Genomic DNA, 125242 nt, shown 5'->3' with positions numbered 1-125242 from the left:
GTAATTTAATTTTAGTAACAATTCCTTTCCAAAATTTCCACACATTAAAATCGTCTATTAAAATTTGAACCAATCGTAGACAAAAATAATGGGAAAGCAATGTAATATTTGGTGTTATATTGATGATACTTTGCAAATTCTGGAAATAGAAAAAATATAAATGGAAAATACATATTTTTATTATTACGGATATTTTTCATATTTTTAAATCCAAAAGAAAGAACTTTTTTACCATTACATAATTCAGCTCATTAGTTTATATACCACATATACTGCTCTCTACTTGGGTTCAAACTGAAAAAGGCAGGTAAAACAAAAATGCAATTTAATGCCAACGCTACTTCGCAACTTCAAGGTGAATCTTCCAACAAACCCATACCGCTCTTGGTTTTAAGAAAACTAGGAGTGAAAAAAGTTTATAATTTTAAAAGATCAATACGGTACCCACTTTTTTATTGCAAACATATTATTATATATTTGATAAAATGATGGAGTTGATGGGATTGATTGGTCAATTTCACGAAATAAAATTGGTCACTAAAAGAAATGAATAAAAAATATATTATTTTAGTCCGTTTAATGTAAACAGGCTTCAATGGAAAACGGTATTCACATTTCACAATTTTTTACCGTCAATAAACGTAGATTGTTTTCCATTTTTACAATACCACAAAACACAAACACAGGTAATTTCAAATGCGTTCTGTCATATATTTTTTTCAAACCTTTACCACGTGTCCGTTTGTTGTTGCACACTTTATTTATTTCAACCCTTTGCTATGATTTGTTGTTGCGTTCAAAATATTTATGCACACATTTTGAATGCAGCAGACAGAATGTCGCCAATCATGTTTTTCAATTTACGCGAAAAACAAAAACCCAACCGTTCGTTACGAGTTACTTCCACAGACTGATCTCTCCATCATACATTGTTGAATAAATACCCATTCTCTTGTTCTCTTTACGCTCTTTCCATTGCTCAAAATTATTCAGTTTCAATCACAAAGGTGATTGGATCAATCACATGTGTAATTGGAAACGGAAAAAATTTCAATCACGTTTGTAATTGAAAATTATTTCCCAATTGATTAACAAATTGATTGAATCAATTAATATTTTAATTGGAAACGTTACAAATATCAATCATTTTTTAATTGGTTTTTATTCGGATTTGATTAAATAATTAATTGAATCAATTAACATATTAATTGAATCCGTTTCCAAATTCAATTAAGTGTTTAATTGAAAAAATTTTGGTGATAATTTTTTGTGTGTTCTATGACGACAAAAAAAAAAACAGGGAAATCTGTTTATTTTACGTTTATTGTTTCTTTGGGCCTATTTTTCTAAATTTACGAAATTGTTTCTTCGGGTCTATTTTAATGAGAAATGTCATTAATATTACGAAGTTTCTTCTACCAGTGTAGAAATATTCATGCCTGTTCTGAGCCTCACCGCACTGTACACCACACATTCTTCACACCTCTCAAAAAGTTAGTTATTCTGACTCGCACATTTTTTTGGAATTACTGATCAAAAAATGTAAACAGCTGATTTTATCTGCAATACATTTTATTTGCAGACAGAAACCATAAAGTAAACCTGTTTTGCAGGAAAATTACAGTATAATGTGGAAAAAAAGGAAAAAGAAACCACTAAAAATATACGTGTCTGTTCTGGTACACAAATGTACAATTTTCGTGTGGTGTCACACTTAAAAGGTGTTCTGGCCAACACTATACACCGTCATAGACCTGAAAAATGTACACGAACATTTCTTTTGTGTAGGCTTAGTGTACAGCCATCGTATGCCAAGTTAGAAGTTTTTATAACAAATAAATACCAGATTCTGAAACTTGAATATGTATTTTATAAATATTTGCACATTTTATTGGGAAAGTCACTTATATATGGCAGAAACCACGATTTTAAAAATCCATCTAAAATTTGAACCAAAATTTCCTCTGATTGGTGTATAAATTTTGGGGTTGTTTTAATCAGCTGATTTTCAGTGTGTTCCAAAGTATAATGTTGCCACAAGTTTTAAAAGTTAACACAAAAAGTTTTAAGCAAAATCATCTTTGATTTTTGTGAATACTATCCGCTTTCCTAAACAAATCAAAGGTCTTTTTGAAAATATAAGGTAATTAAATTATAACAATGTGGCAAAGTGTTCTTGGTGCACAAATCACTGAGCAAATTAAAAAAAAAACTAACGCCGCCAATATCTTCCTTCACATGGAGGACGCCACGATAGAGAATTTGTTTGCAATATTAAGGTGGGTATTAAGTTCGAGTTTAGCTGCTAAAGTCGCTAAAGTGAAAACTAAATCAGTAAGAAAAATGCATGAAATTATACATTTTTGTTGCAAATTTTATTATAACTTGATGGGGAAAAGCCCAAAGCAAATTTTGACAAAGTTTGTATTCCTTAAAATGGATTATTAAAGAAAAGTAATCGTGAAAAAAATTACGTTTTTAGCGGCTAAACTCGAACTTAATACCCACCTTTATTGTAAATATTTAAGCAATAAAAATGAGAAAAACCTTAACAGAATAGTTAATTATGCCCACTATAATTAAATTTCCTTTAATGTATGGATGTTAAAAACTGTTTGACCAAAACCAAAATAAAAACTTCTCCGCCGTCAAAAAAAAAAAAAAAGAGAACGACCCGGCGATCGTTAAAAAAAATATTCATATAATCTCATATTCATATAATCTCATGTCAGTACCGTAGTACCCCCGCGAATGATTTAGTACATTTTGTGTAGACATTTTTGAGTCGAATCAGATTTTTGGTACAATAGCTTTGACAAAATATTTTAATATTTTGAGAAAGTCTTTATCAACCTTATTTGCTAATAGTCTTTTACAAATATGGCAAAACAGACATGTTCATGTGGGAAGAAAATCTCGATTTTGTAAAAGATATAGTCAAAAACAGGATTTTATTGAACTTAAAGAATGTTTTAGTCGAAAAAAGAATGCGATTCTATATTATCAATTTTTTTTATTTCGGTAGAAAATGTTGTCTAAATTTTATTTCTATATAGAATTTTTGCAAAATTTTATTTTTATAGATAATTTTGTCAAAATTTTATTTCAATTGAAAATTTTGTAAAAATGTTATTTCTTAGGAAATTTTTGCAAAATTTTATTTCTATAGAAAAAATTTTGCAACATTTTTTTTCTATAGAATTTTTTTGCAAAATTTTATTTCCCTTCGTTTTGTTTTGTTATTGTTGGTTTTGTTCTTTAAGCTTTGTTGTTGTTTTTTTATTGCAGCTTAAAACCATACATTGACTAAACTGCAAGTGTAGCTTAACCAACAGAGGAAAAGAATGGTTGTCAAATTTATTTGGGCAAAGCCCTATAGACTGCAAGATGGTTGGATGGACGCACGTTTCGGAATTACCTCATTCCTCATCAGCATCCCCTACTTGCAGCAAAACTATCAACCAATTATAAGAATAAATTCAGGCAGTTCATTAAACCCAACAATGAACCACACTTGAACCTTCCGAAAAAAAGGTTTTTGTATGATAGCCGGCTATAGAATTTTTTTTGCAAAATTTTATTTATATAGAAAATTTTGTCAAAATTTTATTTTCTTTAAAATTCTGTCTCTTGACAATAATCTTCCAGTGAAATTTTTGTTGAAATTTAGTAAAAAGTACCTTTCCGCTCAAAAAATACCTTTTTTGTACTTTCTTAAAAATTGTATTTTCCATCCCTAAGTTACTGGCAAAGTGACCAAAATTTTTAAAAGAATATGCACGTTTTGAAATATCTCTCTATTGCACTCTCCAAGTGCTTCCATCCATAGACCTTATAATACATAGATGGTCCACTATTCTCTTTAAAAAAATGTGTCAGTTCCAAAAATGAATTTTCTGACATTTCGTCTTGATTTTTTCGTAAAGAGTCAGTCCCAAACATTAATTTTCGTGAATTTGCTTTTGTGTTGTTCGTAAAGAGCAATGCTGCTCAAAATTAAATTTCGTATTTTTGCGGTTTTGGTCACAATTTTTTGTTCAAATATGAACTTTTAATATATTAATTTATTTATAAATACTCTGGTGCATCATAAACGGCCTAATTTTTTGTAAAATTGGCAAACTACAAAAAGGAAAACCAAAGAGATTGTACGCGTGCTCTTATTTTTCTCGTTTATTCTTAATTTTCGGAACTGTCAAACCTAGTTTGACACCCATGGCTCATCTATGTATTATAAGGTTTATGCTTCCATCGCTGAATTAGGCAGGTTCTTTTCGCAGGTTTTGCGCCATTTCATTTACACATGTGTGTTTGGCTGTTTCCTTGTTGTTGATATGGCCAAACAAAGCGAGTCATGTTCACAAAAAGAACAACAAACACACATAAAAAGCAGAAATACATTTTCCAAAAATGAAATTTGTGGTGCGAGAACAAAAACAATTTGTTTTTTTCGACCGTCGTTTGACGGACTTTTCAACTAGTATTCTAGGATTTGTGCAAGTTTTATAGGTAAGCGTCTTCAAAATAAAACCTTCAGCTTTCCTTCAACATCTTCGATAAGATTTTTCTATGCAGCTAAAAATATATATTTATTTATATAAAAATATTCATTCATTTCGGGGGGGGGGGGTTTGATCCCCCTCATCCCCCCCCTGAATACGGCCTTGGTCGAATAGGTTTGGTGGATGATGATGTGTATCATGTTACCATTGATTGGAGATAGGATTGCAGTTGCCAGATTTTACACTGAAAAAATAGTCGTTAGACCAAACATTTCTTGTCCTTAAAATACGAATGTGAATTTTGTTTAGCACAGAAAACGCATTTCTCTGAAGAAAAAAAAAACTTTTGTTTTACTAAGTCAACTTGACTTTAATAATTCTGAAAAAATCTTGAAAACTAATGAAGTCTTTAAATTTGTGGACATTTTGTATCTTAACTACAAAGCTAAAAAGCATTCAAAAATAGAAGGTGTCTTTCAGCACTTTATTTTAAAGACGGTTTTGACTTGAAATAACATATTTTCTACTCGAAATCGAACCCGAATTTTGAAATTTAATTTGCCGTTAGAAGTTTTTAATGGACTCTGATAGCAAATGAAGAAAAAAACAGGAAATACGAATACATTAAAATTTCTTTCCTAGTATCAATTCTCCTCATCTTTGGCTCGGAATCAATACCAAATCGTTAGTGTAAAGACAAAATCTTTGGAACCGGGCATGATTTTTTACAGTGTATTTGGAACTAGTTTTTTCTGCTGAGAGAAGTTTTGATCTAAGTCCGAAAGCGGTAACATCTGGTCGAAGTTCTAACAAATTTGTGTGTTATTCTACGCCAGCTCCTGCTTCTGATGTGTTGTCTCTGCATAGTTCAACTCCGACCGACTTGTTGTGGTGTAAGAAGTCTCTAAGTCGGAATCTCAATGCCGTTCTCAAGTGCTGAAATAGAGAATAAGTAAATATTAAATTATGTTTGGCAAACGTTTCTACCCAATTTGTTAGATTTATCTACTTAAGCAAAATGAATATTGCATTTACAATAACAAGATAATCGTTTCTTACACTCAAAAGAAAAGGTCGGTGATAGCAGCAAAAAGTTAATGTTTTAGCAGCTATTTTTCAGTAAACTTACTGCTGTCTATAATCCAAAAACTTAGGTATTCCAGCAACCTGATAAATAATTGTTAAATAAAGGGTTTAAAATATATCAATATTTCTTCACGTTACAACCCTTTGTCTAACTCTTTCTATTCGGAAGTTACACTAAACTATCAAAACCCCCAATTGGAGCAGGAAAACTATCAACCAATTACACTAGTTTAAAAAAATTTCATGTACACTTGATGAGAGAAAATTTTTCTTATGTATTTTGATCTACTGAATTCGAAAAATTGTTTTAAAATTTTTATTTTTATGGAACAGTTTTTGAGATATCCCGTTATTTTTAGTTGTTCGCTCTTTTTTCACTAAACAAATTTTATCTCGAGTTAGAAATGTCCGATTATATCGTTGTTCGTACTTAAATAAAATGTATTAAGATGACGAATAATCGTTTATAATTGGATCTGTGATAAGTTAAGTGGTTCAAAAAATATCGACGCGAAAAGCCAAATTTTCAAAAAAATCGTATATTAGAATGGACCTTTTCCGTATAAGTATAAAACATTAAAAAGAAAATTTTTTTCTCTCCATGGTCGTATAGATGATACTCTAACGTAAGTAATAAGACCAAATAGAAGAAAAATGACCGAAAAATTACAAAGTTATACAACTTTTTTTTGGAGCAGATCAAAATGCATAAGAAAAGTCCACTATCATCAAGTGTACATTTTCAGTGTAAACTAGTGTTATCAAACAGTCCTAACCCATGTTCCGATATTCGAAACCGTTAATAGCAAAACAAAATCGTTGGCTATCTTTTCGTCATTCACCAAGACAGATATCAATTAACTCCCGACCTCCCAATTTTTTATAGTAGAATTTGGTCTGGATTTGCCGGTACAAAAAATGTCGCTTTCCTTATCCAAATGCATTTAGGCTTGATTTGTTTTTATTATGAGCGTGATATCCCTTAATTCTTTCTTCTGTTTTGTTATGAGTCGTTTCTTCAATTTCAATTTTTATACTCGCCGTCATTGGATGCTTGAGCCTCCTGCGACTTTAATGTTCATCCAACTTGAGATGAGATAAGAAATGTCTGTATCCATCGACTAACACACTTGCAACAATTGTTCCATATCGGTTCACAATTATATAGCTCCCATATAAACCGATTCGAAGAATTGAGTCTTGAGCCTTATGGAGGATCCAATCCGGTTAAAATTCGATACGTTATGTTCATATATATACACTGTAAAAACCATGACAAATTTTGATTTATATCAGTTCATAATTACATCGTATCATATAAATCAATTCTCAGATTTGAATTCGTGAGCGCCCTGGAAACAGCTTTAATCCGATGCCCCTGTCTGGTAATGGTAAATTAAAGGGTGATTATTTAGCTATTATCTTTTTGGCAACACTGGTTTAAACAACTGATGCACGTTTCGTGTTTTCTTCCACTGTCAGTATCTTCAGTCTCGTTTGCGGTTTAATTATACCATGAATCGTCTTTCAAACGAATTTAAAGAATTTTATTATCAAAATGCGTGTTCTGTTAAGAAAGTTCAATTGACCCACTAAAGCGGTTGTTCTAGCTATTGTGACCAAATTTCAAATCAAATTTAACATGTTGGACCTTAAACTACCAACACGCTTACGTAGATTGCGAACTGAAGAATATATCGCAGCTGTATTGGCCAGTATTAATGATGACCATCAATCATCGCAGAGTGGTTTCAAATCGTTTTTTGGAACTAATTCTGCAACGGATAAAGATATCAATATAATTTCTTTGTGTTTTCTACGAAAATGGAAACCCTTTGGGGCAAGGAACAATGTTTTAATTTTTTTCTTGGGAATCAAACATATGAATTGAAACTTTTATAACTTTTGAATTTATTATGAACCATTATGATTTTTATTGAGTTTATTCTGGGAGATATTCCTAAAATTCGTATCAAAAATCCCCAAAATGGGGACATAGACGGGGGGACATACTCTGGCGTCTCTGACGGGATCTGCTTAGTAATCGGTGCTCTCCCAAGTGAGAATTAAAAAAATTATTTTTTGACCAAATTGGCCGATAAAAGCTTAAAACGTGTTGTATAAGAAACAAGTAAAAAAATTGGCTGTAGTCTAGAAAAATTGGTCAAAATTCGGTATTTCTTGAAATTTTACTGTAAAGCCCTTACAGTGTTTTTGGATTCAATCAAGAAATGAATTGATCCAATTAATTTTTAATTAAAATGCCCTCAATCACCAACCAAAGTCAATATTAATTTTTGTGATTTATTTTTGTTTTAATTAAAATTTTGTTGATTCAATTAAATTTTCAATTGTATATGAAAATTCAATCAAAATTTTAATTGGAAATATTTTGAATAAAATGCTTAGAATTTTCTAGGGAATGCAGTTAAGAAAAAAAAACAAGGATCCGCTCAAAAACAGGTCATTTCATCTTAATCATCGAGATCGGTACACAATTTCGGATTTGACAGCTAAAATAAATTTCATATACCCGAGGTGACCAAATGTTAACGCCTAAATGTCAGCCCGTGGACCCACTAGGGACCCACAAACTTGCACCGTTCGCAGCAATTGGGCCTTTGTTACTCAACATTGTGCAAAAATTTGCGGAACGATTTAGATGTAAAGCTTTTCAAACTACAGGTGGTTCAAGAATTGAAGGCGAACGCAGAATTTTTGGAGAATGGGCTCGAAAAATAGTGTTAAAATTTCTTGAGTGTTCACTCATATAGCCCCATTTATAGATGGATCCCAAAATTTGACTTCAGCGCGTCATAAAGGCTCAATTATTTGCGACAGAGCTCATTTTTGGTTCAATGGGTACGTAAATAAGCAGAATTGTCGATTTTGGAGTGAAGATCAGACAGAAGCATTGCAAAAGTTAGGTAGCTTTGCATCCAGAAAATGTCACAATTTGGTGCGGTTTATGTGCTACCAGTCCATAAACCGCCAATGAACGGTACTTCTTTAAAAATGATGCGAATCGTAACGTAATTGTAAATGGTGAGCCCTAACGTGATAATAACGTGATGTTATTTATTTATGTTATTTATTTATTTGGCCAAAATGCTACAGTTGCATGACATGTGATTTCAACAAGATGTTGCCATATGCCACACAGCACATGTAACAATAGAGTAGAGGTGGCATTTCACACACATTCACGACGCAAAATGTTTATTCACGCACGATACGTGTGGTAGCCACTCACGCACATTCACGAAATGAAAACCAGTACTCACGCACGACTCACGAAACATTTACCAACCGGGAATGAGTAAAGGTAAAATTCAAAAATAAAATATAGTTTGGCCTAAATTAATTTCAGTTAACATATGAGTAAGAATTAGGGCTGTCATTCGGGATTTATGCCGAAATCCCAGGATTTTCGGGACGGGATTTATCCCGAATCCCGGGATTTTCGGGATCCTGAAAAATAATCCAAATTAGTTAAATTTCTTATCTTATTGCAGATGAAAAACACATCGCACAGTCGACACTGATCTAAGAGTCGTTCATACTAAATGAGGCACCAATTTATTAATACACTCATAGAAAAAAGTCTGTTGTTAATAGCAAACGCTGTCTGCAGTTTTTAAGCAAACAAAATGCTGCTGTTTAACAGTTTTTTTGCAAAAACAGCAAATAATCTGATATTTTGAACAGCAGACATACTGCAGAAAAGTCAGTAGTTTGCTGAAATTTTCTGTTGATCCAAATAAAATTGACAATAGTAAAATGGTACACACTAAATAACATCAAACATTAAAAACAATTAGTATTTTTTGATTATGCAGTAAAATTTGTGAACAAGCCACCCTTTTTGGTAATTTTCATTTTAGTTTAAAAATTTTTTTAATTAAATGGACCCCGGAATTTGTATTCGCTTAACTTCAATGAATATGTGGCTTACATAAATATTTGTCCCGAACCACAAATCTAACATGCCAATGTCTTCGGTAGTCGATATATGGCTGTTCTACAAAAGCCTAATTTTATTTCCCGTGCAAAAACAGCCGCAGAAAAACGCAAATTGATGAAGATCTTGTAAAAGGACTCTATATTTTTGTAAAGTATTTTCCAATAAGAGCTAGTATTTTCGTATTCGAAGAAGAATTTAATGTCTTGAGATAAGTCTTCGGATGTTTATTTCATAATAAAGCGAAAAGGATGAAGTTGATAATGAAAAGCAATTTCAACCAAATATATTCATGTGAATTCTATCGCTGAGACTGTGATTCGACGCTCGGTTGATAGCATTCTTTCGCATGGTCCGAAAGGAAGGTTTTAAAGCCGCAATATCTTGGTGGCTTATTATGATTGCCCAGCTTGGAAACGTTTCCTGCAAAAGAGCAACGGCTTAGTGACACGTAACTGTTAAAAGTAAGCGTTATCCAGATTAATACCAACCAGCTCCAAGCATAAAACAAGTTCATTTGCGAAAAAAATCAAGTAACTCCGCAAGGCCACTAACCAAACTAAACAGTCGTACGTTGAGAATAGAGGGCCTTCAGATAAAACAATTTTGCATTTTAACATATACGAATAAGAGAGCGTTAGACTAAATTTGTCAGAATTAAATCTTCAATTTTTTCGTGAACGTGCTTTTGCAGAAATTTCATTCGCGAACTGATTTTATTTCTCACGCACGCTCCGTACGGCATATTTGTTTTAGTCCCATTAACGCGGATTCGCAAGAGTTGATATGCATTTTGCTCACGACTCACGTGATTCATGAGTGAATTGTGTATGTTTTGCCGTTACAGCTGCTCTTTATTTGTAAAAATATTTTGTAAAAAAGGATCATTCCAAAATTAATAGAATTGAGACAGAATTCTTTGGACCTTAGCAGGTTGTTTTTCATAGTAACTGTCTCAATGTTTTACCTATTCATTTTTGAAACCATTTTTGTCGATTATTTCCGTGGAATCTTACCAGCCATAGTTACTACCCTCAGTTTTGTCGGCACTTAGCATCGCCAACACACCAGTATTTATTTTTTATCTAATGCTACGTGTGTGACTTTATATTTATTATTTAATTTAGCCAATATTGACATAAAGCTCTTATCATGTGAGCGAAGCATACGCTTTTCGATTTGAAATTTTAAATTGGGGCACTAAATTCACTCTTTGCCAACAAGATAGCCATAAATTATTTTTTTTTGTTATCTACTCTTTTTGCTTCCAATTTATTTGAAATAATTTACACAACTCAAAGAAAGTTTGGTTAGAAAATCTCAGACATGGGTTTTCAAGAATCAAAATTAGTTATTTTTGGATACCTACACTGAAAGAAGAATTTTCTTTTCTTAGCAACGAGATTTTAGACAAACGAATTTTCCTTTTGACACTAAAAACAATTCCTTAAAATCGAAGAAAGACGGTTATCATTAATCGTCGTAACGTTTGTCATAAATTAAAGAAAATACTTTGTACCAAAGAAAAATTTCGTTTGTCAAAGGTTTCGTTCCGGAGGAAAGTAATTTTTCTTCGTGTGTAGCATTCCAATATTCTCAGAAACTATGGTATACGATTAAAAAACATTTTTTAGCTGTAATGAGTTAATGTAATACAAAATAAAATATCCGGGCAAATACAGACTTACACCCAAAAAAAAAATATAAAAGAATATGTAGGTTTATTTAAGAAAATTTTAACTAAAATAGGCCTTCAACATCTCACTGAAAGCTGCATGCCCTAGAGGGAAGCCAAGGAGGAAAAATCGACCACCATGGTGGTCTACGGAGTTAAGTAATATGAGGAAATCCTGCAGGAAGCTATTTAACAATGCAAAGTCCACCAGAGTTTCTGAGGATTGGAACGCTTACAAGAAGAATCTGAGAGGATACAAGCGAGAACTGAGAAAGGCTCAGCATAACTCTTAGAATGATTACTGCACTCTTAGAAAAATATGTTTTTCATATGTTCCGATATAAACAAAATGTGTTTCGGGCACAATTTTAAAACACAATATATTTAAGTGCAAACATGTTAATATGTTAGAATATATTATGTTTGGGGCATAAATGTTTCATAAAAATCATATGTGTGAATGCAAACATATATAAATTTACAAATTTCGACTAAACATACATATGTTGTGATATTTTATCCAAAGCGACAGAGAGAGTAAGAGAAAGAAATGGAAACCGGGAGAGTTGACGAAAGATATTTATCAACATAACACAGCGAAAGAATTAAAAGAGAACAATTTCTGTGAAGCCGCTGGTATGTTGTTTCGGAAAACTGTTTTATGATAAGGCCAAAAATTTGATATGCTTAAGTCTAAATATTATTTAATTTGAATAAAGAGAATGGACATTCGGAACCAAGAGAATATGTATGTGTGGACATGTGTTTTGTTTATCATTTTGGCATTATGGGCACAATTTTTTTCTTGGTTCGTTAAAAGAAATCAGGGGTCTTCATAAAAATAACGAAAGGGCACTATACTCTTTTTAGAGTTGGGACAGTAAAATGAAATAAGGAGGAAATAGTGAAAAATTACACAGTAAAATGTATAAAAACAAAGTTTAGTTCCTCTTTATTAATAAGTAGTCCAAGAGGAGTTGACGGACACCTTCAAATATAAAAGCGGGCATTAAGTTCGAGTTTTGCAGCTAAAACAATTTAAAAAGTTTATTTTCTTTAAAATGAATTATTAAAGAAAAATAAAAGGCATTTTAGAGCGATGGTGTTAAATGCTAGTAAAAAACTGGTCACGCCTGAATAAATTTATGTTTATATTATAAAATTATTTATGTATGTTTATACCCGACTCCACGTTCTTCTTTTGTTAGAGTTTTTGAATTCCTTCCAAATTTTAAAGTTTTGTACCAAAAACAGTTTTTTGTTACAAAATTGTTATTTTTGCAATAAAAAAATAATATTTTATCCAAAAATCAGTCAATTTCGTTTATATCAAACACTGTTAATGACTATAAATCTTTAATAACCCACATTTCGAAGTTTCATTATAAAAATTTAATATAGTATAAATATAAATGTGTAAATTAAAAAAAAGTGTTCGGTCGGAGCAGGGATTGAACCCACGACCCTTTGCATGCAAGGCAGACATGCTAACCACTGCTCCACGTGGCAAACAAAGGTATGTTTCTGTTAAATAATGTTATGTTTGCATGGGCTCGTGGGCGCTGCAAACTATGCTATATAAATGTAACTTATAACGATAATTATCTGCTGGTGACCATGACAGCTACGTAGCCCAGTGGATAGTGTGTTGGCTTACAAACTGTATGGTATTCGGTTCGATTCTCCGTGCAGGCGAAAGATAACATTTAAAAAAAAAAAATAAAAAAGTGAATAATTTCTTCAACATTATTTGTATTACAAAAAAAGGTGCGAAGAATTAAAATATTTCGTGGAAGTGAAAATAACGAGTATGTTAGGGAATGAGCACAATCGTCTTTGGGAAAAATTCTTCCAAGCATATAATATTTTTGGGCTCAAAATGCTTCCAAACATATAATATGTTCACATAAAACAAACATATTATGTGCTTCCTGCAAAATATGTTTGGAACATATGTTAAAGAAGCGATTTTTTTTGAGGGTGCATGGATTGCGTAAAAACTTCTACGAAAGACTGTCATCCACAATCGAATTACTTGGGTTGTGGTATCGTAAAACTTCTTAACATCGTTTTCTAAATTGTGAATTAGTCCATACGTGGTATATATTAGACAAAAAAGTTATGCATAGGTAAGTCTACAAATAATTACGAATCGATATGGACTTATGCACGGTACGTACACGCAGAGAAGAAACATGATTGCCACAATCATATTCGAAGAGCAAAATAATATGATAGCAGCTATTTTTGCGGCGACCATGTAACATTTTAACCTGCAACCATGTTGGCTCAGTGAACATGGTTCTAAGAAAAATACAATTGTCCTCATCTAAAATGTTATTATATTGATAAAAAGAATTTTGTTTCCATTAAAAGACAATGGTCACGATCTAAAATGTTATGTTATTCGTCAAAAATGTTTTTCTTCTAGTTAAAAGAACATGGTCACAACCTAAAATGTTTTGATTTTTATGAAAAAAATTTTTCTTGGTCGAAAAAAGGACGCCACTTGAGAAAAGAAAACACAAAAATAACATTATTTATTTGTTTTTATTTATTTATAAATTAATTCATTGTTTATTTGTATTTATAATGTCGTGCAAGCTAACTTCGCATATTTTTACATACTCCATTTTGGTTCAATTTCAACAATAAGTAATCATTCCATATTTACTTCGTGCCCATCAAATGTACCAACGCAGTCATCATGTAACAGCAAATAGAAATAAATGATACCATATATCAAAATGCATAACAAAAATCAGGTACATTTTTATACCCTCCACCATAGGATGGGGGTATATTAACTTTGTCATTCCGTTTGTAACACATCGAAATATTGCTCTAAGACCCCATAAAGTATATATATTCTGGGTCGTGGTGAAATTCTGAATCGATCTAAGCATGTCCGTCCGTCCGTCCGTCTGTCCGTCCGTCCGTCTGTCCGTATTCTTTGCAGCTTCTGCAGTAGAAATGCCTGGGACTGTTGGTAATATTAAAATCTCCAAATATTATAAGAATTTTTATTTTTTTATTTTCCGCGAATAAATAATACGTCTGTCTGTGTTTAGTTTTGCCACCTTTTCTCCGAAAAGAGAACAAGCGAATGGGTATTTATTCAACAATGTATGATGTTGAAGTAACTCGTAACGACCGGTGGGGTTTTTGTTTTTCGCGTAAATTGAAAAACATGATTGGCGACATTCTGTCTGCTGCATTCAAAATGTGTGCATAAATATTTTGAACGCAACAACAAATCATAGCAAAGGGTTGAAATAAATAAATAAAGTGTGCAACAACAAATGGCCACGTGTTAAAGGTGTGAAAAAATATATGACAGAACGCATTTGAAATTACCTGTGTTTGCGTTTTGTGGTATTGTAAAAATGGGAAACGGTCTACGGTTATTGAAGGTAAGGAATTGTGAAATGTGAATACTGTTTTTCCATTGAAGCCTGTGTACATGAAACGGACTAAAATAATATATTTTTTATTCATTTCTTTTAGTAACCAATTTTATTTCGTGAAATTGACCAATCAATCCCATCAACTCCATAATTTTATTAAATATATATGAATATAAGAATATGTTTGCAATCAAAAGATGGGTACCGTATTGATCTTTGAAAATTACAAAATTTTTTCATTCCTAGTTTTCTTAAAACCAAGATTCACCTTGAAGTTGCGAAGTAGCGTTGGCATTAAATTCCATTTTTGTTTTACCTGTTTTTTTTCAGTTTGAACCCAAGTAGAGAACAGTATATCTGATATTAAACTAATGAGCTGAATTATGTAATGGTAAAAAGTTATTTCTTTTGGATTTAAAAATATGAAAAATATCGGAAAATTATAAAAATATGTATTTTCCATTTATATTTTTTCTATTTCCAGAATTGGCAAATTATCATCAATATAATACCAAATATTACATTGTTTTGTTATTATTTTTGACTTTGATTGGTTCAAATTTTAATAGGCGATGTCAATGTGTGGACAGTTTGGAAATGAATTGTTACTAAAATTAAATTACCGAGCTCTTTAATACACCTTTTTATGCTAAAAGACTACAACTGCAAAAAAACGATTATAAATATGCAACCTGGAACTTGACATTCTATGCAGGTAATGTTTAACAAAATTAACTTTTAATTGAACAAAATTAAATTCGAATTATTCTGTTTACTTTCAGCAAAACTAATTACAGACTGCTGATTTATTGGAAATCCAGGCGCACCAAAATATTAGAACATGCTGACATCGTTAATATGATAAGGAAGATAATAATTAATATAGTTTATTTTTTTAACCCTTTAGTTGTTATTGATCTTAATTGTATGTCTAAGTTATATTAGAATAAAACACACAAATAACAAAAACAAAATTCTTTAGTCTATAGCATAATTCAGAAAAATAAAATATTGAAGATTTTTTATAAGAAACGCATATTTTCTGTTATTTCAAATAAAACTAAATAAGATATTGGGGGCGCAATATATACATTTTTTTATTGACATTTATTGCCCATATCAATTAATAATTTAATTGAATCAATCAAATAGTTGATTGATTTTTGTCGCGAAATTAATTAAAATTTTAATTGATTCAATTAAAACTGTGTTTGAATTTTATGTTAAAAATCAATCACGTTTTTTATTGACTCAATCACACAATTGATTCCGTGACAAAAGTTAATTAAATTTTTTATTGAAAATCGTGTTGGTTTTCAATCAAAATGGATGATTGATACTATCATTTTCGTGATTGAAGACATTTCAATTAAAAAATGATTGAATCCGCGATTTTCGTGATTGAAATAAAAAAAAATTGTGAGTAGGTAAGTCTACAAATAATTACGAACCGAAATGAACTTTTGCGCCGTAATTAGAGAGCTAGAATTGAAATATGGTGGTCGCTTTATATGGGGGATATATACAATTATGAATTATGGTCCAATTTTTGCATGGTTGTGACCATATACTACTAACATCGCGTAACAAATTTCAACCGGATCGGATGAATTTTGCTCCTCCAAGAGGCTCCGGAGTTCAAATCTGGGGATCGCTTTATATGGGGGCTATGTATCAATTCCTGCATGCTTGTTAGAGACCATGTACTAACACCACGTACCAAAAGTTAGCGTGATTTCAGCAGACGGATGGACGGACATTCTCAAAATTTGACCACGACTCAGAATATATATATATATATATATATTTTATGGGGTCTTAGAGCAATATTTCGATGAGTTACAAACGGAATGACAAAGTTAATATACCCCCCATTTTACACTCATAAAAAAGTGAACTCTCTATTTCACTAAAGCCAATTTAACTTTATTTTAGTTTATGGAATTATTATATATGGAGAAAGTTTCCTTTACTCTAATAATTTTTTGCGTACGTTAGTTAAATGAACTAAAAAATTGGAAAAAGTTATACACAAATGAAGTAAAAAGTTTTACTAAATTCGTACTTCTCACAAAATAGTTCATTATTTCTTTAAATTTGCAAATTTTACTACAAATGCGTCCATCATGAACTTCGTATGTCACTAAAGACATTCTTGCAATTTTGAACTCTAATTTTTTCTTTAACAAGTGAAAAAAATTAATTATGTCTAATAAATTTTCTTGAATTTGTCGAAAAATATTTACTAATTTTTGTGATATCGGCGTGATGTCAGCGTTTGTAATTCTGTTTAGTTAAAATTTTCTAAAAATATTAAAAATTTTCTAACATTAACTAAATGTTTTCTTCCTGGTGGGTTCACTGTTTTATCAGTGTATGTTGTAGGGTATAGAAAGACTATAAGTTCTAAAAGAATGTTATAAGCGGAGATGGTCCGAGTAGCAATATTTTGGGTTTTCTGTTGTCAAAAATTTATAAACGTCGAAAACATTCTCATAGCTGTATAAAATGTAAATGTCAAAAATACTTAAATTATCCTTAGATTTGATTTCACACCCAGAAAAAAAGTGCCTTCGATACTGAAGGAAAAAATGTTCATCAATTTAGTTTAGGCATTTTATTTCCATTAAAGTTAAATTTTTGTGCGAAATAATAAAATTTACTTGTTTCAGTATAAAAATCCTAAACTGAAAGCAGTTAGGAATAGTTCATCATCTAGAATAGGCATGAAATTTTACTAATACTGTTTTCTTCGAGGGATATAAGAATTTACTACTGAACAAGAAAATTTTATTCACTTATAACAAAGCATTCGTAAAAATACACAAAAACCGAACTAAAACCAAGTTTCCTCAAATTTAGTAAAATTTCTTATAAAATGATAATTCTGACTTCCTTTATTACACTGAAAAAACAGTGAACCCTTTTCCATTGCAAAATGAACTAAATTGTAGTAATATTGACCATGATTTAGCCCTTAAGATTTTTTTCAACTTGTCTAGTTTATAATTCTCTTAAATTTCAGTTCATCTATAACATTGTAGTTTAGTTCATTTTTAAAACACCATAAGATTTATATACCCGTATCAAGTTAAAAAGTCAGTATTATTTTGGTTTACTTGCTTATTTTGTGGGAAACACGATAATAAAAATTGGTTGCAGTCTCTTTAAAATGTCGACGACTAAACTATAAATAAATCAATCATTCCATAGTACAGAGAAATTAAATAATTAAAGGAACAACAAACCGTTTTACTATTGTGAAAATTTTTATACATTAAAATTAAACTTTCTTTAAGCAAAAGTACTTTATTATAAAAACTTATGATGAAAGTTCTTAACACAATGTTTTTTGTGAATAAAAATTATGGCCACATGGAACAGAGAGTAGTCCATTTGAACCCGCTGTTTGGACATTTTGACTTATCCTTTTTTTATTCATCGTAGGTAATTTTTTCACATATCTTGCCGGAAAAAATGGAAACTATAATGAAAATTCTTAAAAATTAACACTATGTAATGAAATATAATTTTTCTTCATTTTAGCTTGTAACTTACCATATTTGGGGGCATTTTATCAAATGGTGTAAGGTATTCAACTTTTCTTTGGAAAACGTATCTCATAAAATTTATACCTGAAACAATTAGAGTTGAAAGAAAGCCAAAGTTTTAATATAAAACTTACCAATTCTCTATTAAATTGTACGCTGAGGGGAAATATAAAAAGTTGTCCAAATTTATTTGGGTTACTCTGAAATTAAATATTTATTTTTTACATTAAATAAAATTATTAAATAGGTTTTCAAAAAATCTAATGAAAAAAATAATAATATGCATAAAAAACCAAATATTCTTGATAACCCTAGACAGTCATCATTCGTCAAAATGACGACACGTAATTTCATTTTCGATTTAAAATGCATTTTAGTTTATTGGGAAATGGTACATTTAAGTTATACTAATTCGACCGTTTTATGAATTTTTGTTTTATACTACTTAAAACCAAATTGAATAAGAAAATAAATTCAAGTTTGGTTCACTTTTTCGCTCACGATGAAAATTATAGCGTCTTGAAATCAGCCGTAGTCAAAATGACGAAGGATGACGTTAATGTACAAAAACTAAGGATGACTGTCGAGGGTTAGAAGAAAGTTAAAGAATCCTTACCAATTCACTATTAAATTACAGGCAAAGTTTGTCCAAATTTTTAAGGGGTTATTCTGAAATTAAATAGTTGTTTTTACATTAAAAATATTACATTGGTTTCCAAAAAATTTGATTAAAGAAATACTAAAATAAGGTATTAAAAACATGAATTTTGATGATAAAAAGGTCACAAAAACGTAAATATTCTAGTTGAAATAAAGCCAATTTTTAAAAAAAAACTTACCAATTCTCTATTTTTTAAATTTGTTCGAATCCATCTGGAGTTGCTCTGAAACTAAATATTGTTTTTACAACAAAGAAAAATATTAAACTCGTTTCCAAAAAAAATTATTAACAAATAATAATATACATCAAAAATATTCTGTTTAAAAGAAAGTCATATTAAAAAAATACTTACCAATTTATGAATAAACTATACGCTGAGATATAACAAAAATTTTCCAAATTCATCTGGAATTGAATATTAACTTTTTTACATAGAATAATAAAAATTTCAATACACTTTCAATTTCAACATATTTTCCTAAATATTCTTAATAACTTTTTTCTAAACTACCGATAAAATATTAATAAGTTTCATTTAAAAGGTTTAATAAACAAACACCAATATATGTCTCAAAAATCCAAAATATTCCATGCCTTTATATTCCCTTGTTGCATACCTACTTAAAAGATGCAACAGCCCACGCCAACGCCAACTATACAACTGAAGCATGCCAAACAAAACCAAACAAAGCCAAAACATTCCTACAACAACAAAAAGACATGTGCCTTTATTGAAAACAACACCTCATCCAGCCAAATAAACCATCCGCGAATAACAAACATACACACAAACCACCAAATGAACAAAAATAAAAACAACCTCACGCTTATGTATACACAACAAAACTCAAGTAACATCATCTTTACATTTATCACATTCCACTATGCCGATTAAGATCCCTGTACTATGCATTAGTTCATCGCATCTGCTGACAATTTACTCTAAGAATAATATTCGTAAAGGCACCCCAGTTTATGAACGATGAAACGTTTAACTTAAAATTTGCAAAATTTTCATGAAATGATATCTACCATTTTTGACGAAAATGTCTATAAATTTAATTACATGTGAACTAAAAATATTTCATTGGGTAATTTTTTACCAACAATTATTAACTATAGGAATTGTCGGTAAGAAATTGCTATCCACTTTCAAGTTAATTTTTCGTAAAAAAATATTTTCTTATAAAAAAAAATCTTATAGTAAATTGCACTTATTATTTAGAAAATACTTTACATTTCACAAGTAGTTTTATAGCATGACAAACGAATTTTTAACTACCAGTTAAGCATTTTTTAAGGAAATATCCATCGTATTTTGTAGGCCATGAACTAAACGATTGCTACTTAGAATTTGTAAAATTTCCTTTCGAGTAGTTAATTTTCGTTGAAGATACGAAAAATGAACTAAAATTCTGGAAAACTCTTGTAATCAAGGCCGTATGCAGGGGGGATGAGGGGGATCAAACCCCCCCCCCGAAATGAATGAATATTTTTATATAAATAAATAAATATATATATTTTTAGCTGCATAGAAAAATCTTATCGAAGATGTTGAAGAAAAGCTGGAGGTTTTATTTTGAAAAACGCTTACCTATAAAACATAGAATACACAAATCATAGAATACTAGTTGAAAAGCCCGTCAAACGACGGTCGAAAAAAAACAAATTGTTTTTGTTCTCGCACCACAAATTTCATTTTTGGAAAATGTATTTCTGCTTTTTATACCCTGCGCCACACTGTGGAACAGGGTATTATAAGTTAGTGCATATGTTTGTAACACCAAGAAGGAGACGAGATCGACACATGGTGTCTTTGGCAATAATGCTCAGGGTGGGTCCCTGAGTCGATATAACCCTGTCCGTCTGTCCGTCCGTCCGTCTGTCTGTGAACACATTTTTGTGATCAAAGTCTAGGTCGCAATTTAAGTCCAATCGCCTTCAAATTTGGCACATGTTCCTATTGATTTTGGAAGAAATCGGTTCAGATTTAGATATAGCTCCCATATATGAAATTTTGCACTAGGAGTACAATTTGTAGTATAGTCAAGTGTGCAAAATTTGATTGAAATCGGTTCAGATTTAGATATAGCTCCCATATATATCTTTCGCCCTATATGGACTAAAGCCAGAGTTTTGGCCCAATTTGGTTGAAAGTTTGCACTAGGAGTACAATTAGTAGTGCAGTTAAGTGTGCAAAATTTGATTGAAATCGGTTCAGATTTAGATATAGCTCCCATATATATCTTTCGCCCGATATGGACTAATATGGTTCTAATAGCCAGAGTTTTGGCCCAATTTGGTTGAAATTTTGCACAGGGAGTAGATATAGCATTCTATTTATGCGTGCTAAATTTGATTGAAATCGGTTCATATTTATATATACCTCCCATATATTTTTTTCTGATTTCGACAAAAATGGTCAAAATACCAACATTTTCCTTGTAAAATCGCCACTGCTTAGTCGAAAAGTTGTAAAAATGACTCTAATTTTCCTAAACTTCTAATACATATATATCGAGCGATAAATCATAAATAAACTTTTGCGAAGTTTCCTTAAAATTGCTTCTGATTTAAATGTTTCCCATATTTATACCCTTCACCACTACTGTGGTACAGGGTATAATAAGTTTGTGCATTTGTATGTAACGCCAAGAAATAATTGTCATAGACCCATCTTTTAGTATACCGATCGGCTTAGAATTAAATTCTGAGTCGATTTAGCGATGTCCGTCTGTCTGTCTGTCTGTCCGTCCGTCTGTCTGTATATGTAATTTTGTGCACAAAGTACAGGTCGCAGTTTAAGTCCGATCGTCCTCAAATTTGACATAACGTCTTTCTTCGGGTAGAAGACAATCGCTATTGATTTTGGAAAAAAATCGGTTCAGATTTAGATATAGCTGTCATATATAGTTATCACCGATTTGATCATTATTCACGTATTTATGAACCGACGTTCTTCATATTTTGTACATCTGAATGTTTTGTCAGTCCCGTAAAAACTGCCAAATATCAGCTAAATCGGTTCAGATTTATATATAGCTCCCATATATATCTTTCGTCCGATTTGGACTTATATGGCCCCAAAAGCGAGAGTTTTGCCCTGATTTGCTTCAAATTTTGCACAACGAGTACGTTTAATGGTATCGTTAATTGTGCCAAATTTAGTTGAAATCGGTTCAGATTTAGATATAGCTCCCATATATATCTTTCGACCGATTTGGACTTATATGGCCCCAAAAGCCAGAGTTTTGTCCTGATTTGCTTCAAATTTTGCACAACAAGTACATTTAATAGTATCGTTAAGTGTGTTTAATTTGGTTAAAATCAGTTCCGATTTAGATATAGCTCCCATATATATTTTTCGTCCGATTTGGATTTATATGGCCTCAAAAGCCAGAGTTTTGCCCTGAGTTGCTTGAAATTTTGCACAAGGAGTACGTTTTATAGTATCGTTAATTGTGCAAAATTTAGTTGAAGTCGGTTCAGATTTAGATATAGCTCCCATATATATCATTCGCCCGATTTGGTCTAATATGCCCACAGAGGCAAAAGTGCTACTCTGATTTACGTGAAATTTTGCAGAGGGAGTAGAATTGAACTTGAAACTTTGCACAGGCAGTAGAATGAAGGTTCTGCATATGCGTGTTTATTTTGGTTGAAATCGGTTCAGATTTTGATATAGCTCCCATATATATCTTTCGCCCGATTTTCCGTCATATGACCACAGAGGTCAAAGTTGTTATCCGATTTACGTGAATGCATGTGAAATTTGATTGCAATCGGTTCAGATTTCGATATAGATTCCATATAAATATATGTTTTTGCTATTTTGGCAAAACTGGCCGAAATACCTACATTTTCCTTATCAAATCGCCACTGCTAAGTCGAAAACTTATCAAAATGACTCAAATTTTCCTACTACTCTATTACACATCTATCGACCGATAAATCATAAATACACTTTTGCGAAGTTGCCTCAAAATTGGTTCATATTTAAATGTTTCCTATATTTTTTTACTAACATTGTGTTCCACCTCAGCGCATTAGCCGACTTAAATGAAAAATCTATAAGTATTGCAGAACTCTGTACAGATCTGCTCAGATATACAGAATATATGTGTATGGATTCATATAGCATCCAACACATTGGACAGATTTGATATGGTATCGAAAATGTGGACTTACAAAGTGGTGAAGGGTATAATATAGTCGGTCCCGCCCGACTTTAGACTTTCCTTACTTGTTTTTTACTAACATTGTGTTCCACCCTAGTGCATTAGCCGACTTAAATTTTGAGTCTATAGATTTTGTAGAAGTCTATCAAATTCTGTCCAGATCGAGTTACAATTAAATGTATGTATTTGGGACAAACCTTTATATATAGCCCCCAACACATTTGACGGATGTGATATGGTATCGAAATTTAGATCTACAAAGTGGTGCAGGGTATAATATAGTCGGCCCGCCCGACTTTAGACTTTCCTTACTTGTTATTTTTGTGAACATGACTCGCTTTGTTTGGCCATAGCAACAACAACGAAACAGCCAAACACACATGTGTAAATGAAATGGCGCAATACCTGCGAAAAGAACCTGCCTAATTCAGCGATGGAAGCAATAAAGAGATATTTCCAAACGTGCATATTCTTTTAAAAATTTTGATCGCTTTGCCAGTTACTCAGGGATGGAAAATACAATTTTTAAGAAAGTACAATCACCGTGGTGCAATGGTTAGCATGCCCGCCTTGCATACACAAGGTCGTGGGTTCGATTCCTGCTACGACCGAACACCAAAAAGTTTTTCAGCGGTGGATTATCCCACCTCAGTAATGCTGGTGACATTTCTGAGGGTTTCAAAGCTTCTCTAAGTGGTTTCACTGGAATGTGGAACGCCGTTCGGACTCGGCTATAAAAAGGAGGTCCCTTGTCATTGAGCTTAACATGGAATCGGGCAGCACTCAGTGATAAGAGAGAAGTTCACCACTGTGGTATCACAATGGAATGAATAGTCTAAGTGAGCCTGATACATCGGGCTGCCACATAACCTAACCTAACCTAAGAAAGTACAAAATCTCAACAAAAATTTCACTGGAAGATTATTGTCAAACTTTCCAGGAAAAAAAATATCTATCTTTTAGTACAAAAACTTTCCTTTTACATGACATTCGTTTTTCAAAGAATAACATTCAAACTATAAAATTCATTTCTTTCAAACTATAAAATTACTTCTAAACTGTAACGGTTAGCGTATAATTCAAATTCATGTTCATTCATATTCATAACAAAGTAATAAGTATAAATCCATAGATTTATACAGATTGAATTTTAAAGAAAATAAAATTTTTACAAAATTTTCTATATAAATAAAATTTTGCAAACAATTTCTATAGAAATAAAATTTTTCAAAAAAATTCTATAGAAAAAAATTTTGCAAAATTTTTTCTATAGAAATAAAATTTTGCAAAAATTTCCTATAGAAATAAAATTTTTACAAAATTTTCAATTGAAATAAAATTTTGACAATATTTTCTATAAAAATAAAATTTTGCAAAAATTCTCTATAGAAATAAAATTTTGACAACATATTCTACCGAAATAAAAAATCGAAAAAAAAATTCTTTTTTCGACTAAAACATTCTTGAAGTTCAATAAAATCCTGTTCTTGACTATGTCTTTTACAAAATCGAGATTTTCTTCCCACATGAACATGTCTGTTTTGCCATATTTGTAAAAGGCTATTAGCAAATAAGGTTGATAAAGACTTTCTCAAAATATTAAAATATTTTGTCAAAGCTATTGTACAATAAATCTGATATCGACTCAAAAATGTCTACACAAAAGGTACTAAAACATTCGCGGGGGTACTACGGTACTGACCGGGGTGAAAAAGTATTGAAAAAGTACTATAGTACTGCATTTTCCATCCCTGCAGTTACTACGTGCTCATCCGAACGTTCATTTTCAACAATGAAGAGATTAAAGACGTATCTTAGAAATTCGACTAGCGAGAGTAGACTCAAAGGATTGGCATTAATGTCTGTTCATCGCCGAATAAATGTGCCGACTGAAGAAGTCATTGATTTATTTGCTGCCCAACAAGCCCGTCGGCTCAATTTAATATTATAAAAATATTGTATACATACCTACACCCTCAAAAAAAATCGCTTCTCTAACATATGTTCCAAACATATTTTGCAGGAAACACATATATTATTGGATACTGCAGAAACATTAATATGTTTGTTTTATCTGAGCGTATTATATGTTTGGAAGCATTTTGAGTCCAAAAATAGTATATGTTTGGAAGAATTCCCAAAAGAAGATTGTGCTCATTCCCTCACATAATTTTCACTACCACGAAATTTTTGAGTTCTTCGCATCTTTTTCTGTAATACAAATATGCTGTTTTTTCTTTCAAATGTCTATTCTCTTGGTTCCGAATGTATATTCTCTTTATTCTGAATACTCATTCTAATATTCAAATTAAATAGTAATTAGACTTAAGCATATAAAATTTATGGCCTTATCATGAAACAGTTTTCCGAACCAACATACAAGCGGTTTCACAGAAATTGCTCTCATTTCATTCTATCGCTGTGTTATGTTGATATCTTTTTATTCAACCATCCCGGTTTCCATCTCTATTTATTTCTCTATACTAACTCTCTCTCTCTGGCGCTCTTTGAATAAAGTATCACAACATATATATGTTTACTCGAAATTTGTAAATTTATATATGTTTACATTCACACATATTATTTTTATGAAACATTCATGCCCCAAACATAATATATTCTAACATATTAACATATGTGTCCCAAACATTTTGTGTTAGTTTAGGAACATTACATGTTTGCACTTAAATATATTGTGTTTAAAAATTGTGCCCGAAACACATTTTGTTTATATCGGAACATATTAAAAACATATTTTTCTAACAGTGTATGCATAAATAAAATTTTCTACACATGAGATTATATGAATATTTTTTTTTTAAGTTGAACCCCCCCCGAATTAAAATCCTGGCTACGTCCTTGCTTGTAATAAATTATTGTAAAAATCTTCTTAAATTTACGAGACACTTTTTTTCTGTTTATAGAAAGCTTATCATACATACGAATAACACTTAGCATGGACAAATATTTTATTCATTCGTACCAAGAAGCATTCAATCCTTTCAAAACTTAACCCTGGACAGTCATCCTTCGTCAAAATGACGACGCGTAATTTCATTTTCGATTTAAAATGCATTTTAGTCGTTTGGGAAATCATAAATTTAAGTTATACTAATTCAACCATTTTACGAATTTTTGTTTTATACTAATTAAAAACAAATTGAACAAGAAAATAAACACAATTTTGGTTCTCATTTTTGCTTACGATGTAAATTATAGCGTCTTGAAATAAGCCGTAGTCAAAATGACGAAGGATGACGTTAGTGTATAAAAAATAAGGATGACTTTCCAGGGTTAATAGAATATAGAAAATTTTCCTATATTTCTTTTATCTACACTGAAAAAACAGTGAACCCTTTTTCATTGCAAAATGAACTAAACTGTAGTAATATTGACCATGATTTAGCCCTTAAGATTTTTTCAACTTGTCTAGTTTATAATTCTCTTAAATTGTAGTTCATCCATAACATTGTAGTTTAGTTCATTTTTACAACACCATAAGATTTATATACCCCTACCAAGTTAAAAAGTCAGTATTATTTTGGTTTACTTGCTTATTATGTGGGAAACCCGATAATAAACATTGGTTAACAGTCTCCTTAAAATGTCGACGACTAAACTATTTTTAAATCAATCATTCCACAGTATGGAGAAATTAAATAACTAAAGGAACAACAAACCGTTTTACTATTATGAAAATTTTCATACATTAAAATTAAACTTTCTTTAAGCAAAAGTACTTTTTTATAAAAACTTATGATGAAAGTTCTTAATACAATGTTTTTTATTCATCGTAGGTAATTTGTTCACATATCTTGCTGGAAAAAAATGAAAATTTTTAAAAATTAACACCATGTAATGAAATATAATTTTTAATTCTTCATTTTATCTTGTAACTTACCATATTTGGGGGCATTTTATCAAATGGTGTAAGGAATTCAACTTTTCTTTGGAAAACGTATCTCATAAAATGTGTACCTGAAACAATTAGAGAAATAATGAAGTGTTCTATATAAACTCTTAAAACTGTGTTGTTATCGATGTGAAGGATATAATAAAATAAATATTATAGTTGAAAGAAAGCCAAAGTTTTAATATAAACTTACCAATTCTCTATTAAATTGTACGCTGAGGGGAAATATAAAAAGTTGTCCAAATTTATTTGGGTTACTCTGAAATTAAATATTTATTTTTTACATTAAATAAAATTATTAAATAGGTTTTCAAAAAATCTAATGAAAAAATAGTTATGCATAAAAAACCAAATATTCTTGATAACCCTAGACAGTCATCATTCGTCAAAAGACGACACGTAATTTCATTTTCGATTTAAAATGCATTTAGTCTATTGGGAAATGGTAAATTTAAGTTATACTAATTCGACCGTTTTATGAATTGTTGTTTTATACTACTTAAAACCAAATTGAATAAGAAAATAAATTCAAGTTTGGTTCACTTTTTCGCTCACGATGAAAACTATAGCGTCTTGAAATCAGCCGTAGTCAAAATGACGAAGGATGACGTTAATGTACAAAAAATAAGGATGACTGCCAAGGTTACAGGAAAGTTAAAGAATCCTTACCAATTCACTATTAAATTACAGGCAAAGGAGTACTAAAATTTGTCCAAATTTTTAAGGTGTTGTTCTGAAATTAAATATTTGTTTTTACATTAAAAATATTACATTGGTTTCCAAAAAATTTGATTAAAGAAATATTAAAATAAGGTATTAAAAACCTGTAATTTTGATGATAAAAAGGTCACAAAAACGTAAATATTCTAGTTGAAATAAAGCCAATTTTTAAAAGAAAACTTACCAATTCTCTATTTTTTAAATTTGTTCGAATCCATCTGGAGTTGCTCTGAAATTAAATATTGCTTTTACAACAAAGAAAAAGATTAAACTGGTTTCCAAAAAAAAATTAATTAACAAATAATAATATACATAAAAAATATTCTTTTTAAAAGAAAGTCATATTAAAAAAATACTTACCAATTTATGACTAAACTATACACTGAGATATAACAAAAATTTTCCAAATTCGTCTGGAATTGAATATTAATTTTTTACATAGAATAATAAAAATTTCAATACACTTTCAATTTCAACATATTTTCCTAAATATTCTTAATAACTTTTTTCTAAACTACCGATAAAATATTAATAACTTTCATTTAAAAGGTTTAATAAACAAACACCAATATATGTCTCAAAATTCCAAAATTTTCCATGCCTTTATATTCCCCTGTTACATATTAAAAGATGCAACAGCCCACGCCAACGCCAACTATACAACTGAAGCATGCCAAACAAAACCAAGCAAAGCCAAAACCAAAGATAATAAAAGAGGAAGATGGGAGATTGGCTTGCGTCATACCAAATGTTGCATATACCAGATTAGTTTAATACATGTTTGTAACATTTTAGTTGTTTTTAGTTTTTATTTTTTTAATGAAAAATTTAATTTTCTTAATGAAAAAATGTATACACAACAAAACTCAAGTAACATCATCTTTACATTAATCACATTCCACTATGCCGATAAAGATCTCTGTACTATGCATTAGTTCATCGCATCTGCTGACAATTTACTCTAAGAATAATATTCGTAAAGATACACCAGTTTATGAACGATGAAACGTTTAAATTAATATTTGCAAAATTGTAATGAAATGTTATCTACCATTTTTTTTGACGAAAATGTCTATAAATTTAATTACATGTGAACTAAAAGTATTTTATTGGGTAATTTTTTACCAACAATTATTAACTATAGGGATTGTCAGTAAGAAATTGCTATCCACTTTCAAGTTCATTTTTCGTAAAAAAATATTTTCTCATACAAAAAAAAATCTTATAGTAAACTGCACTAGTTATTTAGAAAATACTTTACATTTCACAAGTAGTTTTATAGCATAACAAACGAAAATACGTTTTAAAGTTGATAACATTACATGTAAATTGGAAATAGTGGAATAATAAACTAATATTTCAAGGCCAGTCGATGCTGTTGATGCTTAATAAATATATTTAATATAAATTTTGGGATTGTTCGTTTGGCTAAGGTCATGGACTAATGAAAAATGCTGATGTTGTTGTTTTTCATTACTTTTTTATTGAAATGTTGCTTTTCTCGGATATTTCGATACACCATCGGTGATCATCTTCAGCGAGAAATTATCTATAAATTGTAATAATTTAAATATTTAACAGTATTAACTTTTACAATGGTTAGCAACAAAAATATAACATTAATTGTATTGACATTTTACAAAGTTATGGACTTTCTCCTTACAAAGCTCATGTCTAACTGATTGATTAGGGAGCCACCGTGGTGCAATGGTTAGCATGCCCGCCTTGCATACACAAGGTCGTGGGTTCGATTCCTGCTTCGACCGAACACCAAAAAGTTTTTCAGCGGTGGATTGTCCCACCTCAGTAATGCTGGTGACATTTCTGAGGGTTTCAAAGCTTCTCTAAGTGGTTTCACTGCAATGCACTAAAAAAAGTGAAGTCTCTATTTCACTAAAGCCAATTTAACTTTATTTTAGTTCATAGAAATATTATGTTTGGAGAAAGTTTTCTTTACTCTAATACTTTTTTGTGTACATTAGTTAATTTAACTAAACCCGAGGAAAAAAATATACTCAAATGAAGCATAAAGATTAACTAAATTCGTGTCTTCCACAAAATAGTTCAGAATTTCTTTAAATTTGTAAATTTTACCAAAAATGCGTCCATCGTGAACTTCGTATGTCACTAAAGACATTCTTGCAATTTTGAACTCCAAGTTTTTTCTTCAAACTACAAAATTTTCTTTAACAAGTGAAAAAACTTAGTTATGTCTAATAAATTTTCTTGTATTTGTCGAAAAATATTTACTTATTTTTATGACATCGACGTGATGCCAACGTTTGTAAAACTGTTTAGTTAAAATTTTCTACAAATATTCAAAATTTTCTAAAATTAACCGAAAGTTTTCTTCCTGGTGGGTTCACTGTTTTTTCAGTGTGTGGAACGCCGTTCGGACTCGGCAATAAAAAGGAGGTCCCTTGTCACTGAGCTTAACATGGAATCGGGCAGCACTCAGTGATAAGAGAGAAGTTCACCAATGTAGTATATAAAATAAAATGCGATGGAGACGAAAACAACCCATGTCCAATGGCTTATGTTGGCACCACTATGACCAAATTAAAAACAAGACTTTCTGCCCACAAATCTGACCAAAAGATGAAAGACAAGCCCTTAGAACAAATAACGACACTTGCAGCACATTGCACAACCACAGGACACATACCAAATTTCAAAAATGTTGAAATACTGACGATGGAAGAGAATACAAAGCGGATATATATATTGGAGATGCTGCATATAATAAATACTCCCACTGACGAACGCATGAACTTCAAAACCGACACAGACCACTGTGCACAGATTTACAGAAATCTAATACAAAATCACAAACACAATTAAGATAATCAGTTCTATTAATATAAGGCTTGATTGCTGTTGTTGTAACAGTTTGTTGTGATTTCATCCATTTTTATGCTTTTTGGTACTTAAGGAACTCTGCGTTTAAGTTGTTGATCTGGTGGTGAGTCGGGTAGGTTTAGCTTGGCAAGCGAAAAGATGTCGCGTGTCACGTGGCACTTGGCTTGAGCGTCCGATCCCACGGCGGCGGGTTCTTTGTAGCGGATTGGCCCGATGGTTCCTATTCATCGGCCAGCGGCCAGTGTATGAGTTTTGCCTTAATTTCTTTCGCTTTCATTTCCTTTGAGATTTTGTTGTAGACGTTGATTGCAAGTGGGCTTCATCAGGAACTCTAAAAAGGCTTGAAATGGCTTGTCAATGGCTTCCCTGGATCTTTACCTCCATTACAAACAATTTCATCTAATAGATAACAATAATCTATATAAGAAGATAATAAATTGATTTACTACCATACCCAATAAACATCAAACGGTCCATTAAAATTTTTGTTGGGAGTTTCCATTTATTCCTTCAATGTTACCCCAATTCTACATAAAAAATTTCAATTATTAAGTTGCATTTTAGTTATGCATTTAAGTGTTACTTACCGCAATCTATCGGAAAAAAATTTGTTTAATCAAAAGCTAAACTGAAATGTATATAAAAAATCCAAATGACATTTATATTTGTTTGTTTACTTACATGATTTTTTCTATGACTTATTTTGCTTACAGAGGCATCAGTTTTGAGTGGGTAAAAAGGTAACTCATTTCTGATCGAGAAGAAGTGAGTTTGAACAATATTCAATTGACTCAAGGCTGCATAATTATTGAGTTAACTAGAAGTCACCTCAAATTAGTTAGTAATAAGTTAGTTTGATTTTGAGTGAGTTCAGAAAATTCCTACAGGGAAGAAGTTCTAATTTTGAAGTAAAAGGTTTACCACACATGTGTAAGATTTGTCCAAATGAATGAAAAAGTTCAATAAAATCATTCCATATATGAATTTAATTCAGTTAAGTTTTTTCATTCTGCAGAATAGTGGTACATCAATATAGGAAAATGTTAACTAATATATGGAATGCATTCTACAAAAACAACATCGTTCAAACAATTAAAAATGTCTTTGGCGCTATACAAAGTTCAATTTTCTTCACAATGCGTTCATTTTAACTTAAAGAAGGTATCACTTTTTTTTAGGTGTACGCCGTAAATGTATGTCAAATACCTTACAGTTTACGGCAGACCATCTCTGATTATAATACGGCGTTCTCACCAAGCATGTTTTAGGGTTTGAAATGTTTTCCCTTTATAAACATTTCAAAACGAGCCGTTTTCCTCATACAAAAAATCATGTTCAAAACACAAGTTTACCTCCAAAACACGTCAATTTTATAATGTAGGTTAGGTTAGGTTAAAGTGGCAGCCCGATTAAGATTCAGGCTCACTTAGACTATTCAGTCCATTGTGATACCACATTGACTAAAAGTACCTATTACATATGGGCACTTCTAGTTTTAACCGCTGAACCTTCTTGATTATTTTTCTTTGTTGAACCAACCAGATTGTTCCAAAAACATTAGCAGACTGCTTAAGTTAACGTTTTCCAGATCCGCCAGTAATCTGAAGCTATATGCTCCTAAAAGTTGCTTGCGCTTTACACAAAATGCAGGACACTCACACAAGAGGTGTTTAATTGATTCTTTTTCCTCCGCATCATGACAGCTCATACAATAGTCATTATACTTCGCGCCAATAGTTTTTGCAAAATCTCCTATCAGGCAGCGACCCGTTATAGCAGATATCAGGAGTGAGATCTGACGTCTCGAGAACATTAGCATATCTAGTGTGCGGTTTAAGTTGAAATGGGGCCATATTTGCTTGGTGTCGTTACAACCCTTGCAATTCTCCCATCGAACATTTGCCATCATAACAGCCTTCTCACGCAGCATGAGCTTGCAGGTAGCTAGGGGCATACCAACAAATTCTAGTTCCCCTGGAATATGTAAGGTAGTCCCTAGCCTTGCCAACTCATCGGCTTCGCAGTTCCCCGGTATGTTCCTATGGCCAGGCACCCATATTAGGTGAATATTGTACTGCTCAGCCATCTCATTGAGAGATTTGCGGCAATCGATGGCCGTTTTCGAGTTGAGGAACACAGAGTCCAAGGATTTTATTGCAGGTTGACTGTCTGAGTATATATTAATGCCCACATTTTTTGGAACATTACTTCTCAGCCAATTCGCCACCTCTCTTATTGCTAATATTTCAGCCTGAAAAACACTACAGTGATTAGGTAATCTTTTCGCTATTTGAAGTTCCAAATCATTAGAATATACTCCGAAACCCACTTGTCCATCCAATTTGGAGCCATCAGTGTAGAAATCTATATATTCTTTATTCCCCGGGGTCTGTGTGCACCACGCCTCACTGTTGGGGATTAGAGTCTCAAACTTTTTGTCGAAAAGTGGACTCGCCAAAGTGTAATCCACTACGTTAGGCACATCTGACATTGTTTTGAGGACAGAACTGTGACCGTAACCTTTTTCCGACCACAGCGATAGTTCGCGCAACCGCACAGCCGTTGTTGCAGCTGACTGTTTGGCCAAAATGTCTAAAGGCAATAGATGCAGCATGACATTAAGGGAATTTGTTCCTGTCTTGCTGAATGCGCCTGAAATACACAAACACGCCATACGCTGAACTTTATCTAAACCAGTCGGTTTCTGAAGTGCCGGCCACCAGACTACAACACCATATAGCATTATAGGTCTAACCACTGCCGTGTATAGCCAATGCACAATTTTTGGTTTTAGTCCCCACTTTTTTCCTATTGCCTTTTTGCACGAGTACAAAGCTACAGTTGCCTTCCTCGCCCTTTCTTCAATATTAAGCTTAAAGTTCAGCTTCCTGTCCAAAATAACGCCAAGGTATTTTGCACAATCACCAAAGGGAATTTCAATACCCCCTAAGGAAATAGGCCTAACCGTGGGAGTTTTGCGATCTTTGCAGTACATGACTAATTCTGTCTTTGCGGGATTTACCCCAAGACCATTATCTTTCGCCCATTTTTCAGTCATCCGGAGGGCCCTCTGAATAATATCTCTGATTGTGGATGGGAATTTTCCCCTGACTGCCAGAGCTACATCATCTGCGTATGCCACCACTTTTATCCTTTCTTTTTCTAGAGTAACCAGAAGGCTATTTATAGCAACATTCCAAAGAAGAGGTGATAGAACTCCTCCTTGGGGAGTGCCTCTGTTCACATACTTTTGTATGTTTGCTTGTCCTAGTGTGGCTGAAATACGTCTCTTCATTAGCAGTTCGTCTAACAGCCTGAGTATACATGGATCAACATTCAGAGTTGTCAGTCCATTTAATATCGAGCTCGGATGGACATTATTGAACGCCCCTTCGATGTCTAGAAACGCCACGATTGTGTATTCTTTGACAGATAGTGAGCTTTCAATAAAGCTGACTAGTTCATGTAGTGCGGTCTCAGTAGACCTGCCCTTCGAGTATGCATGCTGTCGTTTCGAGAACAAACTTGAATCGATGCTAGTTCTAAGATAAATATCTATCATCCTCTCCAGAGTCTTAAGTAGGAATGAGGATAAGCTGATTGGTCGGAAATCCTTCGCCCTCGAGTGAGAGGCTTTTCCCGCTTTAGGTATGAAAACGACTTTTGTTTCCCTCCACTTTCCTGGGATATATGATAAGTTGATACATCCTTTATATATCACCGACAACCAGGGGATAATTTTGTCAGTTACAGCTTGTAACTCCGCCGGAGTAATTCCATCAGGTCCAGGGGATTTGAATGGTCCAAAGCTTTTTAGCGCCCATCTTATTCTAGTTTCCGATACAATGTCCTCGACAGGAAACGACCGCTGAGCAACTGTGGCACCGCCAGTACATGGTTCAACCGTCTGATTTCCAGGAAAATGTGTGTCCAATAGTACCTCCAGCGTCTCCTCACTGGACGTTGTCCAATTGCCCTCCGATGTTTTAATGAAACCTGGAGCGGAGTTGGTGGATGCTAGAACCTTCCGTAGTCTGGAAGCCTCGGACGTATTCTCAATACTGCTGCAGTAATCATTCCAAGAGTTATGCTGAGCCTTTCTCAGTTCTCGCTTGTATCCTCTCAGAATCTTCTTGTAAGCGTCCCAGTCCTCAGAAGCTCTGGTGGACTTTGCCTTGTTAAAGAGCTTCCTGCAGGATTTCCTCATATTACTTAATTCCGTAGACCACCATGGAGGTCGATGTTTCCCCCTTGGCTTTCCTCTAGGGCATGCAGCTTTCAGTGAGATGTTGAAGGCCTTAGTAATCCGCTTCACTGCGTATTCGATATCTTGCACAGTGCTCATATTTGTCTCTGGCATTTCCGGTATCATCATATTGAACGATTCCCTATACCTATTCCAGTCAGCTTTCCTAACATTTGGCGGAAATATGATCTTGGTGATATGAACATCAAATTTGAAACTGATGTAGCGATGATCTGAGAAGCTGTGTTCACTTAAAACCTGCCACTCAGATATCATTTCATTCAGTTCTTGCGAGGCCAAGGTGATGTCCAAAACCTCTTGCCTGTTTTTAGTGACAAAGGTTGGGGCATCTCCCTTATTGCAAACTACCAGATTAGTACGCAAAATAAACTCTATTAGCGACTCTCCCCTTGCATTAGTATCACTACTTCCCCATATACTATGATGTGCATTCGCATCGCATCCCATAATGAGTTTCGTCTTTGTTTTCCGTGACTCCTCCACTAAGGTCTTAACGGCATATGGAGGCATCTCCCTGTCATGTCCCATGTAGACCGAAGATACCCAATATTTGCATTTGGCTATTTCTAAACTTGCAACGACAGTGTCTGTATTGCACATTGAGGGAAGCAGAAACAAATTGAGCTCGTTTTTAGCAATTATACAGGCTCGATTTACATCATTACCAGTATACTGCAATAGTTTGAACCCCGGAGTACTTATTTCACATATTTTGTTTTTGTAAACATATGGTTCTTGAATAAGAACTATATCTATGTCCCCTTTCGTCAGGAGAACTTTTAAGGCAGCACATGCAGCCTTACAATGATGAAGATTTATCTGGAGGATCCGTAGGACCATCGAGATTTTCAACAACCGTCACATCAGCCGCTTCAATCGAGTCATCAAGAATGTCCTCTTCAGAGATATCGGTGACTCTCGCAATAACCATAGGTTCAACTTTGGTGAGTTCTGAGGCAGTAGAAGCCTCCTCACGCATACGGTATCTATCCATGTCTTCAAATGTCTTGGTATCCCCCTCGACTTCGCAAGAGGATCCGCTTACTTCTGATTCAGACAGAGGCTTGTCCATTTCTGAATCCTTTAGCTGATCGTTTTTATACACCTTCATTTGGATATAATGAAAGCCATAACATACACGGCCCTGGGACTTTGCTAGATGTGGCAAAGACTGAGTGTTCAATATAAACACTGCATGCCGTCTTGGCCCATCCACTTCATCCAAACGGCCAACCTTCCAATCAGCTGTTGGAAGATCTGGATTGCATTGTTTCAGTCTATTTAAAATAGATTCAGGGTCAGGAGGGTTTGCAGGTATCCACGCATGTGCTCTTGGTCTAGCCGGTATGTCTTTCTTCTCGACTAACTCTAGAGCATTTTATAATGTAAAGCCCCCCAATTTGAAATATGTTCTGACTGAACATACTCTTTTCAAAATATATGACAAATTATTAAAATAAATTTCATAGGAAAAACGAATAAACATAGGCTTTGAAGAACGTAGGAACGTGAAAATAACTAAAAATGTTTCCACTTTGCGATCGCGGTATTTATTTGAACAAACGGTGCGTATATTTGTTTAAAACATCTCAACTCGGTGTGAACGGCGAAATGTTTTGGAAAAACGAATAAGGAAAACGAGTCAGCCAGAAAAAAGTGCCTTCAAAACTAAAGGAAAAAATGTTTATCAATTTAGTTTAGCCATTTTATTTGCATTAAGTTAAATTTTTGTGTGAAATAAAAAAAAAATTACTTGTTTCAGTAAAAAATCGTAAACTGAAAGCAGTTAGGAATAGTTCATTAACTGGAATAAGACATGGAATTTTACTAATACTTTTTTACTAAAATTTTTTTTTGATTTCAATCACGAAAATCGCGGATTCAATCATTTTTTTAATTGAAATGTCTTCAATCACGAAAATGATAGTATCAATCACCCATTTTGATTGAAAACCAACACGATTTTCAATTAAAAATTTAATTGACTTTTGTCACGGAATCAATTAATTGTGTGATTGAATCAATTAAAAACGTGATTGATTTTTAACATAAAATTCAATCACATTTTTAATTGAATCAATAAAAATTTTAATTAATTTCGCGACAAAAAACAATCAACTATTTGATTCATTCAATTAAATAATTAATTGAAATTGGCTATAAATTTCAATCGAAAAATGTATATATTGCGACCCCAAAATCGTATTTAATTTTATTTGAAATAAAAGAATATATGTGTTTCTTATAAAACATATTTAATATTTTATTATTTTTTGAATTATGCAATAGACAAATAAATTTGGTTCTTGTCATTTGTGGTTTGTTCTAACATAACTTACAAATACAATTACATAAATTATATAAATCATTATCTTCCTTATAATAATAACCATGTTAGCATGGTCCTTCTAATATGTAGATGCGCCTAGATTTCCAATAAATCAGCAGCCTGTAAGCTAAATTAGTTTTTCTGAAAGTAAACAGAATAATTCGAATTTAATTTTGTTAAATTAAAAGTTAATTTTGTTAAACATTACCTGCATAGAATATCAAGTTCAATTCTTAGTTCCAGGTTGCAGATTTATAATCTTCTTTTGCAGTTGTAGTCTTTTAGCATAAAAAGGTGTATTAAGGAGCTCGGTAATTTAATTTTAGTAACAATTCCTTTCCAAAATTTCCGCACATTGAAATCGTCTATTAAAATTTGAACCAATCGTAGACAAAAATAATGGGAGAAAGCAATGTAATATTTGGTATTATATTGATGATACTTTGCAAATTCTAAAAATAGAAAAAATATATAAATGGGAAATACATATTTTTATTATTTTCGGATATTTTTCATATTTTTAAATCCAAAAGAAAGAACTTTTTTACCATTACATAATTCAGCTCATTAGTTTATATATCAGATATACTGCTATCTACTTGGGTTCAAACTGAAAAAGGCAGGTAAAACAAAAATACAATTTAATGCCAACGCCACTTCGCAACTTCAAGGTGAATCTTCCAACAAACCCATACCGCTCTTGGTTTTAAGAAAACTAGGAGTGAAAAAAAAATATAATTTTAAAAGATCAACACGGTACCCACTTTTTTGTTGCAAACATATTCTTACATATTTGATAAAATGATGGAGTTGATGGGATTGATTGGTCAATTTCACGAAATAAAATTGGTTACTAAAAGAAATGAATAAAAAATATATTATTTTAGTCCGTTTAATGTAAACAGGCTTCAATGGAAAACGGTATTCACATTTCACAATTTCTTACCTTCAATAAACGTAGATTGTTTTCCATTTTTACAATACCACAAAACACAAACACAGGTAATTTCAAATGCGTTCTCTCATATATTTTTTCAAACCTTTACCACGTGGCCATTTGTTGTTGCACACTTTATTTATTTCAACCCTTTACTATGATTTGTTGTTGCGTTCAAAATATTTATGTACACATTTTCAATGCAGCAGACAGAATGTCGCCAATCATGTTTTTCAATTTACGCGAAAAAAACCCAACCGTTCGTTACAAGTTACTTCTACAGACTGATCTCTCCATCATACAATGTTGAATACCCATTCTCTTGTTCTCTTTTCGCTCTTTCCATTGCTCAAAATTATTCAATTTCAATCACAAGTGATTGGATCAATCACATGTGTAATTGGAAACGGAAAAAATTTCAATCACGTTTGTAATTGAAAATTATTTCCGAATTGATTGAATCAATTAATATTTTAATTGGAAACGTAACAAATATCAATCATTTTTTAATTGGGTTTTATTCGGATTTGATTAAATAATTAATTGAATCAATTAACATATTAATTGAATCCGTTTCCAAATTCAATTAAGTTTTTAATTGAAAAAATGTTGGTGATAATTTTTTGTGTGTGGGTATAAGAATTTACTACTGAACAAGAAATTTTTTTTTTCACTGATAACAAAGCATTCGTAAAAATAAACAAAAACCGAACTAAAACCAAGTTTCCTCAAATTTAGTAAAAGTTATTCTGGACGACAGTGCTCGTGTCGATCAAATCCCATATATTGTGCACATTATATGTTAAGTCCGAAGGCATAACCGATACTGCTGCATGTTTAAGGGATCGATAACACATTTACCGATTATTTAGTCATCGCCGACAAGTCGTATCGATCCGACACACTGTAAGATTCTTTACAAACACCGACATTCCGTCCGGAATAACTGATAGTCTGTAAAGCGCATAAAACGATAACACTGACTTCCTTTATTATAGAAAGCTTATCATACATACGAATAACACTTGGCATAGAAAAATATTTTAGTTCATTCGTACTAAGAAGTATTCAATCCTTTCAAAACTTAAGAAAACACACTTGTTAGAATATAGGAAATTTTCCTATATTTCTTTTATCTATCTGTAATCGATACCTGTCATCGATATGTTTGGGTTGTTTTTTTAGTTGGAATCGCGTTGTTATGGTATACGGAGAGATTGTTAGAGAATAATATAGTAAAAAATATTATAAATAACAAATAAAATATTTGTTTAGTTTATTGTAAATTAGTGAGAAAATGTTTCGTTTTCTCAAAATTAATGAACATAAATAACAAACAATAATTCTATCATTGTTCGTGATGGTGTATAAAGAAAGAAAACAGCAACAGAAAAACAACCCTTCATTCGTCTTCAATTTGGAATCTTCAATTATGAGGTAACATTCATACAGTGACGCTAACCTTTTGTGAAAAAATTGGTTTATGATTTTTTATATTTGTAGTTATTGAAATTGTAAAAGGAGGACAAAATCGTTACGCAGCATCTTATTAAAAGTGAAAGGAACAACAAGAAGAAAAGCATTACGTTTTACAGTTGATAACTTTACATGGAATAATAAACTAATATTTCAAGGCCAGTCGATGCTGTTAATTCTTAATAAATATATTTAATATGTTAATAAAACATGTCTTTTATTGAAGAAAAAATGTCTATATAAAAAAAAAAAACTGTATTTAAAAACGAAGGTAAGCAGATCTAATTTTGAAGTAAAAGGTTTACCACAAATATGTAAGATTTGTCTCAAGGCATTATAAAGATGTAAAGTCATGCAATCAGGTGACTAATATCGACATTCATATTGTCAAAGGCTTTGTTTACGTTTAGTAGGTTTGTTTACATACATATTGCTTTTTATATACATTGTGTTATTTGTATGGGGTTAGTTTTATAAAAGAATTTTCTTAAAAAAAACTCTTTTATTTATATATACTATGTTCACAAAAACCTAATTCAAAGTGCGCAAAATTACAATTCGGGAACAGCTCAAAGAATCACAATATGGCATAAGGCAAATAAATGTTAGAGAAAGTATCGCTAAACTGAATCGAGGCATTAAGGAATCTAAGAGATGCAATAGCAATAAATCATGTGGGACTTCTGGCAAGTCTTAGTGATCTCATATCAGCCGTTTATTTGGATCAGTAACGAGAGCCAAAACGAGAATCGTTTAAAACATTGAGCGCTCTACTAGGTTATCTACCCCATGAATCGGTGGCTCCATTTTTCCACATTGTATCTTCCTACTTACGATGCGCAATGTCCCACATTCAACCCAACATACAAGAGGATTCATTGCTACTCTTAGATGTTTTGCTAATACACATACCCATACCCGACTCATAGCGCAAACATTTTACAAAATTTTCTAGAAATGATATATCGAGTTAGGGACGAAGGTGATAAAGCTGGTCGAATGTTAACAAAAATATGGGTCAAAAGCAGACAAGTATAAACGTCGTTCCAAGATATTGCAGCGTTTACAACAAATGCTTGAAACATTGGCCGTATTCAAGCTTAAGCAAAAACATGACTTGAAATCTGTATCATTATGGAATAAAACGTTTATTTGCTGCAGAACAGAGAAGTGATTTATCGCATTTGTTTAATCGGTCTAATAAAAATGAGATGAATATGAACAATTGCGCAACTAGATATCGATCACTTGATGCCTTTACTATTGGAATCATGGCTGGAAGTAAGACTCCAAAAAGGGACTGGTTCAATAAGAGGTATAAAAACCTTACTAGCGCTTGATGAGGAAATTATATACCCACAATCAAATTACTTAATTTTATTTTTAGAACTTCAGAGGCTCATTAAAAACGAACGGCAACCAATCTAGCAAAATTCAGAAGTTACTTTTCTCCTCTCATCGAGTAGTTTCGACTGGGATGATTTTTTGTTTGGAGCCAAAAAGTTGAAAATTGCACCACAGTGTAATTCTCTGCGATATAGTACAAAAGAATGAAATTATACGGCCCGGGAGAGTTTACAGAGTTTTACTGCAAAAACCAGAATGTCCTGTACAAGGTTGTAGAGCATTTACAAACTATTCAGGTAAAGGGCGCCCACAACGTCTTGGAGGGCAAAAAACATATAATGAATTTATTTTATTGGCTAAAACCCCATAAAATATAGACAATTTGGAAATGCAGAAAATTCGGAACGTTGCTGAATCGAAACCTATTTTGTTTAAAATGAAACATATGAATAACATATTTTTTCATACTTGTTGTTAAGGTTTCAACATAATCATCCCAAACTAAATACAAAATTTTTAGAATATCAAAAAATAAAAAGCCAAACATCGATTTAAGTTTAAGTATGTGTATATGTATTTTGTTTGTATAATTATATGTATCAAAGTTTTAAGTTTAAAGCTTTCGATAATTGCATAAAAATAAAATTTTCAAAATTCTATTTCAAGTTGAAATTTAGGCCTGAGCCCAACGATCTTGTAAGCAGGATATTTGATTGGCAGAAGAAGTCCAAAAAACGTTCCCTCTGCGGTGCGAATGTAGTGTACAGGTACTGTGTTTATTTCCTCATCATAGAAAGATTGCTTAGCAGAGAGATGTTCGTTAATTTCATTTTCATAGGACTCCATCGATAGGTAGTCCACTTCCAGACTGGCATTGCTTTCATTCTCCAAAGATTCCATTGAGTTGATCTTTTGGCTGGATTGCTTCCTTAGTTTCAAGAGCTGCTTCATCATCTTTCCAATACTGTATGAGACTTTCTTGTTACTGATTGCGATATCCATTTTGTTGAATTGGTTGTGAGAGATTTCTACGCACATTTTAAATGTGATTTTCTTTTTTGAGTTCTTTACAGAACGAAAAATCGATTGAGAATGATATTTTATTCCGGAGTGCTGCTGCTTTTATACTCTCAAGGCAGATACTCTCAAAATTCGGAAATAGTTTATAAGCAGGTAGTTGTAAAAATACCAAATTCATAGACAAAAGACAGTGCATTACAATAGGGAGTCTGTCCTTCCAAATTGTGTTCATTAGGTTAATGTACTTTATTGGTATTGAAAATAAACTGAGAGTTATGTTTTTCTTTCAACCAATTTGTGTATGGTTGTTAGAGATACTAACATCATGTAACAAATTTCAGAAGGATCGGATGAAATTTGCTTCTCTTAGAGACTCCGCAAGGCAAATCGGGGGATTGATTTATATGGGGGCTACATATAATTATGGGCCGATATGGACCAATTTTTGTCTGGTTGTTAGATAACATATATTAACATCATGTACCATCTATTGCTGCATTGAAATTAGTAGTTACTTTAAATGCTCTTTCACACAAAGACAAAAAGATACATACCTCGATATCTTTTTTGCCTCGCCGTACAGCCATCTCCAATTTCAGGCAAATGCGGTTGTAAACCCTCTGGAAATTTTAAATATTTAAAATATGGACCTGCCCACCAATATACATTACTTACCATAAACCGGTTGATCATGAATTTCAATGTCTGGCACAGACAAAGGTAACTCTTATGCAGTATGGCACTTATGACATACAGCCACGTCAGATTGATGCCTTTTAGATGTCCAAGGTATTTCAGTTCTATCCCCCATTTCAGACAATTCAAGACATCGCATTAGTTTTTGTTTCCTTTGCTGTGGTGTCGCTGACCGTTTTCTTGTTGGGGGAGAACATGTCCGACTTCTATGTCGTCTAGCATGTGGTGACCGCGAATGACTATGCTTTGACCACACCACTTGCAATAGAAGATTGGGCTTGTGTATTCGATCGGGAATTATCTATACTATTGGCCAATGTATTGCAATGATCACCATCTGTAGCATTTTCAGTAGATGGTGGAGTTACAATTTGCTCTGAATTAAAAGAATGTTCCGCCACATTTGGTGTCGCGGTGTCCATCAGTTCCTTTTTGACCAGACCACTTTCCAATGAAGGTTGTTCTTGTATATCGTATTTGAATTGGTAGAATGTTAAGTCTTGACGTAGTTACAGTTTGTTCTGTTCCATCTGTGGTTCGTGCATCGATAAGTGCCATTGTTTTATCCAAATCGCCTTGAGGTTCCTGTTTAACTAAGTTGCCAACTTGGGTGGTGGTAACTTGAAAATCACCATTTGTTGGCTCTTGATTTCTTTCTGATGTTCTCCATCACTACTACTTAGCATTTTTGGTCTGTGATGCGTGCCCAGTACTTTCTTTGTTACATAGAGAATCATTGTTAGTATCCAACAATGTTGATGGTTTCTCTTCAACTACTTGCTCCTTTATATATGCATTCAACAATACGACAACACTACACATACACAAAATGTCAACTTAAGTGATCTGCCATTTTAGTTTGACATTATTAATATCATGAGGGGTACACACGCTTGTTCGTGACTTTACCTTTAATTAATATACCTTGGATTTGTCCAAATGAATGAAAAAAGTTCGATAAAATCATTCAATATATGACTTCAATTCAGTTAAATTTTTTCATTCTGTAGTATATGGTACATAAATATTGGAAAATGTTAACTAATATATGGAATGCATTCTACCTAATTTTTACGAAAATCACATCGTTCAAACAAATAAAAATGTCTTTGACGCTATACGAAGTTCAACTTTCTTCACAATGAGTTCATTTTAACTTAAAGAAGTGGTCACTTTTTTCTGGGTGTAGGAACATAGCATAAGACATGGACTGTGTACCTTTTATTGTTGTTTTATGCCTTTGCCAATAAAATATGTAAACATTGAACTAAAACACTCAAAACTTCTTTAATTTCAAATTATCGGCTTCGAGCGATTATTGCTTTTATGCCGAACATCGGCTTCGGCCAAAACCGCTATGGCCGAGCTCTACTCTCGCTGGCCTTACATTTCGTTTAGGACGACAGTTTTGTTTGTTTGTTTTAATGTAAGACCCAAGTATTTAATACATTATTGAAATGTAAGTGGATTATTAACACACGACCCCGTAATAATTATTCTTGATCAAGAATATCTTGAAAATTAGTTTGTTATTAATCATTTGTTCTTTACAAAATTGAACTATTGGCGATTACATCGTACTTCACAATGAAGTTAAATAATGATCGATCTGAAAATAATGAATGGAACATTTTAAAGTGTTCTTTGTTAACTATGAAATAAATTTCCAAAATGAACAAACTTGGATACTCTGAAAAGCAGACACTTCTCAAAAGTGGATAATTTTCGTGAGACGTTATATTAAAACATTACAATTAACTTCTCATAAGTATACACCTCCCAAATGTGGACAAAATTTAGGCGACCGTGGGTGTCCACTTCTGATAGGTTTCACTGTATATTAAATTTTTTCTCTGAAACTTCAAAATATGTCTTATTAAAGACTTAATGTCAGAAAAGAACAGTGCTTGATATAAACGAAATGGACTATAATTTTTGGAACAAACACCCAGAAAAAAGTGCCTTCGAAACTAAAGGAAAAAATGTTTATCAATTTAGTTTATTAAGTTAAAATTTTGTGTGAAATAATAAAATTTACTTTTAAAAAAAAGTAAAAAAAACTGAAAGCAGTTGGGAATAGTTCATTAACTAGAATAAGCCATGGAATTTTACTAATACTGTTTTCTTCGCTGGGTATAAGAATTTACTACTGAACAAGAAAATTTTATTCACTGATAACAAAGCATTCATAAAAATAAACAAAAACCGAACTACCACCAAGTTTCCTCAGATTTAGTAAAATTTCTTTTAAAATTATAATTCTGACTTCCTTTATTATAGAAAGCTTATCATACATACGAATAACACTTAGCATAGAAAAATATTTTAGTTCATTCGAACTAAGAAGTATTCAATCCTTTCAAAACTTAAGGAAACACATTTGTTAGAATATAGGAAATTTTCCTATATTTCTTGTATCTACCAGTAATCGATACCTGTCATCGATGTAATCGATATGTTTGCGCGTGGGTTGTTTTTTAGTTGGAATCGCGTTGTTATGGTATACGGAGAGATTGTTAAAAATAATATAGTAAAATAATATAATATAATAAAACATATAAAATATTTGTTATTTTAAATTAGTGAGACAATTTTTCGTTTTTTCAAAATTATTGAACATAAATAACAAACAATAAGTCTATCACTGTTCGTGAATAACAACCCCTTCATACGTCTTCATTTTGGAATCTTCAATTATCAGGTAACGTTCATACAGTGACGCTAACCTTTTGTGAAAAAATTGGTTTATGGTTTTTTATATTTGTAGATATTGAAATTGTAGAAGGAGGACAAAATCGTTATGCAGCATCTTATTAAAAGTGATTCTTAATAAATACATTTAATATACTAATAAAACATGTCTTTTACGAGTATTGAAGAAAAAACTACTTATATAAATAAATAAAACTGTATTTAAAAACGAAGGTAAGCAGTTCTAATTTTGAAATAAAAGGTTTACACAAATATGTAAGATATGTCCAAATGAATGAAAAAAGTTCAATAAAATCATTCCATATATGAATTCAATTCAGTTAAATTTTTTCACTCTGTAGTATAGTGGTACGTAAATATAGGAAAATGTTAACTAATATATGGAATGCATTCTACCTAATTTCTACGAAAATCACATCGTTCAAACGAATAAAAACGTCTTTGGCGCTATACGAAGTTCAACTTTCTTCACAATGAGTCCATTTTAACTTAAAGAACTGGTCACTTTTTTCTGGGTGAACATTATTTTTTATTGCAAAAATAAAAATGTTATACAATTTTTTTTGAAATATTCGAAGAAATTCATTTTCGATACATGTTTTCGAAACGATTTTTTCTTTGCGTGTAGCCAGAAATTAAAAAAATATTTTGAGCTAGTTTTATTAAATACAGTAAGTAATGGAGTAATTATAAGAAAAAAACTCATATAAGAAAGTTTAAAATGGTTTCGTATAAGAAAAACGATTATAAGAATGCCGGACGACAATATCATTATAAATATATTTTCATCAGAAAATTTGGTTGTGCAACTACTTACACTGAAAAAACAGTGAACTTACCAGGAAGAAAAATTTTGGTTAATTTTTCAAAAATAAGATTATTTTAAGAAAATTTTAAATAGTGGTATTACAAACGCTGACATCACGCAGATATCACAAAAATAAGTAAATATTTTTAGACGAATTCAAGAAAATTTTTTTCACTAGTTAAAGAAAATTTTGTAGTTTGAAGGAAATATGTGGAGTTGAAAATTGTAAGAATGTCTTTAGTGCCATACATTCGAGATGGGTGCATTTGAAGTCAAATTAAGTAAATATTTATGCTTCATTTGTATATAATTTTTCCCGGTTTTTTTGTTCATTTAACTAGCGTACGCAAAAAATTATTAGTGTAAAGGAAACTTTCTCCAAAAATAATAATTCCATGAACTAAAATAAAGTTAAAGCGACTTTATTGAAATAGAGAGTTCACTTTTTTGAGTGTAGATATACCGGCCAATGTAAGTAAAGCTTACACCCTCAAAAAATCGCTTTTCTACCATATGTTCCAAGCATATTTCGCAGGAAGCACATATATTATTGGATACTGTCGAAACATTATTATGTTTGTTTTATGTGAATATATTATATGTTTGGAAGCATTTTGAGGCCAAAAATATTATATGCGTGGAAGAATATTCCCCAAAGAAGATTGTGCTCATTCCCTCACATAATTTTCACTTCCACGAAATTTTTTAGTTCTTGGCATCTTTTTCTGTAATACAAATAACGTTAAAGAAATTATTAAATTTTATAAATTTTTTAAATTTTACCTTTCGCCTGGGCGGAGAATCGAACCGACGACCATACAGTTTGTAAGCCAACGCACTATCCACCGGGCTACGTAGCTGTTATGGTCATCAATAGATAATTATCGTTATAAGTTATATTTATATAGCATAGTCTGCGGCGCCCACGAGCCGATGCAAAAAAAAAAACATTATTTAACAGCATGCCCCAAACATAATATATTCTAACATATTAACATATGTGTCCCAAACATTTAGTGCTAGTTTAGGAACATTGCATGTGCACTTAAATATATTGTGTTTAAAAATTCTGCACGAAACATAATTTATATCGGAACATATGAAAAACATATTTTTCTAACAGTGTAGAACAAGCTGTAAAAGTCCTGTGGATTTTAAACGATTCAATGTTATTTTCACTATACAATTTTTGAAGAAACGACTTATTTAATTCGTTATAGAATAATAATAGTTCTTGCAAAGCTATTTGCGTATTAATATTATGAACAAAGTAATAACTAACAAGTATATACGGCCGTAAGTTCGGCCAGGCCGAAGCTTATGTACCTTCCACCATGGATTGCGTAGAAACTTCTACTGAAGACTGTCATCCACAATCGATGGCAAGATATCTTAAAACTTTCTAACACCGTAATATATACCACATAGTCCATACGTGGTATATTAAACTAAAAAAGGCCGATTAAATACGTATATAATTAAGTTTAAATTTTCTATAGAAATAAAATTTTGACAAAATTTTGACAAAATAAAATTTTGACAAAATGTTCTATAGAAATAAATTTTGACAAAATTTTCTATAGAAATAAAATTTTGACAAAATTTTCTATAGAAATAACATTTTGACAATGTTTTCTATAAAAATAAAATTTTGTTAGATTATTTTTGGCTCGAGTGGCAACCATGATTATGAACCGATAAGGACCAATTTTTGTGTGATTGGGGATCGCCTATATATAACTATAGACCGAAAATCTGGGGATCGATTTATATGGGGGTTATATATAATTATGGACCGATATGGACCAATTCTTGCATGGTTGTTAGATACCATATACTAACACCACGTACCCAATTTCAACCGGATCGGATGAATTTTGCTCCTCTAAGAGGCTCCGGAGGTCAAATCTGGGGATCGGCTTATATGGGGGCTATATATGTAATTATGGGCCGATATGGACCAATTTTGGCATGGTTGTTAGAGACAATATACTAACACCACGGACCAAATTTCAATCGGATGGCTTTTGCTCCTCTAAGAGGCTCCGGAGGTCAAATCTGGGGATCGGTTTATATGGGGGCTATATATAATTATGGGCCGATGTGGACCAATTTTGGCATGGTCATTAGAGAACATATACCAACACCATGTAGCAAATTTCAGCCGGATCGGATGAAATTTGCTTCTCTTAGAGGCTCCGCAAGCCAAATCGGGGGATCGGTTTATATGGGGGCTATATATAATTATGGACCGATGTGGACCAATTTTTGCATGGTTGTTAGAGACCATATACTAACACCGTGTACCAAATTTCAGCCGGATCGGATGAAATTTGGTTCTCTTAGAGGCTCCGCAAGCCAAATCGGGGGATCGGTTTATATGGGGGCTATATGTAATTATGGACCAATGTGGACCAATTTTTGCATGGTTGTTAGAGACCATATAGCAACACCATGTACCAAATTTCAGCCGGATCGGATGAAATTTGCTTTTCTTAGAGGTTCCGCAAGAAAAATCGGGGGATCGGTTTATATGGGGGCTATATATAATTATGGACCGATGTGGACCAATTCTTGCATGGTTGTTAGAGAACATATACTAACACCATGTACCAAATTTCAGCCGGTTCGGATGAAATTTGCTTCTTTTAGAGCAATCGCAAGCCAAATATGGGGGCTATACGTAAAAGTGAACCGATATGGACCAATTTTTGCATGGTTGTTAGAGACTATATACTAACACCATGTACCAAATTTCGGCCGGATCGGATGAAATTTGCTTCTCTTAGAGCAATCGCAAGCCAAATTTGGGGGTCCGTTTATATGGGGGCTATACGTAAAAGTGGACCGATATGGCCCATTTTCAATACCATCCGACCTACATCAATAACAACTACTTGTGCCAAGTTTCGAGTCGATAGCTTGTTTCGTTCGGAAGTTAGCGTGATTTCAACAGACGGACGAACGGACGGACGGACATGCTCAGGGGCCAAATCACCGCATTCTTCATCGAGTTCTGTTTCGTATCGAGAAACATTTCGATCGCTGTAAAATTTTGGATCACCGCATTCGATCGTAATTTATTTTGTCTACTACTTTTTTTTTACATTGCTGTAAACATATGGTAATAAGAAATTGGAAGCAAAAGTTGATTTCAAAATAACTTTTTGTGATCAAAATATGTATATGTGTAAAAATTATTATGAATCCATGTGTTTTTGTTTTCCTCGTCTTCGGATTCAGAGGATGAGTACAAAGTGGCATTAGTAAGGAAAAATATTCGAGACAAAATCAGTCGTTTAGCATTGCCTGAATTGCATTGCCTGTAAGTGATTCTATTTTGAAGTGAGTGTTTTTAACTAATTGTGTTTTTAACATCCATAGATTTAAAAGACGCTTTCGTCTGTCAAAAGAAGCTTTTAAATATGTTCTTGAAAAATGAGTTTTTTGAAGCGGCTACTGATCATTCCTTTCTTTGTTCCGTTTCCCTAAATGCAAGTAATATTATATTTTCTTAAATGTATTTTGCCAAAATATATAAATAATACATCCATTTTCACCAACTACTTGTTTCTTTTTGTTTACCTTTTTTCTGCTCAAAAATCACTACATATTTCGTTATGCTACCTATCGTGTTCAACTTCGAGTAGAAACAATTCGATAACGACTGCGGTGATTCGCGTAAACTACATTACGACGACGAAGTACTCGATTTCGACTGCGGTGATTTGGCCCCAGATCGACTCAGAATTTCACCACGACCCAGAATATATATACTTTATGGGGTCTTAGAGCAATATTTCGATGTGTTACAAACGGAATGACAAAGTTAATATACCCCCATCCTATGGTGGAGGGTATAATAAAACTGAGTAATTTTTTATTTATATTTTAATTTTTATTTTATTTTTATTTTAAGGCAGAATGAAGTTATTAAAATTTCAATTTGATAAAACTTAGAACGTTCTTCTATCAGTAGTGAACGGGCTTTAAAACTCCAACATTTAAAAAAAGAAATTTATTAGGCACATTTTTACTTTCCAAGTACACCCTCAAAAAAATCGCTTCTGTAACATATACCACAAACACATGCTGCTTCAAGCATATATATTTTAAGGATTGGTCCAAACAAAATATTGTTTGTATTGTTCAAATATATTAGATGCAAACATATATTAATTTGGAAATATCCTATAAACATATATGTGTTTAGAAAGAGAAACATAGAGAGTATGCAAGTAAAATAATGGAAGTAACCTATTGGCGCCTTAAAAATATATCCACACAAAGAAAATTTCATTAAAAATTTTAACAATACAAACAATATTTTGTTTGGACAAGTCCTAAAAATATATTTGCTTGAAGCAGAATGCGTTTGGGATGTGTATATATAAAGAAGCGATTTTGAGGGTGTAGCAACTCTATACACCCAGAAAAAAGTGACCAGTTGTTTAAGTTAAAATGAACTCATTGTGAAGAAAGTTGAACTTCGTATAGCGCCAAAGACATTTTTATTTGCTTGAACGATGTGATTTTCGTAGAAATTAGATAGAATGCATTCTATATATTAGTTAACATTTTCCTATATTTATGTACCACTATACTACAGAATGAAAACATTTAACTGAATTGAATTCGTATATGGAATGATTTTATTGAAGTTTTTTCATTCATTTGGACAAATCTTTCATATTTGTGGTAAACCTTTTACTTCAAAATTAGAACTGCTTACCTTCGTTTTAAAATACAGTTTTATTTATTTATATAGGCATTTTTTCTTCAATAAAAGACATGTTTTATTAATATATTAAATATATTTATTAAGGATTAACAGCATCGACTGGCCTTGAAATATTAGTTTATTATTCCACTATTTCCAATTTCCATGTAAAGTTACCAACTGTAAAACGTAATGCTTTTCTTCTTCTTGTTCCTTTCACATTTAATAAGATGCTGCGTAACGATTTTGTCCTCCTTTTACAATTTCAATACCTACAAATATAAAAAATCATAAACCAATTTTTTCACAAAAGGTTAGCGTCACTGTATGAATGTTACCTGATAATTGAAGATTCAAAAATGAAGGCGAATGAAGGGGTTGTTATTCTGTTGCTGTTTTTCTTTCTTTATACACTGTTTGTTATTTATGTTCAATACGTTTGAAAAAACGAAAAATTTTCTCACTAATTAAAAAACAAATATTTTATTTGTTATTTATTATATTATTTTACTATATTATTTTTTAACAATCTCTCCGTATACCATAAAAACGTGATTCCAACTAAAAAAACAACCCACGCGCAAACATATCGATTACATCGATGTCAGGTATCGATTACAGGTAAATAAAAGAAATATAGGAAAATTTCTTATATTCAATCAAGTGTGTTTCCTTAAGTTTTGAAAGGATTGAATACTTCTTAGTACGAATGAACTAAAATATTTTTCTATGCCAAGTGTTATTCGTATGTATGATAAGCTTTCTATAATAAAGGAAGTCAGTATTATCGTTTTATAAGAAATTTTACTAAATTTGAGAAAACTTGGTTTTAGTTCGGTTTTTTTATTTTTACGAATGTTTTGTTATCAGTGAATAAAATTTTCTTGTTCAGTAGTAAATTCTTATACCCAGCGAAGAAAACAGTATTAGTAAAATTCCATGCCTTATTCTAGTTAATGAACTATTCCTAACTGCTTTCAGTTTTTTTACTGAAACAAGTAAATTTTATTATTTCACACAACAATTTAACTTAATGGGAATAAAATGGCTATGTTAAACTAAATTGATAAACATTTTTTCCTTTAGTTTCGAAGGCACTTTTTTCTGGGTGTACTTACATTGAGAAATGGTTTCTTGATCTTAGAAAACCCATGCTTACTAGACTTTTGACACCGCTACTGCTTGAATTAAGAAATCTTTTATAAATAAAAGTTGGCCAGACAACCGTATAACACAAATGGTTGTAGTGATAAGGCCTCTATGTATGAGGCCTTCGTATTACCCGCCCTTTGATAAATGTTAACTCTTGTGTGCTTGTATGCGTATTCGTTCGCTGGCTTGGCCACAGCATGAACGAATATACGAATGATAAGACTTGCTAAGTGTCAAATGTGTTCAACTGAAATCAGACGAGTGCTTTCTACCGACGAGGCAGGTTCTGAAAACGCGCCGATACAAAGTAACCAAAAAATTGGCAATAATTCTATTATCGTCGGTTACCATAAGAACAAATAAACGGACTAAACTGTTAAACGCAAAGGCAACGTAAGTAATAATCTTCAATCAAATACCAATGAAAATTTCAAATGTAAAACAAATTCGATTAATAAAATAAAACGGAAAAAACAACGAACTTGTATTTAACGGTATGGATGATGATCGAACATATGTCTCAGGCGGGCTTTTTTTATTTGTTTTTGTTACAAGGTGGTGGAAGAAAGGCTCAGGAGGCACGGGTCAAGAGAAGAGAAACTTTAAACAAATAGCAATATGAATCAAGTATTTCTTCGTTAAAAATAAAAAACTTAAATGAGAATGTGATTTATTAATTAAAATAATTTTTTATGCAAAATTCAGCAAGAGTTAAAAACCGATTTTTTTTATATACACACAAACAACAAGTTATTCAAGGTGATTGCCGAATATTATATTGAACTGTCGCTGCTGAATAAAAATACTACCAGACAGTGGAATATTGTCGTTTTCGTGCAAAAAAAAAAAACAAGAAAAATTTAACAAAAAAATATACATTTTCAGACACAATAACAAATTTGATTTAGATGTACAAGAAAAAATAAGAACATCAAACAATACCCCACATTAAATACAAATCATGAACGGCAACTGCGAAAACCAGACAAAGTGCCAACAAATCTGTTTCAAAAACAAATAAAAGATTTCAGTTTTTTGTCGAGAACAAAAGTGTTTTCACATTTTGCCTAATTATGTATGTTCTGGGATTGTGGCGATTTCTGCTTAGTGGTTGCTGGTAATATGTATGCACGTGATTTACTTCCAAAAATGTTTGTGTGCGTGTTAAGGTGTGCATGTGTGTGTGATGTTAGCTGGCGGCTTTGTTTATTTAATTCTTGTTTAAAAGTCATATGATCACTGGGTGGAAAAAATCTGCGAATACGAATGTGTATTCCACATTCAACATACTGCTCTATGACAAATGAAATGGATTCATATAAGCAAACTCAAATTGTGAAAAATAAAAATCGAAATTCCTAGTAATAAATGGCGAGGCATAACATCCAAGTCTTTTTCCAATATTTATTATAAAATGAACCAGTCAACAAATTGAAATGATTCCCTTAATGTCACACAACAAACAGCTTGACTGCTTCCCTCCCCTTGCTCCCATAAAATTCTATGTATATGGCTCCACACCCAAAAATTGGGTTTGAACGCGCTCACATACGCGTAATTTGGCGTCATCACCACCGGCAGATGGGCAACAGACAAGCTCACAAATGAACGGTCAGAAATAAGCCATTGTATCTACTATATTCCTATATGTTTATGGAATGCAATGGTGGTATTGGCTGTTATACTCTTAGTTGGCAATTTATTTGCTGTTAATATTTTCTCACACCAAGTCTGCTGGCTATTGCTTAACACTCATAGAGCGTATTTGACTTTGGCTTAAACGGTTTTGGTATTTGTATATGTATGTGATGAGTACAAGTGTCTGCCAATTTCTCATATTCTCTTCGACGACCGTATAATCATGTGACTCGTTTAAGTTAACTGAGATTCAAAGCAGAGGCTTTTGACTTTATGTTTTCTCTGTCTTACTGCACAACAAATTGAGCTTAGAATCAAACGTTTTTATACCCTGCTCCACACTGTGGAACAGGGTATTATAATTTGAAATAAATTAAGACAATATTTTACCCAACCTATTAAGAGCATCATTTCTCAAAGTCAACATTAACATGACTAGAAAGTCATGTGACGTTTTTTTTATATACAGTGAAAACTCCCAAAAGTGGACAACTCACGTTCACCTAAATTTTGTCCACTTATGAGACATAACTTACAATGTGATAATATAACAAACGTCTAGCGAAAATTGTCCACTTTTGAGAGGCGTTCGGTTTTCATAGTGTCTAAGTTTGAGAGGTTTCACTGTATTTATCCAATACTCTAAGAATATAGAGATATAGTTATTAGTTGAAGTGCTATACTACGTTTGCACTAGTCTCGACGAATTGCAAATTTCGAAAAAGATTGAGAGCATAGTGTTTAAAATATAGCGCAGACGGTTTAAAATATACACACAAAGATTAACTATACAGCGAACTCGCGGTAACGTGAACTAATTAAAACCAAGCGAGTTCACGTTAGCGAACTTCAGCGAATTTCAGAACAAAACATGGCCATATTCGGGAGGTTTACACGTTCTTGCGTGATAGTCTTTTATTTTTGTTATTAGTAATATTAAAAACTTAATTTAATTTCATGAAAAAATTAAAAAAAAGAGATCGGAGAAATACCAGTGGGTATGGAATTATAAAGCAATTTAAATTAATAATTAAAATTCATGAAAAAAGCCAAACTAAAAAATTTCGTATGTGTATTTGAAATTGTACTTGGCACTGTGAATCTGCTTTTAACGTCAAATTTCATGTTTTTCAGCGTTACGGAGTATTTAGCGAGTTCACGTTATGCGGTGTTGACGTTACCACGAGTGCACTGTATATCGTTTTAAGTTCTGTTTAATATGAAAGTTTGTTTTTATTAATAAAGCAATTGTTCTCTCTTCAGAAAGAATTTTAAAAATTAAAGAACTAATTTTATAACATTAATGAATTGATGAGAACACCGAAAATATTCTTTTTGTTATTTGTAGGAAAACTTCATTAAAACTACAGAATTTCCATTGATTTTCGTACATTTTACATTTCCTTATTAAACGAAAGAGTAAAAAACATCTGAAATGTCTCCGAATGTTACTTTCACAAAATAATGGGAAAGTTACAGCTAAGCACACATATTTTGTGGTCAACTTTTCCGCATGAATTATAAAAAATCATTGTTTAGTGCTTTCAGTTATTACAAAAACTTCAGGTTAGACAACACCAGCAAATGCAATCATGTCAATAAGTAATTCACGGAAAATCTCAAAAAGACTTTGACATCTGCGATTTAATTTGTTATACCTCAAAATACACCGCACTCTTTTAGGATAAGGCGCACAGTGTCAAACCAATGATCTGGTACTTAACTACCCTTTGCAAATATTTGATCATATTGAGTGTCAAAATTTTTTCGTGGAGCTTTTTGGTAAAACAAACTGTTTTGGAAAATATTCCTACCAGGATGTTATATATTCATCCACCTTGCATACAAATAGACAGTGGTGGGTTATCTCCTCTCAGTAATTTCTGAATGTTTCAAAGCTTCTCTAAGAGGTTTCACCGCAATGTGAAATGCCGTTCGGACTCGGCTATAAAAAGGAGGTTCCTTGCCATTGAGCTAAACATGGAATCGGGCAGTACTCAGTGATAAGAGGGAAGTTTACCACCATAGTATCACAATGGACTGAAAAGTCTAAGTGACTATTCAGAAATAACGGGCCGCCACTATACCTAACCTAATACATATTCAATATAAACTAGAAAAGTTTATTGGTTTCGCTGTGGCGACGAATTCTGTTTTTGTGTATAGTGTGCCCATACCATTAGACTCCTTAAAGGCTATTGTGATAAAACTTGGTGAAATTATGTCTCTTTTTTTACAGTTTACACATATAAAGAAATTCATAATCAAAAAAAGCTATACGAAAATATCAATTTTGCACTAGCACTGGTACATTAACACCGCTACTGTTGAAATTATCTCTTTGAAAATATGGCAGAGAAATAACTACTTAGTAGTAAAACATAAGTGGTTAATTAACAACCGATAAATAGTTTTGCAATAGACTCCTTAAACCTAAAATAAAAAATTTTGTGAACGATATAAAGATACGATTTGTATTCGGCTCAAAAAATATAAAATTCTATCTGTATTATGGCGTAAGAATTGAATATTTTTTGAATGCTGTATTTATTTCTTTTACTGAGTGATGTGAAGGAAGCGTTCTTCCATAAAAATCAAAGCCAAAATCTTTCAGCGTCACCAGTTTTAGGTCTAATTATAAAATACTTATTTTCCCTACGTACAGTATAATGATATTTCTTTGGAAATATTAACATAGATCTAGGTTATGTAAACAAATTGTGACAGAAATATTACATGTTCGTTGTCATAAAAATGTATAAGTGATCAATATTTACTTTCGTTCAAATTATTTTCTTACACTAAAAAAATGACCAAATTGCAATTGAGTAATCCAAAGATTGGTCATTTAAATATTTCATTCCGAGTTCCTATAGAGATTTTTGAATTTAAAATCCAAATTTCGTTAAAAAGTTTTACTCTGAATAATTTAAATTCTTAATTTAATAAATCTTATGTTATAATAGAGGGAGGGAAAAGATAGCGCTTATATTTTTTGTTATTTCAACTAAAATATCGAACTCACCTTCTAGCACGTTATCGACGTCATGCCGCAATTTAAATTTTATTTATTTATAGCAAAACCTCCCTTATCGACAAGTAAAACCCAGAAAGGTTAGTTGTTTATGATTCAGAGTTAAACGGTGAATAGAATCCAGTTCATGGAATATTTAACGCTTATCGGTTAGATGAGTACTTGTGCATGCATCAAAATATTATCAACTATTTTTTTTCTATATTTCCCTCTTTCTACAAACCGGATACTCGTAATGAACATCTTTTATATATTCCTACATCATATATTCTCATTGTGTGTTGTATAAATTTGCCTCTTTTCTATAATAAATTTCGATGGGGTATCTAGCCAAGAATAGCTGCAATTTGTTGGTCAAAATGTAAGTACTTCAATTTTTATTAAGATTGCCAGAGCGTATTGTGTGTTTTATGACCACAGAATTATGTTTGTTAATACGCATTTAATCGTAGAAAAAAACATTTTCAAATTAGATTTCAAGAGATTAATACAAATCCAATATTCAGATAAGCAATTTTGAAATTTTAGAGAAAGAAAATTCATTTTCCTCAAGTTCATGGTTCTTGGTTGAAGATAATTGTAGTAATGAATGCTACAAATTCGTGTTTAAAAAAATCTTGCGAATAAAGTGAATTTTGTTTGCATACACAGAAAGAAAAGGGGTTTGTCTTCAATCACAAAATTAATGGATCTAATTAATTTTTAATTGAAATTGCTCAATTTACGGAAATGATAGTATTGATTACCAACGTCAATAAAAAAATTAACTAATACTATTAATTTATGTGATTGTGTTTTGTTTGATTAGAAAAATTAATTAAATGAATTCCATTTTTATTGCTTATTTCTTCAAATTCAATAAAAGTTTTATGAGATTTTTTTTTAGTTTTATGTGTTATTGAGAAAAATAGCCCAACAGTATATGGTGTCCTACAGTGAGTACAAGTCTGCAACTCAAGATACAATCTGCAACTCAAGATACAATCAAAATAATTTTGAATATACGTGTACTCTAATATCCCTCAAAGCATCTAAATGCGATCAATAAACATTGTATTTGATACTTTTGTGCTTAGTCTACTAACAAATTTCTTTGGGAGTATATAAATAACCATTGAGGACGAAGTTAGTTTCAACTCGTATCATGGTGGATGACCTATAGAAATACTACAATGGCTTCATTAGAAGAGTATAATTGAGTGAGTTCAAAAGCAAAAACTGGAAGTGTCTATATGGACGAGGGCGGTTCGGAAACTTCTTAGCCTATCAATGAAAGAGAATAGTTAGTTTTTCAAAAATATTTTTATTTTTCAATAGAATCTCCTGAAACTTCAATACACTTAGTCCAACGCTTTTCTAGCAATTCTATCCCTTGATTAAAATAGTTTTCCTCAAGGTCTTCAAAATAGTGGTTTACAATTGTAATTACATCTTCATTTGAGGTAAAACGCTTGCCAGCATGGAATTTGTTTAGATTTGGGAACAAGTAAAAGTCACTGGGAGCTAAATCAGGAGAATAAGATGGGTGGTCAAGCAACTCGTACTTTAATTCGTTGATTTTAGCCATTGTTAAAACACTCTTGTGCGCTGGTGCGTTGTCTTGACTACAAGTTACTTTTTTCTTTTGTAAGCCAGGACTTTTTTTCTCGAATTTGTACATTTAATTGATCCAAAAAGTTGCAATAGTACTCTGAATTTATTGTTTTATCCTTTTGCAGATAGTCAACCAATAAAATGCCTTTGAAGTCCCAAAAAACCGTTGCCATAACCTTACCAGCCGATTGAATTATTTTTGCCTTTTTTGGGGCACTTCCTCCAGATTCAGTCCATTGTTTGGATTGTTCTTTTGTCTCTGGAGTATAGTGGTGGACCCATATCTCATCAACAGTTATGAAACGACGCTTAAAATCCATTTTATTTAGCTTAAAACGATCCAAAAAATCTTGAGAAATGTTCATTCTTATGCGTTTTTGATAGACTGTTAACAAATGCGGCACCATCTTGCAGAAAGCTTTTTCACCTGTAGCTCTTCATGCAAAATTAAATGGACTCGATCATTTGAGATGCCCATGATATTAGCAATTTCACGCACTTTTATTCGTCGATCATTGAATACCACATCATGCAATTTGGGTGCAATTTCTGTTGTTGTTGCTGTTTTTGGACGTCCACTACGTGGTTCATCTTCAATGCTTGTACGACCACGTTTAAATTCAGCAACCCAATTTTTTACTGTTGCATATGAAGGAGCACTTTCATCTAACACATTTACCATATCATTATGAATTTCTTGTCCCGATAAACTTTTTTATGTAAATATTTAATGACAGCAAGCATTTCTAATTTTTCCATTGTAAAAAAATTGCGGATGCGTCTTTCTGTTTCTATATGAAGGAGTTGCCAGATCGAAACAAAATTTAACATGTGTTCATAACAGAGATGGAAGTTTCCGAAACACTTAACTTTTTTCTGTTTAGACGGCGCTTTTTGTGCTAGAAGGCTAAGAAGTTTCCGAACTGCCCTCGTAATTTAGTTCATTTCGTATCACAATTTCCAAATAGAAATGTGATATTGGAGAAATGTCTATTCCATATAAATTAAGGAACTATAACTAGATATTGAGAATAAGTATATTGATTTTTGTTTAATGGCAGTCCAGGAAGGCGAACGCAATAAATCGGATAAATTTTAATGGTTCTGTGCTTTTCCTTTTACTAAAGGATTTTTATATTTCGATAAAAATATTCAAATTTAGCAATATTTTTTAGATTCTCGGTTGCCAAAGACTAAAAATTAATATTGAAAACAACTTTCTGTAAATGAAAATAATATCTTAATTCCGTTTAAATGAAAATAATATCTTAATTCCGTTCAATGCGAAAAGTCGATATTGAAATTTATAATTTACTCCTAGCTAAATTTATTAAAAACTTTGACAACTGTTCTACACTTATGCGATTTTATATACTGTGAGATTTTGTTTTTCAGTATTTTAGTGTATTGGAAATTTGTCAAACTGCTTATAGTACATATCATTTTGATAGATTTAAATTGAGATATCGTCTATGACTGCACGCACACACGAAAATATTTATCTTTATAGTCATAAAACATATTTGTCATTACCAAGGAAAAAAATATATAGTAGTAACTACCACTGAATCATTCATTATTGCTACTGTGGTTGCTGGTCATTTAAACGATTGCAAATAGAATTTTTATTGAAGTTCTATGTATTGTGTTTACTAGTGTACATTAATGCAGGTCGTCCACTGGATAAAAATGATGTCAAACAATTGTTAGTTCTTTTATAATTGCGTCAAGATTATTACAAACAATTACGCAATAATTTAAATTAGCAACAATGCAGTCTCCTCAGTGCTCTGGATTACATTTTATATAAGTTATTTTTTTAATTATTCTTGTTATATAACACAAGGGAACAATGGTTCTGTTTTTTTTTTTTTTTTTTATTATGGGTTTTATTACAACTGAGTTCAACTCATTAAGCAATTTTTCTATAATACATTTTGTTATATAAAGAATATACATAACATTAATGGCGTTTTCTTTTCTTGTAAAAAATGCGCACTTTTTTTGCATTTTACCCGTAAAATGTACTTTTTAGGTTCTTTTCTAAAAAAACAGGCAAAAGTGCGAAAAGGCTTCGAATTCTGTTGTGAAAATAGCGCCACGCGTAGAGGCAAATTACGGGCATTTTCAGCACTGCCAACAAACGAGAATGCTGCGATTGCCCTGCCTCCTTCTTTGAATTCTTTTCTGCCCACTGAAATGATAGCATTTTTTTAGGTTGCTGGTAACATTTTAAAAATGCGCATTCTGTACAGACAAAATGAAGGCAAAGCACTTTTTTCAGAAAAGAAAACACCATAAGGTTCTGTTGATTAAAAAATTAATATCGTTTTTAAGGTTATTTGGGACGCTGAATCCAAATCTGCACTTGGTTTTTTTTCTATGAGCTCGACTTTTCGAGATATACCGTTATGTTCAAAATTAAAGCACTTCCGCTACATACATTGGAATAACTTCAAAACGGTTCACCATATTAAATAAAAAAATTTGAAAATTCCAAACAATATTCTCTTTAAGCCGTCTTTACATTGTTTTTAAATTTTCCAAGTAGTCTCTAAAACTACTATCGTTCAAGTTTTGAAAAAGAAAATTGAAATTTTTACCAAAAAAATGTTTGTTCTTTAAAAGTTCCTAAAAAAATAAAAATCACAGTTTTGGTTTAGAAACAGTTAGTTAAATCAATTTCGAATAAAATGAGCTTTATTATACATAATCGGTGAACAAATTTTTACTTTGTTCACGATTTACTGTATTGATGTAAATCGTACAAAAATAACATTTTCTAATGGGTAAGTGTTTGTACTCGTATGCAATAAGTTAGTTTTTTTAGTTTTTATGTTAACAAGCGAGTTAAATAAATACAAAAAATCAGAAATCTTCCTCCTGTTTTGGCAAGTTTTTCTGCTGTATCCACTAACAAATTTCTGTGGGTGTAGTTCATTTGTTTACTTTTTCTGTGACTGTTTAATATTTTAGCCTGAAAAAAACAGTGATCCAATGGTAATCTTTGCATGCAGAAACACAGAATTCAGTTTTGAGAGGTCCCGGGTGAAAATTTACTCTTGACTATTGTAGGTCATGGAACAAATACTTTCTTTTGCAACGACATAAGAAATTCTTTTAGACATAAGAAATTTCCCGTGACTATAAATCATTTCCTTTAAAACCTACACTGAAAAAACAGTGAACCCACCAGGAAGAATAATTTTGGTTAATTTAAAAAAAAATTTAATTATTTTTTGGAAAATATTAACTAAACAGTATTACATCGCGCCGATATCATAAAAATAAGTAAATATTTTTCGACAAATTCAAGAAAATTTATTAGACATAATTAATTTTTTTCACTTGTTAAAGAAAATTTTGTAGTTTGAAGGAAAAAATTGGGCTTTAAAATTGCAAGAATGTCTTTAGTGCTATACGAAGTTCACGATGTATGCATTTGTAGTAAAATTTACAAATTCAAATAAGTAATGAACTAGAATTTAGTACGAATTTAGTAAATCATTATGCTTCATGTGTGTATAATATTTTTTAGTTCATTTAACTAACGTACGCAAAAAATTATTAGAGTAAAACATAAATTCATGAACTAAAAGAAAGTTAATTAGCTTTAGTGAAATATAGGGTTCACTTTTTTTGAGTGTAATAACCCCGAATTTATGACAAGCGTGGCAACGATTGTCTCTAATCTGTTTTATTTAGGTTAGGTATAATGGCAGCTGGCTAACGACATATTGTCATAGCCGTATATCTTTGTCTCAATTGCTATTAAATTGTTGCGAATAACTTGTAAACATTTATAATTGAAATAAAGATACCGCTACTACTACACGGACGAAAAATACTGTTTTTCATATGTTTGGGTGTAAAAATTATCCCCCATGTTCGGAAATTCGGAATCGCAAATCGCAAGAATTTATTTCTCTTGTAACGACAAAATGGAGATATTCTCGGAATCCAATACAATTTTAATTTGATCTTCTCAATAAAGATAACTATATTATCAATATTTATGTCTATAAGTTTCAGGCTTAAGAAATTATGGCCAAACAAAAATTTTGCGAATCCGAATTTATAAACATGGGGGTATATGTTTGGAACTCAATTTTTTTTAACACATTATTTTTATGTGCAAGCATATAATGTTCATAAACTAGTATAACATGGGACATAACATTTTTGTAAATATAATATGTTTGGATGCAAATATATATATATATATATATATATATATATATATATATATATATATATATATATATATATATATATATATATATATATATATATATATATATATATATATATATATATATATATATATATATATATATATATATATATATATATATATATATATATATATATATATATATATATTAATTTAGAAATAGCCTATAAACATAAATGTGTTTAAAAAGAGAGACCTAGAGAGTAAGCTGCAAGAATGGAAGTAACGAATTGGCGCCTTAAAAAAACATACACAAAGAAGATTTCATTAAAATTTGTTTCTACCTGTGTATGCCTAAGGTGAAACATAATATTTTTGAACAATACAAACAATATTTTGTTTGGACCAATCCCAATTCTCTTATTATTTGCTTATTATTGGATATTGCCGAAACATTATTATGTTTGTTTTATGTGAACATATTATATGTTTGGAAGCATTTTGAGCCCAAAAATATTATATGCTTGGAATAATTTTCTCCCAAACAAAATAGTGCTAAAAATTATTTCTGCCTAATTGAATATTCCCTCACATCTTTCTCACTTCCACGAGATTTTTTAGTTCTTAGGACCTTTTTCTGTAATACAAACAATGCTGAAGAAATTATTCAATTTTATAAATTTGTCAAATTTTACCTTTCGCCTGGACGGAGAACCGAGGACCATACAGTTTGTAAGCCAACACACTATCCACTCGGCTACGTAGCTGTTATAGTTACCAATAGACAACTATCGTTATAAGTTACATTTATACAGCATAGTTTGCAGCGCCCACGAATCAACAGAAACATACATTTGTTGGCCATGTCGAGCAATGGTTAGCATGTCCGCCTTGCATGCAAAGGGTCCTGGGTTCAATCCCTGCTCCGACCGAACACCAATTTGTTTCTTTTTTTAAAATTATTTTTCATGTTAGCCTGATACTGAAACAGACAATTAACGTCCAAATGCATGATATTTAAATTTTAAAATTATTGTTCGAGCTTTTATGGACAAATTAGATTAAGAAAGAAAACGCCAGATAAAAATCTATACACACCTAGACTTTAATTTATATATTATAATACTAAATTTTTACAATGAAACTTATTAAATATTTACAGTCAGCAGAGAACAGTGCTTGATATAAACGAAATAAACTGAACTTTTGGATAAAATATTAATTTTTTATTGCAAAAATAACAATTTTGTAACAAAAAAATGTTTTTGGTAAAAAACTCTAACAAAAGAAGAAAGTCGAGTATAAACATAAATAATTTTACAATATAAACATAAATTTATTTAGGCGTGAACTATTTTTTACTAGCATTTAACACCATTTTAAATGCATTTAAAATGTATCCTATTTAGAAATACACACAAATATGAATATTTATTATCGATTAATTTTGTACTTAATTTCATTTTTACCTTTAAAGCCAGTATTAAGTTGGCATTGTCGCTCTAAAATGGCAATGTTTTCACGTTTTCTTTTCTTTAATAATTTATTTTAAAGAAGATAAACATTTTCAATTGTTGCTTTGGATCATTCCCCACCAAGTTATAATACAATTTGCCACAAAAGTTATGTTATTCTGCTTTTAGAGATTCGAGTTTTACCGCTAAAATGGAAAATAATTTTAGCGGCAAAACTGGAACTTAATACCTCTTTTATTTTTGAAAATGTCCGTCAACTCCTCTTGGACTACTTATTAATAAAGAGTAACTACACCTATTTTTTTCTGAAGATCCCTTTGTAATTTTTATATATTTTCCACTGGTTTTTTTTAATTACCTTTCTTTCTAAATATTTTGACTTACTCGTCGTAACTTCCGATTTCTTTTGACGAAGCAAGAAAAAACATTGTGCCCATAATGCCAAAATGATAAAACACATGTCCACACTTACTTAAAATGCTGGTCTCAAGGCAAAAACACATGCTGATTTTTTAAATACCTACTCTCTTGGTTCCGAATGTCTATTCTCTTTACTCCGAATACGCAACATTCTTGTCCCAAACATAATATATTCTAACATATTAACATATGCGTCCCAAACATTTAATGCCAGTTTAGGAACATTACATTTTTGCACTTAAATATATAGTGTTTACAAAATTGTGCTCGAAACACATTTTGTTTACATCGGAACATATGAAAAACATATTTTTCTAACAGTGCAGAAAAGAAATTTAAAAATCAACAAAATTCCTTCATAAACGCAGATGTACAATAGGGGTTTTTAGAGTATCCAATACTCGGCAAATACCTACACTGATTAAGAAAAAAATTTACTTTAGACTTATATTAGTTTGACACAAATAAAGCAAAAAGCATTTGACACTCGTAAAGGTTAGTTAGGCTGTTTGAGTTTTTTCTTTTTATTTATTTTTAACTTTTATGCAAATGGGAAAATCTGAAAATAGATAAATATGATTCTTATTATGTTAACTATTATTCAATAATTATAGACTTTAATTTTTATGCTACATTTTATTTAATAAAAAGCCTAAAAACTATACTATTAATAGTATTCGTTAGAGGTGTGCGCGTGACTGAAATTTCACTCGCACTCACGCACATTCACGAAGCACAATATTTATTCACGCACGCTCACGCACGATACGTGTGGTAGCCAATCCCACTCACGTACATTCACGAAATGACATCCAGTACTCACGCACGCTCACTCACGAATTACTTTTAAAGACTCACGTTCACGCACGATTCACGACAATTCACGTGATTCACGACAAATTCACCAGACTCACGACATTTTCCAAACGGAAATCAGCAAAGGTAACAAAATTCATACTATTTTTGAATAGTTCGAGAGCCAAATTAATTTCAGTTAACTTACGAGTGTAAATTAAATCTTGATTATTGTCGTGAGCGTGATTTTGCAGAAATTTTATTCACGCACATTCACGAACCGATTTTATTTCTCACGCACGCTCACGCACGAAATATTTATTTTAGTCCCATTCACGGACATTCACGAGAGTTGCTTTGGATTTTGTCCACGACTCACGTGTGAATCACGCATATCACGAGAATTTCGTGTCACGCGCACACCTCTAGTATTCGTTGTTCCTTGTAGATACCCAGTTCTTGTTACACAATGAAATAACAGGTTGGCTGATAAGTCCCCGGTCTAACAAAGAAAAACACATTGTTTTGTCAAAATTCGTTTTTATTATTCAACATAGTTCCCTTCAAGAGCGATACAACGATTATAACGACCTTCCAATTTTTTGATACCATTTTGGTAGTACTCCTTCGGTTTTGCCTCAAAATAGGCCTCAGTTTCGGCGATCACCTCTTCATTGCAGCCAAATTTTTTCCCTGTGAGCATTCTTTTGAGGTCTGAGAACAAACGTTGTTGTTTTTGGTCAAAAGTCGCTGGGGCCAGATCTGGAGAATACGGTGGGTGGGGAAGCAATTCGAAGCCCAATTCATGAATTTTTGCCATCGTTCTCAATGACTTGTGGCACCGTGCGTTGTCTTGGTGGAACAACACCTTTTTCTCATAAGCGTAGGAAGGCCTCTGTGGAGGGGGCTTAGACCCCCCCCAGAAAAATTTTAGCCCCCCCCCAGAATTTGAAAACCTATTTACGATTTTCCATTTTTATAAAAAATAAACAAGCCCAGCCAAAAAAGCGTTGCCAAAAAAGTAATGAAAATGATCTTTTTGGATCCGGAAGTGGTGCAAAATTGGCGAAGAAGCGATGAATTTAACATGGTATTGTCATAGGACGGAAGTCCTCCATTCCAACAGCCGTTGCACTGAATTTGCATCACTTCTTTAGATGTGATCCGAATTCAATGTTTTGAATGTATATTAAAAAATTCTGTTATATTTTGTCAAATAAATATTTTTTATAATTTTTAATGGATTCTAATGCTTGTCGGAACGTTTGACCTCAAATATTTTTAAAAATTCACAAGTTTTTCAGATTGGATTTAGAATTTTTTTTCGACAAAATTTAAATTATTTGTACCATTTTATGAATTCCTACTTCGTTTTTAAGGTATTTGAAACAAATAACTTAAAATTTCCCATTAAAAGTATGAAAAAACCAAATTATAAAAAATTGAATTTAAAGAACTTCCTGAGTAGTTAAAATAAAGAACATCATTGGGAGTACATCTTCTGGAAGTGCTTTTAAAGTTGTGCCTTTGGAAGAACTACCAATTTTTTTTTGCTGGGAAATGTGTGGAACTACTTTTAGTTGCTTTATTATAAATTAATTTTCGAGTTATTTTAATGTCTAATTTTTTTTATTCATTTTTATGAATAAAAACATTAATTGAAATATAAATAAATGAAATATAAATTTTTAGCTAGGGGGGCTATAGCCCCCCCTAGGAAAATTGTCAAGCTACGCTAATGCTTTTTCTCAGAATCATCAACACGCTCAGAATCATCAACACGTTGTTGTTTTTGGTCAAATGTGAGCTCGCGCGGCACCCATTTTGCACAGAGCTTCCGCATATTCAAATATTGATGAATGATATGACCAACACGTTCCTTTGATATCTTTAAGGCCTCTGCTATCTCGATCAACTCATTTTACGGTCATTCAAAATCATTTTGTGGATTTTTTTTTATGTTTACGTCGGTAACCACATTTTTCGGGCGTCCACTGCCTTCACCGTCCTCCGTGCTCATTTCGCCGCGCTTGAATTTTGCATACCAATCAATTATTGTTGATTTCCCTGGGGCAGAGTCCGGAAACTCATTATCAAGCCAAGTTTTTGCTTCCACCGTATTTTTTCCCTTCAGAAAACAATATTTTATCAAAACACGAAATTCCTTTTTCCATTTTTTTCACAATAACAAAAGTTGCTTCACAAAAAACGCTCTATCTCACAAACTAATTGACTTACAGACGTCAAATTTTGACACGAATCATTTGAAGGTTGGTACTATATAAAAATAATATGCATTTAATACTAGCGACGCCATCTATGTGTCAGACCGGGGACTTATCAGCCAACCTGTTATGATAAGAAAAATAAAAAGGTAAAAAACAACAAATATAGAGATTTTTAGGTCACTTAGACTATTCAATCCATTGTGATACCACATTGATGAACTTCTCTCTTATCACTGAGTGCTGCCCGATTCCATGTTAAGCTCAATGACAAGGGACCTTGTCATTGAGCTTAACGGCGTTCCATATTGCAGTGAAACCACTCAGAGAAGCTTTGAAACCCTCAGAAATGTCACCAGCATTACTGAGGTGGGATAATCCACCGCTGAAAAACTTGTTGGTGTTCGGTCGAAGCAGGAATCGAACCCACGACCTTGTGTATACAATTGAAATGTTTTCAAACACGAAAATGGTAGTATCAATTTCATTTTTAATTAAGCATCAATACTTGATTAAAAAATTAATTAATTAACTAAATTTAAATTAATTTTTTAATTAATTCAATTAAATTTTTAATTGATGTTGATTGCAAAATTCAATAAATTTTTTAATTAAAAAGAAACTATTTTTAATCGCTATACTATATTTCAATCACTTTCTATAACTACTATTAGTCCTTTTTAGTTTGATTCAAAAATTCATAGTTTCAAAAAAATTATTGATTAAGAATTAAAAAAAAATATATCCATTAGTTGTATCAATTAATTTTTTAATTGAAAATTTAAAAAATTCTATCATTGACGTAATCTTTCTAGTTTGATTAAAAGTTTAATAGTATTAACAACGAACACTAGAGGTGTGCGCGTGACACGAAATTCTCGTGATATATATATATATATATATATATATATATATATATGTATATATATATATATATATATATATATATATATATATATATATATATATATATATATATATATATATATATATATATATATATATATATATATATATATATATATATATATATATATATATATATATATATATATATATATATATATATATATATATATATATATATATATATATATATATATATATATATATATATATATATATTGTATAGAATGTTTCCAAAAATCGGATAGTTATTTTAAAAAAGCTCTGCTTTTATGTGAGAAAATTTAAAAAAATTTCAAGCATGCATAGGTTCTTTGGCAACAAGTTTCTGAATCAAATTTATATAAATCTGAATCAAATTTATATAGATAGCACGGTCATGTGAATTTTCTCAAGTAAACTTCAAAGATAAGAAAACAGACACATGATCTCTGAATACTATGATAAAGTCTTTTGACTCAGACAATATAACTTTTTTATCATATGAAGCCATGTGATTCCTATCATCTTTAGTTGAGCATTGGTAACGTTTCGTAATCGTAATGTAAATCGTTATGTAGGTTATGGGAAATTTTCTACATTCCGCTAAGTGTTTCTTACATAATAAACCCTGACTATTATCCAATGAACGTCATCGAAGTTAAAAAAAATATTTCATCTTATTGTGAATTCTTTTATTAGAGTTTTTTTGTACAAAAAAATAGTAAATATTTCATATCCAAGAAATTGGAAAGATTAACAACTAATCGTAAACTTAATTTTCAAATCGGGCTTATTTCGGGGTTATTTTTCGTATTACACTGAATACATCTGTTTTGTGTTTAAATAGCTTAATTACTCAGTCATAGAAGAAACCAAGTATAACATTGCGAACCGGGCAAATCTAAAATTGATGATGTTCAAATAAGTCTTGGATTTTTTGACGTTTTTACAAAATAAGATTTTGCCAAATAAATTGTCATCAAATCAATGTTTTTCCAAATCACAAAAGCTCTTTATTGTTAATTGTAAAATTTCGTTTTGAAGGAAAGTAATGTTTTTTGTTTGAAAATATAAGGATTGTAACATTGTTATAACTGTTTTACAGTTTCGGAGATTCAACTATTATTTAAATTTTGAGAAAAAGACAGTCCAGACCCAAAAACACGAGCCTATTGGTTCATCTGGAATAATAGCAATAATCTAAACTAACCTATCCTATAATATTTTTGTAGCAACACCTCACATTTCGTCATGAACTCATTCTTTGTGACTTACTATTTCATTGCATTTTCGTTCAGTTTAATATTCATAAAGATATTTACTGATAACTACGCCCATACCGTTGCCCTGTCTAAACGGACCTTAAATTGTCATTTATAAAATAAAGAAAATCGCTTTAGGTGAATTGTTCTTCGAGTATGTGCATGACAATTTGTCACGCTATTTTTACATAAAGTGCTTTTAAGTTAAACACATCCCTACAAACCAAAACCCTTTAGAATATAGACGCTCGTACAATTGGTTTAAAATATAATATAGTATGTACAGGGTACCTAACATGACGTGTTATCAAATTCACACCGCACATATCCATCAATCTTAATTAATAAACAAAATTTATGGAGAGCTCTACCACCTCAAAGTGAACGAAATGTTTGTTAAACTAATTGCCGCGCCGTATAACATATTATATAATTTTTAATTTATTTGAATATTACATCCCAAACATTTATTTTTTTAGAAAATATTTAATTAGATAAGCAATCAGCAACCTACATTTTCATTTAAACCTATAGCGGCGTTGAGGCCAAATTTTATTGTATGATGTAAATTTTTGAAATAAAAAATAAATGTCATCTAAAAACATATGAACATTTTAATTGGCATTTTGTAACTACTTTCAGTTTTTGTTTTTTATGCAACATACAATGTATTGAAAATTTTGTATTCTTTTCGAGATTTTACCTGATTTTTTATATTTTACATTCATTATTGTATTTCTATTTTTTTAAATACATCACTAATGTTTTTGGAACAATCTGGTGGTTCAACAGAAGGAAATAATCGGTACTTTTAGTTAATGTGGTATCACAATGGACTGAATAGTCTGGGATGCTAGATGTGCTCTTCTAAAGAGCACATGTGCTCTTTTTTACAAAATGTGCTCTTAAAGCAAGATTGGCCAGAAGAGCACGCAAGAGTGCTCTATTTTTAGTTAAGTACTCTTTTTGTGCTCTTTGTATGCATCACAACAAATATTACTCCAACGCGATTCAATAAATGGTAAAAGTAAACTGAATTTTCCTACGCCGTTATTTTCTAATAGTGTTTTACTTGATATAGCAGAGTCGAAGAAGAGCACGCCGATGTTGCTTCTTCACATTGTACTCTGTTTTAAATGTAAACAAACTTCTTTCAATAACATTTTTCACAAAAACACCAAACAAATGACTTAGAAAGTATTGTAAGAAAATTACCTTGAGTTGAAAGTGGTTTATTTTATGTATATGTTATGAACCTTTTTTATGTTTAAATGAATTATTATGGAATTAAATGTTTTTATTTTATTTGAAAAAGTTTGCTCTTTTTATAAACTGAATGTGCTCTTCTTGCCTCTTCAAAATCTGGCGTACCTAAGTCTAAGTGTGTCTGAAACTTAATCGAGCTGCCACTTTAACCTTACCATCACTTTAGTAATGTTATTTTCATATTTGTCGCAGATTTAATTCTTTTATGTCGAAAATATCGACTTTTTCACTTCCCATCTCAGTTTCACAGTATAAAAAAATGGAAGTTCCTTTTAAGTTATTAATTTTAAAGGACATCCAAAAATGATCTTCTGGAGATGAATTTAATTTCCACTTAACGAGTAGTTCTTTTGCGGTGTTATATAAAAATCCTTTGTTTTACGCAGTTTTACCATTTCTAAATTTCTAAATTTTATTGTATATAAAACACAGCAAGATAAATAAAACAATAGAAATTTCCAAAAAAAATATTTCAAAAGTGTACCGATCCATTTTCGGCAGACTTAGAATTTGCGATCAAATATTGGGTATTTATTATTATTCAAAAAGTCTTTACGTAGAGATAATGGCGAAAAAGTTAAGAAAAAGTTTATTTTCTTCCTATTTTTTTAATGAAATAGCATCACATCCGAAAAAAAATCAATGAGGTGGATGCTTAAAATGATGATTTTCATGTTCTAACATATTATGCAAATTATAAGTTTGCAGATAAAAATAGGGCGTTGCGTTCCAAACATATAATTTTTACACAGAAACATTTAAAAAACATTTTTTCGTCCATGTATGTTTATATCATGTTTATGAGCTTTTTTGTGTATCGCCTGAACTTCATTGTTTTAATGAAGTAACAAATTTAATTTATAACCAAAAAATCAGCACCCTAGTTGAACGAAAGTGCTAGTTTTGCTATAGAGAAATCGGGGTTTAGAGAATTGTGTCCATTGTGATGCGACATGTGGTGAACTTCTCTCTTGTCACTGCCCCATTCTATATTTAGCTCAATGATAAGAGGTACCTCATTCCTGAAACACCAAGCTTTGAGGCACTAAGAAATGCCAATGCTACTGAGATGAGAGAAACCATCTCTAAAAAACTTTTTGGTGTATCACCAAAACTGGGACAGAACTCACCCAAGACGGCATCTGATTAAATGCGCACTGTATCTTTTAAAATACAACCAGAAAAAAATCTTACGTCTTAAAATTTCGATCGAATTCTATGAAATCAAGTTTGTTGTATTTAATACATCATAAAGCTATTCTATTTCTAAAAATATGCTTTTCCGTACCAAAAATTTAAAAACCTACAAATTGCAAGTTAAATAATATTTACCATAGATGATTGTAATGTTGGTAAAAAAAAAACTAAGTAGTGTAAAAATAACTCTATTCTCTATCCTCCACTAAAAACAAATTGTATATTTGTTAATAAAAACTTAGTCTAATGCGCACTGTATTTTTTAAATGCAACCACAATTTTTTCACAAAAACACATAATGTTTGTTTGAAAAATAAAAATAATGTGGTATGCCGATGCTCTTTATTTACCATTTTGAATATTATATATTTTTTCGGAGGAATCGGTGATCTTGTGCATTTAAGAGTTAAAAATATTGTTTTGTGGATTTCTCATTTACCTGCGCTGTATTAAATGAAGGGGAAATATCTCTTACCTTGTGTGTCCACAAGAATTATCTTATCGCAAAAATACAGTAAATTGGACGAATGTATTTTAGAGTATTACAGTAAATTGGACGAATGTATTTTAGAGTATTATCAAGAAAGCAAACTAATCATATACATTTCGGGGTTTTCCTAAGAAATCATTGCATAATTTTTTGGAATTGGAAATATTTTTGTTTAATTTAAAAGGTTTATGTCATATAATTAAAATTACTAAACTTAAACTTCCTGATTAGTTCACTTTTTCTGAGTGTAAAAACAATTTTTTGTGTACCTAAATAAATAATATTTTAAGAAAGCTACAAACGCAAAACGACTGACAAAAAAATTCTCACATCGTATTGCGAATATGGTCAAGAAAGGTCGTAAACATTCTAATAAAAATAAACTCAATTCTAATAAAATCGTGATTTTTTAATAGGTGTGAACGAATGGGCGAAAACAAAACATCCATCGGCCTCCACACCCTCATTGGCAGACAGATATGCCCAAATAGACCTAAACTATGAAAATGGAAAAACAAGGGAAACCTAAGGAATTTATGGCATTTTTAACTCTGGTACCTGGTCTTTGAGCAAAGTGTGCAAATGTAGCATTGTAACCCATTCTAGTTAGATGTGCGATATTTCTTTGTCAAATTAGAAACTTTGTTTGAACATTGAACCAAAATTAATATACATGTGTAGAGTACTTTTTTTCAATTACAATGTCCGAAGGAAACATACAACGGGCAATTCCTATATCATGGATATGACGTAATTTTTTAATCACACTCGAAGAAAATTTAATTCCATATAGCAAACAATTGGGTAAACGATTTTATAAGCTATAAAGAATATAGAATTGAATTTTGACAAATTAATCAACCACGGCAGCTAGTAAACTAAAGCCACACTGAAAAAAATATTGACCTAACAATTTAGGAGGAGCTAAATTGTAGGACACCCAATTTACACAACATACACAAAAAATTCTTTAAAATAAAGAAATTTTAACTTAAAGTTTAAATCATTCCTTTATATTTTTTATATAAATTTAGGACACAAATCTTCAAAATTTGCGATACTCCGTTAAAGTCGTATTTCTCTGAAGTAAAGCAAATTTTCCTTAGTTTTTCCAAGTAAACTTGTTTGAGTGTATATGCTCGAATGAAATCGATCATGTCTACCATTAATTTGTCTCTGGGTGCGTATTTAGTCCGGCCATTTATGCACTGAAAAAACAGTGAACCTTTTTTCCATTGCAAAATGAACTAAACTGTAGTAATATTGACCATGATTTAGCCCTTAAGATTTTTTCAACTTGTCTAGTTTCTGTCTAATTCTCTTAAATTTTAGGTCATCTATAACATTGTATTTTAGTTCATTTTTACAACACCATAAGATTTATATACCCCTACCAAGTTAAGAAGTCAGTATTATTTTGGTTTACTTGCTTATTTTTTGCGAAACCCGATAATAAAAAGTGGTTAACAGTCTCTTTAAAATGTAGACGACTAAACTATTTTTAAATCAATAATTCCACAGTACAGAGAAATTATATAATTAAAGGAACAACAAACCGTTTTACTATTATGAAAATTTTCATACATTAAAATTAAACTTTCTTTAAGCAAAAGTACTTTATTATAAAAACCTATGATGAAATTTTTTAATACAATGTTTTTGTGAATAAAAATTATGACCACGTGGAACAAGAAAGTAGTTTATTTTAACTCGCTTTTTGGACATTTTTACTTTTCCTAAGTTTTTTATTTATCGTAAGTATATTTTTCACATATCTTGCTGAAAAAATGGAAGGAATAATGAAAATTGTTAAAAATTAACATGTAATAAAATATAATTTTATAGCTCTTTAAATTAGCTTGTAACTTACACCCAAAGAAATTTGTTAGTAGGGACAGCAGAAAAGTCTGCTAAAACAGCAGAAAGTCTGCTGAAAAAGGGACAGCAGTCATTGTTTGCTGATATAGCAAACATTTCCTGCTATTTTTGAAGCTCGATTACACTAAAACATGTTTTATTTTGGCTAAAACAAATAAAAATGTCAACTTAGGAGCTATCTTAACATAATTAACACAATATTTTATGAATATCTATAGTATTTGACCAAAAATCTGAATATTTATCGAATTGAGGCATAACAGTAAACAAAATGTTTGCTGATCGTATTTAGGAGCTTGTAAGTATATTACAGTGCAAAAAATACCAAAAACTACTTTTGGTTCTTAAATAGGCTTTGGGGAAAATTGTATAACCTAAAAATTTTATAAATTGTTGTTCATTTCGCCCTGATGTACAATAATATAACAGCAGACATCGACTGCTGTTTTTAGCTGACTTTTTTCTATGAGTGTACCATATTTGGGGGCATTTTATTAAATGGTGTAAGGAATTCAACTTTTCTTAGGTAAACGTACCTGGAACAATTAGAGAAATTATGATTTAAGTAATATATTAACTCATAAAACTATGTTGTTATCGATGTGAAGGATATAATACAATAACTATTCTTGTTAACTATTCTAATTAAAGAAATAATATGCATAAAAATACTAAATATTCTGGTTAAAAGAATGTTAAAGAAAGCTTTCCAATTCATAAAAATGTTTCCAAATTATTATTCTGAAATTAAATATTTGTTTTGCATTAAAAATATTAAATTGGTTTCCAAAAATATTTGATTAAAGTAATACTAAAATAAGGTATTAAAAACCTGTAATTTTGATAATAAAAAGGTCGTAAAAATGTAAATATTCTAGTGAAAAGAAAGCCAATTTTTAAAAGAAAAAATTCCACTTCTCTATTAGATTATACGCTAAGGAGAAATATAAAAATTTGCCCGAATCCATCTGGGGTTGCTCTTAAATTAAATATTTTTTTACAACAAAGAAAAACATGAAACTGGTTTAAAAAAAATAATAATAATTAGCAAATAATAATATACATAAAGAACGTTATTTTTTAAAAGAAAACCACATTGAAAAAATAACACTTACCTATTTATGATTAAACTATACGCTGAGGTGTAACAAACAATTTTCCAAATTCATCTGGAGTTACTCTGAAATTGAATATTTATTTTTTTACATTGAATAATAAAAATTAAATTAGATAAAACAATTTCAATATACTTTCCATTTCAGCATTTTTTCCTAAATATTGAACATTCTTAATAACTTTTTTCTAAGCTACCGATCATCACTTCGCCATCGTACATCTCATCGCTAAAATATTAATAACTTTCATTTAAAAGTTTTAATAAACACACACCAATATATGTCTCAAAAAAAAAAAACAAAATATTCCATACCTTTATATTCCCTTGTTACATACTTGCTAAAAAGATGCAACAGCCCACGCCAACTATAAAACTGAAGCATGCCAAACAAAAGCAAGCAATACCAAAACATTCCTACAACAACAAAAACACATGTGCCTTCATTGAAAACAACACCTCATCCAGACAAATAAAGCATTCGCGAATAATAAACACAAACCACTGGAAGAACAAAAAACAACCCCACGCTCAGATATACACAACATCTCCATCACTCGCTACCATTTCTCATTATTGCATTGCATGCTCTCACTCTCAAAAAAATTCAAGTAACATCATCTTTACATTAAACATATTCCACTTTGACGAGAAAGATCTCTGTACTATGCATTAGTTCATCGCATCTGTCCACAATTTACTCTAAAATCCATACTCTTAAATGCATATCAGTATAAGAACGATGAAACGTTTAACTTAAAATTAGCAAAAACTTCATGAAATGATATCTACCCATTTTTGACGAAAATGTCTATAAATTTAATTACATGTGAACTAAAAATATTTCATTGTACCAATATTGTACCAACTATTATTAACTATAGGAATTGCCAGTAAGAAATTGCTATCCGCTTTCAAGTTCAATTTTCGTAAAAAAGTATTTTCTCATACAAAAACTCTTTATAGTAAATTACACTTATTATTTAGAAAGTATTTTACATTTCATAAGTAGTTTTATAGTATGACGTAAGAATTTTTAACTACCAGTTAAGAAAATTTTTAGGGAAATTTCCATCGTATTTTGTAGGGTATGAATTAAACGATTGCTACTTAAAATTTGTAAAATTTCCTTTCGAGTAGTTAATTTTCGTCATAAGCGTAGGAAGGCCTCTGGGGAGGGGGCTTAGACCCCCCCAGAAAAAATTTACCCCCCAGAATTTGAAAACCTATTTACGATTTTACATTTTTATAAAAATTAAACAAGTATATACAACCGCACAAAGTTCCGATGGCAATGTTTGAAGTCTGATATTTATGAAATAGAGCTATGATTGAACTTATGGTTTAGTTTAATAACTAAAGCTCCTTTATTATATTGTTTAGCCTGGTTTAGTCATCTTAATTAAAAAATAGTAATTGGTATTAAAACTATTCTTTCATAAATTAATATCTTAATAATGCTACAAAAAAGCGTCGCCAAAAAAGAAGTGAAAATGTTCTTTTTGGGTCCGGAAGTGGTGCAAAATTGGCGGAGAAGCGATGAATGTACACTGAAAAAAATATTGTCGTGAGGTCAAAGATTTCATGTCTTTAAAATACGAATACAAATTTTGCTTAGCATAGAAGACGCATTTCTCTAAAATAAAGTTATTTTCCTCGTCCAAAAGTCGATAAACTTTTCAATGAAGTCATATTGTCCTTATAATTAAGTGATTTGACTTAAAAATGGGTATCTTAACATGAAAGAAAAAATTTATAGGCTAAGGTCAACTTGACTTTAATAATTCCGAAAAATTCTTTAAATTTAATGAAATTGTCTTTAAATTTGTTGTCTTTTTGCATCTTGACTACAAAGCAAAAAATCGTTCAAATATAGGACATGTTTTTCAAAACTTTATTTTAAAGAAGTTTTTTACTTTAAACATAGCATAATTTCTACTGGAAGTCGAGTCCTAATTTGGAAAATAAAGTTGCCGTTAACTCGTTTTTAAAGGATTTTGGTAGCATATGAAGAAAAAAAGCTGAGAAAGCGAAAAATTAAAATTTGTTTCCTAGAAGCAAGTACACAAAACCTAATTTTAAAAGATAATTGTGTCTTAAAAGTATCCTTACTTTTATTCTCCGCTTCTTTGGCTCGGAATCAATACCAAATTTTTTAAAGTAAAGCCAAAATCTTTGGAACCGTGTATGCTTTTTTTCAGTGTAATAGGAACTCGTCGTAGAACGAATGTCCAACGTTTCAACAGCCGTTGCAATAAATTTGCATCACTTCTTAAAAAATTGTGTGATATTTTCCCAAATAAATAATTTTTATTTATTCGTTTTTTATTTGATTTTTGGTCGACCTTTTGTTAGAATTATATAAGTATTTATAAAGACCTCGAGCTTCAAGAAACATTAATTTGTAATAATTTTTATATTTGTTTGAATATTTTTTATTTATTTTGTTTCTTATTCGATCTTTTTCTGTTTTAATAAAAATGCTTTATTTTGTCAAGCTTGAGATCTATTTTGTTTTTATTCTTTTCAATTCATCCGTCCTAATATTTCGCAATTTTCGAAATAAGTTTACATACGAACATGACAAAGAATTTATTTGTCAAAGTACTTAAATTTTGTATAATGGATAATAGATATTTTCAATATGACGGCAAAATATACAAACAGAAAAGAGGGTTACCTATGGGATCTCCAGCTTCCCCCATCGTGGCGGACATAATGATGGAAAAACTACTGGACGAAAGTTTGAGGAAACTTACACAAAAACCAAAAATAATAACTAAATATGTGGACGACTTATTTGCTATCATTAAGGAAACGGAAATTGAAAGCACCCTGACAACACTCAACAACTACCACAGCAACATCCGATTTACTATGGAACTGGAAGAAGACGGAAAATTACCATATTTGGACATATTGATACTTAGAAATAAGAAAAATATAACTTTGGACTGGTATCAGAAAAACACGGCGTCAGGGAGAATTATGAATTTTTATTCAAAACATCCTAAGAGAATAATAATTAATACAGCCCAAAATCTAATTAACAGAGTTCTTTCCATCAGTGACAAACGATTCCATCAAGACAACAAGAAAATACTACAAAGGATACTAGAAGAGAATAATTTCCCTAAGAACATAATCAAGAATTTAATAACATCCTTTAAACCACGCACGGAAAAAAGAGACATTGAAAAACCGACAGAAAAAATCTTCAAATCTTTAATATATATACCAGGAATATCGGAAAGAATAACGAAATCCAACATTTTTGACAAGAACAAATATGACTTAGCACACAAATCCAATAATACAGTTAAAAAATTATTTACCAACATCAAGGACAAAATTCCAAAAACGGAAACACCGAATGTGATTTATGAAATTCCATGCGAAGGAAATGCAGTAGAAAAATGTAAAATGGTGTATATTGGAACCACAAAAAAACAAATTAAAAACAAGAATATCAGGTCATAAATCTGATATAAAAACTCGCAGCAACTCTAAACTACAAAAAACCGCGTTGGCAGCCCACTGTGCAACAACCAAACTTCAATGATGTCCGCATATTACAGCAAGAAAATAATACCAACAAAAGATACACATTAGAAATGCTGCACATCAATAATGTACCCACAAAAAGAAGAATGAATTACAAAACAGATACAGACAACATCTCCCACATATACAGACATATGGTATGCAAAAATGATCATTGACAGGCAAAGAACAATTCGAACAACAACATCAGCCAACAGTGCAATAGCGAAAGCTGACGAGAGCAGTGATGCTCTAATAAGAATTTTGTGTAGTGATTGACGCATATGTAAGTTAGAGATAATAGCTACGACTTGACATTTATGATAGCCTGGTAGACGATGTTTAGAATAAGATGTTTTATGATGTACTATGTATGTGAAATTTGTATTAATTGTTTAATTTAAACTTAATTAATTAATATTATAACAAATGTTTATAGATAATTAATGAATTTAAACTTAATTGATTAATCAATATTATAACAAATGTTTATAGATCATACACCTCTGATGAAGCAATTCAAAGAAAATTGCGAAATATTAGGACGGATGAATTGAAAAGAATAAAAACAAAATAGATCTCAAGTTTGAATATTTTCAAAAATGATCGATTTTTCTATAATAGATTTAGCATTTTTGTGGCAAAATTTGAATAATTTTTACCATTTTATTTATTCTTACTCATTTTTTAAACTATTTGAAAAAATAAAACAAAAATTACGCATTAAAATATGAAAAAACTGAAGTAAAAAACTTCCTGTGTAGTTAATATAATTAACTTCTTTGTGAGGACATTTTTGGAAGTGCTTTTAAAGTTGTGCCTTTAAAACAAATCCCAATTTTTTTTGCTGGGAAAAGTGTGGAACTACTTTTAGTTGCTTTATTATATATTATTTTGATGTCTTTTTTCATACATTTTTATGAAATAAAACAATAATTGAACCTATAAGTTCAGTCTATAAATTTTTAGCTAGGGGGCTATAGCCCCCCCTAGGAAAGTTGTCTAGCTACGCTAATGATTTTCATTAAAGGTACGAAAAATGAACTAAAACTCAGGAAAATTCTTGTAATAAATTATTGTAAAAATCTGCTTAAATTTACCAGACACTTTTTTCTGTGTGTCATTCTACATTCATATATCATAGTTTTTGCGACAAAAAGACAAACACGGCGGCCAATATGTTTGTAGGGAAATATCGTTGGTCTCTTTACCAATATTTATATGCGTACATTCACATTTTGTAATTTTCTTCATTACCATCTAAGTAAAAATTATTGTTATTAATTGTTTTTTTTTTTCAGGGTTTTTGGTTAAAACGCCTTCATCATGGGGGACATGTTTCGAAGTGAAGAGATGGCCTTGTGCCAGATGTTCATACAGCCAGAAGCAGCATACACTTCAGTTTCCGAATTGGGTGAAACAGGATGTGTACAGTTTCGCGATGTAAGTTTCCAAAATCACTATTTTTCTCGAATTAGTTTACGATTTAAGACCGTAGAAAAATGCATCTAGAGATAAACATTCCTATCAGGTACGTACACGGACGAAAAAGACTGGTTTTCATATGTTTGGGTATAAAAATTATATGTTTGGAACTCAAATTTTTTAACAATATTTTTAAGTGCAAGCATACAATGTTCATAAACTAGCATAACATTTTGGGGACATATATGTTAAAATGTTAGAACATATTATGTTTGGGACATAAAATGTTTGTAAATATAATATGCTTGTATGCGAACGTATATTAATTTAGAAATAGCCTATAAACATATATGTGATTAGAAATAGTTTCAGAGCCAGATAACTCTTTTTTATGGTAATGATGGACCTTTTCGGAAACGCAATGTTGCGCTTCAACTGCTGCGCAACTTTGATTTTGTTGTGCAACAGATGCAGCGATCATATGTTGCAGGTGCTTTTTTGTTGCATATTTTGTTTGCGATTTCGAAAGCAAAAACCCCACAAATATATATGTAATGAAATTAATTTGTGAATTAGATACTTTTTCATGAGTCAAAACTATTGAAAAAAAGACTTCTGAAGTATAAAAAGCGAAATTTATTACTTCAATAATTTTGTAGGAAGATACGAAGAGTTCCAAAAATTTTGGGATATTCGTCAATCAATATCCGGATGATATTTTTTTGATCAATTTCGTATGTGCCGATCAACACTTCAAGTAAGCATTACAATATTTGTTAATAGTGTATGTATAAGTCCCTGATTTCAGTCATTTTCTCCCTATTGCAAATTCCTCCCCATGTCCAAACGTGCTCTTATTATCAATTTAGTGGTTTTGGAATCCACCTCTACCCTAAAAAGTTGTTCACAGAAGTTAAAATAATATATGAAATAAAAATAATTGAAAAATTTAATACTTACTCGTTCTCTGCATCAGCCATTTTAATACTGCGCAACATATGACTGATTTCTCTTCTACAAAATTTCTCTTCTACAAAAACAGCAAATGTCAACCGTATAGATGTCGCACAATGCCTGCAGCTTTAGTATTACCGACGTTGTGGTCGGTCGAAGCGCTGTTTTGATAAATTGTTTATAAAGGCATCGGCAGTTATAATTTCAAATTGTCTACCAAAAAATGTAATGGAATGAAAACATTTATAAAAACGAACATTTGTTACTACAAAGTAGGTTTTAAATCCTATTTTCTTTACGTTTCGTAAAGCCGGCAGAGAACTGAACAGGGTGACGCCGACGCAAACTGTATGATATTTGAGAGAAGCGTCGAAAAAAACTGCATGATATTAGAGAAATTTTCCTCATGACTGCCACCTACTGACGCAGTTTCGCTTCACAGTTTCGTCCTCTTGTCTTTTTATTCTCTCTGTATTTGACGCTTGCAGTGTTGCAGGACACATGGCGCTTGAATGTGTTATACAGTACATGCAGCATAGCATTGCGCTTCCGAAAAGGCCCGATAGCCACATTTTGAAACATTAACACATCTTGCGAAAGTATGAAATTTGTTGTGTGTGACGGCTTTCTTTTAGAACTCGATAATTAAATCACGCCTGTCGTATACTCAGGACATCTCATACCATAATAAAAAAATAATATTAACGCTATTTTTCAGCAGACAAAATATGCTGGTTTAGCAGTTCTTTTTGAAACAACAGTCGTCATAGTGCTGAAAAGTCTGTAGTTGGTGATCCGAATAAAAACTATATTCTCGGCGTAACATAACAGGTTGGCTGATAAGTCCCCGGTCTAACACATAGATGGCGTCGCTAGTATTAAATGGATATTATTTTTATAGTACCAACCTTCAAATGATTCGTGTCAAAATTTGACATTTGTAAGTTAATTAGTTTTTGATATAGAGCGTCTTTTGTGAAGCAACTTTTGTTATTGTGAAAAAAATTGAAAAAAGGGATTTCGTGTTTTGATAAAATATTGTTTTCTGAAGGGAATAAATACGGTGGAAGCAAAAACTTGGCTTGATAATGGGAAAAATGAATGAAAATTCAAGCGTGATGAAATAAGCACGGAGGACGGTGAACGCAGTGGACGCCCGAAAGAGGTGGTTACCGACGAAAACATCAAAAAAATCCACAAAATGATTTTGAATGACCTTAAAATGAAGTTGATAGAGATACCAGAGGCCTCAAAGGTATCAAAGGAACGTGTTGGTCATATCATTCATCAATATTTGGATATGCGGAAGTTCTGTGCTAAATGGGTGCCGCGCGAGCTCACATTTGACCAAAAACAACAACGAGTTGATGATTCTGAGCGGTGTTTGCAGCTGTTAACTCGTAATACACCCGAGTGTTTCCGTCGATATGTGACAATGGATGAAACGTGGCTCCATCACTACACTCCTGAGTCCAATCGACAGTCGGCTGAATGGACAGCGACCGGTGAACCGTCTCCGAAGCGTGGAAAGACTCAAAAGTCCTCTGGCAAAGTAATGGCCTCTGTTTTTTAGGATGCGCATGGAATAATTTTTATCGATTATCTCGAGAAGGGGAAAACCATCAATAGTGACTATTATATGGCGTTATTGGAGCGTTTGAAGGTCGAAATCGCGGCAAAACGGCCCCATATGAAGAAGAAAAAGGTGTCGTTCCACCAAGACAACGCACCGTGTCACAAGTCTTTGAGAACGATGGCAAAAATTCATGAATTGGGTTTAGAATTGCTTCCCTACCCACCGTATTCTCCACATTTGGCCCCCAGCGAAATGTTCTCAGACCTCAAAAGGATGCTCGCAGGGAAAAAATTTGGCTGCAACGAAGAGGTGATCGCCGAAACTGAGGCCGTTATAATCGTTGGAAGGTCGTTATAATCGTTGTATCGCTCTTGAAGGGAACTATGTTGAATAATAAAAACGAATTTTGATAAAAACTGTAATTTCAGCAGATAAAAATACTTGTTGCTTCAATTTATTATATTACTTTAAACATCTTCATTGACTGCATTGCCTTTTCAGCAAAACTGATATTTTAGCAAAAAAATTTAGTGAATTTTTAAAATTTTTTGGAAAAAATTGGTTAAGACAAATATGTTTGCTGTCTGCGTGATTTTCTGATATATTGTTATAGTCAGTTATCATGTAAGTTTAAAAATAGTCAATGTTTACGCCAAAAGGTGGGTACTATGTTCGGGTTTCGAGTTGAAAATTACTCTATTTTCGTGATTACTTTTCGTAAAATAATCAAAATTATAAATGAAAATAAACATATTCCTATAAAGTCTTGCCGAAATCTAGAGGAACAAGAAACTGCGCATCAATTGAGTTGATTTATCCGCTTTATATTGAATTGTTTTAATAAAGTAACCGCGAAAAATTCAACGCAAAAAGCGAACATAGTACTGACCTAAAAGTGGGATTTCAAATAATCGCCGAAACCAGACTTTTTAATCATCAATGTCGATCTTATCGAAATTTAAAAACGTGTAGTTTTCCTAGTCTAACATAAAACCTAAAACGAATTTAACAGCATTGACTTCAACTGTTTAAATAAAATTTTTGGAGGCATGTGAAATTTTCAATGTAATTATTAAAATGATCAAATAGATATGTTGTATTGCTTATTTGAGAAATCACGCACTTGATGAAATTCTTTAGTACACTGTTAGAAAAATATGTTTTTCCTATGTTCCGATATAAACAAAATGTGTTTCGGGCATAATTTTTTTAAACACAATATACTTAAGTGCAAAAATATAATGTTCCTAAACTAGCATTAAATGTTTGGGACACATATGTTAATATGTTAGAATATATTATGTTTGGGTCATGAATTTTTCATAAGTATGAATGTAAACATATATAAATTTATAAATTTCGAGTAAACATATATATGTTGCGATATTTTATTCAGAGAGCGAGAGAGAGAGAGAGTATAGAGAAAGGAATACAGATGGAAACCAGGAGGGTTGACGAAAGATATCAACATAACACAGCGAGAGAATTGAAGAACAATTTCTGTGAAACTGCTTGTATGTTGTTTCGGACAACTGTTTTATGAGTTCATTGGTTTTGGCTATGCGCTTGGCATGTTAATAAGGCTTCGCCATAAATTTGATATGCTTAAGTCTAAAGATTATTTAATTTGAATATTAAAATGAATATTCGGAGTAAAGAGAATAGACATTCGGAACCAAGAGATAAGACATTTGAAAAAAAAACAGCATGTGTTTTTGCCTTGAGATCATTATTTTATGTATGAACCATTATGGACACAATTTTTTTTCTTGGTTCGTCAAAAGAACGTTCGACGAGTAAGTCAAAATATTCAGACAAAGGAAAAAAATCAGTGGAAAATATATAAAAATTACAAAGGGATCTTCATAAAAAATATCGAAAGGGCACTATATGTTACTATTTCTAGAGTTGGGACAATAAAATGAAAAAAGGGGGGAAACTGTGAAAATTTAAACAGTAAAATGTATAAAAACAAAGTTTAGTTCTCTTTATTAATAAGTAGTCCAAGAGGAGTTGACGGACACTTTCAAAAATAAAAGCGGACATTAAGTTCGAGTTTTGCCGCTAAAATTTATTTTTATTTTAGAGGCAAAACTCGAGTCTCTAAAAGCAGAATAACATTATAACTTTTTTTTGGCAAATTGTATTATAACTTGGTGGGGAATGATCCAAAGAAACAATTGAAAAAGTTTATTTTCTTTAAAATGAATGAAATTATTCGTTTATAAAAATTCATATTTTTTGTATTTCTAAATAGGATAAATGTTGAATGCTAGTAAAAAATAGTTCACGCCTAAATAAATTTATGTGTATATTGTAAAATCATTCATGTTTACACTCGACTTCACGTTCTTCATTTGTTAGAGTTTTTGAACTTCTCCGAAAATTTCAAACTTTTATACCAAAAATTTTTTTTTTGTTAGAAAATTGTTATTTTTTCAATAAAAAAATAATATTGTATTCAAAAACTCTGCCCATTTCGTTTATATCAAGCACTGTTCTTTTCTGACTGTAAATTTTTAATAACCCACTTTTCGAAGTTGTATTCTAAAAATTTAATACAGTAATATGTAATGTCGAACATCTTTTCGGAATTTTTCGAATATATGTAAAAATAAATTTACAAAAAAATTGGTGTTCGGTCGGAGCAGGGATTGAACCCACGACCCTTGGCTTGCCAGGCAGACATGCTAACCATTGCTCCACGTGGCCAACAAATGTATTTTTCAGTTAAATAATGTTTTGTTTGCATCGGCTCGTGGGCGCCGCAAACAACGCTGTATAAATATAACTTATAACGATAATTGTCTGTGAATGATAATAACAGCTACGTAGCTCAGTGGATAATATATTCAACATTGTTTGTATTACAGAAAAAGGAGCTAAAAACTAAAAAATCTCGTGGAAATGAGAATGATGTGAGGGAATATGCAATTAGGCAGAAATAATTGTTTTTTTTTTAGCAAAATCTTCTTTGGGAGAAAATTCTTCCAAACATATAATATGTTTGGGCTCAAAATGCTTCCAAACATATAATATGTTCACATAAAACAAACATAATAATGTTTCGACAATATCCAATAATATAACATATTTGCTTCCTGCAAAATATGCTAGAGAAGCGATTGTTTTTGAGGGTGTACACGGACGAAAAAGTGTTCATATGTTTCGGTGTAAAAATTATATGTTTGGAACTCAAATTTTTAACACATTATTTTTAAGTGCAAGCATATAATGCTCATAAACTAGCATTACATGTTTGCGATATATATGTTAGGTTAGGTTATAGGTTTTAACAAAACAATCATTATTTTGTTTGGACAAATCCCGAAACTATATATGCTTGAAGCAGAATGTGTTTGAAGGTATATGGAGGTACATAAGCAATTTTTTTGAGGGTGTAGGCACAGTTAAAAGTCTCCTGAAAAAGCATAGAAACGAAATGTAAATTTTGTTTGCTAGACTAACGGCCGATTTCCTTTATTCGGATTAGCAATTAACCATTTTTTCGATTAAACGAATATTCGGAAAGAGAATTATCTACCAAAATTAAAAATATATGCGACAAATTTACCACATCTAAAAAACGTTAATTAGTATGGGAAAATAGTATTATTTAAAGAAATATTTTATTTTTATAACATTTAAAAAAATTATAATTTTGTACCAGTGTCTTAAAATTATACATAAATAGTCCTTTTTTATTTTATTAATATTTATTTATTTCAATCAAAATATTATTATGAGACTACAATAAACAATAGTTTACATAAGTACACTTACATTATACATAGTCCCACAGGGAGTATATCCAAGTATAACTAGGATAATGTTAGAATTATTATTAGTACAAATAACAAATATCAAAAATTTCCCTTATGTATCGCTTACAATATTTCTAGTAATAAAAAATTAAAAAAAAAATACATTGATTATTTTTATATATAAAAAGGAGATGGGGGTAGGTGTTTGCACAAAAAAAAAATAATTTACTGTTGTATAAGCCACCAATATTTGATACAGTTCTCACTTCCTTTCATGGCAAAATTTCTATCTATCTCAGGGATTGATGTGTCGAACCTGGTATTATTTAGATCTGTCCTGTCCACCATGACAGCTTTCTAATTTGCCCTTCTATACAGGTGATAGAATATAGGGATCCCATTCACATCTTGCATGAGTCTCTTGCTATCAAGGTACAAAAAGGCTTCGGGGGGAACAAAACCTTTTATAACTGATTCTTCAATATACATTACATCTGTGTAGTATGGGGTCATTATTAAATTGAATTCTGTGCATTCCGTACATCTTAGAATATGTTTTCTAATAAGGGATATCATAAAGTTGTCAATTCTACTTATGTTTGCCCGATTGTATAATCTCAAATTCGAAACGTATTTTGTATAATCGCTGTCCGCTCATAAATAGTCCTTTATTTATAATGTTTTACAAGCTGGGCAGGTAAAGGTATGTTACTATTTTTTTAATGGAAAAGTTACCATAAGGAATTACAACGGATTTCGATAGTCTGTATAAAAGGACAATCAAACTGACCTAATACGAAAACTAAGATTTTGAAGATATTGCATTAATATTTCTATAATTAAGCAGCATTTTCGTGAAGCATTTCCGAAATACATTGGTAGGCCCTAATATTTTCTTTTGAATTTGGGTCCCCAAAAGTGAAGCGAAGCTTCACAGTACAGATTGGATGGAATTTTATGAGTGATTAGCTAAAGCAGTTCTAGCTGTGACTGGCTTTACCACTTAACCACTACACTCCAGTTTATAAAGAAAAGTTAACCATTTATCTTTGTTTTTTTTTTTCATTTTTACTACAGTTAAACAGTGGCGTGAATGCATTCCAACGTAAATTCGTTACTGAAGTTCGACGCTGTGATGAACTGGAACGAAAAATACGTTACATCGAAGCTGAGATCAAAAAAGATGGCATTGTTATGCCTGATATCATTGATGACATACCAAAGGCGCCCAATCCAAGGGAAATTATTGATTTGGAAGCCCACTTGGAAAAGACAGAAAATGAAATCCTTGAATTGGCACAAAACGAAGTCAATTTGAAATCCAACTACTTGGAATTGACCGAACTTCGAAAAGTATTGGAGAACACTCAGGGTTTCTTTTCTGACCAAGAAGTATTGAATTTGGATAGCAGTAATCGTGGAGGTGCTGATGATGTTGCTGCCCAAAGCCGTGGTCGTTTGGGTTTCGTCGCTGGTGTCATCAATCGTGAGCGTGTGTTTGCTTTCGAACGCATGTTGTGGCGTATTTCACGTGGTAATGTGTTCTTAAAACGCTCCGATTTGGATGAACCTCTCAACGATCCAGCCACTGGACATCCCATCTACAAGACCGTGTTTGTGGCCTTCTTCCAAGGTGAACAGCTAAAGAATCGCATTAAGAAAGTCTGTACCGGATTCCATGCCTCGATGTATCCTTGTCCCAGCTCCCATGCCGAACGCGAGGAAATGGTCAAGGGAGTACGCACGCGATTGGAAGATTTAAAATTGGTATTGAGCCAAACCGAAGACCATCGTAGCCGCGTTTTAGCTACCGTCTCAAAGAATTTGCCTTCCTGGTCAATTATGGTGAAGAAAATGAAGGCTATTTACCATACTTTGAACCTGTTCAATATGGATGTCACAAAGAAATGCTTGATTGGTGAGTGCTGGGTGCCCACCAAAGATTTACCCATCGTCCAGAAGGCTTTGTCCGATGGTTCTGCTGCAGTCCAAAGTACTATTCCATCATTCTTGAATGTCATTGACACCAATGAACAACCACCGACATTCAATCGCACAAATCGTTTCACACGTGGCTTCCAAAATCTGATTGATGCTTATGGCATTGCCTCCTACCGTGAGTGTAATCCAGCTCTTTACACTTGCATTACATTCCCTTTCTTGTTCGCCGTAATGTTTGGCGATTTGGGACATGGATTTATTTTGACCCTTTTTGGCTCTTGGATGTGTATGTGTGAAAAATCGTTGGTTCGCAAGAAAGGTGGTGAAATCTGGAATATTTTCTTTGGAGGCCGTTATATTATCTTGCTCATGGGTATTTTCTCCTGCTACACCGGTTTCATATACAACGATGTCTTCTCGAAATCAATGAATATTTTTGGTTCCACATGGAATCCACGCTATAATACATCGACTGTACTATCGAACCCGTCGCTCCAATTGAATCCCCAATATCATGTCAGTGGTGTATATCCAATTGGTATGGACCCTGTTTGGCAAATGGCTGATAATAAGATCATCTTCTTGAATACGTATAAAATGAAACTCTCCATTATTACCGGTGTGGCCCATATGATATTCGGCGTTTGCATGTCTGTGGTGAATTTCTTGCACTTCAAACGTGTCTCCAGCATAATTTTGGAATTCTTGCCACAAATCTTGTTCTTGGTTCTATTGTTCGGTTACATGGTATTCATGATGTTCTTCAAATGGGTTACCTATACTGCCGTGACCGATGTGCAAGCCAACACACCCGGCTGTGCTCCCTCTGTGTTGATTATGTTCATCAACATGATGTTGTTCAAACACACGGAACCCTTGCCAGGATGCAATGAATACATGTTCGAAGGACAATCATCGCTGGAACGTGTATTTGTATTCATAGCCTTGATCTGTATACCTTGGATGTTGTTGGGCAAACCTTTGTATATTAAATTTACGCGCAAGAACAACACTCACGTAAGTACATTTACACTATATACTTGAAGAACCCAATGTTAATTGCAGTCTTATCTTTTCAGGCTAAACACAATGGTGAACTTACAGGAAATATGGAGTTGAATGAAGGCGAAACTCCATTGCCAACTGCATCTGATGCCCATGAAGGTGGTGCTCATGGTCACGATGATGAGCCCATGAGTGAAATTTTCATTCATCAAGCCATCCACACCATTGAATATGTACTCAGTACCATCTCGCACACTGCCTCCTATTTGCGTTTGTGGGCTTTATCCTTGGCTCATGCTCGTAAGTTGTTTAATATTCGTTTTTCTTTTAGAAGTTAGTAGTAATCTAAAGAGTCAAACTGGGTAGCAATATTTATTTCACATGGTGGCTTTGTCTAATTTCGAAAGCATAATTTCATTAAAAAAAATATAGAGCTGCCAAATTCCAAGACCTATATGGACCTTTATAAAAAAAAATATTTTTGTTTTTATAAAATTTTGCTTTCGTGACTGTCGACGAATCGTAGGTTCACTACTGGAGGATACGGTTGCCACAGTTGATAGAATTCCACTAAACATGATAGACTTTTTACTGTTTGGTAGATTGGTAGAATTCTTGAAGTTTTGGTAGAATTTGCAAAATATACTTCTCCAACTAAGAGGTACTTAAATTTTCTATAGAAATAAAATTTTAAGAACATTTTCTACAGAAATAAAATTTTTACATAATTCTTTATAGAAATAAAATGTTGACAAAATTTTTTCTATTGAATAAATATTTGTACATAATTTATTTTAGGCAAAGCCGACAATCGAAAACCCACTTTTCGGGAGGTTCGAGTGTAATTTCCATTGGTTTTAGTAAATTACCCGAATTTATTCTGATAATTGGTTGCAGTTTTACTGCAAGTAGAGGATGCTATTGAGGAATGTGGTAATTCCGAAACGGCTGTCCGTCCAATCATCTTGCAGTCTATAGGGCTTTGCCCAAATAAATTTGACAAATATACTTTTCCTCTGTTGGTTAAGCTACTCTTGTAGTTTAGTCAACGCAATGGTTTTAAGCTGAAATCAAAACAACAAATATGATTGAAGAACAAACCAACAATAACAAATCAGAAATAAAATTTTGACAAAATTTTCTATAGAAATACAATTTTGACAACATTTTTTATAGAAATAAAATTTTGATAAATTTTCTATAGAAATAAAATTATACAAATCTATACACGCCTGGACTGTATATGTTTCAGTTCGGGCGAATGAACTTTTCCACAGCCTTTAGTATAGATCTGACTGAGAGAGATAACTCAATTTTGTTCCCTTTATGCTAAATTATTGTCCGTAAAGCTCGAAGAATAATTAATTGTAATATTAAGATATCATGCATTTGGACGTTAATCGCCTGTTTCAGTATCAGGCTAACATGAAAAATATTAAAAAAAAAATTGTAGAAATTTAATTTATACCTCATTCACATTACACATCCAAAATCCACTTTTACTAGATTTCAACTGTCATTTGCCTTATAAAAAGTAGATTTCAAATCTCGAAAATGTAGATTTTGAGCGTAATGTGTAGAGCCTATTAGATAAAGGTTTCTATAGAAATTTTCGGTAGTAGGAGAGATCAAAATATATAACAAATAAACTTCTAAAATAAACAAATAAAATATTTCTTTCGAAGAAAAAAATCATACTAATAAAAATTTGACCAAAAACATCGAAATAACATTTTTTAAAGTTGGTAGATTTTTGGGTAAAATTTTCTTCAAATTTTGGAAGATTATTTTTGGCACAAGTGCAAACCGTGCTGGAGGATCAGCGGATTCTAGACAAAATCGAAGAGTGCAATGTTTACTGGGGTAAGTCGATACTGATCCTAAAAGGACGAGTCTCACACTAATTGCCGAAAGGAGGTAAAACTTTGACAGACCGATTTATTGAGCCAATACGAAATTATAAAGTAAAGAAACAGACGCCACATGTCGAATATGTGCTCCTTCATCATGATAGTGGCCGGTTTCACACTTCTTGTCTCTAATGAATGAGAATGAAATCGCGCCATGTTTTAAGATTATCTTTACTAACTCTTCAATCAGTGCATTAACTCTAGATTATGTTAAGTAGTGTTTAAGTGGCAGCCCGCTTTATTTCAAGCTCACTTAGACTATGCTGCCCATTGTGATAGAACATTTAATCTATGTTGTTTTTCATTACAGAATTGTCTGAAGTTTTGTGGAATATGGTCCTTTCAATGGGTCTTAAGCAAAAATCCGCCACCGGTGCAATTGTTTTATTCTTTATCTTCGGTGCCTGGTGCCTCTTCACCTTAGCCATTTTGGTTATGATGGAAGGTTTATCTGCTTTCTTACACACCTTGCGTCTTCACTGGTAAGTAAAATATCACCGATTTTATAATATTTATTATACTAAATTGTCTAACCTCTTTTAATTTTTGAAGGGTCGAATTCATGAGCAAGTTCTACGAAGGTTTGGGGTATGCCTTCCAACCCTTCAGTTTCAAAGCCATCATGGATGATGAAGAAGAGGAATAAATTCCACTTAATATAACCGTCCCATAAAGTCCAGTATTGTGGTACTCTTCCCACTGTTGATTGTTAAATATTAAAAAAAATGTAGTCTTTTTTTTTTTTTTAGATATTTTTGATCTTTGTTTGTTCGTGTTTATTGATATTAATGTTAAAAAGCAATATAAAGTTACAATGACAATTTAATGCGATATATGTATACATAAATAAAATCCCTAAGAAGAGAAAAGCAAATTATGATAATTTTATCTTTTACTCAGTCTCTTGTTATTAGAAGTCATTTAGGGCACATTATAAAATTCAAAGTACGATTTTACTCTGCCCTTAGAAACATTTGCTACTACGATACACAGAAAAAATATTTGTTTGTTTCAATAAGGAAATTAATTGATCTATTTCATTTTTTAATTGAAATTTAATCAATCACGGAAATTAATGATCCCAAACATAACATATTAGCATATGGGTCCCAAACATTTTATACTAATTTATGAAGTTTGCACTTAAAAATATTGTGTTTGAAAATTCAGCCCGTTACACATATGGGTTAAATTTCTGTGTGAAATAATAAAATTTACTTGTATCAGTAAAAAACCTAAATAGAAAGCAGTTAGAAATAGTTCATTAACTGGAATAAGGCGTGGCATTTTACTAATACTGATTTCTTCGCGAGGTATAAGAATTTACAACTGAACAAGAAAATTTTATTCACTGATAACAAAGCATTCCTAAAATTGAACACAACCCGAACTAAACCCGAGTTTTCTCAAATTTAGTAAAATTTGTTATAAAATGATAAATCTGTCTTTCTTTATTATAGAAAGCTTATCATATATATGAATAATACTTAGCATAGAAAAATATTTTAGTTAACACGTACTAAGAAGTATTCAATCCTTTCAAAACTTAAGGAAACACACTTGTTCGAATTTAAGAAAATTTCCTACATTTCTTTTATCTACCTGTAATCGATACCTATCATCGATATGTCCGGTATGTTTGCGCGTGGGTTGTTTTTCAGTTGAAATTGTGTCGTTATGGTACACAAATCTAGCGATTGTTAAAAATAATATAATAGTTGGATCTGTTTGGAAAAAAATGTCTTTTAATGAAGAAAATATGGCCGATATAAATATAAATAAAACTATATTTAAAAACGTAAGTAAGCAGTTCTAACTTTGAACACAGAAAAAAATGTCTTGTAAATTTAAGGACCATTTTAACTTGCACATAGTTTAAAAAATTTACTGTAATATAGATCATTTTTCGTAACCACAACGAAAATTAACTTAGCTAAAGGAAAACTTATAAAATTTCAGTAAATGTTTTTTAGTTCACTAACTACGAAATGGGAAGGATTTTTCCTTAATTAAATTTCGAGCACAGTAGTTAATGCATCGTTGATTATATTATAAAAATACTACAAAATTTAAATTTAAATCTTACTGGACAATTTACTAAGAAAACTTTTTGTATAAAAAAATGTTTGTTGTAAAAATTAACTTAACCACATTACAGATTCGTATGATTGCTTCCTAGAGCTTATTCCGCTTTTTCTTATAAGTTGGAGTACTTTTCTTCACATTGAAAATTTTAGATAAAGTAGAATAAAAAGTTGTTAATATAATCCTTGACAGGTGTATATGATTTTTATATATTCCTCGTAAATTTGGAATATCCTTTACCTTACACTGTAGATAGAATTCCAACTAATCAATAAATGTGCTACTGGAAAATCATTGCATCATGTGAGGGGGTGTGTAGAGGCATTTTGTGTATATCTCGTATGATTGTTTGTGTTTGCTATTGCGTGTTTTATACTGTTGTTGGTTGTTTTGATTCTAGAGACAGTGTGGCTGAATTTCTGGAATGTTCCTTGTGTGTTGTTGGCAAGGCCGTATTCAGGAAGGGGGATCAACCCCCCCCCCCCCCCCGAAATGAATGAATATTTTTATATAAATAAATATATATTTTTAGCTGCATAGAAAAATCTTATCGAAGATGTTGAAGAAAAGCTGGAGGTTTTATTTTGAAAAACGCTTACCTATAAAACTTGCACAAATCATAGAATACTAGTTGAAAAGCCCGTCAAACGACGGTCGAAAAAAACAAATTGTTTTTGTTCTCGCACCACAAATTTCATTTTTGGAAAATGTATTTCTGTTTTTATGTGTGTTTGTCATTCTTTTTGTGAACATGACTCGCTTTCTTTGACCAAAGCAACAACAACGAAACAGCCAAACACACATGTGTAAATGAAATGGCGCAAAACCTGCGAAAAGAAGTTGCCTAATTCAGCGATGGAAGCAATAAAGAGATATTTCCAAACGTGCATATTCTTTTAAAATTTTTGGTCACTTTGCCAGTTACTCAGGGATGGAAAATTGTACTAGAAAGTACAAAAAAGGTACTTTTTGATCGGAAAGGTACTTTTTACTAAATTTCTTTTACAAAATCGAGATTTTCTTCCCACGTGAACATGTCTGTTTTGCCATATTTGTAAAAGACTATTAGCAAATAAGTTTGATACAGGCGTTCTCAAAATATTAAAATATTTTGTCAAAGCTATTGTACCATAAATCTGATATCGACTCAAAAATGTCTACACAAAAGGTACTAAATCATTCGCGGGGGTACTACGGTACTGACCGGGGTGAAAAAGTTTTGAAAAAAGTACTATAGTACTGCATTTTCCATCCCTGCAGTTACTACGTGCTCATCCGAACGTTCATTTTCAACAATGAAGAGATTAAAGACGTATCTTAGAAATTCGACTAGCGAGAGTAGACTCAAAGGATTGGCATTAATGTCGGTTCATCGCAGAATAAATGTGCCGACTGAAGAAGTCATTGATTTATTTGCTGCCCAAAAAGCCCGTCGGCTCAATTTAATATTATAAAAATATTGTATACATACCTATACATAAATAAAATTTTCTACACATGAGATTATATGAATATTTTTTTTTAAGTTGAACCCCCCCCCCCCCCCCAAATTAAAATCCTGGCTACGGCCTTGGTTGTTGGTATTTTTGTGGTGAGAGTTGTTTTGCAGCAATAACGAGATCAGAAAGGGATCGTGTGTGTGTGTGTGGAGTTGTTATTATTCTTGCTGCTTTTGTTTTTCTTTACGTCATTTTTAACTATTTTTCGAGTTTTATTGCTGCATTCAGTTCTTTTGATGCATTTATGGAGTGCACACGTGTGAAAACTGTTGTGTATTGAAACGACCACATCACAAATGTTTTGTCCCACATGGCAACCGTATTATTTTTTCTTCTTCTTCTTGTTTAGTCATTGAACTACTTCACATTGAACGCAGTATTAATTTTACTTTATTAAATAAATTACACTATTATATTAAAAACCCAAGACATAGTAGTGGTGTCAGGAGTGGAATATGGCGGTTAGTATTGAGAATCTGAGGAAAATGTTCGAGTCGCTCACTGGAGCAATTACAACAGCTGTGCGAGGGGCACATGCAGCGGCTGCATCCACGATGGATAGAAGCGAAACAGATATATCGCGAACACCTCCCTTTTCAATGACAGAGTACAAGAACAACGATGGATCCACGGTGGGAGATTTCTTCAGTCGATTTGAGTGGACACTGAAGCTAAGCAGAGTCCCAGAAGTGCAGTATAAGGATTTTGCGCGTGTCCACATGGGAGCAGAATTAAACACGGCACTTCGAATTTTGGCGAGCCTAAGAGATCCCCAACAAGTGGAATACGAAGCAATGAAGGATATGCTGAAAACACATTTTGATGGAAAGAAAAATATGTATGCCGAGAGCAAAAAGTTCCGTCAGGTAAGGCAGCAAAAAGGCGAATTGGTGTCATCATTTGCATTGCGGTTAAAGAAAGCGGCCTCAACGTGCGATTATGGTACGTTCCTAGACAGAATGTTGATAGAACAATTATTGGTTGGAGTCGAGGACCGTGGCATATGTGATGAGGTAATTTTGAAGCAGCCGAGGACATTCAATGATGCATATAACATTGCATTTTCTAGAGAATTGACACAGAGATCTACGAACGTAGTTAATGCAAATGAGGTTGAAGAAGAAAATGAACCTACTTTACGTCTTGGCTTTGCCCCACCGAATAGAAAGATAAAAAGTACCAGGATGGCCACCGATGAAAGGTGCAAAGGGTGTGGAGGACGGCACGGCAGAAAATTTAGCAAGTTCCGCAATGCCAAGTGTTTTGCATGTGGCAAAATTGGTCATATTAGCAAGGTTTGCAAAGCGAGTACGAAGAAAATTTCTGACGATTCTTCTTTTTTCTCTAGCGAACCAATGCCAGTGGCAAAGTCGAAACAATACACCTGGTGCGACCACTGGATAAGAAGATGTTGAGATTCCAAATAGATATTAAAGATTTACAAATGGAAATTGACACCGGAGCGCCATGTAGCATAGTAAATGTCAAAACGTTACGCCGAATTCATCCCAACTTTCGCTTGCAGAAATCAGATCGCAAATTTTGTAGCTATACTGGGCATGCCATCAATTGTATTGGCCGCATAGTAGTGAACGTGTCGTTGGGGAAATACAAAGCGGAGACTAAGTTTGTATGTAGTCGATGAGGGTTTGGATTCATTATGTGGTATTCAAGAAATAAAATTTGTTGAGATGTTTACATGTACCACCAAAACCCAAAACAGTACAACACCTGTCTCTAGTGTTATCTGTATGCAAATGGAGAAGGCCCAGATGACACTTAGTTAGTCTTCAAGAATGCGTAAATTATTAGATCGATATGATGCCTTATTCGACACAGTAGCGGGAACGTTAAAATATCCACTAGCAACAGTACACCCAAAGGCAGCCTCCATTCCGATATTCGTGAAGGCGCGCGACATACTTCTGGCGTTAAAAGAGGTATACGCCAATGAGTTGGATAAAAAAAATTGCTGCCGGTTTCTACAAAAGAGTAGAGTATACAGAGTGGGCCTCCACAACACATCTGGTGGTCAAGAAAAATGGTAAGTTGAGAATCACTGGAAATTATAAACCGACTGTAAATCCCCAGATTGTCATAGACGAGCACCCTATCCCGAAAGCTGAGGATATTTTTAACAAAATGGGAGGTGCTGCGGTTTTTGCCCATCTCGACGTTACCGACGCATATTCACATTTATTGATCGATGAGGAATTTGCCAAGGTGTTAACACTCAATACACCAACCCATGGGTTAATTAGACCAACGAGAGCAGTCTACGGCGCTGCTAGCATACCAGCCATCTGGCAGAGGGCGATGAAACGGTACTTCTGGATTTACCAAACGTTGTAAACTTCTTTGATGACATTATACTGTATGCGAAAGATTTTGAACAGCTGCTTGAAGTATTGGAAGGCACATTGAGAAGACTTTTAGAAGTCGGCATTAAACGGAACAGATATAAATGTGTTTTTACAGCACCATTCGTCGAGTTTTTGCACCCCAACCCAAGACGATTGACCAGTTGCAACTATTTTTAGGAAATGCAGTTAATATTCAGAATTTATACCAGATTTAGCAACTCTTCGTAATCTGCGTAATATAATTCGAAGTGGAACATTTAATTGGTCGGAAGAGGCCAGTAACGCGCATAAAAATTTGAAGAGGGCACTAATCTCACCACAGGTGTTAGTGGCGTATGACCCAGCATTACCTTTAATTTTAGCGACAGATGCAACTAGCACAGGTTTGGGTGCAGTTCAATCGCACCGATATGAAAACGGAACAGAGAAACCCATTCCTTATGCAAGCCGCACAATGACGAACACCGAGCAGCGATATACCCAAATAGATAAAGAGGCACTTGCGATAGTTTGGTCGGTGCAGAAATTTTTTAAATATCTTTATGCAAGGTACTGGACATTATTCGCCGACCACAAACATTTGGTTCAAATTTTACAACCAAACAGAACACTACCGACCCTATGTATATCCAGAATGGCCAACTACGCGGACTTTTTGAGTAACTTCGATTTTGACGTCATTCATAAGGCTTCTAAGGATAATGTTAATGCTGACTACCTCTCTCGGAGTCCACTTCCAGTTCCCGTGAAACAAATGAAGTCTAATCATACGGACGAGATGGATGATTTCGACAACTTCACGATTTCTCAGATTGATCAAATCTCTGTAACAGCTGAGAGGATTGCACGTGACACACGCAAAGACGAGCAATTGGGCAAAATTTTAAATGCGTTGGAGAGAGGTCGTTCCTTGCAGAAGGACAAATTTAAGTCACCGGAGGTGAATTATAGAACCATGCAAGGGTGTTTATTGTTTGGACACCGCGTAGTTATACCATAGAGCCTGCGGCCGGCACTACTACAAAGTCTGCATATGGGTCATATGCAGTGGTGCCAACTGTTTTGGGCTTAAAATCGTCAATTTTTAAAATATTTTTCGTCAACTCGTCACATAAAATTCGTCGAAAAATCGTCACCCATGAAATAGTCGAAAACAACGATTTGGGAGGAAAATAAACGTTTTATTCAAAATAAAAGCATTGCAAAAGCCATTTTAATTCACTTTTATTATATTCTTCAAACGAATTTAAATCATTTTTAGTTGATCATGTATAATTTTTATTATTATTACAATTTATTTAGCATAACTCGGCTTATCGGTTATGAATAAAGTTAATTTAACTAAATTGAGTTTATTACATTCACGGCCATTTTCATGTAGCTCCGTTAGGCTTTAACTGCCAGTTAAAAGAGAGTAAATTGCAAATATCTTCTCTCCGGCTAACTTTAACTGAAAAATTTTCGTCAGTTAAGTTCCTAACTGGCCTATGGAATATAAAGGCAAGATGGCAGCTTCGTCTATAATACGGTTTAAAAGTTGGTTAATTAACGGAACACTAACGGAGCTTTATGAAAATGGCCGTCAGAATTATTTAGCTTTAAGTAGTTTTTGGACACAAGAATATCTTGTAAATTTTAAGTTTCAAAGAAATTTCGAATTTTAATTTTATATATATTGATTGCATTGAAAAATATTTCTACATTGGAGACGAATGTGACTGACAGCAAGCTAGATACAAATTGCCATAGTATTGAGATTAAAAAAATGCTTGTTTACAGTACAACTTATGAAAAATCGCCAACTTATAACTAAGTTACTTTAAAAAATCGTCAAATTGTCATAAAAATTTTTAAAATGAAACACTTGAGTTGAACATTTTCAAAAATCGTCAACTCATAACTACGTTGGTTAAAATCATCGTCACAGGTCAAATTTGCCATGAAAAATCGTCAAAATGACGAAAAATCGTCAAAGTTGGCACCGCTGGTCATATGGGAATGGTTAAAATGAAGAGCCTTGCCCGATTTTTCATATACTGGCCAAACATTGACAAGGATATTGAAGGGATGGTGAAGGAGTGCAGCGCCTGTGGAAATGTATCCAATTGTCCGCCGAAGTTTCGGAGGCCGCTTAGGAGCGCATATACATCGATTATGCAGGCTCATATGAAGGAATGATGCTGCTAGTTATAACGGATGCCTCGATGTTAAAGTTACTAAAAGTATGACGGCTGCGGCAACAATTCAGTTGCTTGATGATGCATTTGCATCATATGGTGTACCAGTAATTGTCGTGTCGGACAACGCAACAAACTTTCGATCGGCCGAACTGAACGTATATTTTCAAAATGTGGGTGTGAAATACCATAAATTCTCCGCCCCATACCACCCTGCGACGAATGGTCAAGCGGAGCGCAATGTCCAGACTGTGAAAAACGCCCTGAAAGCTATGGGGACAACAAATATTGATCTAAGAAGAAATCTGAATGAGTTTTTGAGGCAATATAATAACGCACTACACAGTACGACTGGGCAATCACCGGCAGAACTTTTCTTTGGTCGCAAGTTAAGATCACGTTTGGACTTGGTTCTTCCGGAGACCGTAGAAAGAAGAAGAAATCATGGCACCAGACAATTTCGCCAATTCTGCAAGGGTCAAAAAGTATATTTTCTCGCCGGGAACCCAAAGGGACCAAAGTGGCTAACCGGTAGGGTGGTAAGAAGACTAGGAGACATCCACCATGAGATTAGCTATGAGGACAAGAAGGTCAAGAGACATGTAGATCAGATAAAGGCGAGAGGAGCCCCAGATGCCGAAAGCGAGCGACGTGCTAATCATGCAAGTGGTGATCGAGATCCAAGTCCGGAGAGTCACTATGGAGACGAGGACCAGTTTCAAGATTTTGCCATAACATCGCCATCGAGTATGGGATCTGAGTTTAAAGGGTTTGATTACGGAGCCACCGAAAGTGACGACCACATCACAAATGATCACAATGGTTTTGTCCCACATGGCAACTCTATTATTTTTTTCTTCTTCTTGTTTAGTCATTGAATTACTTCACATTGAACTCAGTATTAATTTTACTTTATTAAATAAATTACACTATTATATAAAAACCCAAGACATAATAAAAACAAAAACATGTGTTCGTTAATAAAATACATTTATTTCGAAAAGTTGTAGAAACTAAGCAGTGAATATTGTGATGTAGAGGAAAAACATTGTACGTTGATAAAAAATATATAGAACTAAAAAACAAATCACCGATTAAGAAACAGTATATTTTTGATAATCGTTTAAAATTATTGTTGATTTTAAACTCATTTACATAAAAAATATACCACATCATGAGTGGTAATAGGATGATCTATAGTTACACTATGTTACATCTAGATCACAGGTTGGAGATGAAACCATTTTTATACCCACCACCATAGAGTGGTGACGGGAGTATAATAAGTTTGTCATTCCGTTTGTAACACATCGAAATATCGATTTCCGATTATATAAAGTATATATATTCTTGATCATGGAGAAATTCTAAGACGATATAAGCATGTCCGTCTGTTTTCGTCCTGAAATTTGGCACAGATTCGTCTTTTGTTTGCACAGAAAAAAAAGTGTCTCGTAAAATTAAGAAGATTTTTACAATAATTTATTACAAGAATTTTCCAGAATTTTAGTTCATTTTTCGTATCTTCAACGAAAATTAACTACTCGAAAGGAAATTTTACAAATTCTAAGTAGCAATCGTTTAGTTCATGGCCAACAAAATACGATGGAAATTTCCTTAAAAAATTTCTTAACTGGTAGTTAAAATTTCGTTTGTCATGCTATAAAACTACTTGTGAAATGTAAAGTATTTTCTAAATAATAAGTGCAATTTACTATAAGATTTTTTTGTATGAGAAAATATTTTTTTACGAAAAATGAACTTGAAAGTGGATAGAAATTTCTTACTGACTATTCCTATAGTTAATAATTGTTGGTAAAAAATTACACAATGAAATATTTTTAGTTCACATGTAATTAAATTTATAGACATTTTCGTCAAAAATGGTAGATAACATTTCATGAAAATTTTGCAAATTTTAAGTTAAACGTTTCATCGCTCATAAACTGGTGTGCCTTTACGAATATTATTCTTAGAGTAAATTGTCAGCAGATGCGATGAACTAATGCATAGTACAGAGATCTTTATCGGAATGGTGGAATGTGATTAATGTAAAGATGATGTTACTTGAGTTTTGTTGTGTATACATGAGCGTGGGGTTGTTTTTATTTTTGTTCATTTAGTGGCTTGTGTGTGTGTGTTTGTTATTCGTTGATGGTTTTTGGCTGGATGAGGTGTTGTTTTCAACAAAGGCACACGTGTTTTTGTTGTTGTATGAATGATTTGGCTTTGCTTGGTTTTGTTTGGCATGCTTCAGTTGTATAGTTGGCGTTGGCGTGGGCTGTTGCATCTTTTAAGTAGGTATGCAACAAGGGAATATAAAGGCATGGAATATTTTGGATTTTTGAGTCATATATTGGTGTTTGTTTATTAAACCTTTTAAATGAAAGTTATTAATATTTTATCGGTAGTTTAGAAAAAAGTTATTAAGAATATTTAGTAAAATATGTTGAAATTGAAAGTGTATTGAAATTTTCATTATTCAATGTAAAAAATTAATATTCAATTCCAGATGAATTTGGAAAATTTTTGTAATATCTCAGCGTATAGTTTATTCATAAATTGGTAAGTATTTTTTTAATATGGCTTTCTTTTGAAAAGAATATTTTTTATGTATATTATTATTTGTTAATTATTTTTTTTTTTTTTTTTTGGAAACCAGTTTAATGTTTTTCTTTGTTGTAAAAGCGATATTTAATTTCAGAGCAACTCCAGACGGATTCAAACAAATTTAAAAAGGTAGAGAATTGGTAAGTTTTCTTTTAAAAATTGGCTTTCTTTCAACTAGAATATTTACGTTTTTATGACCTTTTTATCATCAAAATTACAGGTTTTTAATACCTTATTTTAGTATTTCTTTAATTAATTTTTTTGGAAACTAATGTAATATTTTTAATGTAAAAATAAATATTTAATTTCAGAATAACCCCTTAAAATTTGGACAAATTTTTAGTACTCCTTTGCCTGTAATTTAAGAGTGAATTGGTAAGTTTTCTTTAACCCTGGATAGCCATCCTTATTTTTTGTACATTAACGTCATCCTTCGTCATTTTGACTACGGCTGATTTCAAGACGATATAATTTTCATCGTGAGCGAAAAAGTGAACCAACCTTGCATTTATTTTCTTATTCAATTTGGTTTTAAGTAGTATAAAACAAAAATTCATAAAACGGTCGAATTAGTATAACTTAAATTTACCATTTCCCAATAGACTAAAATGCATTTTAAATCGAAAATAAAATTACGTGTCGTCATTTTGATGACTGTCTAGGTCATCTTCATTAGATTTTTTGAAAATCTTTTTTTAATAATTTTATGTAATATTTAATTTCAGAGTAACCCAAATAAATTTGGACAACTTTTTATATTTCCCCTCAGCGTACAATTTAATAGAGAATTGGTAAGTTTTATATTAAAACTTTGGCTTTCTTTCAACTAGAATATTTATTTTTTTATATCTTTCACATCGATAACAACACAGTTTTATGAGTTTATTTAGAATACTTCATTATTTCTCTAATTGTTTCAGGTACAAATTTTATGAGATACGTTTTCCAAAAAAAAGTTGAATTCCTTACACCATTTGATAAAATGCCCCAAATATGGTAAGTTACAAGCTAAAATGAAGAATTAAAAATTATATTTCATTACATGGTATTCATTTTTATTAATTTTCATTATTGTTTCCATTTTTTCCAGCAAGATATGTGAAAAAATTACCTACGATGAATAAAAAAAGGATAAGTCAAAATGTCCAAACAGCGGGTTCAAATGAACTACTCTCTTTTCCATGTGGTCATAAATTTTATTCACAAAAAACATTGTATTAAGAACTTTCATCATAAGTTTTTATAATAAAGTACTTTTGCTTAAAGATAGTTTAATTTTAATATATGAAAATTCTCATAATAGTAAAACGGTTTGTTGTTCCTTTAATTATTTAATTTCTCTATACTGTGGAATGATTGATTTAAAAATAGTCTAGTCGTCGACATTTTAAAGAGACTGTTAACCAAATTTTATTATCGGGTTTCCCACAAAATAAGCAAGTAAACCAAAATAATACTGACTTTTTAACTTGGTAGGTGTATATAAATCTTATGGTGTTGTAAAAATGAACTAAACTACAATGTTATAGATGAACTAAAATTTAAGAAAATTATAAACTAGACAAGTTGAAAAAAATCTTAAGGGCTAAATCATGGTCAATATTACTACAGTTTAGTTCATTTTGCAATGGAAAAGGGTTCACTGTTTTTTCAGTGTGCAGGTCAAGTTCGAAGATGGGCTATATCGCTCCAAGTTTTGATATAGTCCCCATATAGACCGATCTCCCGATTTTACTTCTTGGGCTTCTAGAATCCGTAGTTTTAATCCAATTTACCTGAAATTTGAAATCTAGAGGTATTCTAGGACCATACAGAGGTGTGCCGAATATAATGAGTATCGATACAGTTTTTGATATAGCTCCTTATAAACAGGCCCTCCGATTTGGGGTCTAGATTCTAGAACTACAATTAAATGTGCAGAATACTGTGTGTATCCTTCCATGTTTTGGTATAGCCCCCATTACACCGAACTCCCGATTTAACTCCTAGGGTTTCTAGAAATTGTAGTTTTTATCAGATTTGCCACAAATTGAAAATATTCTGGCATTTTAGACCCATAACAAAGTGTATATGATTTAGTTTTATCGGTCCATTTGGTAAGGCCTCCATATAGACCGATTTCACTTATTACGGGTATAGACGGCACACTGATCATGAAAATTGCTTGAAACTGAATGCAAAATTTCCAGATTTTACTTCTCGTAATCATTTATATAATTGGGATGAAATTCTACAGATTTTAGATTTCAAATCAAGGCGTTATTTCATCATTTTCTTGCACACTTACAAGATATGTTTATGATTCCTCTAAAACTTAAACAAAAATGGTTCTTATAAATCTATAATCTGATATAAGTAAAATCTTTAAGTTTACCTTCGGGAAGTGTGCTGCAGTTCAGCCAGTACACTTCCCGAAGATAAATTTAAAGATTTTACCTTGGGAGAATATCTGTCATAAAACCCCCCTAATATTTCAAAGGAAACTATAATATTTGATTCATGGTGGTGGGTATTTAAGATTCGGCCAGGCCGAACTTACTACTTACTACTGTATACTTGTTTAATCTATATTTTTTTAGTCCAAGCAAGTTTAGCAAGTTTTTTTATAAAGTTTATATTTTTAATATATATTCTGAGAATATTTTCAAAAATGTCCCATTAGTTCACGGATATGATTGCAATAATGTACCTAATGGATGGATTTTTCAATGTGGTGGTAAGTTTTTCTGTAAACGATATTTCGTCCGTTCTTAATAAAACCAAAATTTCAATTTATTAAAAATAATTATTTTCACTTGCAGGTAGATAGGCCTTCTAATGGTATTTTTTTGGAATATTCTTACTGTTTAATGCTAACTACGCTTATATCCTTTTTGGCTCTAAGAAATACTCTTGAAAACCATAAGTTAAAAATCAATATGTGCGATATAATTTGATACACAACAAAATGAACCAAATCGATGAAATTGGATAACAATTTAATGAATATAGCAACTTATGCCACATATATCTGTCATATGGATACAAAAAATTGAAATTAATTAGTTAGTCCTACTAATATAGAATATTACTCTTTTGAAGAAGCAAGTAACTGCATCCAACGTATGAATAAAAATATTTCCTTTATTGTATATCACAAGCCATAGTTTTGTGTAATATAATACTTTTGTGAAATAAAGTGCTGGTGCCACGCACAGAAAAAACATGTTTGGACATGGTTGCCGCATCCATTTAATGCTTATTTAGAGTATGTAATTGTCGCGAAAACCATGTATTTTGTCTTTGTAAAAATAATTTTCGAGCGGAGAAAAATATATGTTGGCAATAAGCATTTAAATGGTTCTCAAATGACGCAAACATGTTCTATTATTTAAATGATAGAATTTGAGACCATTGTATGGTCAGGAAAATCATGTACCTGACCATTCAATTTTTTTTACTTTTTTGCAGAGAAAAAAGTATTTTTATAGTTTACGTATAGACATGTCACAACCATTACATGGTCATAAAGACCATGTACATTGTTTTCGTGACCATTTAATTTTTTAATTTTTTTTGCAGCGACAAGAATTTTATAAAAACATTTAGCAGGTACACACGATTTTCATTTTGCGCGTCAGTCGTGTGTTGATTGTTTCTTGGAATGGACGCAGAATACGGAATTATTGTGTTTTGTGTTAATTTATTTATTCAGAAATGGCATGTGGTTTTATGTGAATACAAAAAAGGAAAGTGTAATTGAAACAAATGTACTTGGTTTTTGTTCTGCATTTTGACATATGGTATAATTTATTTTTATTTGCAGTTATATGATGTCTGTGTTTGTACATTTGATGGACACGAAGTAAATATGGAATGATTACTTATTGTTGAAATTGAACCAAACTAGAGTGTGTAAAAATATGTGATGTTTGCTTGCACGACATTATAAATACAAATAAACAATGAATTAGTTTATAAATAAATAAAAACAAATAAATAAAGTTGATTTTGTGTTTTCTTTTCTCAAGTGGCGTCCTTTTTTCGACGACGAAAAAAGTTTTTTCATAAAAATCAAAACATTTTAGGTTGTGACCATGTTCTTTTAACTAGAAGAAAACCATTTTTGACGAATAACATAACATTTTAGATCGTGACCATTGTCTTTTAATGGAAACAAAATTCTTTTTATCAATATAATAACATTTTAGATGAGGACAATTGTATTTTTCTTAGAACCATGTTCACTGAGCCAACATGGTTGCAGGTTAAAATGTTACATGGTCGCCGCAAAAATTGCTGCTATCATATTATTTTGCTCTTCGAATATGATTGTGACAATCATGTTTCTTCTCTGCGTGTAAGTACATTCTTCGCACAGCGTAGTAATAATGAACTAAAATACGATGCATGAACTAATTTATAAGAAAATCATGAACTTATCTATATGAAAAAAATCTTTGGCGCCAAATCATTAGTTCATTTTTCGTAAACAATAGTAAAACTTCGGTGAAGTAAACGGATTACCACATATATGTAAGATTTATCCACATGAATGAAAAAAAATCAATGAAATCATTCCGTATATGAATTTAATTCAATTTTTTTATTCCGTAGTATAGCGGTACATAAATATGGGAAACTCTTAACATGCATTCTTCTTAATTTCTACGAAAATCACATCGTTCAAATATAAAAATGTCTTTGGCGCTATACGAAGTTTAACTTAACAACAACTTAAAGAAGCTTAATTTTTTATGTGTGTAATATTGAAGTAAAAGACGCCAAACTCTAACAATTTTATGAGAATCTTCGGTTTCGGCCGATATTATTTTTTGGCTTCGCCCAAAAACGCTCTTCGTTCGAGCTCTAGTAAATAAATATATGCATTCACCCAGAAAAAAGTGCATTCTAAACTAAAGGAAAAAATGTTCATCAATTAAGTTTAGTCATTTTATTTCCATTAAGGTACATTTATGTGTGAAATAATAAAATTTACTTGTTTCAGTAAAAAAAAACAAAAATCCTAAACTAAAAGCAGTTAGGAATAGTTCATTAACTAGAATAAGGCATGGAATTTTACTAATATTGTTTTCTTCGCTGGGTATAAGAATTTGCTACTGAAAAAGAAAATTTTATTCACTGATAACAAAGCATTCGAAAAATAAACAAAAACCGAACTAAACCCAAGTTTCCTCAAATTTTGTAAAATTTCCTATAAAATGATAATTCTGACTTCCTTTATTATAGAAAGCTTATCATACATACGAATAACACTTGGCATAGTTCATTCGTACTAAGAAGTATTCAATCCTTTCAGAACTTAAGGAAACACACTTGTTATAATATGGGAAATTTTCCTATATTTCTTTTATCTACCTGTAATCGATACCTGTCATCGATGTAATCGATATGTTGCGCGTGATTTGTTTTTGTTAGAATCGTGTTGTTATGATATACGGAGAGATAGTTAAAAAATAACTTAGTAAGATAATATAATAAATAACAAATATATAAAATATTTGTTATTTTAAATGAGTGAGAAAATACCAGAAGAATAACAACCCCTTAATTCATCTTCAATTATCAGGTAATATTCAGTGACGCTAACCTTTTGTGAAAAAATTGGGTTAGGACTTTTTATATTTATAGGTATTGAAATTGTAAAAGTAGGACAAAATCTTTAGGCAGCAAAAGTGAAAAGTACAAGAAGAAGAAAAATGCGATTTACAGTTGATAACATTACATGGAAATTGGCTCCGTTTTTTCTTCAATAAAAGTGTTCACTTGTGCGATTTTTTGCATAAATCCTATCAGGAAATTAATATTGTGTTCTGTTTTGTCAGGAAAAACTGAAGTTTCCTTGAAATCTGGTAAGTTCTTCACGTTTTTCTAATTGAATTTTATTGTTCTTGAAATTCAAGACATTGTGCATGCACTTTGTTGTTTCTTTTCTTGGGCATCAATTTTCTTCCTATTTCAAAGAAATTGTTTTTGCTTCTCTCACTCCCGCACGAAATTCACATCTACCACAATCTGTCTGTGTCACTGTCACAATTAAAAAAACACTTTCTATTTAAATAAATTGACTCCAATCTTCCTTCGTTTAGAACTTCCACTATTTTCCTTCTAATTACTGGTAGCAGACATAATTTATTTTTAATTTTTTTTTCTATTCCATTACCTTGTTTTGGTTTCATTTCTGTTTGGCTTTTTTCTGTCTTTTTATCTTCTTTATCTTATGAAACTCTTTTTATCTTTTATCTTATATTTTTATCGCCAATAGATGGCGCTCATAATGAGTGATAATCTAAGCAAATAAGGGATCCAAATCAATGCACCTGACCGATGATGCAGCCTCGAACGCTTCATCGACATCTTCAAAGGGATCTTTAAAGAATGCAAGATTATGCATTCGCAGGCTTTCGAAAAAAGACAAACTCTCCGAGTCGCAGACTGTGCGCCTTACTAACGCTAGAAGATTAACATAGTAGATGAACACGAGAGATGTAAAGGGAACTCTATAGTACCGACCAGAGACAACGGGTCGCTCGTGTGAGCCATGCGGGAAGTTGGAGTATCCGAGGAACAATCAGACGGTATATCTTCCACTGACTCCTTCTTCTTCCTAAGGGTCAAAGAGGCCTTAAGTGTGAGGCAGAAGCTAGAGGGGAGGATAAACATGTCTGAGGATGACAGTACACGTCTATCTAAGGCAAAGGAAACCATAAGAAAATGGGAAGTCACAAATAAGGAAATTATGGAAGGTAATGTAATTTCTAAAATGGATAGTAATCTGTTATTGAACTTTCGCCCTACCTACCACTTCCGCCAATATTGCCATAGCTGAAGACGGATGCAATACAGGCGGGATGGATGAGCCGAGCTCGTCTTTTCGCCCCCAGGTCAGGGGAAAGATAGGCAGCACGGAGATATTGTGTGCGTCCAGCCCACTATCGACCTCGAAAGGAATGCCGAGCATAGCTCGAAATCCCGCCGAGCAGTCTAGTGGTTCAAAAATTCCGGCAGATGATGTGTCACCTAATCCTGATTCCGAGGAATATGGACGCCACAAGAGAAATCGTACAAAAGATACCACTTCTACTGAAGTAACTATGGTAAAGAAACCCCGAAATGATCATGGTAAAAACCTATACAACGAGGGATGTATTAAGGTCGCCATTGTGGACGACTCAAGTGCGGACAGAAGAATAAGCGAAGGCAACTGGAAAATACTTGAAAGCAGGTTACTGTTCAAGGTATCGGAACAAATACGGCTGGGGGTAGACGAACCTCCCTTTTTTGGGAACATTCAGTCCAAGCAACGATACAAGATTCTGCATTGTAAGGCGGCAGAAACCCTTGCTTGGCTAAGAAGAACCTTGGAGGGGCTACAACTATGGGAAGGAGCCAAATTGTTGGTGGTTCCCGAAGGAGATGTTAAAAGGCAGCCTAGAGTACGGGTCTTCATCACGCACCCCATCCTACCCCAAGACCGCTTACTCGGGATGCTAAAAGCGCAAAATAGACGGAATTACCCCACAGATGACTGGATGATTCTGAAAATGGATCCACCAACCGATGCGGGGAGAAGTGTCATCATGGCCGTAAACATGGAGATATTGGAGAAGCTGGATGCAAATGGACACCGCTTTAGTGTAGGCCTAAGCAGCGCCACCGTAAGACCGTTAAAGGATTCGGAGGAAAGATTAAAAACTGGTCCAGTAAGTAGATGATGCTGAAAGTGATTCAAGTGAATCTGCATCATTGCGAGTTGGCTTCAACTAATCTTATCCTCCATCTACTTAGGCACAAAATAGACGTCGCCCTGGTACAAGAACCATGGATAAACAAGGGAACGATAACGGGACTGGAAAATAATGAATATGTGATATTTCATGGAAATAAAGATAAAGTGAGAACATGCATTTTGGTCAAAAAATACATCAGGTGTTTAATTTTGAATCAATTTTGTGGCGTAGACCAAACGGCGCTTATTATAAGTATGGACTCAAGGCAATTGGTTATATCATCGGCATACTTTTCACACAACGATGATATCATGCCCCCGCCTTGTGTTGTGAGAGAACTGGTGAAATACTGTAAGGAGAGAAATAGGGACTTTATAATTGGTTGTGATGCTAACGCACATCATGAACTGGACACGAATCCGAGAGGGGAAAGCCTTATGGAATACCTCCTAGAAAACCAAATGGAGGTTCATAACAGGGGAAAGGATTACACTTCAAGACCCGCACACGGAAGTAGGTGCTTGACTTGACTCTCGGGAATTTCACAAGGAGAATTAAAGTCTCAGACTGGAGGGTCTCCAGCGAGATCAGTTACTCGGACCATAAATACATAGAGTTCAAGGTGGAGACGGGTGGGAAACCCCTTGAGGAGGAGTTTCGAAATCCAAGGAGGGCGGACTGGGGCAAATTTCGGCAACATCTTAAGGAGGCGCCCGTATTGGGGGGAGACAGGAAGCTTGACAGTACTGTTGAAATTGATAGGGCTGCATACGATGTGGAGGATTGGCTGACACGCTCTTTCTGCAAATCATGTCCCATCAGTCGTCCACGGAACAGTAAACATATGGATTGGTGGAATAAAGATCTAATGAACCTGAGAAAGCAATCGCGGAAATTATACAATGCGGCTAGAAAATATGCCACGGAACAGCTATGGAATGAGTACAGGGCATGTCTGAAAGAGTACAAAAAGGAGACAAGGAAGGCTAGAAGGAACGACTTCGTTCGCGTGATAGAGGAACTCTCTAGCATAAAGGATACGGCTAGATTACGAGAGCTTCTGTCCAAACAGCCGAGATTTACTGGCAATTTACAGAGGACAGAGGGGAACTGGACGGAATCCCCTGAGGAAACGATAGACCTCCTATTAGGAACACACTTTCCCGAATGTGAGTTCGACAGGATACCGGCGCTATGTGGTTTAAAAGACCACATAGGGGCAATTGAAGAAATCTCGAGAATTATTACTAGGGACAGCATCAGATGGGCGCTGAATAGTTTTGGTTCCTACAAATCTCCAGGAATGGACCGGATCTACCCATGTATGTTGCAGGAATCCTTCGACCTACTATGTGACTCATATATTGAATTATTCTCGGCTTCGTTGAGGTATGGATATATCCCCAAGGCTTGGCAGAGAGTTAAGGTGATCTTCATCACGAAGGCGGGCAGAATAGTGCACGGAACGGCTAAGAACTTCAGACCAATTAGCTTGACGTACTTTTTGCTAAAGACATTAGAAAGGATTTTGGATAACCACATCAGAAATCAACTGAATGGAAAACTGTCGAACTGTCAACATGCGTACTTAAAGGGCAGATCTGTGGATTCGGCGCTACACTCTGTGGTGCATCATATCGAGCAATCTATGACACACAAGGAGCACACACTGACTGCTTTTCAGCTTTTATACAGAAATTCAGTAGGATAAACAGAACGGCTCTCATTTACATGACTGGTGCGATGAGGACAACGGCTACTGCGGCTCTAGAGGTTTTAGTGGGAATTTGCCCGCTGGATCTACACATCAGGAAGACAGCCGAGGTGATACTCATGAGACTGAGTAGCTTGGACTTACTCGGAAACACGACCTGCAGGCACACGGAACTTGTCGCTTCAGTTGGGCAGCGTCTAAGGACGGACTATATGGCGACCCAGCATGTATACGAGAGCAACCTAAGATTGATTTTCCTAAGCATAGATGACTGGGAGGAAATGCGTATACTTTATGGATATCTAAATATTTATACGGACGGATCGAAGATGGCTGAAGGCACGGGCAGTGGTATCTACTGCGAAGAGCTAGGCATCAGGGAGTCATATGGATTAGACAACGCATGCAGTATCTTCCAGGCGGAGGTACTTGCTGTCGCCAAAGCTGCGGAGCTCCTGTTGATGAGGCCGATATTCAGAAGAGATATCTGCTTCTTCATCGACAGTCAGTCAGCAATGAAGGCCTTGGATAATACGAACATAACGTCGGAGGTAGTCAGCCGCTGTCGTAGAGAACTCAGGGTTCTCGCTGAACAGCATAATATAACTCTGTGCTGGGTACCTGGACATTATGGAATAAGGGGCAATGAGGAGGCAGATGTACTGGCTAAAGAAGGTGCACGCGGCACGAATAACATCGTCACGGACGTTTTCCCCCGCTATCTTTGTATACTTACAGGGTCAATGCTAAATATGATGAACTGTGGAAGGAACGATGGACTTCCTCTGAGGGTTGCGAGCAGACCAAGCTGATATGGAACGATAAGAGTAATACGAATTCAGAAATTCTAATGACGATGAATAGAGAGGATTTGAGGCCATTGATAGGCATCATTACGGGACACAATACATTTGCGAAGCATATGGTAAGGATTGGCTTAATGACCGATGATATTTGTAGATGGTGCCTTGACCCGGAGGCTACAGAAGACTCTTACTACTTTTTGTGCCAGTGTCCGGCACAATCTTTTAGAAGAAACATGATACTGGGCTCCTTTTTCTTTCAGGACATTGCTGAGGTGCGTGACTGTGGTTTGAAAGATATACTCGCCTTTATCAAGGCTTCAGGATGGAAAACCTAGAGAAGCGTAAAGGAGTTATGACCGACCAGGGCAGATGAAGACAGATGTCGAAGAGGAAAGAGAAAACCACAATGGACCATCATGGTCTAAGTGGACACCATTTCTCCGCATAAGGTTTTTGGTGTCATCCTCCATAACCTAACCTAAACTAACCTAAACAAGGACAGTCGATGCTGTTGATTTTAAATAAGTATATTTAATATATTAAGTTCTAAGTTTGCAGTAAAAAGATTTACCACAAATATGTAAGATTTGTCCCAATGAATGAAAACAATTCAATAAAATCATTCCATATATGAATTCAATTCGGTTAAATTTTTTTCATTCTGTAGTATAAGGGTACGTAAATATAGGAAAATGTTAACTAATATATGGAATGCATTCTACCTAATTTCAACGAAAATCACGTCGTTCAAAAAAATAAAAATGTCTTTGGCGCTATACGAAGTTCAACTTTCTTCACAATGAGTTCATTTTAACTTAAAGAAGGGGAGTTCATTTTAACTTTTTCTGGATGTGGTGCTCACCAATATGGAAAATATTTATAACTTATTTAGATTAATGCCTTTACTTTAAAATAACACATAGAAATAAATCGCATGTAAGTGGGGGAGTTTGGTGTCATTTGGTGTCAGGGTTACATTTTATGCGAGAACTTTTAAGCAGTCGATAGTAACAGGACAAATAAAGCCAAGAACTTTATCAGTAGACGGGACAGCAGAAAAAAAGAATAATAATAAAATAACGGAATATATCTAGAGGTGGCTAAACTTTTTCAAGTACATACGTTTCTTGAAATTCGATTTTGAAACTCACCATTGAAGTTGTTATAATCGCGCCATCCTCTGTGCGAGTTGCACACGTCATGGTCGGTGTCTGTGTTCACAAAATCTGTTCATAGGGGTTTTAAAATAATATATAGACTAACTTCATTCGAAACTGACCGGTTCTTCAGCAAAAAAAAAAAAAACAAACTGTCCTCTTTAGTGATCTGAAATCGACTAATTAATCAAGTTATGTGCCAACAATTGTAGACTACCAAAAAAGTATATGTACACTCAAAACAATATTAGTATCCAAAAATTTCCACTTTAGGATTTAGATATTGATACCAAAGACGTGTTTTTCTAAATAAATCAAAATAGGAAACAACACAGCTATAAATTAAGGTTCTACACACCAAAGAAAATATTTTTTGTTTTCAATCACGAAATTAATTGATCTAATTAATTTTTAATAGAAATGTCTTCAATCACAGAAATGATAGTATCAATTAAAAAATTAATTGAGTCAATTAAAAATTAATTGATCCAATTAAAAAATTTGTTGAATCAATTAAATTTTTAATTGAATATTTTTTAAAACTCAAATTTTTAAAACAAAAAATTTTTTGTGTATAAAAATTAAATTCCCACAACATTTAAATTTCTATAAAGTTCTCATTTTCTTTTTGCAATATACAATATTAACAAATATATTAATGAACAATTAAGTGTCATCCAAATTATTTTTAATTAAAAAAAAAACAAATTAAATCAAGGATGCATCATCCTCAAATTAAATCGTAGCCTAAAGTAATTTAAAGATTATTTCCCATATTCCAAACCAATTTATTGACAGTTTATCAAAGTAATTTACATGGTAAAGTAGGGTTAACGTTTTCTTTTCTAATATGAGTTTCCTAAATTTAATGAAAAATAAATTCTTAAAATAAAGGTAATGAGCTTTCATTTAATTAAAATTCGCGTTTTTTAATAAAAAGAAATTAAGGTTGCATAATAATGGCATATTTATATATTATATTTTATTTATATATTTTATGGAATGGAAACATTTCGTTTAACAGATATCACAATATTTTTATGTCAATTTTTTTTCATTGTAAGTTCATATCAGTCTTGTGATGTGAAAACCACATGCATTACTTCGCAATACAAATGTAGGCAACATTTATCAATGGTTTTCTCCCGATTATATCAACTCATTTGATTGATTTATTTTTGATTAATTACGAATTATTTTTCAATTAACATTTCTTTTAAAAATTAAATAGTACGATACAACATGAGTCTAAATTCAAGTGTTTCAAAGTGACCGTTTCTGTTATTATATTTGAAATTTGAGTTTTTTAATTCAGTTGAGAATTAAAATTCCGGTGACTCATCCCTATATTAGTTTGTATGAAATACTACACTGTTAGAAAAATATGGTTTTCATATGTTCCGATATAAACAAAATGTGTTTCGGGCACAATTTTTAAACACAATATATTTAAGTGCAAACATGTAATGTTCCTAAACTAACTCTAAATGTTTGGGACACATATGTTATGTTAGTATTATGTTTGGGGCATGAATGTTTCGTAAAAATAATATGTGTGAATGTAAACATATATACATTTACAAATTTCGAGTAAACATATATATGTTGTGATATTTTATTCAGAGAGCGACAGAGAGAGAGTATAGAGAAAGAAATAGAGATGGAAACCGGGAGGGTTGACGAAAGATATCAACATAATACAGCGAGAGAATCAAAAGAGAGCAACTTCTGTGAAACCGCTTGTATGTTGTTTATGATAAGGCCAAAAATTTGATATGATAAGGCCAAAAATTTGATATGCTTAAGTCTAAATATTATTTAATTTGAATATTAGAATGAGTATTCGGAGTAAAGAGAATAGACATTTGAAAAAAAAAACAGCATGTGTTTTCGCCTTGAGAGCAGCATTTTATGTATGTGTGGACATGTGTTTTGTTTATCATTTTGGCATTATTGGCACAATTTTTTTCTTGGTTCGTTAAAAGAAATCGGAAGTCAAAATATTCAGACAAAGGAAATTAAAAAGAAACGGTGGAAAATATACAAAAACTACAAAGGGATCTTCATAAAAATAACGAAAGGGCACTGTACTCTTTTTAGAGTTGGGACAGTAAAATGAAAAAAGGGGGAAACAGTGAAACATTAAACAGTAAAATGTATAAAAACAAAGTTTAGTTCCCCTTTATTAATAAGTAGTCCAAGAGGACTTGACGGACACCTTCAAATAAAAAAGCGGGCATTAAGTTCGAGTTTTGCAGCTACAACAATTGAAAAATTTTATTTTCTTTAAAATGAATTATTAAAGAAAAGTAAAAGGAATTCAAAAACTCTAACAAAGGAAGAACGTGGAGTCGAGTATAAACATACATAAATAATTTTATAATATAAACATAAATTTATTTAGGCGTGAACAGTTTTTTACTAGCATTTAACACCATCGCTCTAAAATACCTTTTATTTTTCTTTAATAATTCATTTTAAAGAAAATAAACTTTTTAAATTGTTTTAGCTGCAAAACTCGAACTTAATGCCCGCTTTTATATTTTAAGGTGTCCGTCAACTCCTCGTGGACTACTTATTAATAAAGAGGAACTAAACTTTGTTTTTGTACATTTTACTGTGTAATTTTTCACTATTTCCTCCTTATTTCATTTTACTGTCCCAACTTTAAAAAGAGTATAGTACCCTTTCGTTATTTTAATGAAGACCCCTGATTTCTTTTAACGAACCAAGAAAAAAATTGTGCCCATAATGCTAAAATGATAAACAAAACAAAAAATGTCCACACATACATAAAATGCTGCTCTCAAGGCGAAAACATATGCTGTTTGTTTTTCATATGTCTATTCTCTTGGTTTCGAATGTCTCTTTATTCAAATTAAATAATATTTAGACTTAGCATATCAAATTTTTGGCCTTATCATAAAACAGTTTTCCGAAACAACATACAAGCGGTTTCACACAAATTATTCTCTTTTGATTCTTTCGCTGCGATATGTTGATATCTTTTATCAACTCTCCCGGTTTCCATCTCTATACACGCTCACAAAAAATCGCTTCTGTAACATATACTCCCAAACATATTTTGCTTCAAGCATATACATTTTTGGGTATTGCCCAAACATTTATATGTTTGATTTCTTCCAATATATAATATGTTTGAAAGCATATTGGTCTAAACAATATATGTTTGGGTAGTCTAAGTTCCAAACATTTTGTATTTTTGCATCCAAATTCAATAATGTTGTCTTCCAAAAAACAATATGTTATTATGTGAACATATAATATGTTTGGAAGCATTTTGCACCCAAAAATATTATATGCTTAAAAAAATTCTCCCAAACAATATTGTGCTCAAAATTTTATTTATTTATTTATATATTTACAATCATAACGAATTATGAACATAAACAGGTAATATAGGTGCTAACAACATAGGTTTTCGACCTGAATGCTCAAAATTTTGTTTCTGCCCAATTGTATATTCCCCCACATCTTTCTCACTTCAACGAGATTTTTTAGTTCTTAGCACCTTTTTCTGTAATACAAACATTGTAGAAGAAATTATTCAATTGTATGATTTTTTTTTTATTTTAATTTTACCTTTTGCCGGACGGGGATTCGAACAGCGGACCACACAGTTTGTAAGGATCAAAGAAGTAGCTGATCAATTGCCCAAGGTTAAATAAAATGTTAATTTTGTAATAACAAGCAACAACCACCAACTTAATTTAATATCGCTCCCTGTTAAATAGCGCTCCAAGCTACTAAACACATATATGTTTATAGGATATTTCTAAATTAATATATGTTTGCATCCAAGCATATTATACTTACAAACATTTTATGTCCCAAACATAATATGTTCTAACATATTAACATATATGTCCCAAACATGTTATGCTAGTTTATGAACATTATATGCTTGCACTCAAAAATATTGTGTTTAAAAATTTGTGTTCCAAACATATGATGTTTATAGCCAAACATATGAAAAACAGTCTTTTTCATCCGTGTACTCTCTCTGTCGCTTTGAATAAAATATCACAACATATGTATGTTTAGTCGAAATTTGTAAATTTATATATGTTTGCATCCACACATATGATTTTTATGAAACATTCATGCCCCAAACATAATATATTCTAACATATTAACATAGATGTCCCAAACATTTAGTGTTAGTTTAGGAACATTACATGTTTGCACTTAAATATATTGTGTTTTAAAATTCTGCCCGAAACACATTTTGTTTATATCGGAACATATGAAAAACACGTTTTTCTAACAGTGTAGGACATTTTCCCGATAATATCCGACACCACACGGTCGGAGAGTACAGGCATAGAAGGAACATGATCACCCCAAAAAAGTTTCAAGAGTTGCCGAAATCAGGTACATACTTTTCGAGAAAATAGCATGGTTGCGCAATCTTGTTCCATGTTCACAGTTCAACAATAACATTTTGCTCATAAAAAAAATCATATTCGTTCTCTGGATGTACGAGTGCAGAGTGACCATGGGCTAAAAGCCTGCTGAAATAGCAAAACAAATTTTTAAACACGATTTCCCCAAAACAGATTTATCTGAAATGAGCAAAAAAGGCAGAATGTCATCTAAGGGCTATTGTAACACAATAATATCACAATATTAAGAGTTTTTTTTTAAATTTCAATATTTCTGTTAATATGAAGATTATCCCCCATATTTAAAAAAGTTAACATATATTTTAAACCTACTTTTACCATACAAATTGTTTTGATATACTGTCCGTAAATTGTTTTGAATATGGGAGTATTTCTTTAAACCTAATTTTTTTTTCTTTGTTTTAAGGAAAAGTGGCCTTACTTCCAACACATATGATTTTAACGGAGGTATGCGAATTTTGAAAATGTTCTGACCTAAATTCAAAGCAAAACACTTTTAAAGCATAGATTATGATCTTTCTTTTTATTAAAATTTCTTTATTTTCAAGAAATTTGTAGAAAAGTATATACTTTTTGTGATAAAAGTTTATTTTTTATAGGATGTAAAAACAATTTCATACAGACTTGACTAATTGCATCTTCCCACAAATCTTTACATCTTTCTCACTTCCACGAGGTTTTTAAATTTTATGGCATTTTTCTATAATAAAAACTGTAGAGGAAATTATTCGATTTATTATTTTTTTTTAAATTTTACCTTTCGCCTAGACGGAGAATCGAACCGCGAACCATATAGTTTGTAAGCCAACACACTATCCACTGGGCTACGTAGCTGTTATTGTTATCGACAGACAATTATCGCTATAGCCATCAACGCACAAGCAACATAAAAATTCAAGCAGTTATATTTATAAAGCATAGTTTTCGGCGCCCATGAGCCGAAGTAAAAAAACTTTATTTGACAGAAATATTAACTTAGTTGGATCAATGGTTAGCATACCCACCTCGCATACAAAGGGTCGTGGGTTCCATCCCTGCTTGACCATGATTTAGCCCTTAAGATTTTTTCAACTTGTCTAGTTTATAATTCTCTTAAATTTGAGTTAATCCATAACATTGTATTTTAGTTCATTTTTACAACACCATAAGATTTATATACCCCTGCCAAGTTAAAAAGTCAGTATTATTTTGGTTTACTTGCTTATTTTTTGGCAAACCCGATAATAAAAATTGGTTAACAGTCTCTTTAAAATGTCGACGACTAAACTATTTTTAAGTCAATCATTCCACAATACAGAGAAATTAAATAATTAAAGGAACAACAAACCGTTTTACTATTATGAAAATTTTCATACAATAAAATTAAACTTTCTTTAAGCAAAAGTACTTTATTATAAAAACTTATGATGCAAGTTCTTAATACAATCTTTTCGTGAATAAAAATTATGACCACGTGGAACAAGAAAGTAGTTTATTTTAACTCGCTTTTTGGACATTTTGACTTTTCCTTAGTTTTTTATTCATCGTAATTATATTTTTCACATATCTTGCTGAAAAAAATGGAAGGAATAATGAAAATTGTTAAAAATTAACATGTAATAAAATATAATTTTTTAGCTCTTTAAATTAGCTTGTAACTTACCATATTTGGGGGCATTTTATTAAATGGTGTAGGGAATTCAACTTTTCTTAGATAAACGTACCTCATAAAAGTCATAAAGTACCTGAAACAATTAGAGAAATAATGAATTAAGTAATATATTAACTCATAAAATTGTGTTGTTATCGATGTGAAGGACATAATACAATAAATATTTTTGTTAAAAGAAAGCCAAAGTTTTAGTATAAAACTTTCCAATTCTCTATTGCAATGTACGCTGAGGTTAAAAAGTTATCGAAATTCATTTGGGGATACTCTGAAATTAAATATTTATTTTTTACATTAAATAAAAAACATTAAATTGGTTTCCAAAAAATCTAATTAAAGAAATAATATGCAAAAAAAAGTAAATATTCTGGTTAAAAGAATGTTAAAGAAAGCTTACCAATTCATAAAAATGTTTCCAAATTGTTATTCTGGAATTAAATATTAAAAAGATTAAATTGGTTTCCAAAAATATTTGATTAAAGTAATACTAAAATAAGGTATTAAAAACCTGTAATTTTGATAATAAAAAGGTAATAAAAACGTAAATATTCTAGTGAAAAGAAAGCAAATTTTTAATAGAAAACTTACCACTTCTCTATTAAACTATACGCTGAGGAGAAATATAAAAATTTGCCCGAATCCATCTGGGTTGCTCTTAAATTAAATATTTTTTACAACAAAGAAAAACATGAAACTGGTTAAAAAAAATAATAATAATAATTATCAAATAATAATATGCATAAAGAATATTATTTTTTAAAAGAAAACCACATTGAAAAATGAACACTTACCTATTTATGATTAAACTATACGCTGAGGTGTAACAAACATTTTTCCAAATTCATCTGGAGTTACTCTGAAATTGAATATTTATTTTTTTACATTGAATAATAAAAATTAAATTAGATAAAACAATTTATTGTGAATTATCCAAAGACTGAATAAATAAATAAATAAATAAATAAAACAATTTCAATATACTTTCCATTTCAGCATTTTTTCCTAAATATTTAACATTCTTAATAACTTTTTTCTAAGCTACCGATCATCACTTCGCCATTGTACACCTCATCGCTAAAATATTAATTACTTTCATTTAAAAGTTTTAATAAACAAACACCAATATATGTCTCAAAAAACCAAAATATTCCATACCTTTATATTCCCTTGTTACATACTTGCTAAAAAGGTGCAACAGCCCACGACAACGCCAACTATACAACTGAAGCATGCCAAACAAAACCAAGCAAAACCAAAACATTTCTACAACAACAAAAACACATGTGCCTTCATTGAAAACAACACCTCATCTAGACAAATAAACCATTCGCGACTAATAGACACACACACACAAAATAAAAACAACCCCACGCTCAGATATACACAACATCCCCATCACTCGCTACCATTTCTCATTATTGCATTGCATGCTCTCACTCTCGAAAAAATTTCAAGTAACATCATCTTTACATTAAACATATTCAACTTTGACGAGAAAGATCTCTGTACTATGCATTAGTTCATCGCATCTGTCCACAATTTACTCTAAAAACAATACTCTTAAATGCATATCAGTATAAGAACAATGAAACGTTTAGCTTAAAATTAGCAAAAACTTCATGAAATGATATCTACCCATTTTTGACGAAAATGTCTATAAATTTAATTACATGTGAACTAAAAATATTTCATTGAGAAATATTGTACCAACTATTATTAACTATAGGAATTGCCAGTAGGAAATTGCTATCCGCTTTCAAGTTTAATTTTCGTAAAAAAATATTTTCTCATACAAAAACTCTTTATAATAAATTACACTTATTATTTAGAAAGTATTTTACATTTCATACGTAGTTTTATAGTATGACGAAAGAATTTTTAACTACCAGTTAAGAAAATTTGTAAGGAAATTTCCATCGTATTTTGTAGGCTATGAATAAACGATTGCTACTTAAAATTTGTAAAATTTCCTTTCGAGTAGTTAATTTTCGTTAAAGATACGAAAAATGAACTAAAATTCTGGAAAATTCTTGTAATAAATTATTGTAAAAATCTTCTTAAATTTACGAGACACTTTTTTTTCTGTGTAGGCCAATTTTTCTCAGTATAGCTTCATATTATGGACATATTTTCAATTTTATATAAAATTAGTTAGAATAGCTAAAAATATATCAAGTATATCAACTGTTTCCACCGATTGTAGTGTCCTACATCTTATCCTAATATACAAGATTGATTGAAACAACGGTCATAATGGATCATTCGTCATTTACTACATTCTAATGTCTCGTATTTTCATTTGGGAATTTCCATAGGTTTTAATATCAATTATGGTTAATTTGATAAAAAAAAAAAAAACAAACATAAAGAAACTTTATCTTTTCCAAATATTTTCACCATGGTCAAAGTGACCATTTGATGAAGAACTATTGGTATTGGAGAAAATTAGTCGGTTTCGGGAACTCTAAGGGAGAAGTTGGATTTCAATAATATAAAAAGTAAAAGATTTTTGCAACGAGTTGTAAGATTGCCAAATAGCTAACGAAAAGGGTAATTAATCAGGTTGAATTCCATATAACGGCTCCATCATGGGGGACATGTTTCGAAGTGAAAAAATGTCCTTGTGCCAGATATTCCTGCAGCCGGAAGCAGCATATGAGACGGTGGCACAATTTGGGGAAGAGGGTTGCGTGCAATTTCGCGATGTAAGTTCTGAATATTTTCTAAGCTCAATTTTTTTTACTAAGCTCTCCCCCCATATAGATGAACGAAGGCCTTACCACCTATCAGAGAAAGTTTGTATCTGAAGTTAGGCGATGTGATGAACTAGAAAGAAAAATCAGTTTTATTGAAAGCGAAATTAAAAAGGACGATATTTCAATCCCAGAATTGGACATGGAAAATATACCACCTGCCCCAAAACCCCGTGACATTATTGATCTTGAGGGCCAATTGGAAAAGACCGAAAAGGAAATTGTTGAACTGGCCCAGAATGATGTAAATTTGAAATCCAACTTTTTAGAATTAACCGAAATGTTGAGGGTATTGGAGAAGACCCAGGGATTTTTCGAAGAACAACAAGTTGTCAATATTGAATTGAGTAAACATGGCGATGATTATCACCACCACGATGGTCATTTGGGCTTTGTGGCCGGTGTTGTCAGCCGTGACCGGCAATATGCCTTTGAGCGCATGCTGTGGCGTGTGGCTCGTGGCAATGTTTATTTAAAAACCTCTCACTTGGAGGATAAGCTTAAGGATCCCAAAACGGGCAGTGCGATTTACAAGACGGTGTTTGTTGTTTTTTTCCAAGGTGAGCAGTTGCGCTCCCGAGTGAAAAAGATATGTACCGGATTCCATGCTTCCATGTATCCCTGCCCCAATGAACATTCGGAAAGGACAGAAATGATCAAAGGATTACGTACACGCCTGGACGATTTGAAAGTTGTGTTGCAACAAACGGAGGATCAGCGCAAGTGTGTCCTCACTGCTGTGTGCAAACACTTGACCAAGTGGTTTGTTATGGTCCAAAAGATGAAAGCCATATATCATACTATGAATATGTTGAATCAGGATGTAAGCAGTAAATGCCTTATAGGTGAATGCTGGGTACCCAATCGAGATGTGATAGCAGTTCAATTTGCCCTTGCCGAAGGTTCCAAAGCGGCGGGCAGTCATGTGCCTTCTTTCCTAAATATGGTAGAAACGGACGATGTTCCACCGACCTACTATCGCACAAATAAATTTACAAGAGGATTTCAGAATCTAATCGATGCTTACGGTGTAGCCACCTATCGTGAGGCTAATCCCGGTCTCTACACCTGTATCACATTTCCATTCCTCTTTGCTGTGATGTTCGGCGATATGGGTCACGGTTTTATTTTATTCCTCTTCGGCTTATGGATGGTTATAGCTGAAAAATCATTGGGCCGCAAGAAGGGTGGTGAAATTTGGAATATATTCTTCAGTGGCCGTTATATTATTCTTTTGATGGGCATCTTTGCCATATACACGGGTTTCCACTACAATGACTGCTTCTCGAAGTCCTTTAATGTATTCGGCACGGCATGGCGAGTGCGTTACAATCGAACCACTGTGTTGACAAATGCTGCCGGTTTGACACTGGATCCCCGTTATGCAACGGATGGTGTCTATGCCATGGGAATGGATCCCATATGGCAGTTTGCCGATAATAAAATCATTTTTCTCAATACCTATAAAATGAAACTGTCCATCATATTTGGTGTCCTTCATATGGTGTTCGGTGTCTGCATGTCTGTGGTGAACTTTGTCTATTTCAAACGTTATGCCAGCATCCTATTGGAATTTTTACCGCAAATGATCTTCCTTTTGCTGCTCTTCGGTTACATGGTATTTATGATGTTCTACAAATGGGTTAAATACTCACCGAAAGCTGAAGCATTAGCTGAGACACCTGGTTGTGCCCCGTCAGTTTTGATTATGTTCATTAACATGGTGCTCTTTAAGTCATCCGAAGTATCTCCTGGATGCGATCCCGTTATGTTCTCGTGTCAAACGAAATTGGAAATGATATTCGTGATTGTAGCGGTCATCTGTATACCCTGGATGTTAATTGGTAAACCACTCTACATTAAATACACAAGGAAGAGCAAACCACAGGTATGTATGACAATCATTATTGGGAGTAGGAATTATCGAGGAACATAGAAAAAAGTCCATAGTTAAAGAGATGATACATTTTATTATTATTTTTTAGATTAATTTTATAAATTGAATTTTCACAGGCTACAGTCAAAAATCAATGAACCCTCCAGGCCAAAATAATATAGAGTTAATTAGTTCATGGAATTTATTATGTTTTAGTAAATTTTTTTCCGTGTTCGAATTTATTCGATAATTGGTTGATAGTTTCGCTGCAAGTAGAGGTTGGTGATCAGGAATGTGGTAATTCCGAAACGGCCGTCTATCCAACCATCCTGCAATCTAAAGGGCTTTGCCAAAATAAATTTGGCACACATATTTCTCATTAGTTGGTTAAGCTACTCTTGTAGTTTAGTCGATTAATTACGTCCGATATATGTTCTTGAATTTGTCGAAAAATAGTTTCTTATTTTAGTGATTCGGTGATACGGTTATGATAAAAATATCTAATTTTAATGTAAATTTTCCTTCCAGGTGGATTCACTTATTTTTGAGTGTAGTGAAAGTTTCCTTATACCAAACATGTCTAAAAATTTTTATGGACGACCATTTTCATGTAGCTGCGTTAGGGTTTAACTGCCAGTGAACAGAAAGTAGATTGCAAATATCTTCTCTTCGGCTCTCTTTAACAAAAACTTTTTTAGCCGTTAAATTCCTAATGCTTTATGAAAATGGGTGTAAATCGGATAAATTTATCAATAGTTGCAATGACTTCAACAAACAATCTTTTTTTGTCGAAACATCGAAATTTTACACCCTATATCTGGAGAAAGGTTTTCTCGCTGTATTTGCATAAGTA

The 125242-nt window shown here is 32.2% G+C and overlaps 5 protein-coding genes and 8 long non-coding RNA genes across 19 annotated transcripts in view; 8 read left to right on the top strand and 5 right to left on the bottom strand.

Annotated features, from left to right (window-relative positions):
* Positions 1 to 4963: 4963 nt before the first annotated feature.
* LOC142221641 (uncharacterized) lies at positions 4964 to 56789 on the bottom strand. Its single transcript, XR_012718167.1, has 2 exons — positions 56641 to 56789; positions 4964 to 5438 (listed from the first exon to the last, which is right to left on the bottom strand). It is a non-coding gene; the product is annotated as an uncharacterized LOC142221641 (long non-coding RNA).
* LOC142241218 (uncharacterized) lies at positions 9668 to 10563 on the bottom strand. The gene is made up of 2 exons (XR_012723532.1): positions 10041 to 10563; positions 9668 to 9972 (listed from the first exon to the last, which is right to left on the bottom strand). It is a non-coding gene; the product is annotated as an uncharacterized LOC142241218 (long non-coding RNA).
* On the bottom strand, positions 30544 to 31041 carry LOC142241212 (uncharacterized). Its single transcript, XR_012723531.1, has 2 exons — positions 30968 to 31041; positions 30544 to 30912 (listed from the first exon to the last, which is right to left on the bottom strand). It is a non-coding gene; the product is annotated as an uncharacterized LOC142241212 (long non-coding RNA).
* On the bottom strand, positions 37015 to 38303 carry LOC142221640 (uncharacterized). Its single transcript, XR_012718166.1, has 4 exons — positions 37899 to 38303; positions 37658 to 37824; positions 37318 to 37561; positions 37015 to 37250 (listed from the first exon to the last, which is right to left on the bottom strand). It is a non-coding gene; the product is annotated as an uncharacterized LOC142221640 (long non-coding RNA).
* LOC142241206 (uncharacterized) lies at positions 39116 to 39731 on the top strand. Its single transcript, XR_012723529.1, has 2 exons — positions 39116 to 39483; positions 39550 to 39731. It is a non-coding gene; the product is annotated as an uncharacterized LOC142241206 (long non-coding RNA).
* LOC142241198 (uncharacterized) lies at positions 39920 to 41541 on the top strand. Its single transcript, XR_012723527.1, has 2 exons — positions 39920 to 40837; positions 40910 to 41541. It is a non-coding gene; the product is annotated as an uncharacterized LOC142241198 (long non-coding RNA).
* LOC142241194 (enhancer of split m4 protein-like) lies at positions 41420 to 43414 on the bottom strand. Its single transcript, XM_075312942.1, has 3 exons — positions 42565 to 43414; positions 42444 to 42509; positions 41420 to 42382 (listed from the first exon to the last, which is right to left on the bottom strand). Exon 3 carries the CDS (start codon positions 41905 to 41907, stop codon positions 41518 to 41520), a length of 390 nt encoding a protein of 129 aa, XP_075169057.1. The 5' UTR covers positions 41908 to 42382; positions 42444 to 42509; positions 42565 to 43414; the 3' UTR covers positions 41420 to 41517.
* On the top strand, positions 52215 to 92418 carry LOC142221639 (V-type proton ATPase 116 kDa subunit a 1-like). The gene is made up of 6 exons (XM_075291397.1): positions 52215 to 52370; positions 80271 to 80412; positions 87766 to 89646; positions 89709 to 89934; positions 91855 to 92026; positions 92097 to 92418. The coding sequence occupies exons 2-6, from the start codon at positions 80296 to 80298 to the stop codon at positions 92188 to 92190; spliced, it is 2490 nt and encodes an 829-aa protein (XP_075147512.1). The 5' UTR covers positions 52215 to 52370; positions 80271 to 80295; the 3' UTR covers positions 92191 to 92418.
* On the top strand, positions 78049 to 78906 carry LOC142230825 (uncharacterized). Its single transcript, XM_075301451.1, has one exon. The coding sequence runs from the start codon at positions 78049 to 78051 to the stop codon at positions 78904 to 78906; it is 858 nt and encodes a 285-aa protein (XP_075157566.1).
* Positions 92419 to 101932: 9514 nt separating the features above from the next.
* On the top strand, positions 101933 to 102631 carry LOC142241189 (uncharacterized). The gene is made up of 4 exons (XR_012723522.1): positions 101933 to 101969; positions 102181 to 102233; positions 102331 to 102418; positions 102590 to 102631. It is a non-coding gene; the product is annotated as an uncharacterized LOC142241189 (long non-coding RNA).
* Positions 102632 to 103002: 371 nt separating this feature from the next.
* On the top strand, positions 103003 to 103468 carry LOC142242895 (uncharacterized). The gene is made up of 3 exons (XR_012724237.1): positions 103003 to 103069; positions 103199 to 103274; positions 103369 to 103468. It is a non-coding gene; the product is annotated as an uncharacterized LOC142242895 (long non-coding RNA).
* A 6794-nt stretch (positions 103469 to 110262) lies between these two features.
* LOC142230805 (uncharacterized) lies at positions 110263 to 112863 on the top strand. Its single transcript, XM_075301432.1, has 3 exons — positions 110263 to 110521; positions 110569 to 111397; positions 112461 to 112863. The coding sequence occupies exons 1-3, from the start codon at positions 110263 to 110265 to the stop codon at positions 112861 to 112863; spliced, it is 1491 nt and encodes a 496-aa protein (XP_075157547.1).
* Positions 112864 to 122348: 9485 nt separating this feature from the next.
* LOC142221637 (V-type proton ATPase 116 kDa subunit a1-like) overlaps positions 122349 to 125242 on the top strand; it is a 34801-nt gene continuing 31907 nt past the window's right edge. For 3 of the 7 annotated variants that reach the window (XM_075291393.1, XM_075291390.1, XM_075291395.1), the window contains exons 1-2: positions 122349 to 122465; positions 122524 to 124390. In XM_075291393.1, the coding sequence (XP_075147508.1) occupies positions 122349 to 122465; positions 122524 to 124390 (1984 nt within the window). Of the gene's footprint in view, positions 122466 to 122523; positions 124427 to 125242 lie in introns of all 7 variants that reach the window. The other 4 variants (XM_075291389.1, XM_075291394.1, XM_075291392.1 and 1 more) reach the window with 3 other exon arrangements.

The sequence above is a fragment of the Haematobia irritans genome, chromosome 1, assembly GCF_050003625.1.
Source record: "Haematobia irritans isolate KBUSLIRL chromosome 1, ASM5000362v1, whole genome shotgun sequence".
NCBI classification, from domain to species: domain Eukaryota; kingdom Metazoa; phylum Arthropoda; class Insecta; order Diptera; family Muscidae; genus Haematobia; species Haematobia irritans.
Note: the sequence above shows the minus strand (reverse complement) of the source record. Positions and strands in the feature narration are given on the sequence as shown.

Coding starts and splice junctions, on each gene's coding strand:
- LOC142241194 (XM_075312942.1), bottom strand. CDS start 41,907: ATGTGCGTAGAAATCTCTCACAACCAATTCAACAAAATGGATATCGCA.
- LOC142221639 (XM_075291397.1), top strand. CDS start 80,296: ATGGGGGACATGTTTCGAAGTGAAGAGATGGCCTTGTGCCAGATGTTC. Junction 89,647..89,708: donor CGCGCAAGAACAACACTCAC/GTAAGTACATTT, acceptor TTATCTTTTCAG/GCTAAACACAATGGTGAACT. Junction 89,935..91,854: donor TTTATCCTTGGCTCATGCTC/GTAAGTTGTTTA, acceptor TTTTCATTACAG/AATTGTCTGAAGTTTTGTGG.
- LOC142230825 (XM_075301451.1), top strand. CDS start 78,049: ATGGATAATAGATATTTTCAATATGACGGCAAAATATACAAACAGAAA.
- LOC142230805 (XM_075301432.1), top strand. CDS start 110,263: ATGGACTCAAGGCAATTGGTTATATCATCGGCATACTTTTCACACAAC. Junction 110,522..110,568: donor TTCAAGACCCGCACACGGAA/GTAGGTGCTTGA, acceptor GGAGAATTAAAG/TCTCAGACTGGAGGGTCTCC. Junction 111,398..112,460: donor TTATTCTCGGCTTCGTTGAG/GTATGGATATAT, acceptor GTATACTTACAG/GGTCAATGCTAAATATGATG.